Raw genomic sequence first — 144,179 nt, 5'->3', positions numbered from 1 at the left:
ATTCCATCTGGTGGAACAACGCCCTAGGGTGGAGCCTAGGTTGCCCGGAACGTAGAAATGGAAATAACTTTCACACCGGTAGCAATTATTCGTTTTATACGATGGAAAAACAGTTCTATTTATTTTGTATTTTATGCTTCGGGCGTTCACTTCTTAGGCCCTAACTATTCGATGTGGTGGAACAACGGCCTAGGGTGAAGCCTAGCTTGCCCGGAACGTAGAAATGACCATTACTTTCACACTGTTTGCAATTATTCCTTTTATACGATGGAAAAGCTGTTGTATTTATATCGTATTTTATGTTTCTGGCGTTAACATCTTAGGGCGTAACTATTCGGTCTGGTGGAGCAACGCCCTGGAGTGAAACCTAGGTTGCCCGGAACGTAGGATTTGCCATCACTTTCAAACTGGTTGCAATTATTCCTGCTATATGATGGAAACACTGTTGTATTTTTTTTGCATTTTATGGTTCGGGCGTTGACTTCTAAGGCGCTAACTATTCAATCCGTTGGAGCAACGCCCTAGGGTGAGGCCTAGGTTGCTCGGAAAGTAGAAATGTAGAAAGTAGAACCATATGCTTCATACAGGTTGCAATTATTTGTTTCATGCGATGGAAAAACTGTTGTATTTATATTGTATTTTATGCTTCTGGCGTTGACTTCTAAGGCACTAACTATTCGATCTGGTGGAGCAACGCCCTAGAGTGAAGCCTAGGTTGCCCGGAACGTAGAATTGGCCATCACTTTCAAACTGGTTGCAATTATTCCTGTTATATTATGGAAACACTGTTGTATTTTTATTGCATTTTATGCTTCGGGCGTTGACTTCTAAGGCCCTAACTATTCAATCTGTTGGAGCATCGCCCTAGGGTGAAGCCTAGGTTGCTCGGAAGGTAGAAATGACCATAAGTTTCATACTGGTTGCAATTATTCGTTTTATACGATGGAAAAGCTGTTGTATTTATATTGTATTTTATGCTTCTGGCGTTGACTTCTTAGGCCGTATCTATTCGGTCTGGTGGAGCAACGCCCTGGAGTGAAACCTAGGTTGCCCGGAACGTAGAATTGGCCATCACTTTCAAACTGGTTGCAATTATTCCTGTTATATGATGGAAACACTGTTGTATTTTTTTTGCATTTTATGGTTCGGGCGTTGACTTCTAAGGCCCTAACTATTCCATCCGTTGGAGCAACGCCCTAGGGTGAAGCCTAGGTAGCTCGGAAAGTAGAAACGACCATATGCTTCATACTGGTTGCAATTATTTGTTTCATACGATGGAAAAACTGTTGTATTTATATTGTATTTTATGCTTCTGGCGTTGACTTCTAAGGCACTAACTATTCGATCTGGTGGAGCAACGCCCTAGGGTGAAGCCTAGGTTGCCCAGAACGTAGAATTTGCCATCACTTTCAAACTGGTCGAAATTATTCGTGTTATATGATGGAAGCACTGTTGTATTTTTTGTGGATTTTATGGTTCGGGCGTAGACTTCTAAGGCCCTAACTATTCAATCTGTTGGAGCAACGCCCTAGGGTGAAGTCTAGGTTGCTCGGAAAGTAGAAATGACCATAAGTTTCATACTGGTTGCAATTACTTGTTTCATACGATGGAAAAACTGTTGTATTTGTATTGTATTTTATGCTTCTGGCGATGACTTCTAAGGCACTAACTATTCGATCTGGTGGAGCAACGCCCTAGAGTGAAGCCTAGGTTGCCTGGAACGTAGAAATGACCATAAGTTTCATACTGGTTGCAATTATTCGTTTTATACGATGGAAGAACTGTTGTATTTTTTTTGCATTTTATGGTTCGGGCGTAGACTTCTAAGGCCCTAGCTATTCAATCTGTTGGACCAACGCCCTAGGGTGAAGCCTAGGTTGCTCGGAATGTTGAAATGACCATAAGTTTCATACTGGTTGCAATTATTCGTTTTATACGATGGAAAAGCTGCTGTATTTATATTGTATTTTATGCTTCTGGCGTTGACTTCTAAGGCACTAACTATTCGATCTGGTGGAGCAACGCCCTAGAGTGAAACCTAGGTTGCCCGGAACGTAGAATTGGCCATCACTTTCAAACTGGTTGCAATTATTCCTGTTATATTATGGAATCACTGTTGTATTTTTATTGCATTTTATGCTTCGGGCGTTGACTTCTAAGGCCCTAACTATTCAATCTGTTGGAGCATCGCCCTAGGGTGAAGCCTAGGTTGCTCGGAAGGAAGAAATGACCATAAGTTTCATACTGGTTGCAATTATTCGTTTTATACGATGGAAAAGCTGTTGTATTTATATTGTATTTTATGCTTCTGGCGTTGCCTTCTTAGGCCGTAACTATTCGGTCTGGTGGAGCAACGCCCTGGAGTGAAACCTAGGTTGCCCGGAACGTAGAATTGGCCATCACTTTCAAACTGGTCGAAATTATTCGTGTTATATGATGGAAACACTGTTGTATTTTTTGTGCATTTTATGGTTCGGGCGTAGACTTCTAAGGCCCTAACTATTCAATCTGTTGGAGCAACGCCCTAGGGTGAAGTCTAGGTTGCTCGGAAACTAGAAATGACCATAAGTTTCATACTGGTTGCAATTATTTGTTTCATACGATGGAAAAACTGTTGTATTTATATTGTATTTTATGCTTCTGGCGATGACTTCTAAGGCACTAACTATTCGATCTGGTGGAGCAACGCCCTAGAGTGAAGCCTAGGTTGCCCGGAACGTAGAATTGGCCATCACTTTCAAACTGGTCGCAACTATTCCTGTTATATGATGGAAACACTGTCGTATTTTTTTTGCATTTTATGGTTCGGGCGTAGACTTCTAAGGCCCTAGCTATTCAATCTGTTGGACCAACGCCGTAGGGTGAAGCCTAGGTTGCTCGGAATGTTGAAATGACCATAAGTTTCATACTGGTTGCAATTATTCGTTTTATACAATGGAAAAGCTGTTGTATTTATATTGTATTTTATGCTTCTGGCGTTGACTTCTAAGGCACTAACTATTCGATCTGGTGGAGCAACGCCCTAGAGTGAAGCCTAGGTTGCCCGGAACGTAGAATTGGCCATCACTTTCAAACTGGTTGCAATTATTCCTGTTATATTATGGAAACACTGTTGTATTTTTATTGCATTTTATGCTTCGGGCGTTGACTTCTAAGGCCCTAACTATTCAATCTGTTGGAGCAACGCCCTAGGGTGAAGCCTAGGTTGCTCGGAAGGTAGAAATGACCATAAGTTTCATACTGGTTGCAATTATTCGTTTTATACGATGGAAAAGCTGTTGTATTTATATCGTATTTTATGCTTCTGGCGTTTACTTCTAAGGACCTAACTATTCGATCTGGTGGAGCAACGCCCTAGAGTGAAGCCTAGGTTGCTCGGAATATGGAAATGACCATAACTTTCACACTGGTTGCAATTATTCGTTTTATACGATGGAAAAGCTGTTGTATTTATATCGTATTTTATGCTTCTGGCGTTGACTTCTTAGGCCGTAACCATTCCGTTTGGTGGAGCAACGCCCTGGTGTGAAACCTAGGTTGCCCGGAACGTAGAATTGGCCATCACTTTCAAACTGATTGCAATTATTCCTGTTATATGATGGAAACACTGTTGTATTTTTCTTGCATTTTATGGTTCGGGCGTTTGACTTCTAAGGCCCTAACTATTCAATCTGTTGGAGCAACGCCCTAGGGTCAAGCCAAGGTTGCTCGGAGAGTAGAAATGACCATAAGTTTCATACTGGTTGCAATTATTCGTTTTATACGATGGAAAAGCTGTTGTATTTATATCGTGTTTTATGCTTCTGGCGTTGACTTCTTAGGCCGTAGCTATTCGGTCTGGTGGAGCAGCGCCCTGGAGTGAAACCTAGGTTGCCCGGAACGTAGAATTGGCCATCACTTTCAAACTGGTTGCAATTATTCCTGATATATGATGGAAACACAGTTGTATTTTTTTTGCATTTTATGGTTCGGGCGTTGACTTCTAAGGCCCTAACTATTCAATCTGTTGGAGCAAGGCCCTAGGGTGAAGCCTAGGTTGCTCGGAAAGTAGAAATGACCATAAGTTTCATACTGGTTGCAATTATTCGTTTTAGACGATGGAAAAACTGTTGTATTTATATTGTGTTTTATGCTTCTGGCGTTGACTTCTGAGGCACTAACAACTCGATCTGGTGGAGCAACGCCCTACAGTGAAGCCTAGGTTGCCCGGAAGGTAGTATTGGCCATCACTTTCAAACTGGTTGCAATTATTCGTTTTGTACGATGGAAAAACTGTTGTATTTATATTGTATTTTATGCTTCTGGCGTTGACTTCTAAGGCACTAACTATTTGATCTGGTGGAGCAACGCCCTAGAGTGAAGCCTAGGTGGCCCGGAACGTAGAAATGACCATTACTTTCACACTGTTTGCAATTATTCCTTTTATACGATGGAAAAGCTGTTGTATTTATATCGTATTTTATGCTTCTGGCGTTTACTTCTAAGGACCTAACTATTCGATCTGGTGGAGCAACGCCCTAGAGTGAATCCTAGGTTGCTCGTTATGTAGAAATGACCATAACTTTCACACTGGTTGCAATTATTCGTTTTATACGATGAAAACGCTGTTGTATTTATATCGTATTATATGCTTCAGGCGTTTACTTCTAAGGACCTAACTATTCGATCTGGTGGAGCAACGCCCTAGAGTGAATCCTAGGTTGCTCGGAATGTAGAAAGGACCATAACTTTCACACTGGTTGCAATTATTCGTTTTATACGATGGAAACGCTGTTGTATTTATATCGTATTTTATGCTTCTGGCGTTTACTTCTAAGGACCTAACTATTCGATCTGGTGGAGCAACGCCCTAGAGTAAATCCTAGGTTGCTCGGAATGTAGAAATGACCATAACTTTCACACTGGTTGCAATTATTCGTTTTATACGATGGAAACGCTGTTGTATTTATATTGTACTTTAAGCCTCTGGCGTTGACTTCTAAGGCCGTAGCTATAAGGTGTGGTGGTGCAACGCCCTAGAGTGACGCCTAGGGTGCTCGGAACGTAGAAACATCCATTACTTTCACACTGGTTGCAATTATTCGTTTTATGCGATGGAAAAGCTGTTGTACTTATATTGTATTTTATGCTTCTGGCGTTGACTTCTAAGGCACTAACTATTCGATCTGGTGGAGCAACGCCCTAGAGTGAAGGCTAGGTTGCCCGGAACGTAGAATTGGCCATCACTTTCAAACTGGTTGCAATTATTCCTGTTATATGATGGAAACACTGTTGCATTTTTTTTGCATTTTATGGTTCGGGCGTTGTCTTCTAAGGCCCTAACTCCTCAATCTGTTGGAGCAGCGCCCTAGGGTGAAGCCTAGGTTGCTCGGAAAGTAGAAATGACCATAAGTTTCATACTGGTTGCAATTATTCGTTTTATACGATGGAAGAACTGTTGCATTTATATTGTATTTTATGCTTCTGGCGTAGACTTCTAAGGCCCTAGCTGTTCGCTCTAGCGGAGCAACGCAGTAGAGTGAAGTCTAGGTTGCCCGGAACGTAGAATTGGCCATCACTTTCAAACTGGTTGCAATTATTCCTGTTATATGATGGAAACACTGTTGTATTTTTTCTGCATTTTATGGTTCGGGCGCTGACTTCAAAGGCCCTAATTATTCAATCTGTTGGAGCAACGCCCTAGGGTGAACCCTACGTTGCTCGGAAAGTAGAATGTCCATAAGCTTCATACTGGTTGCAATTATTCGTTTTATACGATGGAAAAACTGTTATATTTATATTGTATTTTATGCTTCTGGCGTTGACTTCTAAGGCACTAACTATTCGATCTGGTGGAGCAACGCAACAGAGTGAAGCCTAGCTTGCCCGGAACGTAGAATTGGCCATCACTTTCAAACTGGTTGCAATTATTCCTGTTATATGATGGAAACACTGTTGTATTTTTTTTGCATTTTATGGTTCGGGCGTTGACTTCTAAGGCCCTAACTCCTCAATCTGTTGGAGCAGCGCCCTAGGGTGAAGCCTAGGTTGCTCGGAAAGTAGAAATGACCATAAGTTTCATACTGGTTGCAATTATTCGTTTTATACGATGGAAAAACTGTTGCATTTATATTGTATTTTATGCTTCTGGCGTTGACTTCTAAGGCCCTAGCTGTTCGCTCTAGCGGAGCAACGCAGTAGAGTGAAGTCTAGGTTGCCCAGAACGTAGAATTGGCCATCACTTTCAAACTGGTTGCAATTATTCCTGTTATATGATGGAAACACAGTTGCATTTTTATTGCATTTTATGCTTCGGGCGTTGACATCTAAGGCCCTAACTCCTCAATCTGTTGGAGCAACGCCCTAGTGTGAAGCCTAGGTTGCTCGGAAAGTAAAAATGACCATAAGTTTCATACTGGTTGCAATTATGCGTTTTATATGATGGAAAAACTGTTGTATTTATATTGTATTTTATGCTTCTGGCGTTTACTTCTAAGGACCTAACTATTCGATCTGGTGGAGCAACGCCCTAGAGTGAATCCTAGGTTGCTCGGTATGTAGAAATGACCATAACTTTCACACTGGTTGCAATTATTCGTTTTATACGATGAAAACGCTGTTGTATTTATATCGTATTTTATGCTTCTGGCGTTTACTTCTAAGGACCTAACTATGCGATCTGGTGGAGCAACGCCCTAGAGTGAATCCTAGGTTGCTCGGAATTTAGAAATGACCATAACTTTCGCACTAGTTGCAATTATTCGTTTTATACGATGGAAACGCTGTTGTATTTATATCGTATTTTATGCTTCTGGCGTTTACTTCTAAGGACCTAACTATTCGATCTGGTGGAGCAACGCCCTAGAGTGAATCCTAGGTTGCCCGGAACGTAGAATTGGCCATCACTTTGAAATTTGTTGCAATTATTCCTGTTATATGATGGAAACACTGTTGTATTTTCTTTGCATTCTATGGTTCGGGCGTTGACTTCTAAGGCCCTAACTATTCAATCCGTCGGAGCAACGCCCTAGGCTGAAGGCTAGGTTGCTCGGAAAGTAGAAATGACCATAAGTTTCATACAGGTTGCAATTATTTGTTTCATACGATGGAAAAACTGTTGTATTTATATTGTATTTTATGCTTCTGGCGTTGACTTCTAAGGCACTAACTATTCGATCTGGTGGAGCAACGCCCTAGAGTGAGGCCTAGGTTGCCCGGAACGTAGAATTGGCCATCACTTTCAAACTGGTCGCAATTATTCCTGTTATATGATGGAAACACTGTTGTATTTTTTTTTCATTTAATGGTTCGGGCGTAGACTTTTAAGGCCCTAACTATTCAGTCTGTTGGAGCAACGCCCTAGCGTGAATCCTAGGTTGCTCGGAAAGTAGAAAAGACCATAAGTTTCATACTGGTTGCAATTATTCGTTTTATACGATGGAAAAGCTGTTGTATTTATATTGTACTTTATGCTTCTGGCGTTGACTGCTAAGGCACTAACTATTCGATCTGGTGGAGCAACGCCCTTGAGTGAAGTCTAGGTTGACCGGAACGTAAAATTGGCCATCACTTTCAAACTGGTTGCAATTATTTCTGTTATATTATTGAAACACTGTTGTATTTTTATTGCATTTTATGCTTCGGGCGTTGACTTCTAAGGCCCTAACTATTCAATCTGTTGGAGCACCGCCCTAGGGTGAAGCCTAGGTTGCTCGGAAAGTAGAAATGACCATTACTTTCACACTGGTTGCAATTATTCGTTTTATACGATGGAAACGCTGTTGCAATTATATTGTATTTTATGCCTCTGGCGTTGACTTCTAAGGCACTATCTATTCGATCTGATGGAGCAACGCCCTAGAGAGAAGCCTAGGTTGCCCGGAACGTAGAGTTGGCCATCACTTTCAAACTGGTTGCAATTATTCCTGTTAGATGATGGAAACACTGTTGTATTTTTTTTGCATTTTATGGTTCGGGCGTTCACTTCTAAGGTCCTAACTATTCAATGTGTTGGAGCAACGCCCTAGGGTGAAGCCTAGCTTGCTCGGAAAGTAGAAATGACCATACGTTTCATACTGGTTGCAATTATTCGTTTTATACGATGGAAACACTGTTGTATTTTTATTGCATTTTATGCTTCGGGCGTTGACTTCTAAGGTCCTAACTATTCAATGTGTTGGAGCAACGCCCTAGGGTGAAGCCTAGCTTGCTCGGAAAGTAGAAATGACCATAAGCTTCATACTGGTTGCAATTATTCGTTTTATACGATGGAAACACTGTTGTATTTTGATTGCATTTTATGCTTCGGGCGTTGACTACTAAGGCCCTAACTATTCAATCTGTTGGAGCAACGCCCTACGGTGAAGCCTAGGTTGCTCGGAAAGTAGAAATGACCATAAGTTTCATACTGGTTGCAATTATTCGTTTTATACGATGGAAAAACTGTTGTATTTATATTGTATTTTATGCTTCTGGCGTTGACTTCTAAGGCACTAGCTATTCGATCTGGTGGAGCAACGCCCAAGAGTGAAGCCTAGGTTGCCCGGAAAGGAGAAATGACCATCACTTTCAAACTGGTTGCAATTAACCCTGTTATACGATGGAGAAACTGTTGTATTTTTATTGCATTTTATGCTTCTGGCGTTTACTTCTAAGGACCTAACTAATCGATCTGGTGGAGCAACGCCCTAGAGTGAATCCTAGGTTGCTCGGAATGTAGAAATGACCATAACTTTCACACTGGTTGCTATTATTCCTGTTATATGATGGAAACACTGTTGTATTTTTTTTTCATTTAATGGTTCGGGCGTAGACTTTTAAGGCCCTAACTATTCAGTCTGTTGGAGCAACGCCCTAGCGTGAAGCCTAGGTTGCTCGGAAAGTAGAAATGACCATTACTTTCACACTGGTTGCAATTATTCGTTTTATACGATGGGAAAGCTGTTGTATTGATATCGAATATTATGCTTCTGGCGTTGACTTCTTAGGCCGTAACTATTCGGTCTGGCGGAGCAACGCCCTGGAGTGAAACCTAGGTTGCCCTGAACGTAGAATTGGCCATCACTTTCAAAGTGGTTGCAATTATTCCTGTTATATGATGGAAACACTGTTGTATTTTTTTTGCAATTTATGGTTCGTGCGTTGACTTCTAAGGCCCTAACTATTCAATCCGTTGGAGCAACGCCCTAGGGTGAAGCCGAGGTTGCTCGGAAAGTAGAAATGACCATATGCTTCATACTGGTTGCAATTATTTGTTTCATACGATGGAAAAACTGTTGTATTTATATTGTATTTTATGCTTCAGGCGTTGACTTCTAAGGCGCTAACTATTCGATCTGGTGGAGCAACGCCCTAGAGTGAAGCCTAGGTTGCCCGGAACGTAGAATTGGCCATCACTTTCAAACTGGTCCAAATTATTCCTGTTATATGATGGAAACACTGTTGTATTTTTTTTGCATTTTATGGTTCGGGCGTAGACTTCTAAGGCCCTAACTATTCAATCTGTTGGAGCAACGCCCTAGGGTGAGGCCTAGGTTGCTCGGAAAGTAGAAATGACCATAAGTTTCACACTGGTTGCAATTATTCGCTTTATACGATGGAAACGCTGTTGTATTTATATTGTATTTTATGCCTCTGGCGTTGACTTCTAAGGCACTATCTATTCGATCTGGTGGAGCAACGCCCTAGAGAGAAGCCTAGGTTGCCCGGAACGTAGAATTGGCCATCACTTTCAAACTGGTTGCAATTATTCCTGTTATATGATGGAAACACTGTTGTATTTTTTTTCCATTTTATGGTTCGGGCGTTCACTTCTAAGGTCCTAACTATTCAATGTGTTGGACAAACGCCTTAGGGTGAAGCCTAGGTTGCTCGGAAAGTAGAAATGACCATAAGTTTCATACTGGTTGCAATTATTCGTTTTACACGATGGAAAAGCTGTTGTATTTATATCGTGTTTTATGCTTCTGGCGTTGACTTCTTAGGCCGTAGCTATTCGGTCTGGTGGAGCAACGCCCTGGATTGAAACCTAGGTTGCCCGGAACGTAGAATTGGCCATCACTGTCAAACTGGTTGCAATTATTCCTGATATATGATGGAAACACTGTTGTATTTTTTTTGCATTTTATGGTTCGGGCGTTGACTTCTAAGGCCCTAACTATTCAATCTGTTGGAGCAAGGCCCTAGGGTTAAGCCTAGGTTGCTCGGAAAGTAGAAATGACCATAAGTTTCATACTGGTTGCAATTATTCGTTTTATACGATGGAAAAACTGTTGTATTTATGTTGTATTTTATGCTTCTAGCGTTGACTTCTAAGGCACTATCTATTCGATCTGGTGGAGCAACGCCCTAGAGAGAAGCCTAGGTTGCCCGGAACGTAGAATTGGCCATCACCTTCAAACTGGTTGCAATTATTCCTGTTATATGAGGGAAACACTGTTGTATTTTTTTTGCATTTTATGGTTCGGGCGTTGACTTCTAAGGCCCTAACTATTCAATCCGTTGGAGCAACGCCCTAGGGTGAAGCCGAGGTTGCTCGCAAAGTAGAAATGACCATAAGTTTCATACTGGTTGCAATTATTTGTTTCATACGATGGAAAAACTGTTGTATTTATATTGTATTTTATGCTTCTGGCGTTGACTTCTAAGGCGCTAACTATTCGATCTGGTGGAGCAACGCCCTAGAGTGAAGCCTAGGTTGCCCGGAACGTAGAATTGGCCATCACTTTCAAACTGGTCGCAATTATTCCTGTTATATGATTGAAACACTGTTGTATTTTTTTTGCATTTTATGGTTCGGGCGTTGACTTCTAAGGCCCTAACTATTCAATCCGTTGGAGCAACGCCCTAGGGTGAAGCCTGGGTTGCTCGGAAAGTAGAAATGACCATAAGATTCATACTGGTTGCAATTATTCGTTTTATACGATGGAAAAACTGTTGTATTTATATTGTATTTTATGCTTCTGGCGTTGACTTCTAAGGCCCTAGCTATTCGATCTGGTGGAGCAACGCCCTAGAGTGACGCCTAGGGTGCTCGGAACGTAGAAATGACCATTACTTTCACACTGGTTGCTATTATTTGTTTTATACGATGGAAACGCTATTGTATTTATATTGTGCTTTATGCCTCTGACGTTGACTTCTAAGGCCGTAGCTATTAGATGTGGTGGAGCAACGCCCTAGAGTGATGCCTAGGGTGCTCGGAACGTAGAAATGACCATTACTTTCACACTGGTTGCAATTATTCGTTTTATACGATGGAAAAGCTGTTGTATTTATATCGTATTTTATGCTTCTGGCGTTGACTTCTTAGGCCGTAACTATTCGGTCTGGTGGAGCAACGCCCTGGAGTGAAACCTAGGCTGCCCGGAACGTAGAATTGGCCATCACTTTCAAACTGGTCGAAATTATTCCTGTTATATGATGGAAACACTGTTTAATTTTTTTTGCATTTTATGGTTGGGGCGTAGACTTCTAAGGCCCTAACTATTCAGTCTGTTGGAGCGACGCCATAGGATGAAGCCTAGGTTGCTCGGAAAGTAGAAATGACCATAAGTTTCATACTGGTTGCAATTATACGTTTTATACGATGGAAAAGCTGTTGTATTTATATCGTATTTTATGCTTCTGGCGTAGAATTCTTAGGCCGTAACTATTCCGTCTGGTGTAGCAACGCCCTGGTGTTAAACCTAGGTTGCCCGGAACGTAGAATTGGCCATCACTTTCAAACTGGTTGCAATTATTCCTGATATATGATGGAAAAACTGTTGTATTTATATCGTATTTTATGCTTCTGGCGTTTACTTCTAAGGACCTAACTATTCGATCTGGTGGAGCAACACCCTAGAGTGAATCCTAGGTTGCTCGGAATGTAGAAATGACCATAACTTTCACACTGGTTGCAATTATTCGTTTTATACGATGGAAACGCTGTTCTATTTATATCGTATTTTATGCTTCTGGCGTTTACTTCTAAGGACCTAACTATTCGATCTGGTGGAGCAACGCCCTAGAGTGAATCCTAGGTTGCTCGGAATGTAGAAATGACAATAACTTTCACACTGGTTGCAATTATTCGTTTTATACGATGGAAACGCTGTTGTATTTATATCGTATTTTATGCTTCTGGCGTTTACTTCTAAGGACCTAACTATTCGATCTGGTGGAGCAACGCCCTAGAGTGAATCCTAGGTTGCTCGGAATGTAGAAATGACCATAACTTTCACACTGGTTGCAATTATTCGTTTTATACGATGGAAACGCTGTTGTATTTATATTGTACTTTAAGCCTCTGGCGTTGACTTCTAAGGCCGTAGCTATTAGATGTGGTGGTGCAACGCCCTAGAGTGACGCCTAGGGTGCTCGGAACGTAGAAATGACCATTACTTTCACACTGGTTGCAATTATTCGTTTTATGCGATGGAAAAGCTGTTGTATTTATATCGTATTTTATGCTTCTGGCCTTGACTTCTTAGGCCGTAACTATTCGGTCTGGTGGAGCAGCGCCCTGGAGTGAAACCTAGGTTGCCCGGAACGTAGAATTGGCCATCACTTTCAAACTGGTTGCAATTATTCCTGTTATATGATGGAAACACTGTTGTATTTTTTTTGCATTTTATGGTTCGGGCGCTGACTTCTAAGGCACTAACTATTCGATCTGGTGGAGCAACGCAACAGAGTGAAGCCTAGGTTGCCCGGAACGTAGAATTGGCCATCACTTTCAAACTGGTTGCAATTATTCGTTTTATACGATGGAAGAACTGTTGTATTTTAGTTGCATTTTATGCTTCGGGCGTTGACTTGTAAGGCCCTGACTATTCAATCTGTTGGAGCAACGCCCTAGGGTGAAGCCTAGCTTGCTCGGAAAGTAGAAATGACCATAAGTTTCATACTGGTTGCTATTATTCGTTTTATACGATGGAAAAGCTGTTGTATTTATATCGTATTTTATGCTTCTGGCGTTGACTTCTAAGGCACTAACTATTCGATCTGGTGGAGCAACGCCCTAGAGTGAAGCCTAGGTTGCCCGGAACGTAGAATTGGCCATCACTTTCAATCTGGTTGCAATTATTCCTGTTATATGATTGAAACACTGTTGTATTTTTTTTGCATTTTATGGTTCGCGCGTTGACTTCTAAGGCCCTGACTGTTCAATCTGTTGGAGCAACGCCCTAGGGTGAAGCCTAGCTTGCTCGGAAAGTAGAAATGACCATAAGTTTCATACTGGTTGCTATTATTCGTTTTATGCGATAGAAAGACTGTTGTATTAATATTGCATTTTATGCTTCTGGCTTCGACTTCTAAGGTCCTAGCTATTCGATCTGGTGGAGCAACGCCCTAGGGTGAAGCCTAGGTTGCCCGGAAAGTAGAAATGACGTTTACTTTCACACTGGTTGCTTTTATTCGTTCTATACGATGGAAAAACTGTTATATTTATATTGTATCTTATGCTTCTGGCGTTGACTTCTTAGGCCCTAACTTCTCGATCTGGAGGAGCAACGCCCTAGAGTGAAGCCTAGGTTGCCCGGAACGTAGAAATGAACATAACATTCACTGGTAGCAATTAATCGTTTTTTACAATGGAAAAACTGTTCCATTTATTTTGTATTTTATGCTTCGGGCGTTGACTTCTATGGCCCTACCTATTCGATCTGGTGGAGCAACACCATACAGTCAAGCCTAGGTTGCCCGGAACGTAGAAATGACCAGTACTTTCACACTGTTTGCAGTTATTCCTGTTGTATGATGGAAAAACTGTTGCACCTTTATTGTATTTTATGCTTCTGGCGTTGACTTCTAAGGCCCTAACTATTCGATCTGGTGGAGCAACGCGCTAGAGTGAAGCCTAGGTTGCCCGGGAAATAGAAATGACCAGTACTTTCACACTGTTTGCAGTTACTCCTGTTGTATGATGGAAAAACTGTTGCATCTTTATTGTATTTTATGCTTCTGGCGTTGACTTCTAAGGCCCTAACTATTCGATCTGGTGGAGCAACGCGCTAGAGTGAAGCCTAGGTTGCCCGGGAAATAGAAATGACCAGTACTTTCACACTGTTTGCAGTTATTCCTGTTGTATGATGGAAAAACTGTTGCATCTTTATTGTATTTTATGCTTCTGGCGTTGACTTCTAAGGCCCTAACTATTCGATCTGGTGGAGCAACGCCCTAGAGTGAAGCCTAGGTTGCTCGGAACGTAGAAACGACCATTATTTTCACAATGCCTGCAATTTTTCGTTTTCTACGATGGAAAAGCTGTTGTATTTGTATCGTATTTTATGCTTCTGGCGTTGACTTCTTAGGCCCTAACTATTCCATCTGGTGGAACAACGCCCTAGGGTGAAGCCTAGGTTGCCGGCACGTAGAAATGACCAGTACTTTCACACTGTTTGCAGTTACTCCTGTTGTACGATGGAAAAACTGTTGTATTTATATCGTATTTTATGCTTCTGGCGTTGACTTCTAAGGCACTAACTATTCGACCTGGTGGAGCAACGCCCTAGAGTGAAGTCTAGGTTGCCCGGAACGTAGAATTGGCCATCACTTTCAAACTGGTCCAAATTATTCCTGTTATATGATGGAAACACTGTTGTATTTTTTTTGCATTTTATGGTTCGGGCGTAGACTTCTAAGGCCCTAACTATTCAATCTGTTGGAGCAACGCCCTAGGGTGAGGCCTAGGTTGCTCGGAAAGTAGAAATGACCATAAGTTTCATACTGGTTGCAATTATTCGTTTTATACGATGGAAAACTGTTGTATTTATATTGTATTTTATGCTTCTGGCGTTGACTTCTAAGGCACTAACTATTCGATCTAGTGGAGCGACGCCCTAGAGTGAAGCGTAGGTTGCCCGGAACGTAGAATTGGCCATCACTTTCAAACTGGTCGCAATTATTCCTTTTATATGATTGAAACACTGTTGTATTTTTTTTGCATTTTATGGTTCGCGCGTTGACTTCTAAGGCCCTGACTATTCAATCTGTTGGAGCAACGCCCTAGGGTGAAGCCTAGCTTGATCGGAAAGTAGAAATGACCATAAGTTTCATACTGGTTGCTATTATTCGTTTTATGCGATAGAAAGACTGTTGTATTAATATTGCATTTTATGCTTCTGGCTTCGACTTCTAAGGTCCTAGCTATTCGATCTGGTGGAGCAACGCCCTAGGGTGAAGCCTAGGTTGCCCGGGAAATAGAAATGACCAGTACTTTCACACTGTTTGCAGTTATTCCTGTTGTATGATGGAAAAACTGTTGCATCTTTATTGTATTTTATGCTTCTGGCGTTTAATTCTAAGTCCCTAGCTATTCGATCTGGTGGAGCAACACCCTACAGTGAAGCCTAGGTTGCCCGGAACGTATATATGACCATAACCTACACACAGGTTGCAATTATTCGTTTTATACGATGGAAAGACTGTTCGACTTATTTTGTAGTTTATGTTTCTGGTGCTGACTTCTACAGCCATAACTCTTCGATCTGGCTTAGCAACGGCCTGGAGTGAAGCCTAGGTTGCCCGAAGCGTAGGACATACCTTTACCTTCACACTGGTTGCAATTATTCCTGTTATACGATGGAAAAACTGTTGTATTTATATCGTATTTTATGCTTCAAGCGTAGACTTCTGAGGTCCTAGCTACTCGAGCTGGTGGAGCAACGCCCTAGAGTGAAACCTAGGTTGCCCGGAACGTAGAAATAACCATTACTTTCACACTGGTTGCAATTATTCCTGTTATACAATGGAAAAACTGTTGTATTTTTATTGTATTTTGTGCTTCTGGCGTTTAATTCTAAGTCCCTAGCTATTCGATATGGTGGAGCAATGCCCTAGAGTGAAGCCTAGGTTGCCCGGATAGTAGAAATGACCATAACTTTCACACTGGTTGCTATTATTCGTTTTATACGATGGAAATTATTTTATATTTATATTGTATTTTATGCTTCTGGCGTTGACTTCTAAGGCCGTAGCTATTAGCTGTGGTGGAGCAACGCTCTAGAGTGACGCCCAGGTTGTCGGAACTTAGAAATGACCATTACATTCACAATGTTTGCAATTATTCATTTTATACGCTGGAAAAACTGTTGTACTTATATTGTATTTTATTCTTCTAGCGTTGAATTCTATGTCCCTAGCTATTCGATCTAGTGGAGCAACGCCCTCGAGTGAAGCCTAGGTTGCCCGGAACATAGAAATGCCCATTACTTTCACACTGGATGCAATTATTAGTTTTATACGATGGAAAAACTGTTCTATTTATTTTGTATTTTATGCTTCGGGCGTTGACTTCTAAGGCCCTAGCTATGCGATCTGGTGGAGCAACGCACTAGAGTGAAACCCTGGTTGCCCGGAACGTAGAAATTACCATAACTTTCACACTGGTAGCAATTATTCGTTTTATACGATGGAACAACTGTTCTATTTATTTTGTATTTTATGCTTCGGGCGAGGACTTCTATGGCCCTAACTATTCGATCTGGTGGAGCAACGCCCTAGAGTGAAGCCTATGTTGCCGGGAACGTAGAAATGACCAGAACTTTCACACTGGTTGCTATTATTCGTTTTATACGATGGAAAAACTGTTATATTTATATTGTATTCTATGCTTCTGGCGTTGACTTCTTAGGCCCTAACTTTTCGATCTGGTGGAACAACGCCCTAGAGTCAAGTCTAGGATACCCGAAACGTCGAAATGATCGTTACTTTCGCACTGGTTGCAATTAGTCATGCTATACGATGGAAAAACTGTTATATAAATATTGTATTTTATGCTTCTGGCGTTGACTTCTTAGGCCCCAACCTTTCGATCTAGTGGAGCAACACCCTACAGTCAAGCCTAGGTTGCCCGGAACGTAGAAATGGCCATAACATTCACACCGCTTGCAATTATTCGTTTTATACGATGGAAAAACTGTTGTATTTATATTGTATTTTATGCCTCTGGCGTTGACTTCTAAGGCCCTAACAATTCGATCTGGTGGTGCAGAGCCCTAGAGTGAGGCCTGGGTTGCCCGGAACGTAGAAATGACCATAACTTTCACACTGGTTGCTATTATTCGTTTTATACAATGGAAAAACTGTTCTATTTATTTTGTATTTTATGCTTCGGGCGTTGACTTCTAAGGCCTTGACTATTCGATCTGGTTTAGCAACACCCTAGGGTGAAGCCTAGGTTGCCCGGAACTTAGAAATGACCAGAACTTTCACACTGGTAGCAGTTATTCGTTTTATACGATGGAAAAACTGTTATACTTATATTGTATTTTATGCTTCTGGCGTTGACATCTTAGGCCCTAACCATTCGATCTGGTGGAACAACGCCCTAGAGTGAAGCCTAGGTTGCCCGGAACGTAGGACATACCATTACCTTCACACTGGTTGCAATTATACGTTTTATACGATGGAAAGACTGTTGCATTTATTTTGTAGTTTATGCTTCGGGCGTTGACTTCTAAGGCCCTAACTGATTGATCTGGAGGAGCAACGCCCTAGAGTGAAGCCTAGATTGCCCGGAACGTTGAAATGACAATAACTTTCACACTGGTTGCAATTATTCATTTTATACAATGGAAAAACTGTTATATTTATATTGTATTTTATACTTATGGCGTTGAATTCTAAGTCCCTAACTATTCGATCTGGTGGAGCAACGCCCTAGAGTGAAGCCTAGGTTTCCCGGTACGTAGAAATGACCATCACTTTCATACTGTTTGCAATTATTCGTTTTATATGATGGAAAGACTGTTGTATTTATATTGTATTTTATGCTTCTGGCGTTCACTTCTTAGGCCCTAACTATTCGATCTGGTGGAACAACGCCCTAGGGTGAAGCCTAGGTTGCCCGGAACGTAGAAATGACCATAACTTTTCCACTGCTAGCATTTATTCGTTTTATACAATGGAAAAACTGTTCTATTTATTTTGCATTTTATGCTTTGGGCGTTGACTTCTAAGGCCCTAACTGATTGATCTGGAGGAGCAACGCCCTAGAGTGAAGCCTAGATTGCCCGGAACGTTGAAATGACCATAACTTTCACACTTGTTGCTAATATTCGTTTTATACGATGGAAAAACTGTTATATTTATATTGTATTTTATGCTTCTGGCGTTGACTTCTAAGGCCCTAACTATTCGATCAGGTGGAGCAACGCCCTAGAGTGAAACCTACGTTGCTCGAAATGTAGAAATGACCATAACTTTCACACTGGTTGCAATTATTCATTTTATACGATGGAAAAACTGTTGTACTTATAATGTATTTTATACTTATGGCGTTGAATTCTAAGTCCCTAGCTATTCGATATGGTGGAGCAACGCCCTAGAGTGAAACCTAGGTTTCCCGGAACGTAGAAATGACCAGTACTTTCATACTGTCTGCAGTTATTCCTGTTATACGATGGAAAAACTTTTGCATCTCTATTGTATTTTATGCTTCTGGCGTTGACTTCTAAGGCCCTAGCTATTCGATTTGGTGGAGCAACGCCCTAGAGTGGGGCCTAGGTTGCCCGGTACGTAGAAATGTCCATTACTTTCACACTGTTTGCAAATATACATTATATACGATGGAAAATCTGTTGTATTTATGTTGCATTTTATGCTTCTGGCGTTGACTTCTTAGGCTCTAAGTATTTGATCTGGTGGCGCAACGCCCTAAACTGAAGTCTAGGTTGCCCGGAACGTAGAAGTGACCAGAACTTTCACACTGGTTGCTATTATTCGTTTTATACGATGGAAAAACTGTTGTATTTTTATTGTATTTTATGCTTCTGGCGTTGAATTCTAAGTCCATAGCTATTCGATCTGGTGGGACAACGCCCTAGAGTGAAGCCTAGGTTGCCCGGATCGTAGAAATGACCATTACTTTCACACTGTTTGCAATTATTCATTTTATACGATGGAAAAGCTGTTGTATTTATATTGTATTTTATTCTTCTGGAGTTGAACTCCAAGTCCCTAGCTATTCGATATGGTGGAGCAACGCCCTAGAGTGAAACCTAGGTTGCCCGGAACGTAGAAATTACCATAACTTTCACACTGGTAGCAATTATACGTTCTATACGATGGAACAACTGTTCTATTTATATTGTATTTTATGCCTCTGGCGTTGACTTCTAAGGCCGTAGCTATTAGATGTGGTGGAGTAACGCCCTAGAGTGACGCCTAGGTTGCCTGGAACGTAGAAATGACCATTACTTTCACAATGTTTCCAATTATTCATTTTATACGCTGGAAAAGCTGTTGTACTTATATTGTATTTTATTCTTCTGGCGTTGAATTCTATGTCCCTAGCTATTCGATCTAGTGGAGCAAAGCCCTCGAGTGAAGCCTAGGTTGCCCGGAACGTAGAAATGATCATCACTTTCACATTGTTTGCAATTATTCCTGTTATACGATGGAAAAACTCTTGTATATTTATTGTATTTTATGCTGCGGGCGTTGACTTCTATGGCCCTACCTATTCGATCTGTTGGAGCAACACCCTACAGTTAAGCCTAGGTTCCCCGGAACGTAGAAATAAACATAACTTTCACACTGGCAGCAATTATGCGTTTTATTCAGTGGAAAAACTGTTCTATTTATGTTGAATTAATGCTTCGGCCATTGACTTCTAAGGCCCTAACTATTAGATCTGGTGGAGCAACGCCGTAGAGTGAAGCCTAGGTTGCCCGGAACGTTGAAATGACCATAACTTTCACACTGGCAGCAATTATTCGTTTTATACGATGGAAAAACTGTTATATTTATATTGTATTTTATGCTTCTGGCGTTGACATCTAGGCCCTAACTATTCGATCTGGTGGAGCAACGCCCTAGAGTGAAGCCTAGGTTGCCCGGAACGTAGAAATGACCATCACTTTCAAACTGGTTTCAATTAATCCTTTTATACGATGGAAAAACTGTTTTAGTTTTATTGCATTTTATGCTTTCGGCGTTGACTTCTAAGGCCCTAACTATTCAATCTGTTGGAGCAACGCCCTAGGGTCAACCCTAGGTTGCCCGCAAAGTAGAAATGACGTTAACTTTCATACTGGTTGCAATTATTCGTTTTATACGATGGAAAAACTGTTGTATTTTTATTGCATTTTATGCTTCGGGCATTGACTTCTAAGGCTCTAGCTACTCAATCTGTTGGAGCAACGCCCTATGGTGTAGCCTAGGATGCCCGTAAAGTAGAAATGACCAGAACTTTCACACTGGTTGCTATTATTCGTTTTATACGATGGAAAAACTGTTATATTTATATTGTATTCTATGCTTATGGCGTTGACTTCTTAGGCCCTAACTTTTCGATCTGGTGGAACAACGCCCTAGAGTTAAGTCTAGGATGCCCGAAACGTCGAAATGATCGTTACTTTCGCACTGGTTGCAATTAGTCATGCTATACGATGGAAAAACTGTTATATAAATATTGTATTTTATGCTTCTGGCGTAGACTTCTTAGGCCCTAACTTTTCGATCTGGTGGAACAACGCCCTAGAGTGAAGCCTAGGTTGCCCGGAACGTAGAAATGACCATCACTTTCACACTGGTAGCAATTATTCGTTTTATACAATGGAAAAACTGTTCTATTTATTTTGTATTTTATGCTTCGGGCGTTGACTTCTAAGGCCCTAACTATTCGATCTGTTGGAGCAACGCCCTAGAGTGAAGCCTAGATTGCCCGGAACGTAGGACATACCATTACCTTCACACTGGTTGCAATTATACGTTTTATACGATGGAAAGACTGTTGCATTTATTTTGTAGTTTATGCATCGGGCGTTGACTTCTAAGGCCCTAACTCTTCGATCTGGTGGAGCAACGCCTGAGAGTTAAGTCTAGGATGCCCGAAACGTCGAAATGATCTTTACTTTCGCACTGGTTGTAATTAGTCATGCTATACGATGGAAAAGCTGTTTCATTTTAATTGTATTTTCTGCTACTGGCTTTGACTTCTAAGGTCGTAGCTATTCGATCTGGTGGAGCAACGCCCTAGAGTGAAGCCTAGATTGCCCGGAACGTATAACTGACCATAACATTCACACTGGTTGCAATTATTCCTGTTATACGGTGGAAAAACTGTTGTATTTTTATTGTATTTTATGCTTCTGGCGATGACTTCTAATGCCGTAGCTATTATCTGTGGTGGAGCAACGCCCTACAGTGACGCCTAGGTTGCCCGGAACGTAGAAATGACCATCACTTTCAAACTGGTTTCAATTAATCCTTTTATACGATGGAAAAACTGTTTTAGTTTTATTGCATTTTAAGCTTTCGGCGTTGACTTCTAAGGCCCTAACTATTCGATCTGGCGGTGCAACGCCCTAGAGTGAAGACAAGGTTGCCCGTAACGTAGAAATGACCATAACATTCACACCGGTTGCAATTATTCGTTTTATACGATGGAAAAGCTGTTGTATTTATATTGCATTTTATGCTTCTGGCGTTGACTTCTTAGGCCCTCACTATTCGATCTGGTGGAGCAACGCCCTAGAGTGAAACCTAGGTTGCCCGGAACGTTGAAATGACCATAACTTTCATACTGGTTGCAATTATTCGTTTTATACGATCGAAAAACTGTTATATTTATATTGTATTTTATGCTTCTGGCGTTGACTTCTTAGGCCCTACCTATTCGATCTGGTGGAACGATGCCCTAGAGTGAAGCCTAGGTTGCACGGAACGTAGAAATGACCATTACTTTCACACTGTTTGCAATTATTCATTTTATACATTGGAAAAGCTGTTTTATTTATATTGTATTTTATGCTTCTGGCGTTGACTTCTAAGGCCGTAGCTATTAGCTTTGGTGGAGCAACGCCCTACAGTGAAGCCTAGGTTGCCCGGAACGTAGAAATGACCATTAATTTCACAATGTTTGCAATTATTCATTTTATACAATGGAAAAACTGTTGTACTTATATTGTATTTTATTCTTCTGGCGTTGAATTCCAAGTCCCTAGCTATTCGATCTGGTGGAGCAACGCCCTAGAGTGAAACCTAGGTTGCCGGGAACGTAGAAATGACCAGAACTTTCACACTGGTTGCTATTATTCGTTTTATACGATGGAAAAACTGTTGTATTTATATTGTATTTTATGCTTCTGGCGCTGACTTCTAGGGCACTAACTATTCGATCTGGTGGAGCAGCGCCCTAGGGTGAAGCCTAGTTTGCCCGGAACGTAGAAATGACCATTACATTTCCACTGGTTTCAATTATACGTTTTATACGATGGAAAAACTGTTGCACTTTTATTGTATTTTATGCCTCTGGCGTTGACTTCTAAGGCCCTAACAATTCGATCTGGTGGAGCAACGCCCTAGAGTGATGTCCAGGTTGCCCGGCACGTGGAAATGACCATAACTTTCACACTGGTAGCAATTATTCGTTTTATACAATGGAAAAACTGTTCTATTTATTTTGTATTTTTTGCATCGGGCGTTGACTTCTAAGGCCCTAACTATTCGATCTGGTGGAGCAACGCCGTAGAGTGAAGCCTAGGTTGCCCGGAACGTAGAAATGACAAGAACTTTCACACTGGTTGCTATTATTCGTTTTATACGATGGAAAAACTGTTATATTTATTTTGCATTTTATGCTTCTGGCGTTGAGTTCTTAGGCCCTAACTCCTCGATCTGGTGGAGCAACGCCCTAGAGTGAAGCCTAGGTTGCGCGGAACGTAGAAATGAACATAACATCCACACTGGTATCAATTATTCGTTTTTTACAATGGAAAAACTGTTCTATTTATTTTGTATTTTATGCTTCGGGCGTTGACTTCTATGGCCCTACCTATTCGATCTGGTGGAGCAACACCATACAGTCAAGCCTAGGTTGCCCGGAACGTAGAAATGAAAATAACATTCACACCGGTTGCAATTATTCATGCTATACGATGGAAAAACTGTTGTATTTTTATTGCATTTTATGCTTCGGGCGTTGACTTCTAAAGCCCTAACTATTCAACCTGTTGGTCCAACGCCCTAGCGTGAAGCCTATGTTGCCCGGAAAGTAGAAATGACCATAACTTTCCTACTGGTCGCAATTATTCGTTTTATAGGATGGAAAAACTGTTGTATTTATATTGTATTTTATGCTTCAGGCGTTAACTTCTTAGGCCCTAACTATTCGATCTGGTGGAACAACGCCCTAGGGTGAAGCCTAGGTTGCCGGAACGTAGAAATGACCATAACTTTCACACTGGTAGCAATTATTCGTTATATACCATGGAAAAACTGTTCTATTTATTTTGTATTTTATGCTTCGAGCGTTGACTTCTAAGGCAGTAGCTATTCGATGTGTTGGAGCAACGCCCTAGAGTGACGGCCAGGTTGCCTGGAACGTAGAAATGACCATTACTTTCACAATGTTTGCAATTATTCATTTTATACGATGTAAAAGCTGTTGTATTTATATTGTATTTTATGCTTCTGGGGTTGACTTCTAAGGCCGTAGCTATTAGCTGTGGTGGAGGAACGCCCTACAGTCACGCCTAGGTTGCCCGGAACGTAGAAATGACCATTAATTTCAAAATGTTTGCAATTATTCATTTTATGCAATGGAAAAACTGTTGTACTTATATTTTATTTTATTCCTCTGGCGGAGAATTCCAAGTCCCTAGCTATTCGATCTGGTCGAGCAACCGCCTTAGAGTGAAACCTAGGTTGCCCAGAACGTAGAAATGACCATCACTTTCACACTGGTGGCAATTATTCCTGCTATACTGTGGAAAAACTCTTGTATATTTATTGTATTTTATGCTTCGGGCGTTGACTTCTATGGCCCTACCTATACGACTTGGTGGAGCAACACCCTAGGGTGAAGCCAAGCTCGCTCGGAACGTAGGACATACCATTACCTTCACACTGGTTGCAATTATTCCTGTTATACGATGGAAAAACTGTTGCATATTTATTGTATTTTATGCTTCTTGCGTTGACTTCTAAGGCCCTATCTATTCCATCTGGTGGAGCAACGCCCCAGAGTGAAGCCTAGGTTGCCCGGAACGTAGAAATGACCATAACTTTCACACTGGTTGCAATTATTCGTTTTATACGATGGAAAAATTGTTATATTTATATTGTATTTTATGCTTCTGGCGTTGATTTCTTAGGCCCTAACTATTCGATCTGGTGGAACAACGCCCTAGAGTGAAGCCTAGGTTGCCCGGAACGTAGAATTGACCATAACTTTCACACTGGTTGCTATTATTCGTTCTATACGATGGAAAAACTGTTATATTTATATTGTATCTTATGCTTCTGGCGTTGACTTCTTAGGCCCTAACAATTCGATCTGGTGGAACAACGACCTAGGGTGAGGCCTAGGTAGCCCGGAACGTAGAAATGACCATCACTTCCATACTGGTAGCAATTAATCCTTTTATACGATGGAAAAGCTGTTGTATTTTTATTGCATTTTATGCTTCCGGCGTTGACTTCCAAGACCCTAACTATTCAATCTGTTGGAGCAACGCCTTAGGGCCAAGCCTAGGTTGCCCGGAAAGTAGAAATGACGTTAACTTTCATAGTGGTTGCAATTATTCGTTTTATACGATGGAAAAACAGTTGTATTTATATTGTATTTTATGCTTCTGGCGTTCACTTCTTAGGCCGTGACTATTCGATCTGGTGGAACAACGCCCTATGGTGAAGCCTAGGTTGACCGGAATGTAGAAATGACCATAACTTTCACACCGGTAGCAATTATTCGTTTTACACGATGGAAAAACTGTTCCATTTATTTTGTATCTTATGCTTCTGGCGTTGACTTCTAAGGCACTAACTATTCGATCTGGTGGAGCAACGCCCTAGAGTGAAGCCTAAGTTGCCCCGAACGTAGAAATTACCATCACTTTCAAACTGGTTGCAAATATTCCTGTTATATGATGGAAAAACTGTTGTATTTTTATTGCATTTTATGCTTCGGGCAATGACTTCTAAGGCCCTAACTACTCAATCTGTAGGTGCAACGCCCTAGGGTGTAGCCTAGGTTGCCCGTAAAGTAGAAATGACCATAGCTTTCATACTGGTTGCAATTATTCGTTTTATATGATGGAAAAACTGTTCTATTTATATTGTATTTTATAGTTCTGGCGGTCAGTTCTTAGGCCCTAACTATTCGATCTGGTGGCACAACGCCCTGTGGTGAAGCCTAGGTTGCCCGGAACGTAGAAATGACCATAACTTCCACACTGGTTGCTATTATTCGTTTTATACGATGGAAAAACTGTTGTATTTATATTGTATTTTATGCTTCTGGCGTTGACTTCTAAGGCACAAACTATTCCATCTGGTGGAGCAATGCCCTAGAGTGAAGCCTAGGTTGCCCGGAACGTAGAAAAGACCATCACTTTCAAACTGGTTGCAATTATTCCTGTTATATGATGGAAAAACTGTTGTATTTTGATTGCATTTTATGCTTCGGGCATTGACTTCTTAGGTCCTAACAATTCAATCTGTTGGAGCATCGCGCTGGGGTGAAGCCTAGGCTGCGCGAAAAGTAGAAATGACAATAACTTTCACACTGGTTTCAATTATTCGCTTTATACGATGGAAAAGCTGTTGCATCTTTATTGTATTTTATGATTCTGTCGTTGACGTCTAAGGCCGTAGCTAGTAGATGTGGTGGAGCAACGCACTAGAGTGACGCCTAGGTTGCCCGGAACGTGAAATGACCATTACTTTCGCAATGTTTGCAACTATACATTTTATACGATGGAAAAACTGTTGTACTTATATTGTATTTTATGCTTCTGACGTTGACTTCTAAGGCCCTAACTATTCGATCTTGTGGAGCAACGCCCTAGAGTGAAGCCTAGGTTGCCCGGAAGGTAGAAATGACCATAACTTTCACACTGGTTGCAATTATTCCTGTTATACGATGGAAAAGCTCTTGTATATTTAACGTATTTTATGCTTCGGGCGTTGACTTCTAAGGCAGTAGCTATTCGATGTGGTGGAGCAACGCCCTAGAGTGACGCCTAGGTTGCCTGGAACGTAGAAATGACCATTACTTTCACAATGTTTGCAATTATTCATTTTATACGATGTAAAAGCTGTTGTATTTATATTGTATTTTATGCTTCTGGGGTTGACTTCTAAGGCCGTAGCTATTAGCTGTGGTCGAGCAACGCCCTACAGTCACGCCTAGGTTGCCCGGAACGTAGAAATGACCATTAATTTCAAAATGTTTGCAATTATTCATTTTATGCAATGGAAAAACTGTTGTACTTATATTTTATTTTATTCTTCTGGCGGAGAATTCCAAGTCCCTTGCTATTCGATCTGGTGGAGCAACCGCCCTAGAGTGAAACCTAGGTTGCCCAGAACGTAGAAATGACCATCACTTTCACATTGGTGGCAATTATTCCTGTTATACGGTGGAAAAACTCTTGTATATTTATTGTATTTTATGCTTCGGGCGTTGACTTCTATGGCCCTACCTATACGATTTGGTGGAGCAACACCCTACAGTGAAGCCTAGGTTGTCAGGAACGTAGAAATGACCATAACTTTCATACCGGTTGCAATTATTCGTTTTATATGATGGAAAAACTGTTGTATTTATATTGTATTTTATGCTTCGGGCGTTGACTTCTAAGGCCCTAACTATTCGATCTGGTTTAGCATCACCCTAGGGTGAAGCCAAGCTTGCTCGGAACGTAGGACATACCATTACCTTCACACTGGTTGCAATTATTCCTGTTATACGATGGAAAAACTGTTGCATATTTATTGTATTTTATGCTTCTGGCGTTGACTTCTAAGGCCCTATCTATTCGATCTGGTGGAGCAACGCCCCAGAGTGAAGCCTAGGTTGCCCGGAACGTAGAAATGACCATAACTTTCACACTGGTTGCAATTATTCGTTTTATACGACGTAAAAGCTGAGGTATTTATATCTTATTTTATGTTTCTGGCGTTGACTTCTTAGGCCCTAACTATTCGTTCTGGTGGAGCAACGCCCTATAGTGAAACCTAGTTTGCCCGGAACGTAGAACTGACCATTACTTTCACACTGGTTGCAATTATTCCTGTTATACGATGGAAAAACTGCTGCATCTTTATTGTATTTTGTGCTTCTGGCGTTGACTTCTAACTCCCTAGCTATTCGATCTGGTGGAGCAACGCACTAGAGTGAAGCATAGGTTGCTCGGAATGTAGAAATATCCATAACTTTCACACTGGTTGCAATTATTCGTTTTATACGATGGAAAAGCTGTTGTATTTTTATTGCATTTTATGCTTCGGGCGTTGACTTCTAAGGCCCTAACTATTCAACCTGTTGGCCCAACGCCCTAGCGTGAAGCCTAGCTTGCCCGGAAAGTAGAAATGACCATAACTTTCGTACTGGTCGCAATTATTCGTTTTATAGGATGGAAAAACTGATGTATTTATACTGTATTTTATGCTTCTGGCGTTAACTTGTTAGGCCCTAATTATTCGATCTGGTGGGCCAACGCCCTAGCGTGAAGCCTAGGTTGCCCGGAGAGTAAAAATGACCATAACTTTCGTACTGGTCGCAATTATTCGTTTTATAGGATGGAAAAACTGTTGTATTTATATTGTATTTTATGCTTCTGGCGTTAACTTCTTAGGCCCTAACTATTGGATCTGGTGGAACAACGCCCTAGGGTGAAGCCTAGGTTGCCGGAACGTAGAAACGACCATAACTTTCACACTGGTAGCAATTATTCGTTATATACAATGGAAAAACTGTTCTATTTATTTTGTATTTTATGCTTCGGGCGTTGACTTCTAAGGCCCTGACTATTCGATCTGGTGGAGCAACGCCCTAGAGTGAAGCCTAGGTTGCCCGGAACGTAGAAATGACCAGAACTTTCACACTGCTTTCTATTATTCGTTCGATACGATGGAAAAACTGTTGTATTTATATTGTGTTTTATGCTTCTGGCGTTGACTTCTAAGGCACTAACTATTCGATTTGGCGGTGCAACGCCCTGGAGTGAAGCCTAGGTTGTCCGGAACGTAGAAATGACCATCACTTTCACACTGGTTGCAATTATTCCTGTTATACGATGGAAAAGCTCTTGTATATTTAATGTATTCTATGCTCCGGCGCTGACTTCTAAGGCCGTAGCTATTCGATGTGGTGGAGCAACGCCCTAGAGTGACGCCTAGGTTGCCTGGAACGTAGAAAGGACCATTACTTTCACAATGATTCCAATTATTCATTTTATACGATGGAAAAACTGTTGTACTTATATTGTATTTTATTCTTATTGTGTTGAATTCTAATACCCTAGCTATGCGATCTGGTGGAGCAACGCCCTAGAGTGAAACCTAGGTTGCCCGGAACGTAGAAATTACCATAACTTCGACACTGATAGCAATTATTCGTTTTATACGATGGAACAACTGTTCTATTTATTTTGTATTTTATGCTTCGGGCGTTGACTTCTAAGGCCCTGACTATTCGATCTGGTGGAGCAACGCCCTAGAGTGAAGCCTAGGTTGCCCGGAACGTAGAAATGATCAGAACTTTCACACTGATTGCTATTATTCGTTTTATACGATGGAAAAACTGTTATATTTATATTGTATTTTATGCTTCTGGCGTTGATTTCTTAGGCCCTATCTTTTCGATCTGGTGGAACAACGCCCTAGAGTGAAGTCTAGGTTGCCCGGAAGGTAGAAATGACCATAACTTTCACACTGGTTGCAATTATTCCTGTTATACGATGGAAAAGCTCTTGTATATTTAACGTATTTTATGCTTCGGGCGTTGACTTCTAAGGCAGTAGCTATTCGATGTGGTGAAGCAACGCCCTAGAGTGACGCCTAGGTTGCCTGGAACGTAGAAATGACCATTACTTTCACAATGTTTGCAATTATTCATTTTATACGATGTAAAAGCTGTTGTATTTATATTGTATTTTATGCTTCTGGGGTTGACTTCTAAGGCCGTAGCTATTAGCTGTGGTCGAGCAACGCCCTACAGTCACGCCTAGGTTGCCCGGAACGTAGAAATGACCATTAATTTCAAAATGTTTGCAATTATTCATTTTATGCAATGGAAATACTGTTGTTCTTATATTTTATTTTATTCTTCTGGCGGAGAATTCCAAGTCCCTAGCTATTCGATCTGGTGGAGCAACCGCCCTAGAGTGATACCTAGGTTGCCCAGAACGTAGAAATGACCATCACTTTCACATTGGTGGCAATTATTCCTTTTATACGGTGGAAAAACTCTTGTATATTTATTGTATTTTATGCTTCGGGCGTTGACTTCTATGGCCCTACCTATACGATTTGGTGGAGCAACACCCTACAGTGAAGCCTAGGTTGTCAGGAACGTAGAAATGACCATAACTTTCATACCGGTTGCAATTATTCGTTTTATATGATGGAAAAACTGTTGTATTTATATTGTATTTTATGCTTCGGGCGTTGACTTCTAAGGCCCTAACTATTCGATCTGGTTTAGCAACACCCTAGGGTGAAGCCAAGCTTGCTCGGAACGTAGGACATACCATTACCTTCACACTGGTTGCAATTATTCCTGTTATACGATGGAAAAACTGTTGCATATTTATTGTATTTTATGCTTCTGGCGTTGACTTCTAAGGCCCTATCTATTCGATCTGGTGGAGCAACGCCCCAGAGTGATGCCTAGGTTGCCCGGAACGTAGAAATGACCATAACTTTCACACTGGTTGCAATTATTCGTTTTATACGACGGAAAAGCTGAGGTATTTATATCTTATTTTATGTTTCTGGCGTTGACTTCTTAGGCCCTAACTATTCGATCTGGTGGAGCAACGCCCTATAGTGAAACCTAGTTTGCCCGGAACGTAGAACTGACCATTACTTTCACACTGGTTGCAATTATTCCTGTTATACGATGGAAAAACTGCTGCATCTTTATTGTATTTTATGCTTCTGGCGTTGACTTCTAACTCCCTAACTATTCGATCTGGTGGAGCAACGCACTAGAGTGAAGCCTAGGTTGCTCGGAATGTAGAAATATCCATAACTTTCACACTGGTTGCAATTATTCGTTTTATACGATGGAAAAGCTGTTGTATTTTTATTGCATTTTATGCTTCGGGCGTTGACTTCTAAGGCCCTAACTATTCAACCTGTTGGCCCAACGCCCTAGCGTGAAGCCTAGCTTGCCCGGAAAGTAGAAATGACCATAACTTTCGTACTGGTCGCAATTATTCGTTTTATAGGATGGAAAAACTGTTGTATTTTTATTGTATTTTATGCTTCTGGCGTTAACTTGTTAGGCCCTAATTATTCGATATGGTGGAACAAAGTCCTAGAGTGAAGCCTAGGTTGCCCGGAACGTAGAAATGACCATAACTTTCACACTGGTTGCTATTATTCGTTCCATACGATGGAAAAACTGTTGTATTTATATTGTGTTTTATGCTTCTGGGGTTGACTTCTAAGGCACTAGCTATTCGATTTGGCGGTGCAACGCCCTAGAGTGAAGCCTAGGTTGTCCGGAACGTAGAAATGACCATCACTTTCACACTGGTTGCAATTATTCCTGTTATACGCTGGAGAAGCTCTTGTATATTTAATGTTTCTATGCTCCGGCGCTGACTTCTAAGGCCATAGCTATTCGATGTGGTGGAGCAACGCTCTAGAGTGACGCCTAGGTTGCCTGGAACGTAGAAAGGACCATTAGTTTCACAATGTTTCCAATTATTCATTTTATACGATGGAAAAACTGTTGTACTTATATTGTATTTTATTCTTATTGAGTTGAATTCTAATACCCTAGCTATGCGATCTGGTGGAGCAGCGCCCTAGAGTGAAACCTAGGTTGCCCGGAACGTAGAAATTACCATAACTTCGACACTGATAGCAATTATTCGTTTTATACGATGGAACAGCTGTTCTATTTATTTTGTATTTTATGCTTCGGGCGTTGACTTCTAAGGCCCTGACTCTTCGGTCTGGTGGAACAACGCCCTGGGGTGAAGCCTAGGTTGCCGGTAACGGAGAAATGACCATAACTTTCACACTGGTTGCTATTATTCGTTTTATAAGATGGAAAAACTGTTGCATTTATATTGTATATTATGCATCTGGCGTTGACTTCTAAGGGACTAACTATTCGATCTGGTGGAGCAACGCCCTAGAGTGAAGCCTAGGTTGCCCGGAACGTAGAAAGGACCATCGCTTTCAAACTGGTTGCAACTATTCCTGTTATATGATGGATAACTGTTGTATTTTTATTGCATTTTATGCTTCGGGCACTGACTTCTAATGTCCTAACTATTCAATCTGTTGGAGCAACGCCCTAGGGTGAAGCCTAGGTTGCGCGGGAAGTAGAAATGACAATAACTTTCACACTGGTTGCAATTATTCGTTTTATACGATGGAAAAACTGTTGTATTTATGTTGTTTTTTATGCTTCTGGCGTTGACTTCTAAGGCACTAACTATTCGGTCTGGTGGAGCAACGCCCTTGGGTGAAGCCTAGGTTGTCCGGAACGTAGAAATGACCATCACTTTCAAACTGGTTGCAATTAAATCCTTTTATACGATGAAAAAACTGTTGTATTTTTATTGCATTTTATGCCTCCGGCGTTGACTTCTAAGGCCCTAACTATTCAATCTGTTGGAGCAACGCCCTAGGGTGAAGCCCAGGTTGTCCGCAACGTAGAAATGGAAATAATCTTCACACCGGTAGCAATTATTCGTTTTATACGATAGAAAAACAGTTCTATTTATTTTGTATTTTATGCTTCGGCCGTTGACTTCTAAGGCCCTAACTATTCAATCTGTTGGATCAACGCCCTAGAGTGAAGCCAAGGTTGCTCGGAATGTAGAAATGACCATAACATTCACACTGGTTGAAATTATTCGTTTTATACGATGGAAAAGCTGTTGTATTTATATTGTATATTATGCTGCTGTCGTTCACTTCTTAGGCCCTAACTATTCGATCTGGTGGAACAACGCCCTGGGGTGAAGCCTAGGTTGCCGGGAACGTAGAAATGACCATAACTTTCACACTGGTCGCTATTATTCCTTTTATGCGATGGAAAAACTGTTGTATTTATATTGTATTTTATGCTTCGGGCGTTGACTTCTAAGGCCCTAACTATTCAATCTGTTGGAGCAACGCCCTAGGGTGAAGCCTACGTTGCCCGGGAAGTAGAAATGTCCATAACTTTCACACTGGTTGCTATTATTCGTTTTATACGATGGAAAAACTGTTCTATTTATTTTGTATTTTATGCTTCGGGCGTAGACTTCTAAGGCCCTAACTATTCAATCGGTTGCAGCAACTCCCTAGGGTGGATCCTAGGTTGCCCGGATAGTAGAAATGACCATAACTTTCATACTGGTTGCAATTATTCGTTTTATACGATGGAAAAACTGTTGTATTGATATTGTATTTTATGCTCCTGGCGTTGACTTCTAAGGCACTAACTATTCGATCTGGTGGAGCAACGCCCTAGAGTGAAGCCGAGGTTTGCGCGGAACGTAGAGATGACCATCACTTTCAAACTGGTTGCAATTATTCCGGTTATATGATGGAAAGGCTGTTGTATTTTTATTGCATTTTATGGATCGGGCATTGACTTCTAAGGCCCTAACTATTCAATCTGTTGGAGCAACGCCCTAGGGTGTAGCCTAGGTTGCCCGGAAAGTAGAAATGACCACAACTTTCATACTGGTTGCAATTACTCGTTTTATATGATGGAAAAACTGTTGCATTTATATTGTATTTTATGCTTCTGGCGTTCACTTCTTAGGCCCTAAATATTCGATCTGGTGGAACTACGCCCTAGGGTGAAGCCTAGGTTTCCCGGAACGTAGAAATGACCATAACTTTTACACTGGTAGCAATTATTCGTTTTATACAATGGAAAAACTGTTCTATTTATTTTGTATTTTATGCTTCGGGCGTTGACTTCTAAGGTCCTACCTATTCGATCTGGTGGGGCAACGTCCAAGAGTGAAGCCTATGTTGACCGGAACGTAGAAATGACCATTACTTTCACACTGTTTGCTATTATTCCTTTTATACGATGGAAAAGGTGTTGTATTTATATTGTATTTTATGCTTCTGGCGTTGACTTCTAAGGCCGTAGCTATTAGATGTGGTGGAGTAACGCCCTAGAGTGTCACCTAGGTAGCCAGGAACGTAGAAATGTCCATTACTTTCACAATGTTTCCAATTATTCATTTTATACGATGGAAAAACTGTTGTACTTATATCGTATTTTATTCTTATGGCGTTGAATTCTAAGTCCCTAGCTATGCGATTTGGTGGAGCAACGCCCTAGAGTGAAACCTTGGTTGCCCGGAACGTAGAAATTACCATAACTTTCACACTGATAGCAATTATTCGTTTTATACGATGGAACATCTGTTCCATTTATTTTGTATTTCATGCTTCAGGCGTTGACTTCTAAGGCCCTAACTATTCAATCTGTTGGAGCAACGCCCTAGCGTGAAGCCTACGTTGCCCGGAAAGTAGAAATGACGTTAACTTTCATACTGGTTGCAATTATTCGTTTTAAACGATGGAAAAACTGTTGTATTTATATTGTTTTTTATGCTTCTGGCGTTGACTTCTAAGGCACTAACTCTTCGATCTGGTGGAGCAACGCCCTAGAGTGAAGCCGAGGTTGCCCGGAACATAGAAATGACAATCACTTTCAAACTGGTTGCAATTATTCCGGTTGTATGATGGAAAAACTGTTGTATTTTTATTGCATTTTATGCTTCGGGCATTGACTTCTAAGGCCCTAACTATTCAATCTGTTGGAGCAACGCCCTAGGGAGTAGCCTAGGTTGCCCGGAAAGTAGGAATGACCACAACTTTCATACTGGTTGCAATTACTCGTTTTATATGATGGAAAAACTGTTGTATTTATATTGTATTTTATGCTTCTGGCGTTCACTTCTTAGGCCCTAACTATTCGATCTGGTGGAACAACGCCCTAGGGTGAAGCCTAGGTTGCCCGGAACGTAGAAATGACCATAACTTTCACACTGGTAGCAATTATTCGTTTTATACGATGGAAAAACTGTTCTATTTATTTTGTATTTTATGCTTCTGGCGCTGACTTCTAGGGCACTAACTATTCAATCGGTTGCAGCAACGCCCTAGGGTGGATCCTAGGTTGCCCGGAACGTAGAAATGACCATAACTTTCATACTGGTTGCAATTATTCGTTTTATACGATGGAAAAACTGTTGTATTGATATTGTATTTTATGCTTCTGGATTTGACTTCTAAGGCACTAACTATTCGATCTGGTGGAGCAACGCCCTAGAGTGAAGCCGATGTTGCCCAGAACGTAGAAATGACCATCACTTTCAAACTGGTTGCAATTATTCCGGTTATATGATGGAAAGACTGTTGTATTTTTATTGCATTTTATGCTTCGGGCATTGACTTCAAAGGCCCTAACTATTCAATCTGTTGGAGCAACGCCCTAGGGTGTAGCCTAGGTTGCCGGAAAGTAGAAATGAACACAACTTTCATACTGGTTGCAATTACTCGTTTTATATGATGGAAAAACTGTTGGATTTATATTGTATTTTATGCTTCTGGCGTTCACTTCTTATGCCCTAACTATTCCATCTGGTGGAACAACTCCCTAGGGTGAAGCCTAGGTTGCCCGGAACGTAGAAATGACCATAACTTTTACACTGGTAGCAATTATTCGTTTTATACAATGGAAAAACTGTTCTATTTATTTTGTATTTTATGCTTCGGCCGTTGACTTCTAAGGCCCTAACTATTCAATCTGTTGGATCAACGCCCTAGAGTGAAGCCAAGGTTGCTCGGAATGTAGAAATGACCATAACATTCACACTGGTTGAAATTATTCGTTTTATACGATGGAAAAGCTGTTGTATTTATATTGTATATTATGCTGCTGTCGTTCACTTCTTAGGCCCTAACTATTCGATCTGGTGGAACAACGCCCTGGGGTGAAGCCTAGGTTGCCGGGAACGTAGAAATGACCATAACTTTCACACTGGTCGCTATTATTCGTTTTATGCGATGGAAAAACTGTTGTATTTATATTGTATTTTATGCTTCGGGCGTTGACTTCTAAGGCCCTAACTATTCAATCTGTTGGAGCAACGCCCTAGGGTGAAGCCTACGTTGCCCGGGAAGTAGAAATGTCCATAACTTTCACACTGGTTGCTATTATTCGTTTTATACGATGGAAAAACTGTTCTATTTATTTTGTATTTTATGCTTCGGGCGTAGACTTCTAAGGCCCTAACTATTCAATCGGTTGCAGCAACTCCCTAGGGTGGATCCTAGGTTGCCCGGATAGTAGAAATGACCATAACTTTCATACTGGTTGCAATTATTCGTTTTATACGATGGAAAAACTGTTGTATTGATATTGTATTTTATGCTTCTGGCGTTGACTTCCAAGGCACGAACTATTCGATCTGGTGGAGCAACGCCCTAGAGTGAAGCCGAGGTTTGCGCGGAACGTAGACATGACCATCACTTTCAAACTGGTTGCAATTATTCCGGTTATATGATGGAAAGGCTGTTGTATTTTTATTGCATTTTATGGATCGGGCATTGACTTCTAAGGCCCTAACTATTCAATCTGTTGGAGCAACGCCCTAGGGTGTAGCCTAGGTTGCCCGGAAAGTAGTAATGACCACAACTTTCATACTGGTTGCAATTACTCGTTTTATATGATGGAAAAACTGTTGCATTTATATTGTATTTTATGCTTCTGGCGTTCACTTCTTAGGCCCTAAATATTCGATCTGGTGGAACTACGCCCTAGGGTGAAGCCTAGGTTTCCCGGAACGTAGAAATGACCATAACTTTTACACTGGTAGCAATTATTCGTTTTATACAATGGAAAAACTGTTCTATTTATTTTGTATTTTATGCTTCGGGCGTTGACTTCTAAGGTCCTACCTATTCGATCTGGTGGGGCAACGTCCAAGAGTGAAGCCTATGTTGACCGGAACGTAGAAATGACCATTACTTTCACACTGTTTGCTATTATTCATTTTATACGATGGAAAAGGTGTTGTATTTATATTGTATTTTATGCTTCTGGCGTTGACTTCTAAGGCCGTAGCTATTAGATGTGGTGGAGTAACGCCCTAGAGTGTCACCTAGGTAGCCAGGAACGTAGAAATGTCCATTACTTTCACAATGTTTCCAATTATTCATTTTATACGATGGAAAAACTGTTGTACTTATATCGTATTTTATTCTTATGGCGTTGAATTCTAAGTCCCTAGCTATGCGATTTGGTGGAGCAACGCCCTAGAGTGAAACCTTGGTTGCCCGGAACGTAGAAATTACCATAACTTTCACACTGATAGCAATTATTCGTTTTATACGATGGAACATCTGTTCCATTTATTTTGTATTTCATGCTTCAGGCGTTGACTTCTAAGGCCCTAACTATTCAATCTGTTGGAGCAACGCCCTAGCGTGAAGCCTACGTTGCCCGGAAAGTAGAAATGACGTTAACTTTCATACTGGTTGCAATTATTCGTTTTAAACGATGGAAAAACTGTTGTATTTATATTGTTTTTTATGCTTCTGGCGTTGACTTCTAAGGCACTAACTCTTCGATCTGGTGGAGCAACGCCCTAGAGTGAAGCCGAGGTGGCCCGGAACATAGAAATGACAATCACTTTCAAACTGGTTGCAATTATTCCGGTTGTATGATGGAAAAACTGTTGTATTTTTATTGCATTTTAAGCTTCGGGCATTGACTTCTAAGGCCCTAACTATTCAATCTGTTGGAGCAACGCCCTAGGGAGTAGCCTAGGTTGCCCGGAAAGTAGGAATGACCACAACTTTCATACTGGTTGCAATTACTCGTTTTATATGATGGAAAAACTGTTGTATTTATATTGTATTTTATGCTTCTGGCGTTCACTTCTTAGGCCCTAACTATTCGATCTGGTGGAACAACGCCCTAGGGTGAAGCCTAGGTTGCCCGGAACGTAGAAATGACCATAACTTTCACACTGGTAGCAATTATTCGTTTTATACGATGGAAAAACTGTTCTATTTATTTTGTATTTTATGCTTCTGGCGCTGACTTCTAGGGCACTAACTATTCAATCGGTTGCAGCAACGCCCTAGGGTGAAGCCAAGGTTGCTCGGAATGTAGAAATGACCATAACATTCACACTGGTTGAAATTATTCGTTTTATACGATGGAAAAGCTGTTGTATTTATATTGTATATTATGCTGCTGTCGTTCACTTCTTAGGCCCTAACTATTCGATCTGGTGGAACAACGCCCTGGGGTGAAGCCTAGGTTGCCGGGAACGTAGAAATGACCATAACTTTCACACTGGTCGCTATTATTCGTTTTATGCGATGGAAAAACTGTTGTATTTATATTGTATTTTATGCTTCGGGCGTTGACTTCTAAGGCCCTAACTATTCAATCTGTTGGAGCAACGCCCTAGGGTGAAGCCTACGTTGCCCGGGAAGTAGAAATGTCCATAACTTTCACACTGGTTGCTATTATTCGTTTTATACGATGGAAAAACTGTTCTATTTATTTTGTATTTTATGCTTCGGGCGTAGACTTCTAAGGCCCTAACTATTCAATCGGTTGCAGCAACTCCCTAGGGTGGATCCTAGGTTGCCCGGATAGTAGAAATGACCATAACTTTCATACTGGTTGCAATTATTCGTTTTATACGATGGAAAAACTGTTGTATTGATATTGTATTTTATGCTTCTGGCGTTGACTTCCAAGGCACTAACTATTCGATCTGGTGGAGCAACGCCCTAGAGTGAAGCCGAGGTTTGCGCGGAACGTAGAGATGACCATCACTTTCAAACTGGTTGCAATTATTCGGGTTATATGATGGAAAGGCTGTTGTATTTTTATTGCATTTTATGGATCGGGCATTGACTTCTAAGGCCCTAACTATTCAATCTGTTGGAGCAACGCCCTAGGGTGTAGCCTAGGTTGCCCGGAAAGTAGTAATGACCACAACTTTCATACTGGTTGCAATTACTCGTTTTATATGATGGAAAAACTGTTGCATTTATATTGTATTTTATGCTTCTGGCGTTCACTTCTTAGGCCCTAAATATTCGATCTGGTGGAACTACGCCCTAGGGTGAAGCCTAGGTTTCCCGGAACGTAGAAATGACCATAACTTTTACACTGGTAGCAATTATTCGTTTTATACAATTGAAAAACTGTTCTATTTATTTTGTATTTTATGCTTCGGGCGTTGACTTCTAAGGTCCTACCTATTCGATCTGGTGGGGCAACGTCCAAGAGTGAAGCCTATGTTGACCGGAACGTAGAAATGACCATTACTTTCACACTGTTTGCTATTATTCATTTTATACGATGGAAAAGGTGTTGTATTTATATTGTATTTTATGCTTCTGGCGTTGACTTCTAAGGCCGTAGCTATTAGATGTGGTGGAGTAACGCCCTAGAGTGTCACCTAGGTAGCCAGGAACGTAGAAATGTCCATTACTTTCACAATGTTTCCAATTATTCATTTTATACGATGGAAAAACTGTTGTACTTATATCGTATTTTATTCTTATGGCGTTGAATTCTAAGTCCCTAGCTATGCGATTTGGTGGAGCAACGCCCTAGAGTGAAACCTTGGTTGCCCGGAACGTAGAAATTACCATAACTTTCACACTGATAGCAATTATTCGTTTTATACGATGGAACATCTGTTCCATTTATTTTGTATTTCATGCTTCAGGCGTTGACTTCTAAGGCCCTAACTATTCAATCTGTTGGAGCAACGCCCTAGCGTGAAGCCTACGTTGCCCGGAAAGTAGAAATGACGTTAACTTTCATACTGGTTGCAATTATTCGTTTTAAACGATGGAAAAACTGTTGTATTTATATTGTTTTTTATGCTTCTGGCGTTGACTTCTAAGGCACTAACTCTTCGATCTGGTGGAGCAACGCCCTAGAGTGAAGCCGAGGTGGCCCGGAACATAGAAATGACAATCACTTTCAAACTGGTTGCAATTATTCCGGTTGTATGATGGAAAAACTGTTGTATTTTTATTGCATTTTATGCTTCGGGCATTGACTTCTAAGGCCCTAACTATTCAATCTGTTGGAGCAACGCCCTAGGGAGTAGCCTAGGTTGCCCGGAAAGTAGGAATGACCACAACTTTCATACTGGTTGCAATTACTCGTTTTATATGATGGAAAAACTGTTGTATTTATATTGTATTTTATGCTTCTGGCGTTCACTTCTTAGGCCCTAACTATTCGATCTGGTGGAACAACGCCCTAGGGTGAAGCCTAGGTTGCCCGGAACGTAGAAATGACCATAACTTTCACACTGGTAGCAATTATTCGTTTTATACGATGGAAAAACTGTTCTATTTATTTTGTATTTTATGCTTCTGGCGCTGACTTCTAGGGCACTAACTATTCAATCGGTTGCAGCAACGCCCTAGGGTGAAGCCAAGGTTGCTCGGAATGTAGAAATGACCATAACATTCACACTGGTTGAAATTATTCGTTTTATACGATGGAAAAGCTGTTGTATTTATATTGTATATTATGCTGCTGTCGTTCACTTCTTAGGCCCTAACTATTCGATCTGGTGGAACAACGCCCTGGGGTGAAGCCTAGGTTGCCGGGAACGTAGAAATGACCATAACTTTCACACTGGTCGCTATTATTCGTTTTATGCGATGGAAAAACTGTTGTATTTATATTGTATTTTATGCTTCGGGCGTTGACTTCTAAGGCCCTAACTATTCAATCTGTTGGAGCAACGCCCTAGGGTGAAGCCTACGTTGCCCGGGAAGTAGAAATGTCCATAACTTTCACACTGGTTGCTATTATTCGTTTTATACGATGGAAAAACTGTTCTATTTATTTTGTATTTTATGCTTCGGGCGTAGACTTCTAAGGCCCTAACTATTCAATCGGTTGCAGCAACTCCCTAGGGTGGATCCTAGGTTGCCCGGATAGTAGAAATGACCATAACTTTCATACTGGTTGCAATTATTCGTTTTATACGATGGAAAAACTGTTGTATTGATATTGTATTTTATGCTTCTGGCGTTGACTTCCAAGGCACTAACTATTCGATCTGGTGGAGCAACGCCCTAGAGTGAAGCCGAGGTTTGCGCGGAACGTAGAGATGACCATCACTTTCAAACTGGTTGCAATTATTCCGGTTATATGATGGAAAGGCTGTTGTATTTTTATTGCATTTTATGGATCGGGCATTGACTTCTAAGGCCCTAACTATTCAATCTGTTGGAGCAACGCCCTAGGGTGTAGCCTAGGTTGCCCGGAAAGTAGTAATGACCACAACTTTCATACTGGTTGCAATTACTCGTTTTATATGATGGAAAAACTGTTGCATTTATATTGTATTTTATGCTTCTGGCGTTCACTTCTTAGGCCCTAAATATTCGATCTGGTGGAACTACGCCCTAGGGTGAAGCCTAGGTTTCCCGGAACGTAGAAATGACCATAACTTTTACACTGGTAGCAATTATTCGTTTTATACAATGGAAAAACTGTTCTATTTATTTTGTATTTTATGCTTCGGGCGTTGACTTCTAAGGTCCTACCTATTCGATCTGGTGGGGCAACGTCCAAGAGTGAAGCCTATGTTGACCGGAACGTAGAAATGACCATTACTTTCACACTGTTTGCTATTATTCATTTTATACGATGGAAAAGGTGTTGTATTTATATTGTACTTTATGCTTCTGGCGTTGACTTCTAAGGCCGTAGCTATTAGATGTGGTGGAGTAACGCCCTAGAGTGTCACCTAGGTAGCCAGGAACGTAGAAATGTCCATTACTTTCACAATGTTTCCAATTATTCATTTTATACGATGGAAAAACTGTTGTACTTATATCGTATTTTATTCTTATGGCGTTGAATTCTAAGTCCCTAGCTATGCGATTTGGTGGAGCAACGCCCTAGAGTGAAACCTTGGTTGCCCGGAACGTAGAAATTACCATAACTTTCACACTGATAGCAATTATTCGTTTTATACGATGGAACATCTGTTCCATTTATTTTGTATTTCATGCTTCAGGCGTTGACTTCTAAGGCCCTAACTATTCAATCTGTTGGAGCAACGCCCTAGCGTGAAGCCTACGTTGCCCGGAAAGTAGAAATGACGTTAACTTTCATACTGGTTGCAATTATTCGTTTTAAACGATGGAAAAACTGTTGTATTTATATTGTTTTTTATGCTTCTGGCGTTGACTTCTAAGGCACTAACTCTTCGATCTGGTGGAGCAACGCCCTAGAGTGAAGCCGAGGTGGCCCGGAACATAGAAATGACAATCACTTTCAAACTGGTTGCAATTATTCCGGTTGTATGATGGAAAAACTGTTGTATTTTTATTGCATTTTATGCTTCGGGCATTGACTTCTAAGGCCCTAACTATTCAATCTGTTGGAGCAACGCCCTAGGGAGTAGCCTAGGTTGCCCGGAAAGTAGGAATGACCACAACTTTCATACTGGTTGCAATTACTCGTTTTATATGATGGAAAAACTGTTGTATTTATATTGTATTTTATGCTTCTGGCGTTCACTTCTTAGGCCCTAACTATTCGATCTGGTGGAACAACGCCCTAGGGTGAAGCCTAGGTTGCCCGGAACGTAGAAATGACCATAACTTTCACACTGGTAGCAATTATTCGTTTTATACGATGGAAAAACTGTTCTATTTATTTTGTATTTTATGCTTCTGGCGCTGACTTCTAGGGCACTAACTATTCAATCGGTTGCAGCAACGCCCTAGGGTGGATCCTAGGTTGCCCGGAACGTAGAAATGACCATAACTTTCATACTGGTTGCAATTATTCGTTTTATACGATGGAAAAACTGTTGTATTGATATTGTATTTTATGCTTCTGGATTTGACTTCTAAGGCACTAACTATTCGATCTGGTGGAGCAACGCCCTAGAGTGAAGCCGATGTTGCCCAGAACGTAGAAATGACCATCACTTTCAAACTGGTTGCAATTATTCCGGTTATATGATGGAAAGACTGTTGTATTTTTATTGCATTTTATGCTTCGGGCATTGACTTCTAAGGCCCTAACTATTCAATCTGTTGGAGCAACGCCCTAGGGTGTAGCCTAGGTTGCCGGAAAGTAGAAATGAACACAACTTTCATACTGGTTGCAATTACTCGTTTTATATGATGGAAAAACTGTTGGATTTATATTGTATTTTATGCTTCTGGCGTTCACTTCTTATGCCCTAACTATTCCATCTGGTGGAACAACTCCCTAGGGTGAAGCCTAGGTTGCCCGGAACGTAGAAATGACCATAACTTTTACACTGGTAGCAATTATTCGTTTTATACAATGGAAAAACTGTTCTATTTATTTTGTATTTTATGCTTCGGGCGTTGACTTCTAAGCCCCTAACTGTTGGATCTGGTGGAGCAACGCCCTAGAGTGAAGCCTAGGTTGCTCGGAATGTAGAAATGACCATAACATTCACACTGGTTGAAATTATTCGTTTTATACGATGGAAAAGCTGTTGTATTTATATTGTATATTATGCTGCTGTCGTTCACTTCTTAGGCCCTAACTATTCGATCTGGTGGAACAACGCCCTGGGGTGAAGCCTAGGTTGCCGGGAACGTAGAAATGACCATAACTTTCACACTGGTCGCTATTATTCGTTTTATGCGATGGAAAAACTGTTGTATTTATATTGTATTTTATGCTTCGGGCGTTGACTTCTAAGGCCCTAACTATTCAATCTGTTGGAGCAACGCCCTAGGGTGAAGCCTACGTTGCCCGGGAAGTAGAAATGTCCATAACTTTCACACTGGTTGCTATTATTCGTTTTATACGATGGAAAAACTGTTCTATTTATTTTGTATTTTATGCTTCGGGCGTAGACTTCTAAGGCCCTAACTATTCAATCGGTTGCAGCAACTCCCTAGGGTGGATCCTAGGTTGCCCGGATAGTAGAAATGACCATAACTTTCATACTGGTTGCAATTATTCGTTTTATACGATGGAAAAACTGTTGTATTGATATTGTATTTTATGCTTCTGGCGTTGACTTCCAAGGCACTAACTATTCGATCTGGTGGAGCAACGCCCTAGAGTGAAGCCGAGGTTTGCGCGGAACGTAGACATGACCATCACTTTCAAACTGGTTGCAATTATTCCGGTTATATGATGGAAAGGCTGTTGTATTTTTATTGCATTTTATGGATCGGGCATTGACTTCTAAGGCCCTAACTATTCAATCTGTTGGAGCAACGCCCTAGGGTGTAGCCTAGGTTGCCCGGAAAGTAGTAATGACCACAACTTTCATACTGGTTGCAATTACTCGTTTTATATGATGGAAAAACTGTTGCATTTATATTGTATTTTATGCTTCTGGCGTTCACTTCTTAGGCCCTAAATATTCGATCTGGTGGAACTACGCCCTAGGGTGAAGCCTAGGTTTCCCGGAACGTAGAAATGACCATAACTTTTACACTGGTAGCAATTATTCGTTTTATACAATGGAAAAACTGTTCTATTTATTTTGTATTTTATGCTTCGGGCGTTGACTTCTAAGGTCCTACCTATTCGATCTGGTGGGGCAACGTCCAAGAGTGAAGCCTATGTTGACCGGAACGTAGAAATGACCATTACTTTCACACTGTTTGCTATTATTCATTTTATACGATGGAAAAGGTGTTGTATTTATATTGTATTTTATGCTTCTGGCGTTGACTTCTAAGGCCGTAGCTATTAGATGTGGTGGAGTAACGCCCTAGAGTGTCACCTAGGTAGCCAGGAACGTAGAAATGTCCATTACTTTCACAATGTTTCCAATTATTCATTTTATACGATGGAAAAACTGTTGTACTTATATCGTATTTTATTCTTATGGCGTTGAATTCTAAGTCCCTAGCTATGCGATTTGGTGGAGCAACGCCCTAGAGTGAAACCTTGGTTGCCCGGAACGTAGAAATTACCATAACTTTCACACTGATAGCAATTATTCGTTTTATACGATGGAACATCTGTTCCATTTATTTTGTATTTCATGCTTCAGGCGTTGACTTCTAAGGCCCTAACTATTCAATCTGTTGGAGCAACGCCCTAGCGTGAAGCCTACGTTGCCCGGAAAGTAGAAATGACGTTAACTTTCATACTGGTTGCAATTATTCGTTTTAAACGATGGAAAAACTGTTGTATTTATATTGTTTTTTATGCTTCTGGCGTTGACTTCTAAGGCACTAACTCTTCGATCTGGTGGAGCAACGCCCTAGAGTGAAGCCGAGGTGGCCCGGAACATAGAAATGACAATCACTTTCAAACTGGTTGCAATTATTCCGGTTGTATGATGGAAAAACTGTTGTATTTTTATTGCATTTTAAGCTTCGGGCATTGACTTCTAAGGCCCTAACTATTCAATCTGTTGGAGCAACGCCCTAGGGAGTAGCCTAGGTTGCCCGGAAAGTAGGAATGACCACAACTTTCATACTGGTTGCAATTACTCGTTTTATATGATGGAAAAACTGTTGTATTTATATTGTATTTTATGCTTCTGGCGTTCACTTCTTAGGCCCTAACTATTCGATCTGGTGGAACAACGCCCTAGGGTGAAGCCTAGGTTGCCCGGAACGTAGAAATGACCATAACTTTCACACTGGTAGCAATTATTCGTTTTATACGATGGAAAAACTGTTCTATTTATTTTGTATTTTATGCTTCTGGCGCTGACTTCTAGGGCACTAACTATTCAATCGGTTGCAGCAACGCCCTAGGGTGAAGCCAAGGTTGCTCGGAATGTAGAAATGACCATAACATTCACACTGGTTGAAATTATTCGTTTTATACGATGGAAAAGCTGTTGTATTTATATTGTATATTATGCTGCTGTCGTTCACTTCTTAGGCCCTAACTATTCGATCTGGTGGAACAACGCCCTGGGGTGAAGCCTAGGTTGCCGGGAACGTAGAAATGACCATAACTTTCACACTGGTCGCTATTATTCGTTTTATGCGATGGAAAAACTGTTGTATTTATATTGTATTTTATGCTTCGGGCGTTGACTTCTAAGGCCCTAACTATTCAATCTGTTGGAGCAACGCCCTAGGGTGAAGCCTACGTTGCCCGGGAAGTAGAAATGTCCATAACTTTCACACTGGTTGCTATTATTCGTTTTATACGATGGAAAAACTGTTCTATTTATTTTGTATTTTATGCTTCGGGCGTAGACTTCTAAGGCCCTAACTATTCAATCGGTTGCAGCAACTCCCTAGGGTGGATCCTAGGTTGCCCGGATAGTAGAAATGACCATAACTTTCATACTGGTTGCAATTATTCGTTTTATACGATGGAAAAACTGTTGTATTGATATTGTATTTTATGCTTCTGGCGTTGACTTCCAAGGCACTAACTATTCGATCTGGTGGAGCAACGCCCTAGAGTGAAGCCGAGGTTTGCGCGGAACGTAGAGATGACCATCACTTTCAAACTGGTTGCAATTATTCCGGTTATATGATGGAAAGGCTGTTGTATTTTTATTGCATTTTATGGATCGGGCATTGACTTCTAAGGCCCTAACTATTCAATCTGTTGGAGCAACGCCCTAGGGTGTAGCCTAGGTTGCCCGGAAAGTAGTAATGACCACAACTTTCATACTGGTTGCAATTACTCGTTTTATATGATGGAAAAACTGTTGCATTTATATTGTATTTTATGCTTCTGGCGTTCACTTCTTAGGCCCTAAATATTCGATCTGGTGGAACTACGCCCTAGGGTGAAGCCTAGGTTTCCCGGAACGTAGAAATGACCATAACTTTTACACTGGTAGCAATTATTCGTTTTATACAATGGAAAAACTGTTCTATTTATTTTGTATTTTATGCTTCGGGCGTTGACTTCTAAGGTCCTACCTATTCGATCTGGTGGGGCAACGTCCAAGAGTGAAGCCTATGTTGACCGGAACGTAGAAATGACCATTACTTTCACACTGTTTGCTATTATTCATTTTATACGATGGAAAAGGTGTTGTATTTATATTGTATTTTATGCTTCTGGCGTTGACTTCTAAGGCCGTAGCTATTAGATGTGGTGGAGTAACGCCCTAGAGTGTCACCTAGGTAGCCAGGAACGTAGAAATGTCCATTACTTTCACAATGTTTCCAATTATTCATTTTATACGATGGAAAAACTGTTGTACTTATATCGTATTTTATTCTTATGGCGTTGAATTCTAAGTCCCTAGCTATGCGATTTGGTGGAGCAACGCCCTAGAGTGAAACCTTGGTTGCCCGGAACGTAGAAATTACCATAACTTTCACACTGATAGCAATTATTCGTTTTATACGATGGAACATCTGTTCCATTTATTTTGTATTTCATGCTTCAGGCGTTGACTTCTAAGGCCCTAACTATTCAATCTGTTGGAGCAACGCCCTAGCGTGAAGCCTACGTTGCCCGGAAAGTAGAAATGACGTTAACTTTCATACTGGTTGCAATTATTCGTTTTAAACGATGGAAAAACTGTTGTATTTATATTGTTTTTTATGCTTCTGGCGTTGACTTCTAAGGCACTAACTCTTCGATCTGGTGGAGCAACGCCCTAGAGTGAAGCCGAGGTGGCCCGGAACATAGAAATGACAATCACTTTCAAACTGGTTGCAATTATTCCGGTTGTATGATGGAAAAACTGTTGTATTTTTATTGCATTTTATGCTTCGGGCATTGACTTCTAAGGCCCTAACTATTCAATCTGTTGGAGCAACGCCCTAGGGAGTAGCCTAGGTTGCCCGGAAAGTAGGAATGACCACAACTTTCATACTGGTTGCAATTACTCGTTTTATATGATGGAAAAACTGTTGTATTTATATTGTATTTTATGCTTCTGGCGTTCACTTCTTAGGCCCTAACTATTCGATCTGGTGGAACAACGCCCTAGGGTGAAGCCTAGGTTGCCCGGAACGTAGAAATGACCATAACTTTCACACTGGTAGCAATTATTCGTTTTATACGATGGAAAAACTGTTCTATTTATTTTGTATTTTATGCTTCTGGCGCTGACTTCTAGGGCACTAACTATTCAATCGGTTGCAGCAACGCCCTAGGGTGAAGCCAAGGTTGCTCGGAATGTAGAAATGACCATAACATTCACACTGGTTGAAATTATTCGTTTTATACGATGGAAAAGCTGTTGTATTTATATTGTATATTATGCTGCTGTCGTTCACTTCTTAGGCCCTAACTATTCGATCTGGTGGAACAACGCCCTGGGGTGAAGCCTAGGTTGCCGGGAACGTAGAAATGACCATAACTTTCACACTGGTCGCTATTATTCGTTTTATGCGATGGAAAAACTGTTGTATTTATATTGTATTTTATGCTTCGGGCGTTGACTTCTAAGGCCCTAACTATTCAATCTGTTGGAGCAACGCCCTAGGGTGAAGCCTACGTTGCCCGGGAAGTAGAAATGTCCATAACTTTCACACTGGTTGCTATTATTCGTTTTATACGATGGAAAAACTGTTCTATTTATTTTGTATTTTATGCTTCGGGCGTAGACTTCTAAGGCCCTAACTATTCAATCGGTTGCAGCAACTCCCTAGGGTGCATCCTAGGTTGCCCGGATAGTAGAAATGACCATAACTTTCATACTGGTTGCAATTATTCGTTTTATACGATGGAAAAACTGTTGTATTGATATTGTATTTTATGCTTCTGGCGTTGACTTCCAAGGCACTAACTATTCGATCTGGTGGAGCAACGCGCTAGAGTGAAGCCGAGGTTTGCGCGGAACGTAGAGATGACCATCACTTTCAAACTGGTTGCAATTATTCCGGTTATATGATGGAAAGGCTGTTGTATTTTTATTGCATTTTATGGATCGGGCATTGACTTCTAAGGCCCTAACTATTCAATCTGTTGGAGCAACGCCCTAGGGTGTAGCCTAGGTTGCCCGGAAAGTAGTAATGACCACAACTTTCATACTGGTTGCAATTACTCGTTTTATATGATGGAAAAACTGTTGCATTTATATTGTATTTTATGCTTCTGGCGTTCACTTCTTAGGCCCTAAATATTCGATCTGGTGGAACTACGCCCTAGGGTGAAGCCTAGGTTTCCCGGAACGTAGAAATGACCATAACTTTTACACTGGTAGCAATTATTCGTTTTATACAATGGAAAAACTGTTCTATTTATTTTGTATTTTATGCTTCGGGCGTTGACTTCTAAGGTCCTACCTATTCGATCTGGTGGGGCAACGTCCAAGAGTGAAGCCTATGTTGACCGGAACGTAGAAATGACCATTACTTTCACACTGTTTGCTATTATTCATTTTATACGATGGAAAAGGTGTTGTATTTATATTGTATTTTATGCTTCTGGCGTTGACTTCTAAGGCCGTAGCTATTAGATGTGGTGGAGTAACGCCCTAGAGTGTCACCTAGGTAGCCAGGAACGTAGAAATGTCCATTACTTTCACAATGTTTCCAATTATTCATTTTATACGATGGAAAAACTGTTGTACTTATATCGTATTTTATTCTTATGGCGTTGAATTCTAAGTCCCTAGCTATGCGATTTGGTGGAGCAACGCCCTAGAGTGAAACCTTGGTTGCCCGGAACGTAGAAATTACCATAACTTTCACACTGATAGCAATTATTCGTTTTATACGATGGAACATCTGTTCCATTTATTTTGTATTTCATGCTTCAGGCGTTGACTTCTAAGGCCCTAACTATTCAATCTGTTGGAGCAACGCCCTAGCGTGAAGCCTACGTTGCCCGGAAAGTAGAAATGACGTTAACTTTCATACTGGTTGCAATTATTCGTTTTAAACGATGGAACAACTGTTGTATTTATATTGTTTTTTATGCTTCTGGCGTTGACTTCTAAGGCACTAACTCTTCGATCTGGTGGAGCAACGCCCTAGAGTGAAGCCGAGGTGGCCCGGAACATAGAAATGACAATCACTTTCAAACTGGTTGCAATTATTCCGGTTGTATGATGGAAAAACTGTTGTATTTTTATTGCATTTTATGCTTCGGGCATTGACTTCTAAGGCCCTAACTATTCAATCTGTTGGAGCAACGCCCTAGGGAGTAGCCTAGGTTGCCCGGAAAGTAGGAATGACCACAACTTTCATACTGGTTGCAATTACTCGTTTTATATGATGGAAAAACTGTTGTATTTATATTGTATTTTATGCTTCTGGCGTTCACTTCTTAGGCCCTAACTATTCGATCTGGTGGAACAACGCCCTAGGGTGAAGCCTAGGTTGCCCGGAACGTAGAAATGACCATAACTTTCACACTGGTAGCAATTATTCGTTTTATACGATGGAAAAACTGTTCTATTTATTTTGTATTTTATGCTTCTGGCGCTGACTTCTAGGGCACTAACTATTCAATCGGTTGCAGCAACGCCCTAGGGTGGATCCTAGGTTGCCCGGAACGTAGAAATGACCATAACTTTCATACTGGTTGCAATTATTCGTTTTATACGATGGAAAAACTGTTGTATTGATATTGTATTTTATGCTTCTGGATTTGACTTCTAAGGCACTAACTATTCGATCTGGTGGAGCAACGCCCTAGAGTGAAGCCGATGTTGCCCAGAACGTAGAAATGACCATCACTTTCAAACTGGTTGCAATTATTCCGGTTATATGATGGAAAGACTGTTGTATTTTTATTGCATTTTATGCTTCGGGCATTGACTTCTAAGGCCCTAACTATTCAATCTGTTGGAGCAACGCCCTAGGGTGTAGCCTAGGTTGCCGGAAAGTAGAAATGAACACAACTTTCATACTGGTTGCAATTACTCGTTTTATATGATGGAAAAACTGTTGGATTTATATTGTATTTTATGCTTCTGGCGTTCACTTCTTATGCCCTAACTATTCCATCTGGTGGAACAACTCCCTAGGGTGAAGCCTAGGTTGCCCGGAACGTAGAAATGACCATAACTTTTACACTGGTAGCAATTATTCGTTTTATACAATGGAAAAACTGTTCTATTTATTTTGTATTTTATGCTTCGGGCGTTGACTTCTAAGCCCCTAACTGTTGGATCTGGTGGAGCAACGCCCTAGAGTGAAGCCTAGGTTGCCCGGAACGTAGAAATGACCATAACTTTCACACTGATTGCTATTATTCGTTCTATACGATGGAAAAACTGTTTTATTTATATTGTATCTTATGCTTGTGGCGTTGACTTCTTAGGCCCTAACAATTCGATCCGGTGGAACAACGCCCTAGAGTGAAGCCTAGGTTGCCTGGAACGTACAAATGACCATCACTTTCCCACGGGTTGCAATTGTTCCTGTTATAGGATGGAAAGACTGTTGTATTTTTATTGTATTTTAAGCTTCGGGCGTTGACTTCTAAGGCCCTAACTATTCGATCTGGTGGAGCAACGCCCTAGAGTGAAGCCTAGGTTGCCCGGAACGTAGAAATGACCAGAACTTTCACACTGGTTGCTATTATTCGTTTTATACGATGGAAATACTGTTATATTTATATTGTAATTTATGCTTCTGGCGTTGACTTCTTAGGCCCTAACTTTTCGATCTGGTGGAACAACACCCTAGAGTGAAGCCTAGGTTGCCCGGGACGTAGAAATGACCATCACTTTCACACTGGTTGCAATTATTCCTGTTATACGATGGAAAAGATCTTGTATATTTAATGTATTTTATGCTTCGGGCGTTGACTTCTATGGCCCTACCTATTCGATCTGGTGGAGCAACGCCCTACAGTCAAGCCTAATTTGCCCTGCACGTAGAAATGAACATAACTTTCACACTGGTACCAATTATTCGTTTTATACAATGGAAAAACTGTTCTATTTATTTTGTATTTTATGCTTCTGGCGTTGACTTCCATGGCCCGACCTATTCGATCTGGTGGAGCAACACCCTACAGTCAAGCCTAGGTTGCCCGGAACGTAGAAATTACCATAACTTTCACACTGGTAGGAATTATTCGTTTTATACGATGGAACAACTGTTTTATTTATTTTGTATTTCATGCTTCGGGCGTTGACTTCTAAGGCCCTAACTATTCAATCTGTTGGAACAACGCCCTAGGGTGAAGCCTAGGTTGCCCGGGAAGTAGAAATGTCCATAACTTTCACACTGGTTGCTATTATTCGTTTTATACGATGGAAAAGCTGTTATATTTATATTGTATATTATGCTGCTGTCGTTCACTTCTTAGGCCCTAACTATTCGATCTGGTGGAACAACGCCCTGGGGTGAAGCCTAGGTTGCCGGGAACGTAGAAATGACCATAACTTTCACACTGGTCGCTATTATTCGTTTTATGCGATGGAAAAACTGTTGTATTTATATTGTATTTTATGCTTCGGGCGTTGACTTCTAAGGCCCTAACTATTCAATCTGTTGGAGCAACGCCCTAGGGTGAAGCCTACGTTGCCCGGGAAGTAGAAATGTCCATAACTTTCACACTGGTTGCTATTATTCGTTTTATACGATGGAAAAACTGTTCTATTTATTTTGTATTTTATGCTTCGGGCGTAGACTTCTAAGGCCCTAACTATTCAATCGGTTGCAGCAACTCCCTAGGGTGGATCCTAGGTTGCCCGGATAGTAGAAATGACCATAACTTTCATACTGGTTGCAATTATTCGTTTTATACGATGGAAAAACTGTTGTATTGATATTGTATTTTATGCTTCTGGCGTTGACTTCTAAGGCACTAACTATTCGATCTGGTGGAGCAACGCCCTAGAGTGAAGCCGAGGTTTGCGCGGAACGTAGAGATGACCATCACTTTCAAACTGGTTGCAATTATTCCGGTTATATGATGGAAAGGCTGTTGTATTTTTATTGCATTTTATGGATCGGGCATTGACTTCTAAGGCCCTAACTATTCAATCTGTTGGAGCAACGCCCTAGGGTGTAGCCTAGGTTGCCCGGAAAGTAGAAATGACCACAACTTTCATACTGGTTGCAATTACTCGTTTTATATGATGGAAAAACTGTTGCATTTATATTGTATTTTATGCTTCTGGCGTTCACTTCTTAGGCCCTAAATATTCGATCTGGTGGAACTACGACCTAGGGTGAAGCCTAGGTTTCCCGGAACGTAGAAATGACCATAACTTTTACACTGGTAGCAATTATTCGTTTTATACAATGGAAAAACTGTTCTATTTATTTTGTATTTTATGCTTCGGGCGTTGACTTCTAAGGTCCTACCTATTCGATCTGGTGGGGCAACGTCCAAGAGTGAAGCCTATGTTGACCGGAACGTAGAAATGACCATTACTTTCACACTGTTTGCTATTATTCATTTTATACGATGGAAAAGGTGTTGTATTTATATTGTATTTTATGCTTCTGGCGTTGACTTCTAAGGCCGTAGCTATTAGATGTGGTGGAGTAACGCCCTAGAGTGTCACCTAGGTAGCCAGGAACGTAGAAATGTCCATTACTTTCACAATGTTTCCAATTATTCATTTTATACGATGGAAAAACTGTTGTACTTATATCGTATTTTATTCTTATGGCGTTGAATTCTAAGTCCCTAGCTATGCGATTTGGTGGAGCAACGCCCTAGAGTGAAACCTTGGTTGCCCGGAACGTAGAAATTACAATAACTTTCACACTGATAGCAATTATTCGTTTTATACGATGGAACATCTGTTCCATTTATTTTGTATTTCATGCTTCAGGCGTTGACTTCTAAGGCCCTAACTATTCAATCTGTTGGAGCAACGCCCTAGCGTGAAGCCTACGTTGCCCGGAAAGTAGAAATGACGTTAACTTTCATACTGGTTGCAATTATTCGTTTTAAACGATGGAAAAACTGTTGTATTTATATTGTTTTTTATGCTTCTGGCGTTGACTTCTAAGGCACTAACTCTTCGATCTGGTGGAGCAACGCCCTAGAGTGAAGCCGAGGTTGCCCGGAACATAGAAATGACAATCACTTTCAAACTGGTTGCAATTATTCCGGTTGTATGATGGAAAAACTGTTGTATTTTTATTGCATTTTATGCTTCGGGCATTGACTTCTAAGGCCCTAACTATTCAATCTGTTGGAGCAACGCCCTAGGGAGTAGCCTAGGTTGCCCGGAAAGTAGGAATGACCACAACTTTCATACTGGTTGCAATTACTCGTTTTATATGATGGAAAAACTGTTGTATTTATATTGTATTTTATGCTTCTGGCGTTCACTTCTTAGGCCCTAACTATTCGATCTGGTGGAACAACGCCCTAGGGTGAAGCCTAGGTTGCCCGGAACGTAGAAATGACCATAACTTTCACACTGGTAGCAATTATTCGTTTTATACGATGGAAAAACTGTTCTATTTATTTTGTATTTTATGCTTCTGGCGCTGACTTCTAGGGCACTAACTATTCAATCGGTTGCAGCAACGCCCTAGGGTGGATCCTAGGTTGCCCGGAACGTAGAAATGACCATAACTTTCATACTGGTTGCAATTATTCGTTTTATACGATGGAAAAACTGTTGTATTGATATTGTATTTTATGCTTCTGGATTTGACTTCTAAGGCACTAACTATTCGATCTGGTGGAGCAACGCCCTAGAGTGAAGCCGATGTTGCCCAGAACGTAGAAATGACCATCACTTTCAAACTGGTTGCAATTATTCCGGTTATATGATGGAAAGACTGTTGTATTTTTATTGCATTTTATGCTTCGGGCATTGACTTCTAAGGCCCTAACTATTCAATCTGTTGGAGCAACGCCCTAGGGTGTAGCCTAGGTTGCCGGAAAGTAGAAATGAACACAACTTTCATACTGGTTGCAATTACTCGTTTTATATGATGGAAAAACTGTTGGATTTATATTGTATTTTATGCTTCTGGCGTTCACTTCTTATGCCCTAACTATTCCATCTGGTGGAACAACTCCCTAGGGTGAAGCCTAGGTTTCCCGGAACGTAGAAATGACCATAACTTTTACACTGGTAGCAATTATTCGTTTTATACAATGGAAAAACTGTTCTATTTATTTTGTATTTTATGCTTCGGCCGTTGACTTCTAAGGCCCTAACTATTCAATCTGTTGGATCAACGCCCTAGAGTGAAGCCAAGGTTGCTCGGAATGTAGAAATGACCATAACATTCACACTGGTTGAAATTATTCGTTTTATACGATGGAAAAGCTGTTGTATTTATATTGTATATTATGCTGCTGTCGTTCACTTCTTAGGCCCTAACTATTCGATCTGGTGGAACAACGCCCTGGGGTGAAGCCTAGGTTGCCGGGAACGTAGAAATGACCATAACTTTCACACTGGTCGCTATTATTCGTTTTATGCGATGGTAAAACTGTTGTATTTATATTGTATTTTATGCTTCGGGCGTTGACTTCTAAGGCCCTAACTATTCAATCTGTTGGAGCAACGCCCTAGGGTGAAGCCTACGTTGCCCGGGAAGTAGAAATGTCCATAACTTTCACACTGGTTGCTATTATTCGTTTTATACGATGGAAAAACTGTTCTATTTATTTTGTATTTTATGCTTCGGGCGTAGACTTCTAAGGCCCTAACTATTCAATCGGTTGCAGCAACTCCCTAGGGTGGATCCTAGGTTGCCCGGATAGTAGAAATGACCATAACTTTCATACTGGTTGCAATTATTCGTTTTATACGATGGAAAAACTGTTGTATTGATATTGTATTTTATGCTTCTGGCGTTGACTTCCAAGGCACTAACTATTCGATCTGGTGGAGCAACGCCCTAGAGTGAAGCCGAGGTTTGCGCGGAACGTAGAGATGACCATCACTTTCAAACTGGTTGCAATTATTCCGGTTATATGATGGAAAGGCTGTTGTATTTTTATTGCATTTTATGGATCGGGCATTGACTTCTAAGGCCCTAACTATTCAATCTGTTGGAGCAACGCCCTAGGGTGTAGCCTAGGTTGCCCGGAAAGTAGAAATGACCACAACTTTCATACTGGTTGCAATTACTCGTTTTATATGATGGAAAAACTGTTGCATTTATATTGTATTTTATGCTTCTGGCGTTCACTTCTTAGGCCCTAAATATTCGATCTGGTGGAACTACGCCCTAGGGTGAAGCCTAGGTTTCCCGGAACGTAGAAATGACCATAACTTTTACACTGGTAGCAATTATTCGTTTTATACAATGGAAAAACTGTTCTATTTATTTTGTATTTTATGCTTCGGGCGTTGACTTCTAAGGTCCTACCTATTCGATCTGGTGGGGCAACGTCCAAGAGTGAAGCCTATGTTGACCGGAACGTAGAAATGACCATTACTTTCACACTGTTTGCTATTATTCATTTTATACGATGGAAAAGGTGTTGTATTTATATTGTATTTTATGCTTCTGGCGTTGACTTCTAAGGCCGTAGCTATTAGATGTGGTGGAGTAACGCCCTAGAGTGTCACCTAGGTAGCCAGGAACGTAGAAATGTCCATTACTTTCACAATGTTTCCAATTATTCATTTTATACGATGGAAAAACTGTTGTACTTATATCGTATTTTATACTTATGGCGTTGAATTCTAAGTCCCTAGCTATGCGATTTGTTGGAGCAACGCCCTAGAGTGAAACCTTGGTTGCCCGGAACGTAGAAATTACCATAACTTTCACACTGATAGCAATTATTCGTTTTATACGATGGAACATCTGTTCCATTTATTTTGTATTTCATGCTTCAGGCGTTGACTTCTAAGGCCCTAACTATTCAATCTGTTGGAGCAACGCCCTAGCGTGAAGCCTACGTTGCCCGGAAAGTAGAAATGACGTTAACTTTCATACTGGTTGCAATTATTCGTTTTAAACGATGGAAAAACTGTTGTATTTATATTGTTTTTTATGCTTCTGGCGTTGACTTCTAAGGCACTAACTCTTCGATCTGGTGGAGCAACGCCCTAGAGTGAAGCCGAGGTGGCCCGGAACATAGAAATGACAATCACTTTCAAACTGGTTGCAATTATTCCGGTTGTATGATGGAAAAACTGTTGTATTTTTATTGCATTTTATGCTTCGGGCATTGACTTCTAAGGCCCTAACTATTCAATCTGTTGGAGCAACGCCCTAGGGAGTAGCCTAGGTTGCCCGGAAAGTAGGAATGACCACAACTTTCATACTGGTTGCAATTACTCGTTTTATATGATGGAAAAACTGTTGTATTTATATTGTATTTTATGCTTCTGGCGTTCACTTCTTAGGCCCTAACTATTCGATCTGGTGGAACAACGCCCTAGGGTGAAGCCTAGGTTGCCCGGAACGTAGAAATGACCATAACTTTTACACTGGTAGCAATTATTCGTTTTATACAATGGAAAAACTGTTCTATTTATTTTGTATTTTATGCTTCGGGCGTTGACTTCTAAGCCCCTAACTGTTGGATCTGGTGGAGCAACGCCCTAGAGTGAAGCCTAGGTTGCCCGGAACGTAGAAATGACCATAACTTTCACACTGATTGCTATTATTCGTTCTATACGATGGAAAAACTGTTTTATTTATATTGTATCTTATGCTTGTGGCGTTGACTTCTTAGGCCCTAACAATTCGATCCGGTGGAACAACGCCCTAGAGTGAAGCCTAGGTTGCCTGGAACGTACAAATGACCATCACTTTCCCACGGGTTGCAATTGTTCCTGTTATAGGATGGAAAGACTGTTGTATTTTTATTGTATTTTAAGCTTCGGGCGTTGACTTCTAAGGCCCTAACTATTCGATCTGGTGGAGCAACGCCCTAGAGTGAAGCCTAGGTTGCCCGGAACGTAGAAATGACCAGAACTTTCACACTGGTTGCTATTATTCGTTTTATACGATGGAAATACTGTTATATTTATATTGTAATTTATGCTTCTGGCGTTGACTTCTTAGGCCCTAACTTTTCGATCTGGTGGAACAACACCCTAGAGTGAAGCCTAGGTTGCCCGGGACGTAGAAATGACCATCACTTTCACACTGGTTGCAATTATTCCTGTTATACGATGGAAAAGATCTTGTATATTTAATGTATTTTATGCTTCGGGCGTTGACTTCTATGGCCCTACCTATTCGATCTGGTGGAGCAACGCCCTACAGTCAAGCCTAATTTGCCCTGCACGTAGAAATGAACATAACTTTCACACTGGTACCAATTATTCGTTTTATACAATGGAAAAACTGTTCTATTTATTTTGTATTTTATGCTTCTGGCGTTGACTTCCATGGCCCGACCTATTCGATCTGGTGGAGGAACACCCTACAGTCAAGCCTAGGTTGCCCGGAACGTAGAAATTACCATAACTTTCACACTGGTAGGAATTATTCGTTTTATACGATGGAACAACTGTTTTATTTATTTTGTATTTCATGCTTCGGGCGTTGACTTCTAAGGCCCTAACTATTCAATCTGTTGGAACAACGCCCTAGGGTGAAGCCTAGGTTGCCCGGGAAGTAGAAATGTCCATAACTTTCACACTGGTTGCTATTATTCGTTTTATACGATGGAAAAACTGTTATATTTATATTGTATTTTATGCTTCGGGCGTTGACTTCTAAGGCCCTAACTATTCATTCTGTTGGAGCAACGCCCTAGGGTGAAGCCTAGGTTGCCCGGGAAGTAGAAATGTCCATAACTTTCACACTGGTTGCTATTATTCGTTTTATACGATGGAAAAACTGTTCTATTTATTTTGTATTTTATGCTTCGGGCGTAGACTTCTAAGGCCCTAACTATTCAATCGGTTGCAGCAACGCCCTAGGGTGGATCCTAGGTTGCCCGGATAGTAGAAATGACCATAACTTTCATACTGGTTGCAATTATTCGTTTTATACGATGGAAAAACTGTTGTATTGATATTGTATTTTATGCTTCTGGCGTTGACTTCTTAGGCCCTAACAATTCGATCTGGTGGAGCAACGCCCTAGAGTGATGCCTAGGTTGCCCGGAAAGAAGAAATGACGTTAACCTTCATACTGGTTGCAATTATTCGTTTTATACGATGGAAAAACTGTTGTATTTATATTGAATTTTATGCTTCTGGCGTTGACTTCTAATGCCCTACCTATTCAATTTGTTGGAGCAACGCCCTAGGGCGTAGCCTAGGTTGCCCGGAAAGTAGAGATGAACACAACTTTCATACTGGTTGCAATCACTCGTTTTATATGATGGAAAAACTGTTGTATTTATATTGTATTTTATGCTTCTGGCGTTCACTTCTTAGGCCCTAACTATTCGATCTGGTGGAACAACGCCCGAGGGTGAAGCCTAGGTTGCCCGGTAAGTAGAAATGACCATAACTTTCATACGAGTTGCAATTATTCGTTTTATATCATGGAAAAACTGTTGTATACATATTGTATTTTATGCTGCTGGCGTTCACTTCTTAGGCCCTAACTATTCGATATGGTGGAATAACGCCCTGTGGTGATGCCTAGGTTACCCGGAACGTAGAAATGACCAGAACTTTCACACTATTTGCAGTTACTCCTGTTATACGATGGAAAAACTGTTGCATCTTTATTGAATTTTATGCTTCTGGCGTTGACTTCTAAGGCCCTATCTATTCTATCTGGTGGATCAACGCCCTAGAGTGAAGCCTAGGTTGCTCGGAATGTAAAAATGACCATAACATCCACACTGGTTGCTATTATTCGTTCTATACGATGGAAAAACTGTTGTGTTTATTTTGTATTTTATGCTTCGGGCGTTGACTTCTTAGGCCCTAACTGTTTGATCTGGTGGAGCAACGCCCTAGAGTGAAGCCTAGGTTGCCCGGAACGTAGAAGTGACCATAACATTCACACTGGTTGCTATTATTCGTTCTATACGATGGAAAAACTGTTATATTTATATTGTACCTTATGCTTCTGGCGTTGACTTCTTAGGCCCTAACAATTCGATCTGGTGGAACAACGCCCTGGGGTGAAGCCTAGGTTGCCGGAACGTAGAAATGACCATAACTTTCACACTGGTTGCTATTATTCGTTTTATACGATGGAGAAACTGTTGTGTTTATTTTGTATTTTATGCTTCTGGCCCTGACTTCTAAGGCCCTACCTGTTCGATCTAGTGGTGCAACGCCCTAGAGTGAAGCCTAGGTTGCCCGGAAAGGAGAAATGACCATCACGTTCAAACTGGTTGCAATTAATCCTTCTATACGATGGAAAAGCTGTTGTATTTATATCGTATTTTATGCTTCTGGCGTTTACTTCTAAGACCTATCTATTCGATCTGGTGGAGCAACGCCCTAGAGTGAAGCCTAGGATGCTCGGAATGTGGAAATGACCATAACTTTCACACTGGTTGCAATTATTCGTTTTATACGATGGAAACGCTGTTGTATTTATATTGTATTTTATGCCTCTGGCGTTGACTTCTAAGGCACTATCTATTCGATCTGGTGGAGCAACGCCCTAGAGAGAAGCCTAGCTTGCTCGGAAAGTAGAAATGACCATAAGTTTCATACTGGTTGCAATTATTCGTTTTATACGATGGAAAAGCTGTTGTATTTATATCGTATTTTATGCTTCTGGCGTTGACTTCTAAGGCACTAACTATTCGATCTGGTGGAGCAACGCCCTAGAGCGAAGCCTAGGTTGCCCGGAACGTAGAATTGGCCATCAATTTCAAACTGGATGCAATTATACCTGTTATATGATGGAAACACTGCTGTATTTTTTTTGCATTTTATGGTTCGGGCGTTGACTTCTAAGGCCCTATCTATTCAATCCGTTGGAGCAACGCCCTAGGGTGAAGCCTTGGTTTCCCGGAACGTAGAAATGACCATGACTTTCATACTGGTTGCAATTATTCGTTTTATACGATGGAAAAACTGTTGTATTTATATTGTATTTTATGCTTCTGATGTTGACTTCTAAGGCTCGAACTATTCGAACTGGTGGAGCAACGCCCTAGAGTGAAACCTAGGTTGCCCGGAACGTAGAAATGACCATAACTTTCACACTGGTTGCAATTATTCGTTTTATACGATGGAAAAACTGTTGTATTTATATTGTATCTCATGCTACTGGCGTTGACTTCTTAGGGCCTAACAATTCGATCTGGTGGAACAACGCCCTAGTGTGAAGCCTAGGTTGCCTGGAACGTACAAATGACCATCACTTTCACAAGCGTTGCAATTATTCCTGTTATAGGATGGAAAGACTGTTGTATTTTTATTGTATTTTATGCTCAGGCGTTGACATCTGAGGCCGCAGCTATTCGATGTGGTGGAAGAACGCCATAGAGTGAAGCCTAGGTTGCCCGGAACGTAGAAATGACCATAACTTTCATACTGGTTGCAATTTTTCGTTTTATGTGTTGGAAGAATTGTTGTATTTATATTGTATTTTATGCTGCTGACGTTCACTTCTTAGGCCCTAACTATTCGATCTGGTGGAACAACGCTCTGGGGTGATGCCTAGGTTGCCCGAACGTAGAAATGACCATAACTTTCACACTGGTTGCTGTTATTCGTTTTATACGATGGAAAAACTGTTCTATTTATATTGCATTTTATGCTGCTGGCGTTGACTTTTAATGCACTAGCTATTTGATCTGGCGGAGCAACGCCCTAGAGTGAAACCGAGGTTTCCCGGAACGTGGAAATGACCATCACTTTCAAACTGGTTCCAATTATTCCTGTTATGTGATGGAAAAACTGTTGTATTTTTATTGCATTTTATGCTTCGGGCATTGACTTCTAAGGCCCTAACTATTCAATCTGTTGGAGCAACGCCCTAGGGTGTAGCCTAGGTTGCCCGGTAAGTAGAAATGACCATAACTTTCATACGAGTTGCAATTATTCGTTTTATATCATGGAAAAACTGTTGTATACATATTGTATTTTATGCTGCTGGCGTTCACCTCTTAGGCCCTAACTATTCGATATGGTGGAATAACGCCCTGTGGTGATGCCTAGGTTACCCGGAACGTAGAAATGACCAGTACTTTCACACTATTTGCAGTTACTCCTGTTATACGATGGAAAAACTGTTGCATCTTTATTGAATTTTATGCTTCTGGCGTTGACTTCTAAGGCCCTATCTATTCTATCTGGTGGATCAACGCCCTAGAGTGAAGCCTAGGTTGCTCGGAATGTAAAAATGACCATAACATCCACACTGGTTGCTATTATTCGTTCTATACGATGGAAAAACTGTTGTGTTTATTTTGTATTTTATGCTTCGGGCGTTGACTTCTTAGGCCCTAACTGTTTGAACTGGTGGAGCAACGCCCTAGAGTGAAGCCTAGGTTGCCCGGAACGTAGAAGTGACCATAACATTCACACTGGTTGCTATTATTCGTTCTATGCGATGGAAAAACTGTTATATTTATATTGTACCTTATGCTTCTGGCGTTGACTTCTTAGGCCCTAACAATTCGATCTGGTGGAACAACGCCCTGGGGTGAAGCCTAGGTTGCCGGAACGTAGAAATGACCATAACTTTCACACTGGTTGCTATTATTCGTTTTATACGATGGAGAAACTGTTGTGTTTATTTTGTATTTTATGCTTCTGGCCTTGACTTCTAAGGCCCTAGCTGTTCGATCTAGTGGTGCAACGCCCTAGAGTGAAGCCTAGGTTGCCCGGAAAGGAGAAATGACCATCACGTTCAAACTGGTTGCAATTAATCCTTCTATACGATGGAAAAGCTGTTGTATTTATATCGTATTTTATGCTTCTGGCGTTTACTTCTAAGACCTATCTATTCGATCTGGTGGAGCAACGCCCTAGAGTGAAGCCTAGGATGCTCGGAATGTGGAAATGACCATAACTTTCACACTGGTTGCAATTATTCGTTTTATACGATGGAAACGCTGTTGTATTTATATTGTATTTTATGCCTCTGGCGTTGACTTCTAAGGCACTATCTATTCGATCTGGTGGAGCAACGCCCTAGAGAGAAGCCTAGCTTGCTCGGAAAGTAGAAATGACCATAAGTTTCATACTGGTTGCAATTATTCGTTTTATACGATGGAAAAGCTGTTGTATTTATATCGTATTTTATGCTTCTGGCGTTGACTTCTAAGGCACTAACTATTCGATCTGGTGGAGCACCGCCCTAGAGCGAAGCCTAGGTTGCCCGGAACGTAGAATTGGCCATCAATTTCAAACTGGTTGCAATTATACCTGTTATATGATGGAAACACAGCTGTATTTTTTTTGCATTTTATGGTTCGGGCGTTGACTTCTAAGGCCCTATCTATTCAATCCGTTGGAGCAACGCCCTAGGGTGAAGCCTTGGTTTCCCGGAACGTAGAAATGACCATGACTTTCATACTGGTTGCAATTATTCGTTTTATACGATGGAAAAACTGTTGTATTTATATTGTATTTTATGCTTCTGATGTTGACTTCTAAGGCTCGAACTATTCGAACTGGTGGAGCAACGCCCTAGAGTGAAACCTAGGTTGCCCGGAACGTAGAAATGACCATAACTTTCACACTGGTTGCAATTATTCGTTTTATACGATGGAAAAACTGTTGTATTTATATTGTATCTTATGCTACTGGCGTTGACTTCTTAGGGCCTAACAATTCGATCTGGTGGAACAACGCCCTAGTGTGAAGCCTAGGTTGCCTGGAACGTACAAATGACCATCACTTTCACAAGGGTTGCAATTATTCCTGTTATAGGATGGAAAGACTGTTGTATTTTTATTGTATTTTATGCTTCAGGCGTTGACATCTGAGGCCGCAGCTATTCGATGTGGTGGAAGAACGCCATAGAGTGAAGCCTAGGTTGCCCGGAACGTAGAAATGACCATAACTTTCATGCTGGTTGCAATTTTTCGTTTTATGTGTTGGAAGAATTGTTGTATTTATATTGTATTTTATGCTGCTGACGTTCACTTCTTAGGCCCTAACTATTCGATCTGGTGGAACAACGCTCTGGGGTGATGCCTAGGTTGCCCGAACGTAGAAATGACCATAACTTTCACACTGGTTGCTGTTATTCGTTTCATACGATGGAAAAACTGTTCTATTTATATTGTATTTTATGCTGCTGGCGTTGACTTTTAATGCACTAGCTATTTGATCTGGCGGAGCAACGCCCTAGAGTGAAGCCGAGGTTTCCCGGAACGTGGGAATGACCATCACTTTCAAACTGGTTCCAATTATTCCTGTTATATGATGGAAACACTGTTGTATTTTTTTTGCATTTTATGGTTCGGGCGTTGACTTCTAAGGCCCTAACTATTCAATGCGTTGGAGCAACGCCCTAGGGTGAAGCCTAGGTTGCTCGGAAAGTAGAAATGACCATAAGTTTCATACTGGTTGCAATTATTTGTTTCATACGATGGAAAAGCTGTTGTATTTATATTGTATTTTATGTTTCTGGCGTTGAGTTCTAAGGCACTAACTATTCGATCTGGTGGAGCAACGCCCTAGAGTGAAGCCTAGGTTGCCCGGAACGTAGAATTGGCCATCACTTTCAAACTGGTTGCAATTATTCCTGTTATATGATGGAAACACTGTTGTATTTATTTTGCATTTTATGGTTCGGGCGCTGACTTCTAAGGCCCTAACTATTCAATCTGTTGGAGCATCGCCCTAGGGTGAAGCCTAGCTTGCTCGGAAAGTAGAAATGACCATTAGTTTCATACTGGTTGAAATTATTCGTTTTATACGATGGAAAAACTGATGTATTTATATTGTATTTTATGCTTCTGGCGTTGACTTCTAAGGCACTAACTATTCGATCTGGTGGAGCAACGCCCTAGAGTGAAGCCTAGGTTGCCCAGAACGTAGAATTGGCCATCGCTTTCAAACTGGTTGCAATTATTCCTGTTATATGATGGAAGCATTGTTGTATTTTTTTTTGGATTTTATGGTTCGGGCGTTGACTTCTAAGGTCCTAACTACTCAATCTGTTGGTGCAACGCCCTAGGGTGAAGCCTAGGTTGCTCGGAAGGTAGAAATGCCCATAAGTTTCATACTGGTTGCAATTATTCGTTTTATACGATGGAAAAACTGTTGTAATTATATTGTATTTTATGCTTCTGGCGTTGACTTCTAAGGCACTATCTATTCGATCTGGTGGAGCAACGCCCTAGAGCGAAGCCTAGGTTGCCCGGAACGTAGAATTGGCCATCACTTTCAAACTGGTCGCAATTATTCCTGTTATATGATGGAAACACTGTTGTATTTTTTTTGCATTTTATGGTTCGGGCGTTGATTTCTAAGGTCCTAACTATTCAATCTGTTGGAGCAACGCCCTAGGGTGAAGCCTAGGTTGCTCGGAAAGTAGAAATGACCATTAGTTTCATACTGGTTGAAATTATTCGTTTTATACGATGGAAAAACTGATGTATTTATGTTGTATTTTATGCTTCTGGCGTTGACTTCTAAGGCAGTAACTATTCGATCTGGTGGAGCAACGCCCTAGAGTGAAGCCTAGGTTGCCCAGAACGTAAAATTGGCCATTGCTTTCAAACTGGTTGCAATTATTCCTGTTATATGATGGATAGACTGTTGTATTTTTATTGCATTTTATGCTACGGCCGTTGACTTCTAAGGCCCTAACTGTTCAATCTGTTGGACCAACGCCCTAGGGTGAAGCCTAGCTTGCTCGGAAAGTAGAAATGACCATAAGTTTCATACTGGTTGCAATTATTCGTTTTATACGATGGAAAAGCTGTTGTATTTATATCGTATTTTATGCTTCTGGCGTTGACTTCTTAGGCCGTAGCTATTCGGCCTGGTGGAGCAACGCCCTGGAGTGAAACCTAGGTTGCCCGGAACGTAGAGTTGGCCATCACTTTCAAACTGGTTGCAATTAATCCTGATATATGATGGAAACACTGTTGTATTTTCTTTGAATTTTATGGTTCGACCGTTGACTTCTAAGGCCCTAACTATTCAATCTGTTGGAGCAACGCCCTAGGGTAAAGCCTAGGTTGCTCGGAAAGTAGAAATGACCATAAGTTTCATACTGGTTGCAATTATTCGTTTTATACGATGGAAAAACTGTTGTATTTATATCGTATTTTATGCTTCTGGCGTTGACTTCTAAGGCACTAAAAATTCAATCTGTTGGAGCAACGCCCTAGGGTGAAGCCTAGGTTGCTCGGAAAGTAGAAATGTCCATAAGTTTCATACTGGTTGCAATTATTCGTTTTATACGATGGAAAAACTGTTGTATTTATATTGTATTTTATGCTTCTGGCGTTGACTTCTAAGGCCCTAGCTGTTCGATCAAGTGGAGCAGCGACCTAGAGTGAAGCCGAGGTTGCCCGGAAAGGAGAAATGACCATCACCTGCAAACTGGTTGCAATTGATCCTTTTATACGATGGAAAAGCTGTTGTATTTATATCGTATTTTATGCTTCTGGTGTTTACTTCTAAGGACCTAACTATTCGATCTGGTGGAGCAACGCCCTAGAGTGAAGCCTAGGTTGCTCGGAATGTAGAAATGACCATAACTTTCACGTTGCTTGCAATTATTCGTTTTAAACGATGGAAACGCTGTCGTATTTATATTGTATTTTATGCCTCTGGCGTTGACTTCTAAGGCCGTAGCTATTAGATGTGGTGGAGCAACGCCCTAGAGTGACGCCTACGTTGCCCGGAAGGTAGAATTGGCCATCACTTTCAAACTGGTTGCAATTATTCGTTTTATACGATGGAAAAACTGTTGTATTTATATTGTATTTTATGCTTCTGACGTTGACTTCTACGGCACTAACTATTCAATCTGGTGGAGCGACGCCCTAGAGTGAAGCCTAGGTTGCCTGGAACGTAGAATTGGCCGTCACTTTCAAACTGGTTGCAATTATTCCTGTTATATGATGTAAACACTGTGGTATTTTTTTTGCATTTTATGGTTCGGGCGTTGACTTCTAAGGCCCTAACTATTCAATCTGTTGGAGCAACGCCCTAGGGTGAAGCCTAGGTTGCTCGGAAAGTAGAAATGACCATAAGTTTCATACTGGTTGCAATTATTCGTTTTATACGAAGGAAAAGCTGTTGTATTTATATCGTATTTTATGCTTCTGGCGTTGACTTCTTAGGCCGTAACTATTCGGTCTGGGGGAGCAACGCCATGGAGTGAAACCTAGGTTGCCCGGGACGTAGAATTGGCCATCACTTTCAAACTGGTTGCAATTATTCCTGATATATGATGGAAACACTGTTGTATTTTCTTTGCATTTTATGTTTCGGGCGTTGACTTCTAAGGCCCTAACTATTCAATCTGTTGGAGCAACGCCCTAGGGTAAAGCCTAGGTTGCTCGGAAAGTAGAAATGACCATAAGTTTCATACTGGTTGCAATTATTCGTTTTATACGATGGAAAAACTGTTGTATTTATATCGTATTTTATGCTTCTGGCGTTGACTTCTAAGGCACTAAAAATTCAATCTGTTGGAGCAACGCCCTAGGGTGAAGCCTAGGTTGCTCGGAAAGTAGAAATGTCCATAAGTTTCATACTGGTTGCAATTATTCGTTTTATACGATGGAAAAACTGTTGTATTTATATTGTATTTTATGCTTCTGGCGTTGACTTCTAAGGCCCTAGCTGTTCGATCAAGTGGAGCAGCGACCTAGAGTGAAGTCGAGGTTGCCCGGAAAGGAGAAATGACCATCACCTTCAAACTGGTTGCAATTGATCCTTTTATACGATGGAAAAGCTGTTGTATTTATATCGTATTTTATGCTTCTGGTGTTTACTTCTAAGGACCTAACCATTCGATCTGGTGGAGCAACGCCCTAGAGTGAAGCCTAGGTTGCTCGGAATGTAGAAATGACCATAACTTTCACGTTGCTTGCAATTATTCGTTTTAAACGATGGAAACGCTGTCGTATTTATATTGTATTTTATGCCTCTGGCGTTGACTTCTAAGGCCGTAGCTATTAGATGTGGTGGAGCAACGCCCTAGAGTGACGCCTACGTTGCCCGGAAGGTAGAATTGGCCATCACTTTCAAACTGGTTGCAATTATTCGTTTTATACGATGGAAAAACTGTTGTATTTATATTGTATTTTATGCTTCTGACGTTGACTTCTACGGCACTAACTATTCAATCTGGTGGAGCGACGCCCTAGAGTGAAGCCTAGGTTGCCTGGAACGTAGAATTGGCCATCACTTTCAAACTGGTTGCAATTATTCCTGTTATATGATGTAAACACTGTGGTATTTTTTTTGCATTTTATGGTTCGGGCGTTGACTTCTAAGGCCCTAACTATTCAATCTGTTGGAGCAACGCCCTAGAGTGAAGCCTACGTTGCCCGGAAGGTAGAATTGGCCATCACTTTCAAACTGGTTCCAATTATTCGTTTTATACGATGGAAAAACTGTTGTATTTATATTGTATTTTATGCTTCTGACGTTGACTTCTACGGCACTAACTATTCAATCTGGTGGAGCGACGCCCTAGAGTGAAGCCTAGGTTGCCTGGAACGTAGAATTGGCCATCACTTTCAAACTGGTTGCAATTATTCCTGTTATATGATGTAAACACTGTGGTATTTTTTTTGCATTTTATGGTTCGGGCGTTGACTTCTAAGGCCCTAACTATTCAATCTGGTGGAGCAACGCCCTAGGGTGAAGCCTAGGTTGCCCGGATAGTAGAAATGACCATAACTTTCATAGTGGTTGCAATTATTCGCTTTATACGATGGAAAAACTGTTGTATTTATATTGTATTTTATGCTTCTGGCGTTGACTTCTGAGGCCCTAACTATTCGATCTGTTGGACCAACGCCCTAGAGTGAAGCCTTGGTTTCCCGGAACGTAGAAATGACCATGACTTTCATACTGGTTGCAATTATTCGTTTTATACGATGGAAAAACTGTTGTATTTATATTGTATTTTATGCTTCTGATGTTGACTTCTAAGGCTCGAACTATTCGAACTGGTGGAGCAACGCCCTAGAGTGAAACCTAGGTTGCCCGGAACGTAGAAATGACCATAACTTTCACACTGGTTGCAATTATTCGTTTTATACGATGGAAAAACTGTTGTATTTATATTGTATTTTATGCTTCTGGCGTTCACTTCTTAGGCCCTAACAATTCGATCGGGTGGAACAACGCCCTAGGGTGAAGCCTGGGTTGCCCGGAAAGCAGAAATGACCATAACTTTCAAACTGGTTGCAATTATTCCTGTTATACGATGGAAAAACTGTTGTATTTATATTGTATTTTATGCTTCTGGCGTTGACTTCTGAGGCCCTAACTATTCATTCTGTTGGAGCAACGCCCTAGGGTGAATCCTAGGTTGCCCCGTAAGTAGAAATGACCATAACTTTCATACTGGTGGCAATTATCCGTTTTATACGATGGAAAAACTGTTCTATTTATATTGTATTTTATGCTTCTGGCGTTCACTTCTTAGACCTTAACTAGTCGATCTGGTGGAACAACGCACTAGGGTGAAGCCTAGGTTGCCCGGAACGTAGAAAAGACCATAACTTTCACACTGGTAGAAATTATTCGATTTATACAATGGAAAAACTGTTCTATTTATTTTGTGTTTTATGCTCCGCGCGTTGATTTCTAAGGCCCTAACTATTCGATCTGGTGGAGCATCGCCCTAGGGTGAAGCCTAGGTTGCCCGGAAAGTAGAAATGTCCATAGCTTTCATACTGGTTGCAATTATTCGTTTTATACGATGGAAAAACTGTTGTATTTATACTGTATTTTATGCTTCTGACGTTGACTTCTAACGCACTAACTTTTCGATCTGGTGGAGCAACGCCCTAGAGTGAAACCTAGGTTGCCCGGGACGTAGAAATGACCATTACTTTCACACTCTTTGCAATTATTCATTTAATACGATGGAAAAGCTGTTGCATTTATATTGTATTTTATACTTCTGGCGTTGACTTCTTAGGCCCTAACTATTCGATCTGGTGGAGCAACGCCTTAGAGTGACGCCTAGGTTGCCCGGAACGTAGAAATGACCATATCTTTCACACTGGTGGCTATTATTCGTCTTATTCGATGGAAAAACTGTTATATTTACAAGTACCCTATGCTTCTGGCGTTGACTTCTAAGGCCCTAACTATTCCATCCGGTGGAGCAACGCCCTAGGGTGAAGCCTAGGTTGCCCGGATAGTAGAAATGACCACAACGTTCATAGTGGTTGCAATTATTCGCTTTATACGATGGAAAAGCTGTTGTATTTATATTGTATTTTATGCATCTGGCGTTGAGTTCTGAGGCCCTAACTATTCGATCTGTTGGAGCAACGCCCTAGAGTGAAGCCTTGGTTTCCCGGAACGTAGAAATGACCATGACTTTCATACTGGTTGCAATTATTCGTTTTATACGATGGAAAAACTGTTGTATTTATATTGTATTTTATGCTTCTGTCGTTGACTTCTAAGGCTCGAACCATTCGATCTGGTGGAGCAACGCCCTGGAGTGAAACCTAGGTTGCCCGGAACGTAGAATTGGCCACCACTTTCAAACTGGTTGCAATTAATCCTGATATATGATGGAAACACTGTTGTATTTTTTTTGCATTTTATGATTCGGGCGTTGACTTCTAAGGCCCTAACTATTCAATCCGTTGGAGCAACGCCCTAGGGTGAAGCCTAGGTTGCTCGGAAAGTAGAAATGACCATAAGTTTCATACTGGTTGCAATTATTTGTTTCATACGATGGAAAAGCTGTTGTATTTATATTGTATTTTATGCTTCTGGCGTTGAGTTCTATGGCACTAACTATTCGATCTGGTGGAGCAACGCCCTAGAGTGAAGCCTAGGTTGCCCGGAACGTAGAATTAGCCATCACTTTCAAACTGGTTGCAATTATTCCTGTTATATGATGGAAACACTGTTGTATTTTTTTTGCATTTTATGGTTCGGGCGCTGACTTCTAAGGCCCTAACTATTCAATCTGTTGGAGCATCGCCCTAGGGTGAAGCCTAGCTTGCTCGGAAAGTAGAAATGACCATAAGTTTCATACTGGTTGAAATTATTCGTTTTATACGATGGAAAAGCTGTTGTATTTATATCGTATTTTATGCTTCTGGCGTTGACTTCTAAGGCACTAACTATTCGATCTGGTGGAGCAACGCCCTAGAGCGAAGCCTAGGTTGCCCGGAACGTAGAATTGGCCATCAATTTCAAACTGGTTGCAATTATACCTGTTATATGATGGAAACACTGCTGTATTTTTTTTGCATTTTATGGTTCGGGCGTTGACTTCTAAGGCCCTATCTATTCAATCCGTTGGAGCAACGCCCTAGGGTGAAGCCTAGGTTGCTCGGAAAGTAGAAATGACCATAAGTTTCATACTGGTTGCAATTATTCGTTTTATACGATGGAAAATCTGTTGTATTTATATCGTATTTTATGCTTCTGGCGTTGACTTCTTAGGCCGTAGCTATTCGGTCTGGTGGAGCAACGCCCTGGAGTGAAACCTAGGTTGCCCGGAACGTATAATTGGCCATCACTTTCAAACTGGTTGCAATTATTCCTGATATATGATGGAAACGCTGTTGTATTTTCTTTGCATTTTAAGGTTCGAGCGTTGACTTCTAAGGCCCTAACTATTCAATGTGTTGGAGCAACGCCCTAGGGTGAAGCCTAGGTTGCTCGGAAAGTAGAAATGACCATAAGTTTCATACTGGTTGCAATTATTCGTTTTACACGATGGAAAAACTGTTGTATTTATATCGTATTTTATGCTTCTGGCGTTGACCTCTATGGCACTATCTATTCGATCTGGTGGAGTAACGCCCTAGAGCGAAGTCTAGGTTGCCCGGAACGTAGAATTGGCCATCACTTTCAAACTGGTTGCAATTATTCCTGTTATATGATGGAAACACTGTTGTATTTTTTTTGCATTTTATGGTTCGGGCGCTGACTTCTAAGGCCCTAACTATTCAATCTGTTGGAGCATCGCCCTAGGGTGAAGCCTAGCTTGCTCGGAAAGTAGAAATGACCATAAGTTTCATACTGGTTGCAATTATTCGTTTTATACGATGGAAAAGCTGTTGTATTTATATCGTATTTTATGCTTCTGGCGTTGACATCTAAGGCACTAACTATTCGATCTGGTGGAGCAACGCCCTAGAGCGAAGCCTAGGTTGCCCGGAACGTAGAATTGGCCATCACTTTCAAACTGGTTGCAATTATTCCTGTTATATGATGGAAACACTGTTGTATTTTTTTTTGGATTTTATGGTTCGGGCGTTGGCTTCTAAGGTCCTAACTACTCAATCTGTTGGAGCAACGCCCTAGGGTGAAGCCTAGGTTGCTCGGAAAGTAGAAATGTCCATAAGTTTCATACTGGTTGCAATTATTCGTTTTATACGATGGAAAAACTGTTGTATTTATATGGTATTTTATGCTTCTGGCGTTGACTTCTAAGGCACTAACTATTCGATCTGGTGGAGCAACGCCCTAGAGTGAAGCCTACGTTGCCCGGAAGGTACAAGTGGCCATCACTTTCAAACTGGTTGCAATTATTCGTTTTATACGATGGAAAAACTGTTGTATTTATATTGTATTTTATGCTTCTGACGTTGACTTCTACGGCACTAACTATTCAATCTGGTGGAGCGACGCCCTAGAGTGATGCCTAGGTTGCCCGGAACGTAGGATTGGCCATCACTTTCAAACTGGTTGCAATTATTACTGTTATATGATGGATACACTGTTGTATTGTTATTGCATTTTATGCTTCGGGCGTTGACTTCTAAGGCCCTAACTATTCAATCTGTTGGACCAACGCCCTAGGGTGAAGCCTAGCTTGCTCGGGAAGTAGAAATGACCATATGTTTCATACTGGTTGCAATTATTCGTTTTATACGTTGGAAAAGCTGTTGTATTTATATTGTATTTTATGCTTCTGGCGTTGACTTCTAAGGGACTAACTATTCAATCTGTTGGAGCAACGCCCTAGGGTGAAGCCTAGGTTGCTCGGAAAGTAGAAATGACCATAAGTTTCATACTGGTTGCAATTATTCGTTTTATACGATGGAAAAACTGTTGTATTTATATCGTATTTTATGCTTCTGGCGTTGACTTCTAAGCCACTAAAAATTCAATCTGTTGGAGCAACGCCCTAGGGTGAAGCCTAGGTTGCTCGGAAAGTAGAAATGTCCATAAGTTTCATACTGGTTGCAATTATTCGTTTTATACGATGGAAAAACTGTTGTATTTATATTGTATTTTATGCTTCTGGCGTTGACTTCTAAGGCCCTAGCTGTTCGATCAAGTGGAGCAGCGACCTAGAGTGAAGTCGAGGTTGCCCGGAAAGGAGAAATGACCATCACCTTCAAACTGGTTGCAATTGATCCTTTTATACGATGGAAAAGCTGTTGTATTTATATCGTATTTTATGCTTCTGGTGTTTACTTCTAAGGACCTAACTATTCGATCTGGTGGAGCAACGCCCTAGAGTGAAGCCTAGGTTGCTCGGAATGTAGAAATGACCATAACTTTCACGTTGCTTGCAATTATTCGTTTTAAACGATGGAAACGCTGTCGTATTTATATTGTATTTTATGCTTCTGACGTTGACTTCTACGGCACTAACTATTCAATCTGGTGGAGCGACGCCCTAGAGTGAAGCCTAGGTTGCCTGGAACGTAGAATTGGCCATCACTTTCAAACTGGTTGCAATTATTCCTGTTATATGATGTAAACACTGTGGTATTTTTTTTGCATTTTATGGTTCGGGCGTTGACTTCTATGGCCCTAACTATTCAATCTGTTGGAGCAACGCCCTAGAGTGAAGCCTACGTTGCCCGGAAGGTAGAATTGGCCATCACTTTCAAACTGGTTGCAATTATTCGTTTTATACGATGGAAAAACTGTTGTATTTATATTGTATTTTATGCTTCTGACGTTGACTTCTACGGCACTAACTATTCAATCTGGTGGAGCGACGCCCTAGAGTGAAGCCTAGGTTGCCTGGAACGTAGAATTGGCCATCACTTTCAAACTGGTTGCAATTATTCCTGTTATATGATGTAAACACTGTGGTATTTTTTTTGCATTTTATGGTTCGGGCGTTGACTTCTAAGGCCCTAACTATTCAATCTGGTGGAGCAACGCCCTAGGGTGAAGCCTAGGTTGCCCGGATAGTAGAAATGACCATAACTTTCATAGTGGTTGCAATTATTCGCTTTATACGATGGAAAAACTGTTGTATTTATATTGTATTTTATGCTTCTGATGTTGACTTCTAAGGCTCGAACTATTCGAACTGGTGGAGCAACGCCCTAGAGTGAAACCTAGGTTGCCCGGAACGTAGAAATGACCATAACTTTCACACTGGTTGCAATTATTCGTTTTATACGATGGAAAAACTGTTGTATTTATATTGTATTTTATGCTTCTGGCGTTCACTTCTTAGGCCCTAACAATTCGATCGGGTGGAACAACGCCCTAGGGTGAAGCCTGGGTTGCCCGGAAAGCAGAAATGACCATAACTTTCAAACTGGTTGCAATTATTCCTGTTATACGATGGAAAAACTGTTGTATTTATATTGTATTTTATGCTTCTGGCGTTGACTTCTGAGGCCCTAACTATTCATTCTGTTGGAGCAACGCCCTAGGGTGAATCCTAGGTTGCCCCGTAAGTAGAAATGACCATAACTTTCATACTGGTGGCAATTATCCGTTTTATACGATGGAAAAACTGTTGTATTTATATTGTATTTTATGCTTCTGGCGTTCACTTCTTAGACCTTAACTAGTCGATCTGGTGGAACAACGCACTAGGGTGAAGCCTAGGTTGCCCGGAACGTAGAAAAGACCATAACTTTCACACTGGTAGAAATTATTCGATTTATACAATGGAAAAACTGTTCTATTTATTTTGTGTTTTATGCTCCGCGCGTTGATTTCTAAGGCCCTAACTATTCGATCTGGTGGAGCATCGCCCTAGGGTGAAGCCTAGGTTGCCCGGAAAGTAGAAATGTCCATAGCTTTCATACTGGTTGCAATTATTCGTTTTATACGATGGAAAAACTGTTGTATTTATACTGTATTTTATGCTTCTGACGTTGACTTCTAACGCACTAACTTTTCGATCTGGTGGAGCAACGCCCTAGAGTGAAACCTAGGTTGCCCGGGACGTAGAAATGACCATTACTTTCACACTCTTTGCAATTATTCATTTAATACGATGGAAAAGCTGTTGCATTTATATTGTATTTTATACTTCTGGCGTTGACTTCTTAGGCCCTAACTATTCGATCTGGTGGAGCAACGCCTTAGAGTGACGCCTAGGTTGCCCGGAACGTAGAAATGACCATATCTTTCACACTGGTGGCTATTATTCGTCTTATTCGATGGAAAAACTGTTATATTTACAAGTACCCTATGCTTCTGGCGTTGACTTCTAAGGCCCTAACTATTCCATCTGGTGGAGCAACGCCCTAGGGTGAAGCCTAGGTTGCCCGGATAGTAGAAATGACCACAACGTTCATAGTGGTTGCAATTATTCGCTTTATACGATGGAAAAGCTGTTGTATTTATATTGTATTTTATGCTTCTGGCGTTGAGTTCTGAGGCCCTAACTATTCGATCTGTTGGAGCAACGCCCTAGAGTGAAGCCTTGGTTTCCCGGAACGTAGAAATGACCATGACTTTCATACTGGTTGCAATTATTCGTTTTATACGATGGAAAAACTGTTGTATTTATATTGTATTTTATGCTTCTGTCGTTGACTTCTAAGGCTCGAACCATTCGATCTGGTGGAGCAACGCCCTGGAGTGAAACCTAGGTTGCCCGGAACGTAGAATTGGCCACCACTTTCAAACTGGTTGCAATTAATCCTGATATATGATGGAAACACTGTTGTATTTTTTTTGCATTTTATGATTCGGGCGTTGACTTCTAAGGCCCTAACTATTCAATCCGTTGGAGCAACGCCCTAGGGTGAAGCCTAGGTTGCTCGGAAAGTAGAAATGACCATAAGTTTCATACTGGTTGCAATTATTTGTTTCATACGATGGAAAAGCTGTTGTATTTATATTGTATTTTATGCTTCTGGCGTTGAGTTCTAAGGCACTAACTATTCGATCTGGTGGAGCAACGCCCTAGAGTGAAGCCTAGGTTGCCCGGAACGTAGAATTAGCCATCACTTTCAAACTGGTTGCAATTATTCCTGTTATATGATGGAAACACTGTTGTATTTTTTTTGCATTTTATGGTTCGGGCGCTGACTTCTAAGGCCCTAACTATTCAATCTGTTGGAGCATCGCCCTAGGGTGAATCCTAGCTTGCTCGGAAAGTAGAAATGACCATAAGTTTCATACTGGTTGAAATTATTCGTTTTATACGATGGAAAAGCTGTTGTATTTATATCGTATTTTATGCTTCTGGCGTTGACTTCTAAGGCACTAACTATTCGATCTGGTGGAGCAACGCCCTAGAGCGAAGCCTAGGTTGCCCGGAACGTAGAATTGGCCATCAATTTCAAACTGGTTGCAATTATACCTGTTATATGATGGAAACACTGCTGTATTTTTTTTGCATTTTATGGTTCGGGCGTTGACTTCTAAGGCCCTATCTATTCAATCCGTTGGAGCAACGCCCTAGGGTGAAGCCTAGGTTGCTCGGAAAGTAGAAATGACCATAAGTTTCATACTGGTTGCAATTATTCGTTTTATACGATGGAAAATCTGTTGTATTTATATCGTATTTTATGCTTCTGGCGTTGACTTCTTAGGCCGTAGCTATTCGGTCTGGTGGAGCAACGCCCTGGAGTGAAACCTAGGTTGCCCGGAACGTATAATTGGCCATCACTTTCAAACTGGTTGCAATTATTCCTGATATATGATGGAAACGCTGTTGTATTTTCTTTGCATTTTATGGTTCGAGCGTTGACTTCTAAGGCCCTAACTATTCAATGTGTTGGAGCAACGCCCTAGGGTGAAGCCTAGGTTGCTCGGAAAGTAGAAATGACCATAAGTTTCATACTGGTTGCAATTATTCGTTTTACACGATGGAAAAACTGTTGTATTTATATCGTATTTTATGCTTCTGGCGTTGACCTCTATGGCACTATCTATTCGATCTGGTGGAGTAACGCCCTAGAGCGAAGTCTAGGTTGCCCGGAACGTAGAATTGGCCATCACTTTCAAACTGGTTGCAATTATTCCTGTTATATGATGGAAACACTGTTGTATTTTTTTTGCATTTTATGGTTCGGGCGCTGACTTCTAAGGCCCTAACTATTCAATCTGTTGGAGCATCGCCCTAGGGTGAAGCCTAGCTTGCTCGGAAAGTAGAAATGACCATAAGTTTCATACTGGTTGCAATTATTCGTTTTATACGATGGAAAAGCTGTTGTATTTATATCGTATTTTATGCTTCTGGCGTTGACATCTAAGGCACTAACTATTCGATCTGGTTGAGCAACGCCCTAGAGCGAAGCCTAGGTTGCCCGGAACGTAGAATTGGCCATCACTTTCAAACTGGTTGCAATTATTCCTGTTATATGATGGAAACACTGTTGTATTTTTTTTTGGATTTTATGGTTCGGGCGTTGGCTTCTAAGGTCCTAACTACTCAATCTGTTGGAGCAACGCCCTAGGGTGAAGCCTAGGTTGCTCGGAAAGTAGAAATGTCCATAAGTTTCATACTGGTTGCAATTATTCGTTTTATACGATGGAAAAACTGTTGTATTTATATGGTATTTTATGCTTCTGGCGTTGACTTCTAAGGCACTAACTATTCGATCTGGTGGAGCAACGCCCTAGAGTGAAGCCTACGTTGCCCGGAAGGTACAAGTGGCCATCACTTTCAAACTGGTTGCAATTATTCGTTTTATACGATGGAAAAACTGTTGTATTTATATTGTATTTTATGCTTCTGACGTTGACTTCTACGGCACTAACTATTCAATCTGGTGGAGCGACGCCCTAGAGTGATGCCTAGGTTGCCCGGAACGTAGGATTGGCCATCACTTTCAAACTGGTTGCAATTATTACTGTTATATGATGGATACACTGTTGTATTGTTATTGCATTTTATGCTTCGGGCGTTGACTTCTAAGGCCCTAACTATTCAATCTGTTGGACCAACGCCCTAGGGTGAAGCCTAGCTTGCTCGGGAAGTAGAAATGACCATATGTTTCATACTGGTTGCAATTATTCGTTTTATACGTTGGAAAAGCTGTTGTATTTATATTGTATTTTATGCTTCTGGCGTTGACTTCTAAGGGACTAACTATTCAATCTGTTGGAGCAACGCCCTAGGGTGAAGCCTAGGTTGCTCGGAAAGTAGAAATGACCATAAGTTTCATACTGGTTGCAATTATTCGTTTTATACGATGGAAAGACTGTTGTATTTATATTGTATTTTATGCTTCCGGCGTTGACTTCTAAGGCCCTAGCTGTTCGATCTAGTGGAGCAACGCCCTAGAGTGAGGCCTATGTTGCCCGGAACGTAGAAATGACCATCACTTTCAAACTGGTTGCAATTATCCCTGTTATATGATGGAAAAACTGTTGTATTTTTTTTGCATTTTATGGTTCGAGCGTTGACTTCTAAGGCCCTAACTATTCAATGTGTTGGAGCAACGCCCTAGGGTGAAGCCTAGGTTGCTCGGAAAGTAGAAATGACCATAAGTTTCATACTGGTTGCAATTATTCGTTTTACACGATGGAAAAACTGTTGTATTTATATCGTATTTTATGCTTCTGGCGTTGACCTCTATGGCACTATCTATTCGATCTGGTGGAGTAACGCCCTAGAGCGAAGTCTAGGTTGCCCGGAACGTAGAATTGGCCATCACTTTCAAACTGGTTGCAATTATTCCTGTTATATGATGGAAACACTGTTGTATTTTTTTTGCATTTTATGGTTCGGGCGCTGACTTCTAAGGCCCTAACTATTCAATCTGTTGGAGCATCGCCCTAGGGTGAAGCCTAGCTTGCTCGGAAAGTAGAAATGACCATAAGTTTCATACTGGTTGCAATTATTCGTTTTATACGATGGAAAAGCTGTTGTATTTATATCGTATTTTATGCTTCTGGCGTTGACATCTAAGGCACTAACTATTCGATCTGGTGGAGCAACGCCCTAGAGCGAAGCCTAGGTTGCCCGGAACGTAGAATTGGCCATCACTTTCAAACTGGTTGCAATTATTCCTGTTATATGATGGAAACACTGTTGTATTTTTTTTTGGATTTTATGGTTCGGGCGTTGGCTTCTAAGGTCCTAACTACTCAATCTGTTGGAGCAACGCCCTAGGGTGAAGCCTAGGTTGCTCGGAAAGTAGAAATGTCCATAAGTTTCATACTGGTTGCAATTATTCGTTTTATACGATGGAAAAACTGTTGTATTTATATGGTATTTTATGCTTCTGGCGTTGACTTCTAAGGCACTAACTATTCGATCTGGTGGAGCAACGCCCTAGAGTGAAGCCTACGTTGCCCGGAAGGTACAAGTGGCCATCACTTTCAAACTGGTTGCAATTATTCGTTTTATACGATGGAAAAACTGTTGTATTTATATTGTATTTTATGCTTCTGACGTTGACTTCTACGGCACTAACTATTCAATCTGGTGGAGCGACGCCCTAGAGTGATGCCTAGGTTGCCCGGAACGTAGGATTGGCCATCACTTTCAAACTGGTTGCAATTATTACTGTTATATGATGGATACACTGTTGTATTGTTATTGCATTTTATGCTTCGGGCGTTGACTTCTAAGGCCCTAACTATTCAATCTGTTGGACCAACGCCCTAGGGTGAAGCCTAGCTTGCTCGGGAAGTAGAAATGACCATATGTTTCATACTGGTTGCAATTATTCGTTTTATACGTTGGAAAAGCTGTTGTATTTATATTGTATTTTATGCTTCTGGCGTTGACTTCTAAGGGACTAACTATTCAATCTGTTGGAGCAACGCCCTAGGGTGAAGCCTAGGTTGCTCGGAAAGTAGAAATGACCATAAGTTTCATACTGGTTGCAATTATTCGTTTTATACGATGGAAAGACTGTTGTATTTATATTGTATTTTATGCTTCCGGCGTTGACTTCTAAGGCCCTAGCTGTTCGATCTAGTGGAGCAACGCCCTAGAGTGAGGCCTATGTTGCCCGGAACGTAGAAATGACCATCACTTTCAAACTGGTTGCAATTATCCCTGTTATATGATGGAAAAACTGTTGTATTTTTTTTGCATTTTATGGTTCGGGCGTTGACTTCTAAGGCCCTAACTATTCAATCTGTTGGAGCAACGCCCTAGGGTGAAGCCTAGGTTGCTCGGAAAGTAGAAATGACCATTAGTTTCATACTGGTTGCAATTATTCGTTTTATACGATGGAAAAACTGTTGTATTTATATTGTATTTTATGCTTCTGGCGTTGACTTCTAAGGCACTAACTATTCGATCTGGTGGAGCGACGCAACAGAGTGATGCCTAGGCTGCCCGGAACGGCCATCAATTTCAAACTGGTTGCAATTATACCTGTTATATGATGGAAACACTGCTGTATTTTTTTTGCATTTTATGGTTCGGGCGTTGACTTCTAAGGCCCTAACTATTCAATCCGTTGGAGCAACGCCCTAGTGTGAAGCCTAGGTTGCTCGGAAAGTAGAAATGACCATAAGTTTCATACTGGTTGCAATTATTCGTTTTATACGATGGAAAAACTGTTGTATTTATATTGTATTTTATACATCTGGCGTTGACTTCTAAGGTACTAACTATTCGATCTAGTGGAGCAACGCCCTAGAGTGAAGGCTATGTTGCCCGGAACGTAGAAATGACCATCACTTTCAAACTGGTTGCAATTATTCCTGTTATATGATGGAAAAACTGTTGTATTTTTATTGCATTTTATGCTTCGGGCATTGACTTCTAAGGCCCTAACTATTCAATCTGTTGGAGCAACGCCCTAGGGTGAAGCCTAGGTTGCCCGGAAAGTAGAAATGACCATAGCTTTCATACTGGTTGCAATTATTCGTTTTATATGATGGAAAAACTGTTGTATTTATATTGTATTTTATGCTTCTGGCGTTCCCTTCATAGGCCCTAACTATTCGATCTGGTGGAACAACGGCCTAGGGTGAAGCCTATGTTGCCCGGCACGTAGAAATGACCATCACTTTCAAACTGGTTGCAATTATCCCTGTTATATGATGGAAAAACTGTTGTATTTTTTTTGCATTTTATGGTTCGGGCGTTGACTTCTAAGGCCCTAACTATTCAATCTGTTGCAGCAGCGCCCTAGGGTGAAGCCTAGGTTGCTCGGAAAGTAGAAATGTCCATAAGTTTCATACTGGTTGCAATTATTCGTTTTATACGATGGAAAAACTGTTGTATTTATATCGTATTTTATACATCTGGCGTTGACTTCTAAGGAACTAACTATTCGATCTAGTGGAGCAACGCCCTAGAGTGAAGCCTATGTTGCCCGGAACGTAGAAATGACCATAACTTTCAAACTGGTTGCAATTATTCCTGTTATATGATGGAAAAACTGTTGTATTTTTATTGCATTTTATGCTTCGGGCATTGACTTCTAAGGCCCTAACTATTCAATCAGTTGGAGCAACGCCCTAGGGTGAAGCCTAGGTTGCCCGGAAAGTAGAAATGGCCATAGCTTTCATACTGGTTGCAATTAGTCGTTTTATACGATGGAAAAGCTGTTGTATTTATATTGTATTTTATGCTTCTGGCGTTGACTTCTAAGGCACTAACTATTCGATGTGATGGAGCAACGCAATATAGTGAAGCCTAGGTTGCCCGGAACGTAGAATTGGCCATCACTTTCAAACTGGTTGCAATTATTCGTTTAATACGATGGAAAAACTGTTCTATTTATTTTGTATTTTATGCTTCGGGCGTTGACTTCTAAGGCCCTAACTGTTCGATATGGCAGAGCAACGCCCTAGAGTGAAGCCTAGGTTGCCCGGTACGTAGAAATGACCATAAGTTTCATACTGGTTGCAATTATTCGTTCTATACGATGTAAAAACTGTTGTATTTATATTGTATTTTATGCTTCTGGCGTTCACTTCTAAGGCCCTAAATATTCAATCTGTTGGAGCAACGCCCTAGGGTGAAGCCTAGGTTTCCCGGAACGTAGAAATGACCATAACTTTCACACTGGTTGCAATTATTCGTTTTATACGATGGAAAATCGGTTGTATTTATATCGTATTTTATGTTTCGGTCGTTGACTTCTAAGGCCCTAACTATTCGATCTGGTGGAGCAACGCCCTAGAGTGAAGCCTAGGTTGCCCGGTACGTAGAAATGACCATCACTATCAAACTGGTTGCAAGTATTTGTTTTATACGATGGAAAAGCTGTTGTAATTATATCGAATTTTATGCCTCTGGCGTTGACTTCTTAGGCCCTAACTATTCCATCTGGTGGAACAACGACCTAGGGTGAAGCCTAGGTTGCCCGGATAGTAGAAATGACCATAACTTTCAAACTGGTTGCAATTATTCGTTTTATACGATGGAAAAACTGTTGTATTTATATTGTATTTTATGCTTCTGACGTTGACTTCTACGGCACTAACTATTCAATCTGGTGGAGCGACGCCCTAGAGTGAAGCCTAGGTTGCCTGGAACGTAGAATTGGCCATCACTTTCAAACTGGTTTCAATTATTCCTGTTATATGATGTAAACACTGTGGTGTTTTTTTTGCATTTTATGGTTCGGGCGTTGACTTCTAAGGCCCTAACTATTCAATCTGTTGGAGCAACGCCCTAGGGTGAAGCCTAGGTTGCACGGAAAGTAGAAATGACCATAAGTTTCATACTGGTTGCAATTATTCGTTTTATACGAAGGAAAAGCTGTTGTATTTATATCGTATTTTATGCTTCTGGCGTTGACTTCTTAGGCCGTAACTATTCGGTCTGGGGGAGCAACGCCATGGAGTGAAACCTAGGTTGCCCGGGACGTAGAATTGGCCATCACTTTCAAACTGGTTGCAATTATTCCTGATATATGATGGAAACACTGTTGTATTTTCTTTGCATTTTATGGTTCGGGCGTTGACTTCTAAGGCCCTAACTATTCAATCTGTTGGAGCAACGCCCTAGGGTGAAGCCTAGGTTGCTCGGAAAGTAGAAATGACCATAAGTTTCATACTGGTTGCAATTATTCGTTTTATACAATGGAAAATCTGTTGTATTTATATCGTATTTTATGCTTCTGGCGTTGACTTCTAAGGCACTATCTATTCGATCTGGTGTAGCAACGCCCTAGAGCGAAGATTAGGTAGCCCGGAACGTAGAATTGGCCATCACTTTCAAACTGGTTGCAATTATTCCTGTTATATGATCGAAACACTGTTGTATTTTTTTTGCATTTTATGGTTCGGGCGTTGACTTCTAAGGTCCTAACTATTCAATCTGTTGGAGCAACGCCCTAGGGTGAAGCCTAGCTTGCTCGGAAAGTAGAAATGACCATAAGTTTCATACTGGTTGCAATTATTCGTTTCATACGATGGAATAACTTTTGTATTTATATTGTATTTTATGCTCCTGGCGTTGACTTCTAAGGCACTATCTATTCGATCTGGTGGAGCAACGCCCTAGAGTGAAGACTAGGTTGCCCGGAACGTAGAATTGGCCATCACTTTCAAACTGGTTGCAATTATTACTGTTATATGATCGAAACACTGTTGTATTTTTTTTGCATTTTATGGTTCGGGCGTTGACTTCTAAGGTCCTAACTATTCAATCTGTTGGAGCAACGCCCTAGGGTGAAGCCTAGCTTGCTCGGAAAGTAGAAATGACCATAAGTTTCATACTGGTTGCAATTATTCGTTTCATACGATGGAAAAACTTTTGTATTTATATTGTATTTTATGCTCCTGGCGTTGACTTCTAAGGCACTATCTATTCGATCTGGTGGAGCAACGCCCTAGAGTGAAGACTAGGTTGCCCGGAACGTAGAATTGGCAATCACTTTCAAACTGGTTGCAATTATTACTGTTATATGATGGATACACTGTTGTATTGTTATTGCATTTTATGCTTCGGGCGTGACTTCTAAGGCCCTAACTATTCAATCTGTTGGACCGACGCCCAAGGGTGAAGCCTAGCTTGCTCGGGAAGTAGAAATGACCATATGTTTCATACTGGTTGCAATTATTCGTTTTATGCGTTGGAAAAGTTGTTGTATTTATATTGTATTTTATGCTTCTGGCGTTGACTTCTAAGGCACTAACTATTCAATCTGTTGGAGCAACGCCCTAGGGTGAAGCCTAGGTTGCTCGGAAAGTAGAAATGACCATAAGTTTCATACTGGTTGCAATTATTCGTTTTATACGATGGAAAGACTGTTGTATTTATATTGTATTTTATGCTTCCGGCGTTGACTTCTAAGGCCCTAGCTGTTCGATCTAGTGGAGCAACGCCCTAGAGTGAAGCCGAGGTTGCCCGGAAAGGAGAAATGACCATCACCTTCAAACTGGTTGCAATTGATCCTTTTATACGATGGAAAAGCTGTTGTATTTATATCGTATTTTATGCTTCTGGTGTTTACTTCTAAGGACCTAACTATTCGATCTAGTGGAGCAACGTCCTAGAGTGAAGCCTATGTTGCCCGGAACGTAGAAATGACCATCACTTTCAAACTGGTTGCAATTATCCCTGTTATATGATGGAAAAACTGTTGTATTTTTTTTGCATTTTATGGTTCGGGCGTTGACTTCTAAGGCCCTAACTATTCAATCTGTTGGAGCAACGCCCTAGGGTGAAGCCTAGGTTGCTCGGAAAGTAGAAATGACCATTAGTTTCATACTGGTTGCAATTATTCGTTTTATACGATGGAAAAACTGTTGTATTTATATTGTATTTTATGCTTCTGGCGTTGACTTCTAAGGCACTAACTATTCGATCTGGTGGAGCGACGCAACAGAGTGATGCCTAGGCTGCCCGGAACGGCCATCAATTTCAAACTGGTTGCAATTATACCTGTTATATGATGGAAACACTGCTGTATTTTTTTTGCATTTTATGGCTCGGGCGTTGACTTCTAAGGCCCTAACTATTCAATCCGTTGGAGCAACGCCCTAGTGTGAAGCCTAGGTTGCTCGGAAAGTAGAAATGACCATAAGTTTCATACTGGTTGCAATTATTCGTTTTATACGATGGAAAAACTGTTGTATTTATATTGTATTTTATACATCTGGCGTTGACTTCTAAGGTACTAACTATTCGATCTAGTGGAGCAACGCCCTAGAGTGAAGGCTATGTTGCCCGGAACGTAGAAATGACCATCACTTTCAAACTGGTTGCAATTATTCCTGTTATATGATGGAAAAACTGTTGTATTTTTATTGCATTTTATGCTTCGGGCATTGACTTCTAAGGCCCTAACTATTCAATCTGTTGGAGCAACGCCCCAGGGTGAAGCCTAGGTTGCCCGGAAAGTAGAAATGACCATAGCTTTCATACTGGTTGCAATTATTCGTTTTATATGATGGAAAAACTGTTGTATTTATATTGTATTTTATGCTTCTGGCGTTCCCTTCATGGGCCCTAACTATTCGATCTGGTGAAACAACGGCCTAGGGTGAAGCCTATGTTGCCCGGCACGTAGAAATGACCATCACTTTCAAACTGGATGCAATTATCCCTGTTATATGATGGAAAAACTGTTGTATTTTTTTTGCATTTTATGGTTCGGGCGTTGACTTCTAAGGCCCTAACTATTCAATCTGTTGCAGCAGCGCCCTAGGGTAAAGCCTAGGTTGCTCGGAAAGTAGAAATGTCCATCAGTTTCATACTGGTTGCAATTATTCGTTTTATACGATGGAAAAACTGTTGTATTTATATTGTATTTTATACATCTGGCGTTGACTTCTAAGGAACTAACTATTCGATCTAGTGGAGCAACGCCCTAGAGTGAAGCCTATGTTGCCCGGAACGTAGAAATGACCATAACTTTCAAACTGGTTGCAATTATTCCTGTTATATGATGGAAAAACTGTTGTATTTTTATTGCATTTGATGCTTCGGGCATTGACTTCTAAGGCCCTAACTATTCAATCAGTTGGAGCAACGCCCTAGGGTGAAGCCTAGGTTGCCCGGAAAGTAGAAATGGCCATAGCTTTCATACTGGTTGCAATTAGTCGTTTTATACGATGGAAAAGCTGTTGTATTTATATTGTATTTTATGCTTCTGGCGTTGACTTCTAAGGCACTAACTATTCGATGTGGTGGAGCAACGCAATATAGTGAAGCCTTTTTGCCCGGAACGTAGAATTGGCCATCATTTTCAAACTGGATGCAATTATCCCTGTTATATGATGGAAAAACTGTTGTATTTTTTTTGCATTTTATGGTTCGGGCGTTGACTTCTAAGGCCCTAACTATTCAATCTGTTGCAGCAGCGCCCTAGGGTGAAGCCTAGGTTGCTCGGAAAGTAGAAATGTCCATAAGTTTCATACTGGTTGCAATTATTCGTTTTATACGATGGAAAAACTGTTGTATTTATATTGTATTTTATACATCTGGCGTTGACTTCTAAGGAACTAAATATTCAATCTGTTGGAGCAACGCCCTAGGGTGAAGCCTAGGTTTCCCGGAACGTAGAAATGACCATAACTTTCACACTGGTTGCAATTATTCGTTTTATACGATGGAAAATCGGTTGTATTTATATCGTATTTTATGTTTCGGTCGTTGACTTCTAAGGCCCTAACTATTCGATCTGGTGGAGCAACGCCCTAGAGTGAAGCCTAGGTTGCCCGGTACGTAGAAATGACCATCACTATCAAACTGGTTGCAAGTATTTGTTTTATACGATGGAAAAGCTGTTGTATTTATATCGAATTTTATGCCTCTGGCGTTGACTTCTTAGGCCCTAACTATTCCATCTGGTGGAACAACGACCTAGGGTGAAGCCTAGGTTGCCCGGAAAGTAGAAATGACCATAACTTTCACACTGGTAGCAATTATTCGTTTTATACGGTGGAAAAACTGTTCTATTTATTTTGTATTTTATGCTTCGGGCGTTGACTTCTAAGGCCCTAACAATTCGATCTGGTGGAGTAACGCCATAGAGTGATGCCTAGGTTGCTCGGAACGTAGAAATGACCATCCATTTCACACTGGTTGCAATTACTCCTGTTATACGATGGAAAAACTGTGTATCTTTATTGTATTTTATGCTTCGTGCTTTGACTTCTAATGCCCTAACTATTCGATCTGGAGGAACAACGACCTAGATTGAAGCCGAGGCTGCGAGGAACGTAGAAGCGACTATCACATTCACACTGGTTGCAATTATTCAAGTTATACGATGGCAAAACTGTTGTATCTTTATTGTATTTTATGCTTCGTGCGTTGACTTCAAAGGCCCTAACTATTCGATCTGGAGGAGCAAAGCCCTAGAGTTGAGCCTAGCTTGCACGGAAGGTAGAAGTGACCATTACCTTGAACCTGCTTGGAACTATTCCTGTTATACGATGAAAAACTGTTGTATTTTTATTGTATTGTATGCTTCAGGCGTTGACTTCTAAGTCCCTAGGTATTCGATCTGGTGGAGCAACGCCCTAGAGTGAAGCCTCGGTTGCCCGGAACGTAGAAATGACCATTACCTTCACACTGGTTGCAATTATTCCTGTTATACGATGGACAAACTGTTGTATTTATATTGTATTTTATGCTTCTTGCGTTGACTTCCAAGGCCCTAACAATTCGATCTGGTGGAGCAACGCCATAGTGTGATGCCTAGGTTGCTCGGAACGTAGAAATGACCATCCATTTCAAACTGGTTGCAATTACTCCTGTTAGACGATGGAAAAACTGTGTATCTTTATTGTATTTTATGCTTGGAGCTTTGACTTCTAAGGCCGTAACTATTCGATCTGTTGCAGCAACGCACTAGAGTGACGCCTAGGTTGCCCGGAACGTAGAAGTGGCCATAACTTTCACACTGGTTGCAATTATTCGTTCCATACGATGGAAAAACTGTTGTATTTATATTGTATTTTATGCTTCTGGCGTTCACTTCTAAGGCCCTAAATATTCAATCTGTTGGAGCAACGCCCTAGGGTGAAGCCTAGGTTTCCCGGAACGTAGAAATGACCATAACTTTCACACTGGTTGCAATTATTCGTTTTATACGATGGAAAATCGGTTGTATTTATATCGTATTTTATGTTTCGGTCGTTGACTTCTAAGGCCCTAACTATTCGATCTGGTGGAGCAACGCCCTAGAGTGAAGCCTAGGTTGCCCGGTACGTAGAAATGACCATCACTATCAAACTGGTTGCAAGTATTTGTTTTATACGATGGAAAAGCTGTTGTAATTATATCGAATTTTATGCCTCTGGCGTTGACTTCTTAGGCCCTAACTATTCCATCTGGTGGAACAACGACCTAGGGCGAAGCCTAGGTTGCCCGGATAGTAGAAATGACCATAACTTTCAAACTGGTTGCAATTATTCGTTTTATACGATGGAAAAACTGTTGTATTTATATTGTATTTTATGCTTCTGACGTTGACTTCCACGGCACTAACTATTCAATCTGGTGGAGCGACGCCCTAGAGTGAAGCCTAGGTTGCCTGGAACGTAGAATTGGCCATCACTTTCAAACTGGTTTCAATTATTCCTGTTATATGATGTAAACACTGTGGTATTTTTTTTGCATTTTATGGTTCGGGCGTTGACTTCTAAGGCCCTAACTATTCAATCTGTTGGAGCAACGCCCTAGGGTGAAGCCTAGGTTGCACGGAAAGTAGAAATGACCATAAGTTTCATACTGGTTGCAATTATTCGTTTTATACGAAGGAAAAGCTGTTGTATTTATATCGTATTTTATGCTTCTGGCGTTGACTTCTTAGGCCGTAACTATTCGGTCTGGGGGAGCAACGCCATGGAGTGAAACCTAGGTTGCCCGGGACGTAGAATTGGCCATCACTTTCAAACTGGTTGCAATTATTCCTGATATATGATGGAAACACTGTTGTATTTTCTTTGCATTTTATGGTTCGGGCGTTGACTTCTAAGGCCCTAACTATTCAATCTGTTGGAGCAACGCCCTACGGTGAAGCCTAGGTTGCTCGGAAAGTAGAAATGACCATAAGTTTCATACTGGTTGCAATTATTCGTTTTATACAATGGAAAATCTGTTGTATTTATATCGTATTTTATGCTTCTGGCGTTGACTTCTAAGGCACTATCTATTCGATCTGGTGTAGCAACGCCCTAGAGCGAAGATTAGGTAGCCCGGAACGTAGAATTGGCCATCACTTTCAAACTGGTTGCAATTATTACTGTTATATGATGGATACACTGTTGTATTGTTATTGCATTTTATGCTTCGGGCGTGACTTCTAAGGCCCTAACTATTCAATCTGTTGGACCGACGCCCAAGGGTGAAGCCTAGCTTGCTCGGGAAGTAGAAATGACCATATGTTTCATACTGGTTGCAATTATTCGTTTTATGCGTTGGAAAAGTTGTTGTATTTATATTGTATTTTATGCTTCTGGCGTTGACTTCTAAGGCACTAACTATTCAATCTGTTGGAGCAACGCCCTAGGGTGAAGCCTAGGTTGCTCGGAAAGTAGAAATGACCATAAGTTTCATACTGGTTGCAATTATTCGTTTTATACGATGGAAAGACTGTTGTATTTATATCGTATTTTATGCTTCCGGCGTTGACTTCTAAGGCCCTAGCTGTTCGATCTAGTGGAGCAACGCCCTAGAGTGAAGCCGAGGTTGCCCGGAAAGGAGAAATGACCATCACCTTCAAACTGGTTGCAATTGATCCTTTTATACGATGGAAAAGCTGTTGTATTTATATCGTATTTTATGCTTCTGGTGTTTACTTCTAAGGACCTAACTATTCGATCTAGTGGAGCAACGTCCTAGAGTGAAGCCTATGTTGCCCGGAACGTAGAAATGACCATCACTTTCAAACTGGTTGCAATTATCCCTGTTATATGATGGAAAAACTGTTGTATTTTTTTTGCATTTTATGGTTCGGGCGTTGACTTCTAAGGCCCTAACTATTCAATCTGTTGGAGCAACGCCCTAGGGTGAAGCCTAGGTTGCTCGGAAAGTAGAAATGACCATTAGTTTCATACTGGTTGCAATTATTCGTTTTATACGATGGAAAAACTGTTGTATTTATATTGTATTTTATGCTTCTGGCGTTGACTTCTAAGGCACTAACTATTCGATCTGGTGGAGCGACGCAACAGAGTGATGCCTAGGCTGCCCGGAACGGCCATCAATTTCAAACTGGTTGCAATTATACCTGTTATATGATGGAAACACTGCTGTATTTTTTTTGCATTTTATGGTTCGGGCGTTGACTTCTAAGGCCCTAACTATTCAATCCGTTAGAGCAACGCCCTAGTGTGAAGCCTAGGTTGCTCGGAAAGTAGAAATGACCATAAGTTTCATACTGGTTGCAATTATTCGTTTTATACGATGGAAAAACTGTTGTATTTATATTGTATTTTAAACATCTGGCGTTGACTTCTAAGGTACTAACTATTCGATCTAGTGGAGCAACGCCCTAGAGTGAAGGCTATGTTGCCCGGAACGTAGAAATGACCATCACTTTCAAACTGGTTCCAATTATTCCTGTTATATGATGGAAAAACTGTTGTATTTTTATTGCATTTTATGCTTCGGGCATTGACTTCTAAGGCCCTAACTATTCAATCTGTTGGAGCAACGCCCTAGGGTGAAGCCTAGGTTGCCCGGAAAGTAGAAATGACCATAGCTTTCATACTGGTTGCAATTATTCGTTTTATATGATGGAAAAACTGTTGTATTTATATTGTATTTTATGCTTCTGGCGTTCCCTTCATGGGCCCTAACTATTCGATCTGGTGAAACAACGGCCTAGGGTGAAGCCTATGTTGCCCGGCACGTAGAAATGACCATCACTTTCAAACTGGATGCAATTATCCCTGTTATATGATGGAAAAACTGTTGTATTTTTTTTGCATTTTATGGTTCGGGCGTTGACTTCTAAGGCCCTAACTATTCAATCTGTTGCAGCAGCGCCCTAGGGTGAAGCCTAGGTTGCTCGGAAAGTAGAAATGTCCATAAGTTTCATACTGGTTGCAATTATTCGTTTTATACGATGGAAAAACTGTTGTATTTATATTGTATTTTATACATCTGGCGTTGACTTCTAAGGAACTAACTATTCGATCTAGTGGAGCAACGCCCTAGAGTGAAGCCTATGTTGCCCGGAACGTAGAAATGACCATAACTTTCAAACTGGTTGCAATTATTCCTGTTATATGATGGAAAAACTGTTGTATTTTTATTGCATTTGATGCTTCGGGCATTGACTTCTAAGGCCCTAACTATTCAATCAGTTGGAGCAACGCCCTAGGGTGAAGCCTAGGTTGCCCGGAAAGTAGAAATGGCCATAGCTTTCATACTGGTTGCAATTAGTCGTTTTATACGATGGAAAAGCTGTTGTATTTATATTGTATTTTATGCTTCTGGCGTTGACTTCTAAGGCACTAACTATTCGATGTGGTGGAGCAACGCAATATAGTGAAGCCTTTTTGCCCGGAACGTAGAATTGGCCATCACTTTCAAACTGGATGCAATTATCCCTGTTATATGATGGAAAAACTGTTGTATTTTTTTTGCATTTTATGGTTCGGGCGTTGACTTCTAAGGCCCTAACTATTCAATCTGTTGCAGCAGCGCCCTAGGGTGAAGCCTAGGTTGCTCGGAAAGTAGAAATGTCCATAAGTTTCATACTGGTTGCAATTATTCGTTTTATACGATGGAAAAACTGTTGTATTTATATTGTATTTTATACATCTGGCGTTGACTTCTAAGGAACTAAATATTCAATCTGTTGGAGCAACGCCCTAGGGTGAAGCCTAGGTTTCCCGGAACGTAGAAATGACCATAACTTTCACACTGGTTGCAATTATTCGTTTTATACGATGGAAAATCGGTTGTATTTATATCGTATTTTATGTTTCGGTCGTTGACTTCTAAGGCCCTAACTATTCGATCTGGTGGAGCAACGCCCTAGAGTGAAGCCTAGGTTGCCCGGTACGTAGAAATGACCATCACTATCAAACTGGTTGCAAGTATTTGTTTTATACGATGGAAAAGCTGTTGTATTTATATCGAATTTTATGCCTCTGGCGTTGACTTCTTAGGCCCTAACTATTCCATCTGGTGGAACAACGACCTAGGGTGAAGCCTAGGTTGCCCGGAAAGTAGAAATGACCATAACTTTCACACTGGTAGCAATTATTCGTTTTATACGGTGGAAAAACTGTTCTATTTATTTTGTATTTTATGCTTCGGGCGTTGACTTCTAAGGCCCTAACAATTCGATCTGGTGGAGCAACGCCATAGAGTGATGCCTAGGTTGCTCGGAACGTAGAAATGACCATCCATTTCACACTGGTTGCAATTACTCCTGTTATACGATGGAAAAACTGTGTATCTTTATTGTATTTTATGCTTCGTGCTTTGACTTCTAATGCCCTAACTATTCGATCTGGAGGAACAACGACCTAGATTGAAGCCGAGGCTGCGAGGAACGTAGAAGCGACTATCACATTCACACTGGTTGCAATTATTCAAGTTATACGATGGCAAAACTGTTGTATCTTTATTGTATTTTATGCTTCGTGCGTTGACTTCAAAGGCCCTAACTATTCGATCTGGAGGAGCAAAGCCCTAGAGTTGAGCCTAGCTTGCACGGAAGGTAGAAGTGACCATTACCTTGAACCTGCTTGGAACTATTCCTGTTATACGATGAAAAACTGTTGTATTTTTATTGTATTTTATGCTTCGGGCGTTGACTTCTAAGGCCCTAACAGTTCGATCTGTTGGAGTAACGCACTAGAGTGAAGCCTAGGTTGCCCGGATCGTTGAAATGGCCATTGCTTTCACACAGGATGCAATTATTCGTTCTATACGATGGAAAAACTGTTGTATTTAAATTGTATTTTTTGCTTCTGGCGTTGGCTTCTAAGGCCGTAGCTATTCGATGTGGTGGAGCAACGCCCTATGGTGAAGCCTAGGTTGCCCGGAACGTAGAAATGACCACAACTTTCACAATGGTTGCAATTATTCGTTTTATACGGTGTAAAAACAGTTGTATTTGTATTGAATTTTATACTTCTGGCGTTGACTTCTAAGACCCTAAAATTCGATCTGGTGGAACAACGCCATAGGGTGAAGCCTAGGTTGCTCGGAACGTAGAAATGACCATCCCTTTCACACTGGTTGGAATTATTCAAGTTATACGATGGGAAAGCTGTTGTATCTTTATTGTATTTTATGCTTCGTGCGTTGACTTCTAAGGCCCTAACTATTCGATCTGGAGGAGCAACGCCCTAGAGTTGAGCCTAGGTTGCACGGAAGGTAGAAGTGACCATTAGTTTCACGCTGCTTGGAATTATTCCCGTTATACGATGAAAAACTGTTTTATTTTTATTTTATTGTATGCTTCTGGCGTTGACTTCTAAGTCCCTAGGTATTCGATCTGGTGGAGCAACGCCCTAGAGTGAAGCCTAGGTTGCCCGGAACGTAGAAATGACTCTTGCCTTCACACTGGTTGCAATTATTCCTGCTATACGATGGACAAACTGTTGTATTTATATTGTATTTTATGCTTCTTGCGTTGACTTCTAAGGCCCTAACTATTCAATCTGTTGGAGCAACGCCCTAGGGTGAAGCCTAGGTTGCTCGGAAAGTAGAAATGACCATAAGTTTCATACTGGTTGCAATTATTCGTTTTATACAATGGAAAATCTGTTGTATTTATATCGTATTTTATGCTTCTGGCGTTGACTTCTAAGGCACTATCTATTCGATCTGGTGTAGCAACGCCCTAGAGCGAAGATTAGGTAGCCCGGAACGTAGAATTGGCCATCACTTTCAAACTGGTTGCAATTATTCCTGTTATATGATCGAAACACTGTTGTATTTTTTTTGCATTTTATGGTTCGGGCGTTGACTTCTAAGGTCCTAACTATTCAATCTGCTGGAGCAACGCCCTAGGGTGATGCCTAGCTTGCTCGGAAAGTAGAAATGACCATAAGTTTCATACTGGTTGCAATTATTCGTTTCATACGATGGAAAAACTTTTGTATTTATATTGTATTTTATGCTCCTGGCGTTGACTTCTAAGGCACTAACTATTCGATCTGGTGGAGCAACGCCCTAGAGTGAAGACTAGGTTGCCCGGAACGTAGAATTGGCCATCACTTTCAAACTGGTTGCAATTATTACTGTTATATGATGGATACACTGTTGTATTGTTATTGCATTTTATGCTTCGGGCGTTGACTTCTAAGGCCCTAACTATTCAATCTGTTGTACCAACGCCCTAGGGTGAAGCCTAGCTTGCTTGGGAAGTAGAAATGACCATATGTTTCATACTGGTTGCAATTATTCGTTTTATACGTTGGAAAAGCTGTTGTATTTATATTGTATTTTATGCTTCTGGCGTTAACTTCTTAGGTCGTAGCTATTCGATGTAGTGGAGCAACGCCCTACAGTGAAGCCCAGGTTGACAGGAACGTAGAAATGACCATTACCTTTACACTGGTTGCAATTACTCGTGTTATACGGTGGAAAAACTGTTGTATTTTTATTGTTTTTTATGCTTCTGGCGTCGACTTCTAAGTCCCTAGCTATTCGAACTGGGTGAACAACGCCCTAGAGCGAAGCCTAGGCTGCCCGGAACGTAGAAATGACAACTACTTTCACACTGGTTGCAATTAACCGTTCTACACGATGAAAAAACTGTTGTATTTATTTTGTATATTATGCTTCTGACGTTGACTTGTAAGGCCCTAAGTCTTTGATCTGGTGGAGCAATGCGTCAGAGTTAAGTCTAGCATGCCCGAAACGTCGAAATGACCATCACTTTCACACTGGTTGCAATTATTCGTTTTATACGATGGAAAAACTGTTGAATTTATTTTGTATTTTATGATTCTGACGTTAACTTCATATGCCCTAACTATTCGATATGGTGGAGCCACGTCCCAGGGTGAAGCCTAGGTGGCCCGGAACGTAGAAATGACCATAACTTTCACACTGGCTGCAATTGTTCGTTTTATGCGATGGAAAGACTGTTCTATTTATTTTGTATTTTATGCTTCGGGCGTTGTCTTCTAAGGCCCAAACTCTTCGATCTGGTGGAGCAACGCCCTAGAGTGAAGCCTAGGTTGACCGGAGCGTAGAAATGACCATTACATTCACACTGATTGCAATTATTCATTTTATACGATGGAAATGCTGTTGTATTTATATTGTATTTTATGCTTCTGGTGTTGACTTCTAAGGTCGTAGCTATTCGATCTGGTGGACCAACGCCCTAGAGTGAAGCCTAAGTTGCCCGGAACGTAGAAATGTCCATTACCTTCAAACTGGTTGCAATTATTCGTGTTATACGATGGAAAAACTGTTGTATCTTTATTGTATTTTATGCTTCGGGCGTGGACTTCTAAGGCCCTATCTATTCGATCTGGTGGAGCAATGCCTCAGAGTTAAGTCTAGGATGCCCAAACGTAGAAATGGCCATTACGTTCACACTGGTTGCAATTATTCGTTTTATACGATGGAAAAACTGTTGTATTTTTATTGTATTTTATGCTTCCGGCGTTGACTTCATAGGGCCCAAATATTCGATCTGGTGGAGCAACGCCCAAGAGTGAAGGCTAGGTTTCCCGGAACGTAGAAATGACCTGTACTTTCACACTGGTTGCAATTATCCGTCCTATACGATGGAAAAGCTGTTGTAATTATATCGTATTTTGTGCTTCTGGCGTTGACTCCTTGGGCCTTAGCTACGCGATCTGGTGGAGCAACGCCTTAGCGTCAAGCCTAGGTTGCCCGGAACGTAGAAATGACTATCACTTTCACACTGGTTGCAGTTATTCATTCTATACGATGGAAAAACTTTTGTATTATATTGTATTTTATTCTTCTGGCGTTGACTTCTAATGCCCTAGCTATTCGATCTGGTGGAGCAGCGCCCTAGGGTGAAGCCTATGTTGCCCGGAACGTAGAAATGACCGTCACTTTCACACTGGTTGCAATTTTTCCTGCTATACTATCGAAAAACTTTGTACCTTTATTATATTTCATGCATCGGGCGTTGACTTCTAAGGCTCTAACTATTGGACCTGGTGGAGCAACGCCCTAGCGTGAAGCCTAGGTTGCCCGGAACGTAGAAGTGACCACCACTTTCACACTGCTTGCAAATATTCGCTTTATACGATGGTAGAACTGTTGTATTTATTTTGTATTTGATGCTTCTGGCGTTGGCTTCTTAGGACCTAAGTATTCGATCTGGTGGAGCAATGCCTCAGAGATAAGTCTGCGATGCCCAAAACGTCGAAATTATCATTACTTTCACACTGGTTGCAATTATTCGTTTTATAGGATGGAAAAACTGTTGTATTTATTTTGAATATGGGGCTTCTGCCATTGACTCCTTAGGCCCTAACTATTGGATCTGGTGTACTAACGCCGTAGAGTGAAGCGTAGGTTGCCCGGAAGATGGAAATGGCTCTCACTTTCACACTGGTTGCTATTACTCCTGTTATACGATGGAAAAACTGTTGTACCTTTATTGTATTTTATGATTCGGGCGTTGAGTTCTAAGGCGCTAACTATTCGATCTGGTGGAGCAGCGCCATATCGTCAAGCCTAGGCTGCCCGGAACGTAGAAATGACTATCACTTTCACACTGGTTGCAGTTATTCATTTTATACGATGGAAAAACTGTTGTATTTATATTGTATTCTATTCTTCTGGCGTTGACTTCTAAGGCCCTAGCTATTCGATCTGGTGGAGCAACGCCCTGGAGTTAAGACTAGGTTGCACGGAACTTAGAAGTGACCATCACTTTCACACTGGATGCAATTATTGCTGATATAGGGTGGAAAAAATATAGTATTTTTATTGTATTTTATGCTTCCGGCGTTGACTTCTAAGGCCCTAACTATTCAGTCTGTTGGAGCAACGCCCTAGCGTGAAGCCTAGGTTGCTCGGAAAGTAGAAAAGACCATAAGTTTCATACTGGTTGCAATTATTCGTTTTATACGATGGAAAAGCTGTTGTATTTATATTGTACTTTATGCTTCTGGCGTTGACTTCTAAGGCCCTAGCTATTCGATCTGGTGGAGCAACGCCCTAGAGTGACGCCTAGGGTGCTCGGAACGTAGAAATGACCATTACTTTCACACTGGTTGCAATTATTCGTTTTATACGATGGTAAAGCTGTTGTATTTATATCGCATTTTATGCTTCTGGCGTTTACTTCTAAGGACTTAAGTATTCGATCTGGTGGAGCAACGCCCTAGAGTGAATCCTAGGTTGCTCGGAATGTAGAAATGACCACAACTTTCACACTGGTTGCAATTATTCGTTTTATACGATGGAAACGCTGTTGTATTTATATCGTATTTTATGCTTCTGGCGTTTACCTCTAAGGACCTAACTATTCGATCTGGTGGAGCAACGCCCTAGAGTGAATCCTAGGTTGCTCGGAATGTAGAAATGACCATAACATTCACACTGGTTGCAATTATTCGTTTTACACGATGGAAACGCTGTTGTATTTATATTGTACTTTATGCCTCTGACGTTGACTTCTAAGGCCGTAGCTATTAGATGTGGTGGAGCAACGCCCTAGAGTGATGCCTAGGGTGCTCGGAACGTAGAAATGACCATTACTTTCACACTGGTTGCAATTATTCGTTTTATACGATGGAAAAGCTGTTGTATTTATATCGTATTTTATGCTTCTGGCGTTGACTTCTTAGGCCGTAACTATTCGGTCTGGTGGAGCAACGCCCTGGAGTGAAACCTAGGTTGCCCGGAACGTAGAAATGACCATCCGTTTCACACTGGTTGCAATTACTCCTGTTGTACGATGGAAAAACTGTTGTATCTTTATTGTATTTTATGCTTCGGGCGTTGACTTCTAAGGCCCTAACAATTCGATCTGTTGGAGCAACGCACTAGAGTGAAGCCTAGGTTGCCCGGATCGTTGAAATGGCCATTGCTTTCACACAGGATGCAATTATTCGTTCTATACGATGGAAAAACTGTTGTATTTAAATTGTATTTTTTGCTTCTGGCGTTGGCTTCTAAGGCCGTAGCTATTCGATGTGGTGGAGCAACGCCCTATGGTGAAGCCTAGGTTGCCCGGAACGTAGAAATGACCACAACTTTCACAATGGTTGCAATTATTCGTTTTATACGGTGTAAAAACAGTTGTATTTGTTTTGAATTTTATACTTCTGGCGTTGACTTCTAAGACCCTAAAATTCGATCTGGTGGAACAACGCCATAGGGTGAAGCCTAGGTTGCTCGGAACGTAGAAATGACCATCCCTTTCACACTGGTTGGAATTATTCAAGTTATACGATGGGAAAACTGTTGTATCTTTATTGTATTTTATGCTTCGTGCGTTGACTTCTAAGGCCCTAACTATTCGATCTGGAGGAGCAACGCCCTAGAGTTGAGCCTAGGTTGCACGGAAGGTAGAAGTGACCATTAGTTTCACGCTGCTTGGAATTATTCCCGTTATACGATGAAAAACTGTTTTATTTTTATTTTATTGTATGCTTCTGGCGTTGACTTCTAAGTCCCTAGGTATTCGATCTGGTGGAGCAACGCCCTAGAGTGAAGCCTAGGTTGCCCGGAACGTAGAAATGACTCTTGCCTTCACACTGGTTGCAATTATTCCTGCTATACGATGGACAAACTGTTGTATTTATATTGTATTTTATGCTTCTTGCGTTGACTTCTAAGGCCCTAACTATTCAATCTGTTGGAGCAACGCCCTAGGGTGAAGCCTAGGTTGCTCGGAAAGTAGAAATGACCATAAGTTTCATACTGGTTGCAATTATTCGTTTTATACAATGGAAAATCTGTTGTATTTATATCGTATTTTATGCTTCTGGCGTTGACTTCTAAGGCACTATCTATTCGATCTGGTGTAGCAACGCCCTAGAGCGAAGATTAGGTAGCCCGGAACGTAGAATTGGCCATCACTTTCAAACTGGTTGCAATTATTCCTGTTATATGATCGAAACACTGTTGTATTTTTTTTGCATTTTATGGTTCGGGCGTTGACTTCTAAGGTCCTAACTATTCAATCTGTTGGAGCAACGCCCTAGGGTGATGCCTAGCTTGCTCGGAAAGTAGAAATGACCATAAGTTTCATACTGGTTGCAATTATTCGTTTCATACGATGGAAAAACTTTTGTATTTATATTGTATTTTATGCTCCTGGCGTTGACTTCTAAGGCACTAACTATTCGATCTGGTGGAGCAACGCCCTAGAGTGAAGACTAGGTTGCCCGGAACGTAGAATTGGCCATCACTTTCAAACTGGTTGCAATTATTACTGTTATATGATAGATACACTGTTGTATTGTTATTGCATTTTATGCTTCGGGCGTTGACTTCTAAGGCCCTAACTATTCAATCTGTTGGACCAACGTCCTAGGGTGAAGCCTAGCTTGCTCGGGAAGTAGAAATGACCATATGTTTCATACTGGTTGCAATTATTCGTTTTATACGTTGGAAAAGCTGTTGTATTTATATTGTATTTTATGCTTCTGGCGTTGACTTCTAAGGCACTAACTATTCAATCTGTTGGAGCAACGCCCTAGGGTGAAGCCTAGGTTGCTCGGAAAGTAGAAATGACCATAAGTTTCATACTGGTTGCAATTATTCGTTTTATACGATGGAAAGACTGTTGTATTTATATTGTATTTTATGCTTCCGGCGTTGACTTCTAAGGCCCTAGCTGTTCGATCTAGTGGAGCAACGCCCTAGAGTGAAGCCGAGGTTGCCCGGAAAGGAGAAATGACCATCACCTTCAAACTGGTTGCAATTGATCCTTTTATACGATGGAAAAGCTGTTGTATTTATATCGTATTTTATGCTTCTGGTGTTTACTTCTAAGGACCTAACTATTCGATCTAGTGGAGCAACGTCCTAGAGTGAAGCCTATGTTGCCCGGAACGTAGAAATGACCATCACTTTCAAACTGGTTGCAATTATCCCTGTTATATGATGGAAAAACTGTTGTATTTTTTTTGCATTTTATGGTTCGGGCGTTGACTTCTAAGGCCCTAACTATTCAATCTGTTGGAGCAACGCCCTAGGGTGAAGCCTAGGTTGCTCGGAAAGTAGAAATGACCATTAGTTTCATACTGGTTGCAATTAGTCGTTTTATACGATGGAAAAACTGTTGTATGTATATTGTATTTTATGCTTCTGGCGTTGACTTCTAAGGCACTAACTATTCGATCTGGTGGAGCGACGCAACAGAGTGATGCCTAGGCTGCCCGGAACGGCCATCAATTTCAAACTGGTTGCAATTATACCTGTTATATGATGGAAACACTGCTGTATTTTTTTTGCATTTTATGGTTCGGGCGTTGACTTCTAAGGCCCTAACTATTCAATCCGTTGGAGCAACGCCCTAGTGTGAAGCCTAGGTTGCTCGGAAAGTAGAAATGACCATAACTTTCACACTGGTTGGTATTATTCGTTTTATACGATGGAAAAACTGTTCTATTTATTTTGTATTTTATGCTTCGGGCGTTGACTTCTAAGGCCATAACTATTCGATCTGGTAGAGCAACACCCTAGAGTGACGCCTAGGTTGCCCGGAGCGTAGAAATGATCATTACCTTCACAATGTTTGCAATTATTCCTGTCATACGATGGAATGACTGTTGTATTTTTATTGTATTTTATGCTTCTGGCGCTGACTTCTAAGGCCCTAACAATTCGATCTGATGGAACAACGCCATAGAGTGAAGCCTAGGTTGCTCGGAACGTATAAATGACCATCCCTTTCACACTGGTTGCAATTTCTCCTGTTATACGATGGAAAAACTGTTGTATCTTTATTGTATTTTATGCTTCGGGCGTTGACTTCTAAGGCCCTAACTCTTCGATCTGGTGGAGCAACGCCCTAGAGTGAAGCCTAGGTTGACCGGAGCGTAGAAATGACCATTACATTCACACTGATTGAAATTATACATTTTATACGATGGAAAAGCTGTTGTATTTATATTGTATTTTATGCTTCTGGCGTTGACTTCTAAGGTCGTAGCTATTCGATCTGGTGGACCAACGCCCTAGAGTGAAGCCTAAGTTGCACAAAACGTAGAAATGGCCCTAACTTTCACTCTGGTTGAAATAATTCGTTTTATACAATGGAAAAACTGTTGCATTTTTATTGTATTTTATGTTTCTGGCGTTGACTTCTTAGGCCCTAACTATTCGATCTGGTGGAGCAACGCCCTAGAGTGAAGCCTAGGTTGCCCGGTACGTAGAAGTGACCATTACTTTCACACTGACTGCAATTATTCATTTTATACGATGGAAAAGCTGTGGTACTTATATTGTATTTTATGCTTCTGGCGTTAACTTCTAAGGTCGTAGCTATTCGATGTAGTGGAGCAACGCCCTACAGTGAAGCCCAGGTTGACAGGAACGTAGAAATGACCATTACCTTTACACTGGTTGCAATTACTCGTGTTATACGGTGGAAAAACTGTTGTATTTTTATTGTTTTTTATGCTTCTGGCGTTGACTTCTAAGTCCCTAGCTATTCGAACTGGGTGAACAACGCCCTAGAGCGAAGCCTAGGCTGCCCGGAACGTAGAAATGACAACTACTTTCACACTGGTTGCAATTAACCGTTCTACACGATGAAAAAACTGTTGTATTTATTTTGTATATTATGCTTCTGACGTTGACTTGTAAGGCCCTAAGTCTTTGATCTGGTGGAGCAATGCGTCAGAGTTAAGTCTAGCATGCCCGAAACGTCGAAATGACCATCACTTTCACACTGGTTGCAATTATTCGTTTTATACGATGGAAAAACTGTTGAATTTATTTTGTATTTTATGATTCTGACGTTAACTTCATATGCCCTAACTATTCGATATGGTGGAGCCACGTCCCAGGGTGAAGCCTAGGTGGCCCGGAACGTAGAAATGACCATAACTTTCACACTGGCTGCAATTGTTCGTTTTATGCGATGGAAAGACTGTTCTATTTATTTTGTATTTTATGCTTCGGGCGTTGTCTTCTAAGGCCCAAACTCTTCGATCTGGTGGAGCAACGCCCTAGAGTGAAGCCTAGGTTGACCGGAGCGTAGAAATGACCATTACATTCACACTGATTGCAATTATTCATTTTATACGATGGAAATGCTGTTGTATTTATATTGTATTTTATGCTTCTGGTGTTGACTTCTAAGGTCGTAGCTATTCGATCTGGTGGACCAACGCCCTAGAGTGAAGCCTAAGTTGCCCGGAACGTAGAAATGTCCATTACCTTCAAACTGGTTGCAATTATTCGTGTTATACGATGGAAAAACTGTTGTATCTTTATTGTATTTTATGCTTCGGGCGTGGACTTCTAAGGCCCTATCTATTCGATCTGGTGGAGCAATGCCTCAGAGTTAAGTCTAGGATGCCCAAACGTAGAAATGGCCATTACGTTCACACTGGTTGCAATTATTCGTTTTATACGATGGAAAAACTGTTGTATTTTTATTGTATTTTATGCTTCCGGCGTTGACTTCATAGGGCCCAAATATTCGATCTGGTGGAGCAACGCCCAAGAGTGAAGGCTAGGTTTCCCGGAACGTAGAAATGACCTGTACTTTCACACTGGTTGCAATTATCCGTCCTATACGATGGAAAAGCTGTTGTAATTATATCGTATTTTGTGCTTCTGGCGTTGACTCCTTGGGCCTTAGCTACGCGATCTGGTGGAGCAACGCCTTAGCGTCAAGCCTAGGTTGCCCGGAACGTAGAAATGACTATCACTTTCACACTGGTTGCAGTTATTCATTCTATACGATGGAAAAACTCTTGTATTATATTGTATTTTATTCTTCTGGCGTTGACTTCTAATGCCCTAGCTATTCGATCTGGTGGAGCAGCGCCCTAGGGTGAAGCCTATGTTGCCCGGAACGTAGAAATGACCGTCACTTTCACACTGGTTGCAATTTTTCCTGCTATACTATCGAAAAACTTTGTATCTTTATTATATTTCATGCATCGGGCGTTGACTTCTAAGGCTCTAACTATTGGACCTGGTGGAGCAACGCCCTAGCGTGAAGCCTAGGTTGCCCGGAACGTAGAAGTGACCACCACTTTCACACTGCTTGCAAATATTCGCTTTATACGATGGTAGAACTGTTGTATTTATTTTGTATTTGATGCTTCTGGCGTTGGCTTCTTAGGACCTAAGTATTCGATCTGGTGGAGCAATGCCTCAGAGATAAGTCTGCGATGCCCGAAACGTCGAAATTATCATTACTTTCACACTGGTTGCAATTATTCGTTTTATAGGATGGAAAAACTGTTGTATTTATTTTGAATATGGGGCTTCTGCCATTGACTCCTTAGGCCCTAACTATTGGATCTGGTGTACTAACGCCGTAGAGTGAAGCGTAGGTTGCCCGGAAGATGGAAATGGCTCTCACTTTCACACTGGTTGCTATTACTCCTGGTATACGATCGAAAAACTGTTGTACCTTTATTGTATTTTATGATTCGGGCGTTGAGTTCTAAGGCGCTAACTATTCGATCTGGTGGAGCAGCGCCATATCGTCAAGCCTAGGCTGCCCGGAACGTAGAAATGACTATCACTTTCACACTGGTTGCAGTTATTCATTTTATACGATGGAAAAACTGTTGTATTTATATTGTATTCTATTCTTCTGGCGTTGACTTCTAAGGCCGTAGCTATTCGATGTGGTGGAGCAACGCCCTATGGTGAAGCCTAGGTTGCCCGGAACGTAGAAATGTCCACAACTTTCACAATGGTTGCAATTATTCGTTTTATACGGTGTAAAAACAGTTGTATTTGTTTTGAATTTTATACTTCTGGCGTTGACTTCTAAGACCCTAAAATTCGATCTGGTGGAACAACGCCATAGGGTGAAGCCTAGGTTGCTCGGAACGTAGAAATGACCATCCCTTTCACACTGGTTGGAATTATTCAAGTTATACGATGGGAAAACTGTTGTATCTTTATTGTATTTTATGCTTCGTGCGTTGACTTCTAAGGCCCTAACTATTCGATCTGGAGGAGCAACGCCCTAGAGTTGAGCCTAGGTTGCACGGAAGGTAGAAGTGACCATTAGTTTCACGCTGCTTGGAATTATTCCCGTTATACGATGAAAAACTGTTTTATTTTTATTTTATTGTATGCTTCTGGCGTTGACTTCTAAGTCCCTAGGTATTCGATCTGGTGGAGCAACGCCCTAGAGTGAAGCCTAGGTTGCCCGGAACGTAGAAATGACTCTTGCCTTCACACTGGTTGCAATTATTCCTGCTATACGATGGACAAACTGTTGTATTTATATTGTATTTTATGCTTCTTGCGTTGACTTCTAAGGCCCTAACTATTCAATCTGTTGGAGCAACGCCCTAGGGTGAAGCCTAGGTTGCTCGGAAAGTAGAAATGACCATAAGTTTCATACTGGTTGCAATTATTCGTTTTATACAATGGAAAATCTGTTGTATTTATATCGTATTTTATGCTTCTGGCGTTGACTTCTAAGGCACTATCTATTCGATCTGGTGTAGCAACGCCCTAGAGCGAAGATTAGGTAGCCCGGAACGTAGAATTGGCCATCACTTTCAAACTGGTTGCAATTATTCCTGTTATATGATCGAAACACTGTTGTATTTTTTTTGCATTTTATGGTTCGGGCGTTGACTTCTAAGGTCCTAACTATTCAATCTGTTGGAGCAACGCCCTAGGGTGATGCCTAGCTTGCTCGGAAAGTAGAAATGACCATAAGTTTCATACTGGTTGCAATTATTCGTTTCATACGATGGAAAAACTTTTGTATTTATATTGTATTTTATGCTCCTGGCGTTGACTTCTAAGGCACTAACTATTCGATCTGGTGGAGCAACGCCCTAGAGTGAAGACTAGGTTGCCCGGAACGTAGAATTGGCCATCACTTTCAAACTGGTTGCAATTATTACTGTTATATGATGGATACACTGTTGTATTGTTATTGCATTTTATGCTTCGGGCGTTGACTTCTAAGGCCCTAACTATTCAATCTGTTGGACCAACGCCCTAGGGTGAAGCCTAGCTTGCTCGGGAAGTAGAAATGACCATATGTTTCATACTGGTTGCAATTATTCGTTTTATACGTTGGAAAAGCTGTTGTATTTATATTGTATTTTATGCTTCTGGCTTTGACTTCTAAGGCACTAACTATTCAATCTGTTGGAGCAACGCCCTAGGGTGAAGCCTAGGTTGCTCGGAAAGTAGAAATGACCATAAGTTTCATACTGGTTGCAATTATTCGTTTTATACGATGGAAAGACTGTTGTATTTATATTGTATTTTATGCTTCCGGCGTTGACTTCTAAGGCCCTAGCTGTTCGATCTAGTGGAGCAACGCCCTAGAGTGAAGCCGAGGTTGCCCGGAAAGGAGAAATGACCATCACCTTCAAACTGGTTGCAATTGATCCTTTTATACGATGGAAAAGCTGTTGTATTTATATCGTATTTTATGCTTCTGGTGTTTACTTCTAAGGACCTAACTATTCGATCTAGTGGAGCAACGTCCTAGAGTGAAGCCTATGTTGCCCGGAACGTAGAAATGACCATCACTTTCAAACTGGTTGCAATTATCCCTGTTATATGATGGAAAAACTGTTGTATTTTTTTTGCATTTTATGGTTCGGGCGTTGACTTCTAAGGCCCTAACTATTCAATCTGTTGGAGCAACGCCCTAGGGTGAAGCCTAGCTTGCTCGGAAAGTAGAAATGACCATAAGTTTCATACTGGTTGCAATTATTCGTTTTATACGATGGAAAAGCTGTTGTATTTATATCGTATTTTATGCTTCTGGCGTTGACTTCTTAGGCCGTAACTATTCGGTCTGGTGGAGCAACGCCCTAGGGTGAGGCCTAGGCTGCCCGGAACGTAGAATTGGCCATCACTTTCAAACTGGTCGAAATTATTCCTGTTATATGATGGAAACACTGTTTAATTTTTTTTGCATTTTATGCTTCTGGCGCTGACTTCTAAGGTCCTAACTATTCGATCAGGTGGAGGAACGCCCTAGAGTGAAGCCTAGGTTGCCCGGAACGTAGAATTGGCCATCACTTTCAATCTGGTTGCAATTATTCCTGTTATATGATGGAAGCACTGTTGTATTTCTATTGCATTTTATGCTTCGGGCGTTGACTTCTAAGGCCCTAACTATTCAATCTGTTGGAACAGCGCCCTAGGGTGAAGCCTAGGTTGCCCGGAACGTAGAAATGACCATAACCTTCACACCGGTAGCAATTATTCGTTTTATGCGATAGAAAGACTGTTGTATTAATATTGCATTTTATGCTTCTGGCTTCGACTTCTAAGGCCCTAGCTATTCGATCTGGTGGAGCAACGCCCTAGGGTGAAGCCTAGGTTGCCCGGAAAGTAGAAATGACGTTAACTTTCACACTGGTTGCTATTATTCGTTCTATACGATGGAAAAACTGTTATATTTATATTGTATCTTATGCTTCTGGCGTTGACTTCTAAGGCCCTAACTATTCGATCTGGTGGAGCAACGCGCTAGAGTGAAGCCTAGGTTGCCCGGGAAATAGAAATGACCAGTACTTTCTCACTGTTTGCAGTTATTCCTGTTGTATGACGGAAAAACTGTTGCATCTTTATTGTATTTTATGCTTCTGGCGTTGACTTCTAAGGCCCTAACTATTCGATCTGGTGGAGCAACGCCCTAGAGTGAAGCCTAGGTTGCTCGGAACGTAGAAACGACCATTATTTTCACAATACCTGCAATTTTTCGTTTTCTACGATGGAAAAGCTGTTGTATTTGTATCGTATTTTATGCTTCTGGCGTTGACTTATTAGGCCCTAACTATTCCATCTGGTGGAACAACGCCCTAGGGTGAAGCCTAGGTTGCCGGCACGTAGAAATGACCAGTACTTTCACACTGTTTGCAGTTACTCCTGTTGTACGATGGAAAAACTGTTGTATTTATATTGTATTTTATGCTTCTGGCGTTGACTTCTAAGGCACTAACTATTCGTTCTGGTGGAGCGACGCCCTAGAGTGATGCGTAGGTTGCCCGGAACGTAGAATTGGCCATCACTTTCAAACTGGTCGCAATTATTCCTGTTATATGATTGAAACACTGTTGTATTTTTTTTGCATTTTATGGTTCGGGCGTAGACTTCTAAGGCCATAACTATTCAATCTGTCGGAGCAACGCTTAGCGTGAAGCCTAGGTTGCTCGGAAAGTAGAAATGACCATAAGTTTCATACTGGTTGCAATTATTCGTTTTATACGATGGAAAAACTGTTGTATTTATATTGTATTTTATGTTTCTGGCGTTGATTTCTAAGGCCCTAGCTGTTCGATCTAGTGGAGCAACGCCCTAGAGTGAAGCCTAGGTTGCCCGGAAAGGAGAAATGACCATCACGTTCAAACTGGTTGCTATTAATCCTTTTATACGATGGAAAAGCTGTTGTATTTATGATCGTATTTTATGCTTCTGGCGTTTGCTTCTAAGGACCTAACTATTCGGTCTTTTGGAGCAACGCCCTAGAGTGAAGCCTAGGATGCTCGGAATGTGGAAATGACCATAACCTTCACACTGGTTGCAATTATTCGTTTTATACGATGGAAACGCTGTTGTATTTATATTGTATTTTATGCCTCTGGCGTTGACTTCTAAGGCACTATCTATTCGATCTGGTGGAGCAACGCCCTAGAGAGAAGCCTAGGTTGCCCGGAACGTAGAATTGGCCATCACTTTCAAACTGGTTGCAATTATTCCTGTTATATGATGGAAACACTGTTGTATTTTTCTTCCATTTTATGGTTCGGGCGTTCACTTCTAAGGTCCTAACTATTCAATGTGTTGGCGCAACGCCCTAGGGTGAAGCCCAGCTTGCTCGGAAAGTAGAAATGACCATAAGTTTCATAGTGGTTGCAATTATTCGTTTTGTACGATGGAAAGACTGTTGTATTTTTATTGCATTTTATGCTTCGGGCGTTGTCTTCTAAGGCCCTAACAATTCAATCTGTTGGACAAACGCCTTAGGGTGAAGCCTAGGTTGCTCGGAAAGTAGAAATGACCATAAGTTTCATACTGGTTGCAATTATTCGTTTTACACGATGGAAAAGCTGTTGTATTTATATCGTGTTTTATGCTTCTGGCGTTGACTTCTTAGGCCGTAGCTATTCGGTATGATGGAGCAACGCCCTGGATTGAAACCTAGGTTGCCCGGAACGTAGAATTGGCCATCGCTTTCAAACTGGTTGCAATTATTCCTGATATATGATGGAAACACTGTTGTATTTTTTTTGCATTTTATGGTTGGGGCGTTGACTTCTAAGGCCCTAACTATTCAATCTGTTGGAGCAAGGCCCTAGGGTCAAGCCTAGGTTGCTCGGAAAGTAGAAATGACCATAAGTTTCATACTGGTTGCAATTATTCGTTTTATACGATGGAAAAACTGTTGTATTTATGTTGTATTTTATGCTTCTAGCGTTGACTTCTAAGGCACTATCTATTCGATCTGGTGGAGCAACGCCCTAGAGAGAAGCCTAGGTTGCCCGGAACGTAGAATTGGCCATCACTTTCAAACTGGTTGCAATTATTCCTGTTATATGAGGGAAACACTGTTGTATTTTTTTTGCATTTTATGGTTCGGGCGTTGACTTCTAAGGCCCTAACTATTCAATCCGTTGGAGCAACGCCCTAGGGTGAAGCCTAGGTTGCTCGCAAAGTAGAAATGACCATAAGTTTCATACTGGTTGCAATTATTTGTTTCATACGATGGAAAAACTATGGTATTTATATTGTATTTTATGCTTCTGGCGTTGACTTCAAAGGCGCTAACTATTCGATCTGGTGGAGCAACGCCCTAGAGTGAAGCCTAGGTTGCCCGGAACGTAGAATTGGCCATCACTTTCAAACTGGTCGCAATTATTCCTGTTATATGATTGAAACACTGTTGTATTTTTTTTGCATTTTATGGTTCGGGCGTTGACTTCTAAGGCCCTAACTATTCAATCCGTTGGAGCAACGCCCTAGGGTGAAGCCTAGGTTGCTCGGAAAGTATAAATGACCATAAGATTCATACTGGTTGCAATTATTCGTTTTATACGATGGAAAAACTGTTGTATTTATATCGTATTTTATGCTTCTGGCGTTTACTTCTAAGGATCTAACCATTCGATCTGGTGGAGCAACGCCCTAGAGTGAATCCTAGGTTGCTCGGAATGTAGAAGTGACCATAACTTTCACACTGGTTGTAATTATTCGTTTTATACGATGGAAACGCTGTTGTATTTATATTGTACTTTAAGCCTCTGGCGTTGACTTCTAAGGCCCTAACTATTCAATCTGTTGGAGCAACGCCCTAGGGTGAAGCCTAGGTTGCTCGGAAAGTAGAAATGACTATCAGTTTCATACAGGTTGCAATTATACATTTTATACGATGGAAAAACTGTTGTATTTATAGTGTATTTTATGCTTCTGGCGTTGACTTCTAAGGCCCTAACTATTCGATCTGGTGGAGCAACGCCCTAGAGTGAATCCTAGGTTGCTCAGAATGTAGAAATGACCATAACTTTCACACTGGTTGCAATTATTCGTTTTATACGATGGAAAAGCTGTTGTATTTATATCGTATTTTATGCTTCTGGCGTTGACTTCTTAGGCCGTAACTATTCGGTCTGGTGGAGCAACGCCCTGGAGTGAAACCTAGGTTGCCCGGAACGTAGAATTGGCCATCACTTTCAAACTGGTTGCAATTATTCCTGTTATATGATGGAAACACTGTTGTATTTTTATTGCAATTTATGCTTCGGGCGTTGACTTCTAAGGCCCTAACTATTCAATCTGTTGGAGCAACGCCCTAGGGTGAAGCCTAGCTTGCTCGGAAAGTAGAAATGACCATAAGTTTCATACTGGTTGCAATTATTCGTTTTATACGATGGAAAAGCTGTTGTATTTATATCGTATTTTATGCTTCTGGCGTTGACTTCTTAGGCCCTAACTATTCAACCGGTTGCAGCAACGCCCTAGGGTGGATCCTAGGTTGCCCGGATAGTAGAAATGACCATAACTTTCATACTGGTTGCAATTATTCGTTTTATACGATGGAAAAACTGTTGTATTGATATTGTATTTTATGCTTCTGGCCGTTGACTTCTAAGGCACTAACTATTCGATCTGGTGGAGCAACGCCCTAGAGTGAAGCCGAGGTTTGCGCGGAACGTAGAAATGACCATCACTTTCAAACTGGTTGCAATTATTCCGGTTGTATGATGGAAAAACTGTTGTATTTTTATTGCATTTTATGCTTCGGGCATTGACTTGTAAGGCCCTAACTATTCAATCTGTTGGAGCAACGCCCTAGGGAGTAGCCTAGGTTGCCCGGAAAGTAGGAATGACCACAACTTTCATACTGGTTGCAATTACTCGTTTTATATGATGGAAAAACTGTTGTATTTATATTGTATTTTATGCTTCTGGCGTTCACTTCTTAGGCCCTAACTATTCGATCTGGTGGAACAACGCCCTAGGGTGAAGCCTAGGTTGCCCGGAACGTAGAAATGACCATAACTTTCACACTGGTAGCAATTATTCGTTTTATACGATGGAAAACCTGTTCTATTTATTTTGTATTTTATGCTTCTGGCGCTGACTTCTAGGGCACTAGCTATTCAATCTGTTGGAGCAACGCCCTAGGGTGAAGCCTAGGTTGCCCGGGAAGTAGAAATGTCCATAACTTTCACACTGGTTGCTATTATTCGTTTTATACGATGGAAAAACTGTTATATTTATATTGTATTTTATGCTTCGGGCGTTGACTTCTAAGGCCCTAACTATTCAATCTGTTGGAGCAACGCCTTAGGGTGAAGCCTAGGTTGCCCGGGAAGTAGAAATGTCCATAACTTTCACACTGGTTGCTATTATTCGTTTTATACGATGGAAAAACTGTTCTATTTATTTTGTATTTTATGCTTCGGGCGTAGACTTCTAAGGCCCTAACTATTCAACCGGTTGCAGCAACGCCCTAGGGTGGATCCTAGGTTGCCCGGATAGTAGAAATGACCATAACTTTCATACTGGTTGCAATTATTCGTTTTATACGATGGAAAAACTGTTGTATTGATATTGTATTTTATGCTTCTGGCCGTTGACTTCTAAGGCACTAACTATTCGATCTGGTGGAGCAACGCCCTAGAGTGAAGCCGAGGTTTGCGCGGAACGTAGAAATGACCATCACTTTCAAACTGGTTGCAATTATTCCGGTTGTATGATGGAAAAACTCTTGTATTTTTATTGCATTTTATGCTTCGGGCATTGACTTGTAAGGCCCTAACTATTCAATCTGTTGTAGCAACGCCCTAGGGAGTAGCCTAGGTTGCCCGGAAAGTAGGAATGACCACAACTTTCATACTGGTTGCAATTACTCGTTTTATATGATGGAAAAACTGTTGTATTTATATTGTATTTTATGCTTCTGGCGTTCACTTCTTAGGCCCTAACTATTCGATCTGGTGGAACAACGCCCTAGGGTGAAGCCTAGGTTGCCCGGAACGTAGAAATGACCATAACTTTCACACTGGTAGCAATTATTCGTTTTATACGATGGAAAACCTGTTCTATTTATTTTGTATTTTATGCTTCTGGCGCTGACTTCTAGGGCACTAGCTATTCAATCTGTTGGAGCAACGCCCTAGGGTGAAGCCTAGGTTTCCCGGGAAGTAGAAATGTCCATAACTTTCACACTGGTTGCTATTATTCGTTTTATACGATGGAAAAACTGTTCTATTTATTTTGTATTTTATGCTTCGCGCGTTGACTTCTAAGGTCCTACCTATTCGATCTGGTGGGGCAACGTCCAAGAGTGAAGCCTATGTTGACCGGAACGTAGAAATGACCATTACTTTCACACTGTTTGCTATTATTCATTTTATACGATGGAAAAGGTGTTGTATTTATATTGTATTTTATGCTTCTGGCGTTGACTTCTAAGGCCGTAGCTATTAGATGTGGTGGAGTAACGCCCTAGAGTGTCACCTAGGTAGCCCGGAACGTAGAAATGTTCATTACTTTCACAATGTTTCCAATTATTCATTTTATACGATGGAAAAACTGTTGTACTTATATTGTATTTTATTCTTATGGCGTTGAATTCTAAGTCCCTAGCTATGCGATTTGGTGGAGTAACGCCCTAGAGTGAAACCTTGGTTGCCCGGAACGTAGAAATTACCATAACTTTCACACTGATAGCAATCATTCGTTTTATACGATGGAACAACTGTTCCATTTATTTTGTATTTCATGCTTCGGGCGTTGACTTCTAAGGCCCTAACTATTCAATCTGTTGGAGCAACGCCCTAGGGTGAAGCCTAGGTTGCCCGGAAAGTAGAAATGACCATAACCTTCATACTGGTTGCAATTATTCGTTTTATTCGATGGAAAACCTGTTGTATTTATATTGTATTTTATGCTTCTGTCGCTAACTTCTAGGGCACTAACTATTCGATCTGGTGGAGCAACACCGTACAGTCAAGCCTAGGTTGCCCGGAACGTAGAAATGAACATAACATTCACACTGGTAGCAATTATTCATTTTATACGATGGAAAAACTGTTGTACTTATATTGTATTTTATTCTTATGGCGTTGAATTCTAAGTCCCTAGCTATGCGATCTGGTGGAGCAACGCCATAGAGTGAAACCTAGGTTGCCCGGAACGTAGAAATTACCATAACTTTCACACTGACAGCAATTATTCATTTTATACGATGGAAAAGCTGTTGTATTTATATTGTATTTTATGCTTCTGGCGTTGACTTCTAAGGCCGTAGCTATTAGCTGTGGTGGAGCAACGCCCTGCAGTGTTGCCTAGGTTGCCCGGAACGTAGAAATGACCATTAATTTCACAATGTTTGCAATTATTCATTTTATACAATGACAAAACTGTTGTACTTGTATTGTATTTTATTCTTATGGCGTTGAATTCTAGGTCCCTAGCTATGCGATCTGGTGGAGCAACGCCATAGAGTGAAACCTGTGTAGCCCGGAACGTAGAAATGACCATTACTTTCACACTGTTTGCTATTATTCATTTTATACGATGGAAAAGGTGTTGTATTTATATTGTATTTTATGCTTCTGGCGTTGACTTCTAAGGCCGTAGCTATTAGATGTGGTGGAGTAACGCCCTAGAGTGTCACCTAGGTAGCCCGGAACGTAGAAATGTCCATTACTTTCACAATGTTTCCAATTATTCATTTTATACGATGGAAAAACTGTTGTACTTATATTGTATTTTATTCTTATGGCGTTGAATTCTAAGTCCCTAGCTATGCGATTTGGTGGAGCAACGCCCTAGAGTGAAACCTTGGTTGCCCGGAACGTAGAAATTACCATAACATTCACACTGATAGCAATTATTCGTTTTATACGATGGAACAACTGTTCCATTTATTTTGTATTTCATGCTTCGGGCGTGGACTTCTAAGGCCCTAACTATTCAATCTGTTGGAGCAACGCCCTAGGGTGAAGCCTACGTTGCCCGGAAAGTAGAAATGACGTTAACTTTCATACTGGTTGCAATTATTCGTTTTATACGATGGAAAAACTGTTGTATTTATATTGTTTTTTATGCTTCTGGCGTTGACTTCTAAGGCACTAACTCTTCGATCTGGTGGAGCAACGCCCTAGAGTGAAGCCGAGGTTGCCCGGAACATAGAAATGACAATCACTTTCAAACTGGTTGCAATTATTCCGGTTGTATGATGGAAAAACTGTTGTATTTTTATTGCATTTTATGCTTCGGTCATTGACTTCTAAGGCCCTAACTATTCAATCTGTTGGAGCAACGCCCTAGGGAGTAGCCTAGGTTTCCCGGAAAGTAGGAATGACCACAACTTTCATACTGGTTGCAATTACGCGTTTTATATGATGGAAAAACTGTTGGATTTATATTGTATTTTATGCTTCTGGCGTTCACTTCTTATGCCCTAACTATTCGATCTGGTGGAACAACTCCCTAGGGTGAAGCCTAGGTTGCCCGGAACGTAGAAATGACCATAACTTTCACACTGATTGCTATTAATCGTTCTATACGATGGAAAAACTGTTTTATTTATATTGTATCTTATGCTTGTGGCGTTGTCTTCTTAGGCCCTAACAATTCGATCTGGTGGAACAACGCCCTAGAGTGAAGCCTAGGTTGCCTGGAACGTACAAATGACCATCACTTTCACACGGGTTGCAATTGTTCCTGTTATAGGATGGAAAGACTGTTGTATTTTTATTGTATTTTAAGCTTCGGGCGTTGACTTCTAAGGCCCTAACTATTCGATCTGGTGGAGCAACGCCCTAGAGTGAAACCTAGGTTGCCCGGAACGTACAAATGACCATCACTTTCACACGGGTTGCAATTGTTCCTGTTATAGGATGGAAAGACTGTTGTATTTTTATTGTATTTTATGCTTCGGGCGTTGACTTCTAAGGCCCTAACTATTCGATCTGGTGGAGCAACGCCCTAGAGTGAAGCCTAGGTTGCCCGGAACGTAGAAATGACCAGAACTTTCACACTGGTTGCTATTATTCGTTTTATACGATGGAAATACTGTTATATTTATATTGTATTTTATGCTTCTGGCGTTGACTTCTTAGGCCCTAACTTTTCGATCTGGTGGAACAACACCCTAGAGAGAAGCCTAGGTTGCCCGGGACGTAGAAATGACCATCACTTTCACACTGGTTGCAATTATTCCTGTTATACGATGGAAAAGCTCTTGTATACTTAATGTATTTTATGCTTCGGGCGTTGACTTCTATAGCCCTACCTATTCGATCTGGTGGAGCAACGCCCTACAGTCAAGCCTAATTTGCCCTGCACGTAGAAATGAACATAACTTTCACACTGGTACCAATTATTCGTTTTATACAATGGAAAAACTGGTCTATTTATTTTGTATTTTATGCTTCTGGCGTTGACTTCTATGGCCCAACCTATTCGATCTGGTGGAGCAACACCCTACAGTCAAGCCTAGGTTGCCCGGAACGTAGAAATTACCATAACTTTCACACTGGTAGGTATTATTCGTTTTATACGATGGAACAACTGTTCTATTTATTTTGTATTTCCTGCTTCGGGCGTTGACTTCTAAGGCCCTAACTATTCAATCTGTTGGAACAACGCCCTAGGGTGAAGCCTAGGTTGCCCGGGAAGTAGAAATGTCCATAACTTTCACACTGGTTGCTATTATTCGTTTTATACGATGGAAAAACTGTTATATTTATATTGTATTTTATGCTTCGGGCGTTGACTTCTAAGGCCCTAACTATTCAATCTGTTGGAGCAACGCCCTAGGGTGAAGCCTAGGTTGCCCGGGAAGTAGAAATGTCCATAACTTTCACACTGGTTGCTATTACTCGTTTTATATGATGGAAAAACTGTTGCATTTATATTGTATTTTATGCTTCTGGCGTTCACTTCTTAGGCCCTAACTATTCGATCTGGTGGAACTACGCTCTAGGGTGAAGCCTAGGTTTCCCGGAACGTAGAAATGACCATAACTTTTACACTGGTAGCAATTATTCGTTTTATACAATGGAAAAACTGTTCTATTTATTTTGTATTTTATGCTTCGGGCGTTGACTTCTAAGGTCCTACCTATTCGATCTGGTGGGGCAACGTCCAAGAGTGAAGCCTATGTTGACCGGAACGTAGAAATGACCATTACTTTCACACTGTTTGCTATTATTCATTTTATACGATGGAAAAGGTGTTGTATTTATATTGTATTTTATGCTTCTGGCGTTGACTTCTAAGGCCGTAGCTATTAGATGTGGTGGAGTAACGCCCTAGAGTGTCACCTAGGTAGCCCGGAACGTAGAAATGTCCATTACTTTCACAATGTTTCCAATTATTCATTTTATACGATGGAAAAACTGTTGTACTTATATTGTATTTTATTCTTATGGCGTTGAATTCTAAGTCCCTAGCTATGCGATTTGGTGGAACAACGCCCTAGGGTGAAGCCTAGGTTGCCCGGAACGTAGAAATGACCATAACTTTCACACTGGTAGCAATTATTCGTTTTATACGATGGAAAAACTGTTCTATTTATTTTGTATTTTATGCTTCTGGCGCTGACTTCTAGGGCACTAACTATTCAATCGGTTGCAGCAACGCCCTAGGGTGGATCCTAGGTTGCCCGGAACGTAGAAATGACCATAACTTTCATACTGGTTGCAATTATTCGTTTTATACGATGGAAAAACCGTTGTATTGATATTGTATTTTATGCTTCTGGAGTTGACTTCTAAGGCACTAACTATTCGATCTGGTGGAGCAACGCCCTAGAGTGAAGCCGAGGTTGCCCAGAACGTAGAAATGACCATCACTTTCAAACTGGTTGCAATTATTCCGGTTATATGATGGAAAGACTGTTGTATTTTTATTGCATTTTATGCTTCGGGCATTGACTTCTAAGGCCCTAACTATTCAATCAGTTGGAGCAACGCCCTAGGGTGTAGCCTAGGTTGCCGGAAAGTAGAAATGACCACAACTTTCATACTGGTTGCAATTACGCGTTTTATATGATGGAAAAACTGTTGGATTTATATTGTATTTTATGCTTCTGGCGTTCACTTCTTATGCCCTAACTATTCGATCTGGTGGAACAACTCCCTAGGGTGAAGCCTAGGTTGCCCGGAACGTAGAAATGACCATAACTTTTACACTGGTAGCAATTATTCGTTTTATACAATAGAAAAACTGTTCTATTTATTTTGTATTTTATGCTTCGGGCGTTGACTTCTAAGCCCCTAACTGTTGGATCTGGTGGAGCAACGCCCTAGAGTGAAGCCTAGGTTGCCCGGAACGTAGAAATGACCATAACTTTCACACTGGTAGGAATTATTCGTTTTATACGATGGAACAACTGTTCTATTTATTTTGTATTTCATGCTTCGGGCGTTGACTTCTAAGCCCCTAACTGTTGGATCTGGTGGAGCAACGCCCTAGGGTGAAGCCTAGGTTGCCCGGGAAGTAGAAATGTCCATAACTTTCACACTGGTTGCTATTATTCGTTTTATACGATGGAAAAACTGTTATATTTATATTGTATTTTATGCTTCGGGCGTTGACTTCTAAGGCCCTAACTATTCAATCTGTTGGAGCAACGCCCTAGGGTGAAGCCTAGGTTGCCCGGGAAGTAGAAATGTCCATAACTTTCACACTGGTTGCTATTATTCGTTTTATACGATGGAAAAACTGTTCTATTTATTTTGTATTTTATGCTTCGGGCGTAGACTTCTAAGGCCCTAACTATTCAATCGGTTGCAGCAACGCCCTAGGGTGGATCCTAGGTTGCCCGGATAGTAGAAATGACCATAACTTTCATACTGGTTGCAATTATTCGTTTTATACGATGGAAAAACTGTTCTATTTATTTTGTATTTTATGCTTCTGGCGTTGACTTCTAAGGCACTAACTATTCGATCTGGTGGAGCAACGCCCTAGAGTGAAGCCGAGGTTTGCGCGGAACGTAGAAATGACCATCACTTTCAAACTGGTTGCAATTATTCCGGTTATATGATGGAAAGACTGTTGTATTTTTATTGCATTTTATGGTTCGGGCATTGACTTCTAAGGCCCTAACTATTCAATCTGTTGGAGCAACGCCCTAGGGTGTAGCCTAGGTTGCCCGGAAAGTAGAAATGACCACAACTTTCATACTGGTTGCAATTACTCGTTTTATATGATGGAAAAACTGTTGCATTTATATTGTATTTTATGCTTCTGGCGTTCACTTCTTAGGCCCTAACTATTCGATCTGGTGGAACTACGCCCTAGGGTGAAGCCTAGGTTTCCCGGAACGTAGAAATGACCATAACTTTTACACTGGTAGCAATTATTCGTTTTATACGATGGAAAAACTGTTCTATTTATTTTGTATTTTATGCTTCGGGCGTAGACTTCTAAGGCCCTAACTATTCAATCGGTTGCAGCAACGCCCTAGGGTGGATCCTAGGTTGCCCGGATAGTAGAAATGACCATAACTTTCATACTGGTTGCAATTACTCGTTTTATATGATGGAAAAACTGTTGCATTTATATTGTATTTTATGCTTCTGGCGTTCACTTCTTAGGCCCTAACTATTCGACCTGGTGGAACTACGCCCTAGGGTGAAGCCTAGGTTTCCCGGAACGTAGAAATGACCATAACTTTTACACTGGTAGCAATTATTCGTTTTATACAATGGAAAAACTGTTCTATTTATTTTGTATTTTATGCTTCGGGCGTTGACTTCTAAGGTCCTACCTATTCGATCTGGTGGGGCAACGTCCAAGAGTGAAGCCTATGTTGACCGGAACGTAGAAATGACTATTACTTTCACACTGTTTGCTATTATTCATTTTATACGATGGAAAAGGTGTTGTATTTATATTGTATTTTATGCTTCTGGCGTTGACTTCTAAGGCCGTAGCTATTAGATGTGGTGGAGTAACGCCCTAGAGTGTCACCTAGGTAGCCCGGAACGTAGAAATGTCCATTACTTTCACAATGTTTCCAATTATTCATTTTATACGATGGAAAAACTGTTGTACTTATATTGTATTTTATTCTTATGGCGTTGAATTCTAAGTCCCTAGCTATGCGATTTGGTGGAGCAACGCCCTAGAGTGAAACCTTGGTTGCCCGGAACGTAGAAATTACCATAACTTTCACACTGATAGCAATTATTCGTTTTATACGATGGAACAACTGTTCCATTTATTTTGTATTTCATGCTTCGGACGTTGACTTCTAAGGCCCTAACTATTCAATCTGTTGGAGCAACGCCCTAGGGTGAAGCCTAGGTTGCCCGGAAAGTAGAAATGACCATAACCTTCATACTGGTTGCAATTATTCGTTTTATACGATGGAAAACCTGTTGTATTTATATTGTATTTTATGCTTCTGTCGCTAACTTCTAGGGCACTAGCTATTCGATCTGGTGGAGCAACACCGTACAGTCAAGCCTAGGTTGCCCGGAACGTAGAAATGACCAACACTTTCACACTGGTTGCAATTATTCCTGTTATACGATGGAACAACTGTTCTGTTTATTTTGTATTTGATGCTTCGGGCGTTGACTTCTAAGGCCCTAGCTATTCAATCTGTTGGTACAACGCCCTAGGGTGAAGCCTAGGTTGCCCGGAAATTCGAAATGACCATAACCTTCATACTCGTTGCAATTATTCGTTTTATATGATGGAAAAACTGTTGTATTTATATTGTATTTTCTGTTTCTGGCTTCGACTTCTAAGGTCCTAGCTATTCGATCTGGTGGGGCAACGTCCAAGAGTGAAGCCTGTGTTGCCCGGAACGTAGAAATGACCATAACTTTCACACTGCTTGCAATTACTCTTTTTATACAATGGAAAAACTGTTGTATCTATATTGTATTTTATGCTTCTGGCGTTGACTTCTAAGGCCGTAGCTATTCGATGTGGTGGAGCAATGCCCTAGATTGAAGCCTAGGTTCCACGGAAAGTAGAAATGACCATCACTTTCAAACTGGTTGCAATTATTGCTGTTATATGATGGAAAAGCTGTTGTATTTTTATTGCATTTTATGCTTCGGGCATTGACTTATAAGGCCCTAACTATTCAATCTGTTGTAGCCACGCCCTAGGGTGTAGCCTAGGTTGCCCGTAAAGTAGAAGTGACCATAACTTTCCTACTGGTTGCAATTATTCGTTTTATATGATGGAAAAACTGTTGTATTTATATTGTATTTTGTGCTTCTGGCGTTGACTTCTAAGGCACTAACTATTCGATCTGGTGGAGCAACGCCCTAGGGTGAAGCCTAGGTTGCCCGGAACGTAGAAATGACCATAACTTTCACACTGGTCCCAATTATTCGTTTTATACGATGGAAAAGCTGTTGTATTTTGTATCGTATTTTACGATTCGGGCGTTGACTTCTAAGTCCCTAACTATTCGATCTGGTGGAGCAACGCACTAGAGTGAAGCCTAGGTTGCCCGGAACGTAGAAATGACCAGAATTTTCACACTGGTTGCTATTATTCGTTTTATACGATGGAAAAACTGGTATATTTATATTGTATTTTATACTTCTGGCGTTGACTTTGTAGGCCCTAACTTCTCGATCTGGTGGAGCAACACCCTATAGTCAAGCCTAGGTTGCCCAGAACGTAGAAATGAACATAACTATCACACTGGTAGCAATTATTCGATTTATACAATGGAAAAACTGTTCTATTTATTTTGTATTTTATGCTTCGGGCGTTGACTTCTATGGCCCTACCTATTCGATCTGGTGGAGTAACACCCTACAGTCAAGCCTAGGTTGCCCGGAACGTAGAAATGAAAATAACATTCACACCGGTTGCAATTATTCATGCTATACGATGGAAAAACTGTTGCATTTTTATTGTATTTTATGCTTCTAGCGTTGACTTCTAAGGCCGTAGCTATTCGATGTGGAGGAACAACGCCCTAGAGTGAAGCCTAGGTTTTCCGGAACTTAGAAATGACCATTACCTTCACACTGTGTGCTATTATTCATTTTATACGATGGAAGAGGTGTTGCATTTATATTGTATTTTATGCTTCTGGCGTTGACTTCTAAGGCCGTAGCTATTAGATGTGGTGGTGTAACGCCCTAGAGTGACGCCTAGGTTGCCTGGAACGTAGAAATGACCATTACTTTCACAATGTTTCCAACTATTCATTTTATACGATGTAAAAACTGTTGTACTTATATTGTATTTTATTCTTATGGCGTTGAATTCTAAGTCCCTAGCTATGCGATCTGGTAGAGCAACGCCCTAGAGTGAAACCTAGGTAGCCCGGAACGTAGAAATTACTCTATCTTTCACACTGATAGCAATTATTCGTTTTATACGATGGAAAAACTGTTGTATTAATATTGCATTTTATGCTTCTGGCGTTGACTTCTTAGGTCCTAACTACTCAACCTGGTGGAGTATGCCACACAGTTAAGTCTAGGATGCCGAAACGTCGAAATTATCGTTACTTTCGCACTGGTTGCAATTAGTCATGCTATACAATGGAAAAACTATTGTATTTATACTGTATTTTATGCTTCTGGCGTTGACTTCTAAGCCCGTAGCTATTCGATGTGGTGGAGCAACGCCCTAGAGTGATGCCTAGGTTGCCCGGAACGTAGAAATGCCCATTACTTTCACACTGGTTGCAATTATTAGTTTTATACGGTGGAAAAACTGTTCTATTTATTTTGTATTTTATGCTTCGGGCGTTGACTTCTAAGGCCCTACCTATTCGATCTGGTGGAGTAACACCCTACAGTCAAGCCTAGGTTGCCCGGAACGTAGAAATGACCATAACTTTCATACTGGTTGCAATTATTCGTTTTATACGATGGTAAAACTGTAGTATTTATACCGTATTTTATGCTTCTGGCGTTGACTTCTTATGCCGTAACTATTCCATCTGGTGGAGCAACGCCCTGGAGTGAAGCCTAGGTTGCCCGGAACGTAGAAAAGACCATTACTTTCACACTGTTTGCAATTATTCATTTTATACGATGGAAAAGCTGTTGTATTTATATTGTATTTTATGCTTCTGGCCTTGACTTCTAAGGCCGTAGCTATTAGCTGTGGTGGAGCAAAGCCATACAGTGACGCCTAGATTGCCCGGAACGTAGAAATGACCATTAATTTCACAATGTTTGCAATTATTCATTTTATACAATGGAAAAAATGTTGTACTTATATTGTATTTTATTCTTCTGGCGTTGAATTCCAAGTCGCTAGCTATTCGATCTGGTGGAGCAACGCCCTAGATTGAAAAGTAGGTTGCTCGTAATGTAGAAATGACCATAACTTTCACACTGGTCCCAATTATTCGTTTTATACGATGGAAAAGCTGTTGTATTTTGTATCGTATTTTATGCTTCGGGCGCTGACTTCTAAGGCCCTCAATATTCGATCTGGTGAAGCAACGCCCTAGAGTGAAGCCTAGGTTGCCCAGAACGTAGAAATGACCAACACTTTCACACTGGTTGCAATTATGCCTGTTATACGACGGAAAAGCTCTTGTATATTTAGTGTATTTTATGCTTCGGGCGTTGACTTCTATGGCCCTACCTATTCGATCAGGTGGAGCAACACCCTACAGTCAAGCCTAGGTTGCCCAGAACGTAGAAATGAACATAACTTTCACACTGGTAGCAATTATTCGTGTTATACAATGGAAAAACTGTTCTATTTATTTCGTATTTTAATGCTTCGGGCGTTGACTTCTATGGCCCTACCTATTCGATCTGGTGGAGTAACACCCTACAGTCAAGCCTAGCTTGCCCGGAACGTAGAAATGACCATAACTTTCATACTGGCTGCAATTATTCGTTTTATACGTTGGTAAAACTGTAGTATTTATACCGTATTTTATGCTTCTGGCGTTGACTTCTTATGCCGTAACTATTCCATCTGGTGGAACAACGCCCTAGAGAGAAGCCTAGGTTGCCCGGAACGTAGAATTGGCCATCACTTTCAAACTGGTTGCAATTATTCCTGTTATATGACGGAAACACTGTTGTATTTTTTTTGCATTTTATGGTTCGGGCGTTCACTTCTAAGGTCCTAACTATTGAATCTGTTGGAGCAACGCCATAGGGTGAAGACTAGCTTGCTCGGAAAGTAGAAATGACCATAAGTTTCATACTGCTTGCAATTATTCGTTTTATACGATGGAAACACTGTTGTATTTTTATTGCATTTTATGCTTCGGGCGTTGACTTCTAAGGCCCTAACTATTGAATCTGTTGGACAAACGCCTTAGGGTGAAGCCTAGGTTGCTCGGAAAGTAGAAATGACCATAAGTTTCATACTGGTTGCAATTATTCGTTTTATACGATGGAAAAACCGTTGTATTGATATTGTATTTTATGCTTCTGGAGTTGACTTCTAAGGCACTAACTATTCGATCTGGTGGAGCAACGCCCTAGAGAGAAGCCTAGGTTGCCCGGAACGTAGAATTGGCCATCACTTTCAAACTGGTTGCAATTATTCCTGTTATATGACGGAAACACTGTTGTATTTTTTTTGCATTTTATGGTTCGGGCGTTCACTTCTAAGGTCCTAACTATTGAATCTGCTGGAGCAACGCCCTAGCGTGAAGCCTAGCTTGCTCGGAAAGTAGAAATGACCATAACTTTCATACTGGTTAAAATTATTCGTTTTATACGATGGAAACACTGTTGTATTTTTATTGCATTTTATGCTCCGGGCGTTGACTTCTAAGGCCCTAACTATTCAATCTGTTGGAGCAACGCCCTAGGGTGAAGCCTAGGTTGCTCGGAAAGTAGAAATGACCATCAGTTTCATACTGGTTGCAGTTACTCGTTTTATACGATGGAAAAACTGCTGTATTTATATTGTATTTTATGCTTCTGGTGTCGACTTCTAAGGCCCTAGCTATTCGATCTGGTGGAGCAACGCCCTAGAGTGAAGCCTAGGTTGCCCGGAAAGGAGAAATGACCATCACTTTCAAACTGGTAGCAATTAATCCTGTTATACGATGGAAAAACTGTTGTATTTTTATTGCATTTTATGCTTCTGGCGCTCACTTCTTAGGCCCTAACTATTCGATCTGGTGGAACAACGGCCTAGGGTGAAGCCTAGCTTGCCCGGAACATAGAAATGACCATCACTTTCAAACTGGTTGCAATTATTCCTGTTATATGATGGAAACACTGTTTTTTTTTTTTGCATTTTATGGTTCGGGCGTTGACTTCTAAGGCCCTAACTATTCAATCCGTTGGAGCAACGCCCTAGGGTGAAGCCTAGGTTGCTCGGAATGTAGAAATGACCATAAGTTTCATACTGGTTGCAATTATTTGTTTCATACGATGGAAAAGCTGTTGTATTTATGTTGTATTTTATGTTTCTGGCGTTGACTTCTAAGGCACTATCTATTCGATCTGGTGGAGCAACGCCCTAGAGTGAAGCCTAGGTTGCCCAGAACGTAGAATTGGCCATCGCTTTCAAACTGGTTGCAATTATTCCTGTTATATGATGGATAGACAGTTGTATTTTTATTGCATTTTATGCTACGGCCGTTGACTTCTAAGGCCCTAACTGTTCAATCTGTTGGACCAACGCCCTAGGGTGAAGCCTAGGTTGCTCGGAAAGTAGAAATGACCATCAGTTTCATACTGGTTGCAATTATTCGTTTTATACGATGGAAAAACTTTTGTATTTATATTGTATTTTATGCTTCTGGCGTGGACTTCTAAGGCACTAACTATTCGATATGGTGGACCAACGCCCTAGAGTGAAGCCTAGGTTGCCCGGAACGTAGAATTGGCCATCACTTTCAAACTGGTTGCAATTATTCCTGTTATATGATGGATACACTGTTGTACTGTTATTGCATTTTATGCTTCGGGCGTTGACTTCTAAGGCCCTAACTATTCAATCTGTTGGAGCAACGCCCTAGGGTGAAGCCTAGCTTGCTCGGAAAGTAGAAATGACCATAAGTTTCATACTGGTTGCAATTATTCGTTTTATACGATGGAAAAGCTGTTGTATTTATATCGTATTTTATGCTTCTAGCGTTGACTTCTTAGCCCGTAACTATTCGGTCTGGTGGAGCAACGCCCTAGGGTGAAGCCTAGGTTGCTCGGAAAGTAGAAATGACCATAAGTTTCAAACTGGTTGCAATTATTCCTGTCATATGATGGATACACTGTTGTATTGTTATTGCATTTTATGCTTCGGGCGTTGACTTCTAAGGCCCTAACTATTCAATCTGTTGGTCCAACGCCCTAGGGTGAAGCCTAGCTTGCTCGGGAAGTAGAAATGACCATATGTTTCATACTGGTTGCAATTATTCGTTTTTTACGACGGAAAAGCTGTTGTATTTATATCGTATTTTATGCTTCTGGCGTTTACTTCTAAGGACCTAACTATTTGATCTGGTGGAGCAACGCGCTAGAGTGAAGCCTAGGTTGCTCGGAATGTAGAAATGACCATAACTTTCACGTTGCTTGCAATTATTCGTTTTAAACGATGGAAACGCTGTCGTATTTATATTGTATTTTATGCCTCTGGCGTTGACTTCTAAGGCCGTAGCTATTAGATGTGGTGGAGCAACGCCCTAGTGTGACGCCTAGGGTGCTCGGAACGTAGAAATGACCATTACTTTCACACTGGTTGCAATTATTCGTTTTATACTATGGAAAAGCTGTTGTAATTATATCGTTCTTTATGCTTCTGGCGTTGACTTCTTAGGCCGTAACTATTCGGTCTGGTGGAGCAACGCCCTGGAGTGAAACCTAGGTTGCCCGGAACGTAGAATTGGCCATCACTTTCAAACTGGTTGCAATTATTCATGTTATATGATGGAAACACTGTTGTATTTTTTTTGCATTTTATGGTTCGGGCGTTGACTGCTAAGGCCCTAACTATTCAATCTGTTGGAGCAACGCCCTAAGGTGAAGCCTAGGTTGCTCGGAAAGTAGAAATGACCATGACTTTCATACTGGTTGCAATTATTCGTTTTATACGATGGAAAGACTGTTGTATTTATATTGTATTTTATGCTTCTGGCGTTGACTTCTTAGGCCCTACCTATTCGATCTGGTGGAGTAACACCCTACAGTCAAGCCTAGCTTGCCCGGAACGTAGAAATGACCATAACTTTCATACTGGCTGCAATTATTCGTTTTATACGTTGGTAAAACTGTAGTATTTATACCGTATTTTATGCTTCTGGCGTTGACTTCTTATGCCGTAACTATTCCATCTGGTGGAACAACGCCCTAGAGAGAAGCCTAGGTTGCCCGGAACGTAGAATTGGCCATCACTTTCAAACTGGTTGCAATTATTCCTGTTATATGACGGAAACACTGTTGTATTTTTTTTGCATTTTATGGTTCGGGCGTTCACTTCTAAGGTCCTAACTATTGAATCTGTTGGAGCAACGCCATAGGGTGAAGACTAGCTTGCTCGGAAAGTAGAAATGACCATAAGTTTCATACTGCTTGCAATTATTCGTTTTATACGATGGAAACACTGTTGTATTTTTATTGCATTTTATGCTTCGGGCGTTGACTTCTAAGGCCCTAACTATTGAATCTGTTGGACAAACGCCTTAGGGTGAAGCCTAGGTTGCTCGGAAAGTAGAAATGACCATAAGTTTCATACTGGTTGCAATTATTCGTTTTATACGATGGAAAAACCGTTGTATTGATATTGTATTTTATGCTTCTGGAGTTGACTTCTAAGGCACTAACTATTCGATCTGGTGGAGCAACGCCCTAGAGAGAAGCCTAGGTTGCCCGGAACGTAGAATTGGCCATCACTTTCAAACTGGTTGCAATTATTCCTGTTATATGACGGAAACACTGTTGTATTTTTTTTGCATTTTATGGTTCGGGCGTTCACTTCTAAGGTCCTAACTATTGAATCTGCTGGAGCAACGCCCTAGCGTGAAGCCTAGCTTGCTCGGAAAGTAGAAATGACCATAACTTTCATACTGGTTAAAATTATTCGTTTTATACGATGGAAACACTGTTGTATTTTTATTGCATTTTATGCTCCGGGCGTTGACTTCTAAGGCCCTAACTATTCAATCTGTTGGAGCAACGCCCTAGGGTGAAGCCTAGGTTGCTCGGAAAGTAGAAATGACCATCAGTTTCATACTGGTTGCAGTTACTCGTTTTATACGATGGAAAAACTGCTGTATTTATATTGTATTTTATGCTTCTGGTGTCGACTTCTAAGGCCCTAGCTATTCGATCTGGTGGAGCAACGCCCTAGAGTGAAGCCTAGGTTGCCCGGAAAGGAGAAATGACCATCACTTTCAAACTGGTAGCAATTAATCCTGTTATACGATGGAAAAACTGTTGTATTTTTATTGCATTTTATGCTTCTGGCGCTCACTTCTTAGGCCCTAACTATTCGATCTGGTGGAACAACGGCCTAGGGTGAAGCCTAGCTTGCCCGGAACATAGAAATGACCATCACTTTCAAACTGGTTGCAATTATTCCTGTTATATGATGGAAACACTGTTTTTTTTTTTTGCATTTTATGGTTCGGGCGTTGACTTCTAAGGCCCTAACTATTCAATCCGTTGGAGCAACGCCCTAGGGTGAAGCCTAGGTTGCTCGGAATGTAGAAATGACCATAAGTTTCATACTGGTTGCAATTATTTGTTTCATACGATGGAAAAGCTGTTGTATTTATGTTGTATTTTATGTTTCTGGCGTTGACTTCTAAGGCACTATCTATTCGATCTGGTGGAGCAACGCCCTAGAGTGAAGCCTAGGTTGCCCAGAACGTAGAATTGGCCATCGCTTTCAAACTGGTTGCAATTATTCCTGTTATATGATGGATAGACAGTTGTATTTTTATTGCATTTTATGCTACGGCCGTTGACTTCTAAGGCCCTAACTGTTCAATCTGTTGGACCAACGCCCTAGGGTGAAGCCTAGGTTGCTCGGAAAGTAGAAATGACCATCAGTTTCATACTGGTTGCAATTATTCGTTTTATACGATGGAAAAACTTTTGTATTTATATTGTATTTTATGCTTCTGGCGTGGACTTCTAAGGCACTAACTATTCGATATGGTGGACCAACGCCCTAGAGTGAAGCCTAGGTTGCCCGGAACGTAGAATTGGCCATCACTTTCAAACTGGTTGCAATTATTCCTGTTATATGATGGATACACTGTTGTACTGTTATTGCATTTTATGCTTCGGGCGTTGACTTCTAAGGCCCTAACTATTCAATCTGTTGGAGCAACGCCCTAGGGTGAAGCCTAGCTTGCTCGGAAAGTAGAAATGACCATAAGTTTCATACTGGTTGCAATTATTCGTTTTATACGATGGAAAAGCTGTTGTATTTATATCGTATTTTATGCTTCTAGCGTTGACTTCTTAGCCCGTAACTATTCGGTCTGGTGGAGCAACGCCCTAGGGTGAAGCCTAGGTTGCTCGGAAAGTAGAAATGACCATAAGTTTCAAACTGGTTGCAATTATTCCTGTCATATGATGGATACACTGTTGTATTGTTATTGCATTTTATGCTTCGGGCGTTGACTTCTAAGGCCCTAACTATTCAATCTGTTGGTCCAACGCCCTAGGGTGAAGCCTAGCTTGCTCGGGAAGTAGAAATGACCATATGTTTCATACTGGTTGCAATTATTCGTTTTTTACGACGGAAAAGCTGTTGTATTTATATCGTATTTTATGCTTCTGGCGTTTACTTCTAAGGACCTAACTATTTGATCTGGTGGAGCAACGCGCTAGAGTGAAGCCTAGGTTGCTCGGAATGTAGAAATGACCATAACTTTCACGTTGCTTGCAATTATTCGTTTTAAACGATGGAAACGCTGTCGTATTTATATTGTATTTTATGCCTCTGGCGTTGACTTCTAAGGCCGTAGCTATTAGATGTGGTGGAGCAACGCCCTAGTGTGACGCCTAGGGTGCTCGGAACGTAGAAATGACCATTACTTTCACACTGGTTGCAATTATTCGTTTTATACTATGGAAAAGCTGTTGTAATTATATCGTTCTTTATGCTTCTGGCGTTGACTTCTTAGGCCGTAACTATTCGGTCTGGTGGAGCAACGCCCTGGAGTGAAACCTAGGTTGCCCGGAACGTAGAATTGGCCATCACTTTCAAACTGGTTGCAATTATTCATGTTATATGATGGAAACACTGTTGTATTTTTTTTGCATTTTATGGTTCGGGCGTTGACTGCTAAGGCCCTAACTATTCAATCTGTTGGAGCAACGCCCTAAGGTGAAGCCTAGGTTGCTCGGAAAGTAGAAATGACCATGACTTTCATACTGGTTGCAATTATTCGTTTTATACGATGGAAAGACTGTTGTATTTATATTGTATTTTATGCTTCTGATGTTGACTTCTAAGGCTCGAACTATTCGATCTGGTGGAGCAACGCCCTAGAGTGAAACCTAGGTTGCCCGGAACGTAGAAATGACCATAACTTTCACACTGGTTGCAATTATTTGTTTTATACGATGGAAAAACTGTTGTATTTATATCGTATTTTATGCTTCTGGCGTTGACTTCTAAGGCACTAACTATTCGATCTGGTGGAGCAACGCCTTAGAGTGACGCCTAGGTTGCCCGGAACGTAGAAATGACCATATCTTTCACACTGGTGGCTATTATTCGTCTTATTCGATGGAAAAACTGTTATATTTACAAGTACCCTATGCTTCTGGCGTTGACTTCTAAGGCCCTAACTATTCGATCTCGTGGAGCAACGCCCTAGGGTGAAGCCTAGGTTGCCCGGATAGTAGAAATGACCATAACGTTCATAGTGGTTGCAATTATTCGCTTTATACGATGGAAAAACTGTTGTATTTATATTGTATTTTATGCTTCTGGCGTTGAGTTCTGAGGCCCTAACTATTCGATCTGTAGGAGCAACGCTCTAGAGTGAAGCCTTGGTTTCCCGGAACGTAGAAATGACCATGACTTTCATACTGGTTGCAATTATTCGTTTTATACGATGGAAAAACTGTTGTATTTATATTGTATTTTATGCTTCTGTCGTTGACTTCTAAGGCTCCAACCATTCGATCTGGTGGAGCAACGCCCTGGAGTGAAACCTAGGTTGCCCGGAACGTAGAATTGGCCACCACTTTCAAACTGGTTGCAATTAATCCTGATATATGATGGAAACACTGTTGTATTTTTTTTGCATTTTATGGTTCGGGCGTTGACTTCTAAGGCCCTAACTATTCAATCCGTTGGAGCAACGCCCTAGGGTGAAGCCTAGGTTGCTCGGAAAGTAGAAATGACCATAAGTTTCATACTGGTTGCAATTATTTGTTTCATACGATGGAGAAGCTGTTGTATTTATATTGTATTTTATGCTTCTGGCGTTGAGTTCTAAGGCCCTAACTATTCGATCTGGTGGAGCAACGCCCTAGGGTGAAGCCTAGGTTGCCCGGATAGTAGAAATGACCATAACGTTCATAGTGGTTGCAATTATTCGCTTTATACGATGGAAAAACTGTTGTATTTATATTGTATTTTATGCTTCTGGCGTTGAGTTCTGAGGCCCTAACTATTCGATCTGTTGGAGCAACGCCCTAGAGTGAAGCCTTGGTTTCCCGGAACGTAGAAATGACCATGACTTTCATACTGGTTGCAATTATTCGTTTTATACGATGGAAAAACTGTTGTATTTATATTGTATTTTATGCTTCTGTCGTTGACTTCTAAGGCTCGAACCATTCGATCTGGTGGAGCAACGCCCTGGAGTGAAACCTAGGTTTCCCGGAACGTAGAATTGGCCACCACTTTCAAACTGGTTGCAATTAATCCTGATATATGATGGAAACGCTGTTGTATTTTTTTTGCATTTTATGGTTCGGGCGTTGACTTCTAAGGCCCTAACTATTCAATCCGTTGGAGCAACGCCCTAGGGTGAAGCCTAGGTTGCTCGGAAAGTAGAAATGACCATAAGTTTCATACTGGTTGCAATTATTTGTTTCATACGATGGAAAAGCTGTTGTATTTATATTGTATTTTATGCTTCTGGCGTTGAGTTCTAAGGCACTAACTATTCGATCTGGTGGAGCAACGCCCTAGAGTGAAGCCTAGGTTGCCCGGAACGTAGAATTGGCCATCACTTTCAAACTGGTTGCAATTATTCCTGTTATATGATGAAAACACTGTTGTATTTTTTTTGCATTTTATGGTTCGGGCGCTGACTTCTAAGGCCCTAACTATTCAATCTGTTGGAGCATCGCCCTAGGGTGAAGCCTAGGTTGCTCGGAAAGTAGAAATGACCATAAGTTTCATACTGTTTGCAATTATTCGTTTTATACGATGGAAAAGCTGTTGTATTTATATCGTATTTTATGCTTCTGGCGTTGACTTCTAAGGCACTAACTATTCGATCTGGTGGAGCAACGCCCTAGAGCGAAGCCTAGGTTGCCCGGAACGTAGAATTGGCCATCACTTTCAAACTGGTTGCAATTATTCCTGTTATATGATGGAAACATTGTTGTATTTTTTTTTGGATTTTATGGTTCGGGCGTTGACTTCTAAGGTCCTAACTACTCAATCTGTTGGAGCAACGCCCTAGGGTGAAGCCTAGGTTGCTCGGAAAGTAGAAATGTCCATAAGTTTCATACTGGTTGCAATTATTCGTTTTATACGATGGAAAAACTGTTGTAATTATATTGTATTTTATGCTTCTGGCGTTGACTTCTAAGGCACTATCTATTCGATCTGGTGGAGCAACGCCCTAGAGCGAAGCCTAGGCTGCCCGGAACGTAGAATTGGCCATCACTTTCAAACTGGTTGCAATTATTCCTGTTATATGATGGAAACACTGTTGTATTTTTTTTGCATTTTATGGTTCGGGTGTTGATTTCTAAGGTCCTAACTATTCAATCTGTTGGAGCAACGCCCTAGGGTGAAGCCTAGGTTGCTCGGAAAGTGGAAATGACCATTAGTTTCATACTGGTTGAAATTATTCGTTTTATACGATGGAAAAACTGATGTATTTATATTGTATTTTATGCTTCTGGCGTTGACTTCTAAGGCACTAACTATTCGATCTGGTGGAGTAACGCCCTAGAGTGAAGCCTAGGTTGCCCAGAACGTAGAATTGGCCATCGCTTTCAAACTGGTTGCAATTATTCCTGTTATATGATGGATAGACAGTTGTATTTTTATTGCATTTTATGCTACGGCCGTTGACTTCTAAGGCCCTAACTGTTCAATCTGTTGGACCAACGCCCCAGGGTGAAGCCTAGGTTGCTCGGAAAGTAGAAATGACCATAAGTTTCATACTGGTTGCAACTATTCGTTTTATACGATGGAAAAACTGTTGCATTAAATGGTATTTTATGCTTCTGGCGTTGACTTCTACGGCACTAACTATTCAATCTGGTGGAGCGACGCCCTAGAGTGAAGCCTAGCTTGCCCGGAACGTAGGATTGGCCATCACTTTCAAACTGGTTGCAATTATTCCTGTTATATGATGGAAACACTGTTGTATTTTTTTTGCATTTTATGGTTCGGGCGTTGACTTCTAAGGCCCTAACTATTCAATCTGTTGGAGCAACGCCCTATGGTGAAGCCTAGGTTGCTCGGAAAGTAGAAATGACCATAAGTTTCATACTGGTTGCAATTATTCGTTTTATACGATGGAAAAACTGTTGTATTTATATGGTATTTTATGCTTCTGGCGTTGACTTCTAAGGCACTAACTATTCGATCTGGTGGAGCAACGCCCTAGAGTGAAGCATACGTTGCCTGGAAGGTACAAGTGGCCATCACTTTCAAACTGGTTGCAATTATTCGTTTTATACGATGGAAAAACTGTCGTATTTATATTGTATTTTATGCTTCTGACGTTGACTTCTACGGCACTAACTATTCAATCTGGTGGAGCGACGCCCTAGAGTGATGCCTAGGTTGCCCGGAACGTAGGATTGGCCATCACTTTCAAACTGGTTGCTATTATTCCTGTTATATGATGGATACACTGTTGTATTGTTATTGCATTTTATGCTTCGGGCGCTGACTTCCAAGGCCCTAACTATTCAATCTGTTGGAGCATCGCCCTAGGGTGAAGCCTAGCTTGCTCGGGAAGTAGAAATGACCATATGTTTCATACTGGTTGCAATTATTCGTTTTATACGATAGAAAAGCTGTTGTATTTATATCGTATTTTATGCTTCTGGCGTTGACTTCTAAGGCACTAACTATTCGATCTGGTGGAGCAACGCCCTAGAGCGAAGCCTAGGTTGCCCGGAACGTAGAATTGGCCATCAATTTCTAACTGGTTGCAATTATACCTGTTATATGATGGAAACACTGCTGTATTTTTTTTGCATTTTATGGTTCGGGCGTTGACTTCTAAGGCCCTATCTATTCAATCCGTTGGAGCAACGCCCTAGGGTGAAGCCTAGGTTGCTCGGAAAGTAGAAATGACCATAAGTTTCATACTGGTTGCAATTATTCGTTTTATACGATGGAGAAACTGTTGCATTTATATTGTATTTTATGCTTCTGGCGTTGACTTCTAAGGCACTGACTATTCGATCTGGTGGAGCAACGCCCTAGAGCGAAGCCTAGGTTGCCCGGAACGTAGAATTGGCCATCACTTTCAAACTGGTTGCAATTATTCCTGTTATATGATGGAAACATTGTTGTATTTTTTTTTGGATTTTATGGTTCGGGCGTTGACTTCTAAGGTCCTAACTACTCAATCTGTTGGAGCAACGCCCTAGGGTGAAGCCTAGGTTGCTCGGAAAGTAGAAATGTCCATAAGTTTCATATTGGTTGCAATTATTCGTTTTATACGATGGAAAAACTGTTGTAATTATATTGTATTTTATGCTTCTGGCGTTGACTTCTAAGGCACTATCTATTCGATCTGGTGGAGCAACGCCCTAGAGCGAAGCCTAGGCTGCCCGGAACGTAGAATTGGCCATCACTTTCAAACTGGTTGCAATTATTCCTGTTATATGATGGAAACACTGTTGTATTTTTTTTGCATTTTATGGTTCGGGCGTTGATTTCTAAGGTCCTAACTATTCAATCTGTTGGAGCAACGCCCTAGGGTGAAGCCTAGGTTGCTCGGAAAGTAGAAATGACCATTAGTTTCATACTGGTTGAAATTATTCGTTTTATACGATGGAAAAACTGATGTATTTATATTGTATTTTATGCTTCTGGCGTTGACTTCTAAGGCACTAACTATTCGATCTGGTGGAGCAACGCCCTAGAGTGAAGCCTAGGTTGCCCAGAACGTAGAATTGGCCATCGCTTTCAAACTGGTTGCAATTATTCCTGTTATATGATGGATAGACAGTTGTATTTTTATTGCATTTTATGCTACGGCCGTTGACTTCTAAGGCCCTAACTGTTCAATCTGTTGGACCAACGCCCTAGGGTGAAGCCTAGGTTGCTCGGAAAGTAGAAATGACCATCAGTTTCATACTGGTTGCAATTATTCGTTTTATACGATGGAAAAACTTTTGTATTTATATTGTATTTTATGCTTCTGGCGTTGACTTCTAAGGCACTAACTATTCGATATGGTGGAGCAACGCCCTAGAGTGAAGCCTAGGTTGCCCGGAACGTAGAATTGGCCATCACTTTCAAACTGGTTGCAATTATTCCTGTTATATGATGGATACACTGTTGTACTGTTATTGCATTTTATGCTTCGGGCGTTGACTTCTAAGGCCCTAACTATTCAATCTGTTGGAGCAACGCCCTAGGGTGAAGCCTAGCTTGCTCGGAAAGTAGAAATGACCATAAGTTTCATACTGGTTGCAATTATTCGTTTTATACGATGGAAAAGCTGTTGTATTTATATCGTATTTTATGCTTCTAGCGTTGACTTCTTAGGCCGTAACTATTCGGTCTGGTGGAGCAACGCCCTAGGGTGAAGCCTAGGTTGCTCGGAAAGTAGAAATGACCATAAGTTTCAAACTGGTTGCAATTATTCCTGTCATATGATGGATACACTGTTGTATTGTTATTGCATTTTATGCTTCGGGCGTTGACTTCTAAGGCCCTAACTATTCAATCTGTTGGACCAACGCCCTAGGGTGAAGCCTAGCTTGCTCGGGAAGTAGAAATGACCATATGTTTCATACTGGTTGCAATTATTCGTTTTATACGACGGAAAAGCTGTTGTATTTATATCGTATTTTATGCTTCTGGCGTTTACTTCTAAGGACCTAACTATTTGATCTGGTGGAGCAACGCGCTAGAGTAAAGCCTAGGTTGCTCGGAATGTAGAAATGACCATAACTTTCACGTTGCTTGCAATTATTCGTTTTAAACGATGGAAACGCTGTCGTATTTATATTGTATTTTATGCCTCTGGTGTTGACTTCTAAGGCCGTAGCTATTAGATGTGGTGGAGCAACGCCCTAGTGTGACGCCTAGGGTGCTCGGAACGTAGAAATGACCATTACTTTCACACTGGTTGCAATTATTCGTTTTATACTATGGAAAAGCTGTTGTAATTATATCGTTCTTTATGCTTCTGGCGTTGACTTCTTAGGCCGTAACTATTCGGTCTGGTGGAGCAACGCCCTGGAGTGAAACCTAGGTTGCCCGGAACGTAGAATTGGCCATTACTTTCAAACTGGTTGCAATTATTCCAGATATATGATGGAAACAGTGTTGTATTTTTTTTGCATTTTATGGTTCGGGCGTTGACTTCTAAGGCCCTAACTATTCAATCTGTTGGAGCAACGCCCTAGGGTGAAGCCTAGGTTGCTCGGAAAGTAGAAATGACCATAAGTTTCATACTGGTTGCAATTATTCGTTTTATACGATGGAAAAGCTGTTGTATTTATATCGTATTTTATGCTTCTGGCGTTGACTCCTTAGGCCGTAACTATCCGGTCTGGTGGAGCAACGCCCTGCAGTGAAACCTAGGTTGCCCGGAACGTAGAATTGGCCATCACTTTCAAACTGGTTGCAATTATTCCTGTTATACGATGGAAACACTGTTGTATTTTTACTGTATTCTATGCTTCTGGCGTTTAATTCTAAGTCGCTAGCTATTTGATCTGGTGGAGCAACGGCCTAGAGTGATGCCTAGGTTGCCCGGAACGTAGAAATGACAATTACTTTCACACTGTTTGGTATTATTCATTTTGTACGATGGAAAAGCTGTTGCATTTATATTGTATTTTATTCCTCTGGCGTTGACTTCTAAGGCCGTAGCTATTAGATGCGGTGGAGCAACGCCCTAGAGTGACGCCTAGGTTGCCCGCAACGTAGAAATGACCATAACTTTCACACTGGTTGCTATCACTCGTTTTATACGATGGAAAAACTGTTATATTTATATTGTATTTTATGCTTCTGGCGTTGACTTCTTAGGCCCTAACTGTTCGATCTGGTGGAAGAACGCCCTAGAGTGAAGCCTAGGTTATCCGGAACGTAGAAATGACCAGAACATTCACACTGGTTGCAGTTATTCCAGTAAATCAATGGAAAAACTGTTGCATCTTTATTGTATTTTATGCTTCTGGCGTTGACATCTAAGGCCCTAACTATTCGATCTGGTGGAGCAACGCCCTAGGGTGAAGCCTAGGTTGGCCTGAATGTAGAAATGTCCATAACTTTCACACTGTTTGCAATTATTCGTTTTATACGATTGAAAAGCTGTTGTATTTATATTGTATTTTATGCTTCTGGCGTTGACTTCTTAGGCCCTAACTATTCCCTCTGGTGGATCAACACGCTAGAGTGAAACCTACGTTGCCCGGAACGTAGAAATGACCATTCCTTTCACACTGGTTGCAAATATTCCTGTTATACGATGGAAAAGCTGTTGTGTTTATATCCTATTTTACGCTTCTGGCGTTTACTTCTAAGGACCTAACTATTCGATCTGTTGGAGCAACGCCCTAGAGTGAAGCCTAGGTGGCTCGGAATGTAGAAATGACCATAACTTTCACACTGGTTGCAATTATTCGTTTTATACAATGGAAAACCTGCTCGATTTATTTTGTATTTTATGTTTCGGGCGTTGACTTCTAAGGCCCTAACTGTTTGATCTGCTGGACCAACGCCCTAGAATGAAGCCTAGGTTGCCCGGAACGTAGAAATGACCACATCTTTCACACTGTTTGCAATTATTAATTTATTCGATGCCAAAGCTGTTGTATTTATATTGTATTTTGTGCTTCTGGCATTGACTTCTTAGGCCCCAACTATTCGATCTGGAAGAGCAATGCCTCAGAGTTAAGTCTAGGATGCCCGAAACGCCGAAATGATCATTACTTTCACGCTTTTTGCAATTATTCCTGTAATACGATGAAAAGACTGTTGTATTTTTATTGTATCTTATGCTCCTGGCGTTGATTTCTAAGGCCCTAACTATTCGATCTGGTGGAGCAACACCCTGGAGTGAAGCCTAGGTTGCCCGGAACGTGGAAATGACCAGAACTCTCACTCTGGATGCAATTATTCGTTTTATACGATGTAAAAGCTGTTGTATTTATATCGTATTTTATGCTTCTGGCGTTGACTTCTTAGGCCCTAACTATTCGACCTGGTGGTGCAACGCCCTAGAGTGAAACCTAGGTTGCCCGGAACGTAGAAATGACCATTACATTCACACTGGTTGCAATTATTCCTGTTATACGATGGAAACACTGTTGTATTTTTACTGTATTCTATGCTTCTGGCGTTTAATTCTAAGTCGCTAGCTATTTGATCTGGTGGAGCAACGGCCTAGAGTGATGCCTAGGTTGCCCGGAACGTAGAAATGACAATTACTTTCACACTGTTTGGTATTATTCATTTTGCACGATGGAAAAGCTGTTGCATTTATATTGTATTTTATTCCTCTGGCGTTGACTTCTAAGGCCGTAGCTATTAGATGCGGTGGAGCAACGCCCTAGAGTGACGCCTAGGTTGCCCGCAACGTAGAAATGACCATAACTTTCACACTGGTTGCTATCACTCGTTTTATACGATGGAAAAAACTGTTATATTTATATTGTATTTTATGCTACAGGCGTTCAGTTCTTAGGCCCTAACTATTCGATCTGGTTGAACAACGCCCTAGGGTGAAGCCTAGGTTGCCCGGAACGTAGAAATGACCATTGCTTTCACACTGTTTGCAATTATTCCTGTTATACGTTGGAAAAGCTGTTGTATTTATATCGTATTTTATGCTTCTGGCGTTGACTTCTTAGGCCCTAACTATTCCATCTGGTGGAACAACGCCCTAGGGGGAAGCGTAGGTTGCCCGGAACGTAGAAATGACCATAACTTTCACACTGGTTGCTATTATTCGTTTTCTCCGATGGAAAAGCCGTTATATTTATACTGTATTTTATGCTTCTGGCGTTGGCTTCTGAGGCCGTTGCAATTCGATGTGGTGGAAGAACGCCATAGAGTGAAGCCTAGGTAGCGCGGAACGTAGAAATGTCCATATCTTTCACACTGTTTGCAATTATTCATTTTATACGATGGAAAAGCTGTTGTATTTATATTGTATTTTATGCTTCTGGCGTTGACTTCTTAGGCCCTAACTATTCGATCAGGTGGAGCGATGCCTCAGAGTTATGTCTAGGATGCCCGAAACGCCGAAATGATCATTACTTTCACGCTTGTTGCAATTATTCCTGTTATAGGATGGAAAGACTGTTGTATTTTTAGTGTATTTTATACTTCAGGCGTTGACTTCTGAGGCCGTAGCTATTCGATGTGGTGGAAGGACGCCATACAGTGAAGCCTAGGTTGCCCGGAACGTAGAAATGACCATTACTTTCACACTGTTTGCAATTATTTGTTTTATACGATGGAAAAGCTGTTGTATTTATATCGAATTTTATGCCTCTGGCGTTGACTTCTTAGGCCCTTACTATTCCATCTGGTGGAACAACGACCTAGGGTGAAGCCTAGGTTGCCCGGAATGTAGAAATGACCATAACTTTCACACTGGTAGCAATTATTCGTTTTATACGGTGGAAAAACTGTTCTATTTATTTTGTATTTTATGCTTCGGGCGTTGACTTCTAAGGCCCTAACAATTCGATCTGGTGGAGCAACGCCATAGAGTGATGCCTAGGTTGCTCGGAACGTAGAAATGACCATCCATTTCACACTGGTTGCAATTACTCCTGTTATACGATGGAAAAACTGTGTATCTTTATTGTATTTTATGCTTCGTGCTTTGACTTCTAATGCCCTAACTATTCGATCTGGAGGAACAACGACCTAGATTGAAGCCGAGGCTGCGAGGAACGTAGAAGCGACTATCACATTCACACTGGTTGCAATTATTCAAGTTATACGATGGCAAAACTGTTGTATCTTTATTGTATTTTATGCTTCGTGCGTTGACTTCAAAGGCCCTAACTATTCGATCTGCAGTAGCAAAGCCCTAGAGTTGAGCCTAGCTTGCACGGAAGGTAGAAGTGACCATTACCTTCAACCTGCTTGGAACTATTCCCGTTATACGATGAAAAACTGTTGTATTTTTATTGTATTGTATGCTTCAGGCGTTGACTTCTAATTCCCTAGGTATTCGATCTGGTGGAGCAACGCCCTAGAGTGAAGCCTCGGTTGCCCGGAACGTAGAAATGACCATTACCTTCACACTGGTTGCAATTGTTCCTGTTATACGATAGACAAACTGTTGTATTTATATTGTATTTTATGCTTCTTGCGTTGACTTCCAAGGCCCTAACAATTCGATCTGGTGGAGCAACGCCATAGTGTGATGCCTAGGTTGCTCGGAACGTAGAAATGACCATCCATTTCAAACTGGTTGCAATTACTCCTGTTAGACGATGGAAAAACTGTGTATCTTTATCGTATTTTATGCTTCGAGCTTTGACTTCTAAGGCCCTAACTATTCGATCTGTTGGAGCAACGCACTAGAGTGACGCCTAGGATGCCGGGAACGTAGAAGTGGCCATAACTTTCACACTGGTTGCAATTATTCGTTCTATACGATGGAATAACTGTTGTATTTGTTTTGTAGTTTATGCTTCTGTCGTTGACTTCTAAGGCCCTAACAATTCGATCTGGTGGAGCAACGCCATAGAGTGATGCCTAGGTTGCTCGGAACGTAGAAATGACCATCCATTTCACACTGGTTGCAATTACTCCTGTTATACGATGGAAAAACTGTGTATCTTTATTGTATTTTATGCTTCGTGCTTTGACTTCTAATGCCCTAACTATTCGATCTGGAGGAACAACGACCTAGATTGAAGCCGAGGCTGCGAGGAACGTAGAAGCGACTATCACATTCACACTGGTTGCAATTATTCAAGTTATACGATGGCAAAACTGTTGTATCTTTATTGTATTTTATGCTTCGTGCGTTGACTTCAAAGGCCCTAACTATTCGATCTGCAGTAGCAAAGCCCTAGAGTTGAGCCTAGCTTGCACGGAAGGTAGAAGTGACCATTACCTTCAACCTGCTTGGAACTATTCCCGTTATACGATGAAAAACTGTTGTATTTTTATTGTATTGTATGCTTCAGGCGTTGACTTCTAATTCCCTAGGTATTCGATCTGGTGGAGCAACGCCCTAGAGTGAAGCCTCGGTTGCCCGGAACGTAGAAATGACCATTACCTTCACACTGGTTGCAATTATTCCTGTTATACGATAGACAAACTGTTGTATTTATATTGTATTTTATGCTTCTTGCGTTGACTTCCAAGGCCCTAACAATTGGATCTGGTGGAGCAACGCCATAGTGTGATGCCTAGGTTGCTCGGAACGTAGAAATGACCATCCATTTCAAACTGGTTGCAATTACTCCTGTTAGACGATGGAAAAACTGTGTAACTTTATTGTATTTTATGCTTCGAGCTTTGACTTCTAAGGCCCTAACTATTCGATCTGTTGGAGCAACGCACTAGAGTGACGCCTAGGTTGCCCGGAACGTAGAAGTGGCCATAACTTTCACACTGGTTGCAATTATTCGTTCTATACGATGGAATAACTGTTGTATTTGTTTTGTATTTTATATTTCTGGCGTTGACTTCTAAGGCCCTAACAATTCGATCTGATGGAACAACGCCATAGAGTGAAGCCTACGTTGCCCGGAACGTAGAAATGACCATCCCTTTCACACTGGTTGCAATTACTCCTGTTATACGATGGAAAAACTGTTGTATCTTTATTGTATTTTATGCTTCGGGCGTTGACTTCTAAGGCCCTAACAATTCGATCTGTTGGAGCAACGCACTAGAGTGAAGCCTAGGTTGCCCGGATCGTTGAAATGGCCATTGCTTTCACACTGGAGGCACTTATTCGTTCTATACGATGGAAAAACTGTTGTATTTAAATTGTATTTTTTGCTTCTGGCGTTGGCTTCTAAGGCAGTAGCTATTGGATGTGGTGGAGCAACGCCCTATGGTGAAGCCTAGGTTGCCCGGAACGTAGAAATGACCACGACTTTCACAATGGTTGCAATTATTCGTTTTATACGGTGTAAAAACAGTTGTATTTGTTTTGAATTTTATACTTCTGGCGTTGACTTCTAAGACCCTAAAATTCGATCTGGTGGAACAACGCCATAGGGTGAAGCCTAGGTTGCTCGGAACGTAGAAATGACCATCCCTTTCACACTGGTTGGAATTATTCAAGTTATACGATGGGAAAACTGTTGTATCTTTATTGTATTTTATGCTTCGTGCGTTGACTTCTAAGGCTCTAACTATTCGATCTGGAGGAGCAACGCCCTAGAGTTGAGCCTAGGTTGCACGGAAGGTAGAAGTGACCATTACTTTCACGCTGCTTGGAATTATTCCCGTTATACGATGAAAAACTGTTGTATTTATATTGTATTTTATGCTTCTTGCGTTGACTTCTAAGGCCCTAACAATTCGATCTGGTGGAGCAACTCCATAGAGTGATGCCTAGGTTGCTCGGAACGTAGAAATGACCATCCATTTCACACTGGTTGCAATTACTCCTGTTATACGATGGAAAAACTGTGTATCTTTATTGTATTTTATGCTTCGTGCTTTGACTTCTAAGGCCCTAACTATTCGATCTGGTGGAGCATCGCCCTATAGTGAAGCCTAGGTTGCACGGAACGTAGAAATGACCATAACTTTCACACTGGTTGCAATTATTCGTTTTATACGATGGAAAAACTGTTGTATTTTTATTGTATTTTATGTTTCAGGCGTTGACTGCTAAGGCCCTAACTATTCGATATGGTGGAACCACGTCCTAGGGTGAAGCCTAGGTTGCCCGGTACGTAGAAATGACCATAACGTTCATACTGGTTGCAATTATTCGTTTTATACAATGGAAAAACTGTTCTATTTATTTTGTATTTTATGCTACTAGCGTTGACTTCTTAGGCCATAACTATTAGATCTGGTGGAGCAACGCCCTAGAGTGAAGCCTATGTTGGCGGGAACGTAGAAATGACCATTACTTTCACACTGGTTGCAATTATTCCTGTTATACGATGGAAAAACTGTTGTATTTTTATTGTATTTTATGCTTCAGGCGTTGACTGCTAAGGCCCTAACTATTCGATAAGGTGGAACCACGTCCTAGGGTGAAGCCTAGGTTGCCCGGAACGTAGAAGTGACCATAACGTTCATACTGGTTGCAAGTATTCGTTCTATACAATGGAAAAACTGTTGTATTTATATTGTGTTTTATGCTTCTGGCGTTGACTTCTTAGGCCCTATATATTCGATCTGGTGGACCAGCGCCCTAGAGTGAAGCCTAGGTTGCACGGAACGTAGAAATGACTATAACTCTCACACTGGTTGCAATCATTCGTTTCATACGATGGTAAAACTGTTGAATTTATTTTGTATTTTATGCTTCTGGCGTTGACTTATAATGCCCTAAGTATTCGATCTGGTGGTGCAACGCCCTGGAGTGAAGCCTACGTTGCCCGGAACGTAGAAATGACCATTACCTTCACAGTTGATGCAATCATTCGTTCTATACGATGGAAAAACTGTTATATCTTTATTGTATTTTATGTTTCTGGCGTAGACTTCTTAGGCCCTAACTACCCGATCTGGTGGAGCAACGCCCTAGTGTGAAGCCTAGGTGGCCCGGAACGTAGAAATGGCCATAACGTTCATACTGGTTGCAATTATTCGTTTTATACGATGGAAAAGCTGTTGAATTCATTTTGTATTTTATGCTTCTGGCGTTCACTTCTAAGGCCCTAAGAATTCGATCTGGTGCAGCAATGCCTCAGAGTTAAGTCTAGGATGACCGAAACGTCGAAATGATCATTACTTTCACACTGGTTGTTATTATCCGTTTTACACCATGGAAAAACTGTTGTATTTATATTGTGTTTTATGCTTCTGGCGTTGACTTCTTAGGCCCTATATATTCGATCTGGTGGACCAGCGCCCTAGAGTGAAGCCTAGGTTGCACGGAACGTAGAAATGACTATAACTCTCACACTGGTTGCAATCATTCGTTTCATACGATGGTAAAACTGTTGAATTTATTTTGTATTTTATGCTTCTGGCGTTGACTTATAATGCCCTAAGTATTCGATCTGGTGGTGCAACGCCCTGGAGTGAAGCCTAAGTTGCCCGGAACGTAGAAATGACCATTACCTTCACAGTTGATGCAATCATTCGTTCTATACGATGGAAAAACTGTTATATCTTTATTGTATTTTATGTTTCTGGCGTAGACTTCTTAGGCCCTAACTACCCGATCTGGTGGAGCAACGCCCTAGTGTGAAGCCTAGGTGGCCCGGAACGTAGAAATGGCCATAACGTTCATACTGGTTGCAATTATTCGTTTTATACGATGGAAAAGCTGTTGAATTTATTTTGTATTTTATGCTTCTGGCGTTCACTTCTAAGGCCCTAAGAATTCGATCTGGTGCAGCAATGCCTCAGAGTTAAGTCTAGGATGACCGAAACGTCGAAATGATCATTACTTTCACACTGGTTGTTATTATCCGTTTTACACCATGGAAAAACTGTTGTATTTATATTGTGTTTTATGCTTCTGGCGTTGCCTTCTGAGGCCCTAACTATTCGATCTGGCGGAGCAACGCCGTAGAGTGAAGCCTAGGTGGACCAGACCGTAGAAATGACCATAACTTTCACACTGGTTGCTATTATACATTTTATACGATGGAAAATCTGTCGTATTTATATTGTATTGTATGCTTCTAGCGTTGACTTCTTAGGCCCTATCTATTCTTCTGGTGGAGCAACGCCCTAGAGTGAAGCCTGGGCTGCCCGAAACGTAGAAATGACCGTTACTTTTACACTGGTTGCAACTATACATTTTATGCGATGGAAAAGCTGTTGTATTTATATTGCATTTTATGCTTCTGGCGTTGACTTCTAAGGCCGTAGCAATTCGATGTGGTGGAGCAGCGCCCTAGAGCGGTGCCTAGGTTGCCTGTAACGTAGAAATGACCGTACCTTTCACACTGGTGGCCATTATTCCTGTTATACGATGGAAAAACTGTTGTATTTATATTGTATTTTATGCTTCTGGCGCTGACTTATAAGGTCCTAGGTACTCGATCTCGTTGGGCAACGTCCAAGAGTGAAGCGTATGTTGCCCGAAACGTAGAAATGACCATGACTTTCACACTGGTTGCAATTATTCTTTTTGTTCGATGGAAAATCTGTTGTATTTTTATTGTATTTTATGCGTCTGGGGGTGTATTCTAAGGCCGTAACTATTCGGCCTGGTGGTGCAACGCCCTAGTGTGAAGCCTAGCTTTCACGGAACGTGGAGATGCCCATTACTTTCTCACTGGCTTCAATTATTCATGCTATACGATGGAAAAACTGTTTCATTTTTATTGTATTTTGTGCTTCTGGCGTTGACTTCTTAGGCCCTAACTGTTCGATCTGGTGGAGCAACGCTCAAGAGAGGCGCCTAGGTTGCACGGAACGTAGAAGTGGTCATTACTTTCACACTGGTTGCAATTGTTCGTTTTATACGATCGAAAAACTGTTGTATTTATATTGTATTTTATGCGTCTGGCGTTGATTTCTCAGGCCCTAACTATTCGATCTGGTGGAACAACGCCCTAGAGTGAGGCCTAGGTTTCCGGGAACGTAGAAATGACCCTCACTTTCGCACTGGTTGCAATTATCCCTGTTATACAATGGAAAATCTTGTTTATTTATACTGTATTTTATGCTTCACGCGTGGTCTTCTAAGGCTCTAGCTATACGATCTGGTGGAGCAACGCCCTAGAGTGAAGCCTAGGTTGGCCGGAACGTTGAATTGACCATTACTATCACACTGTTTGCAATTATTCATTTTATACGATGGAAAAACTGTTGCATTTATATTGTATTTTATGCATCTGGCATTGACTTCTACGGCTCTAGCTATTCGATCTGGTGGTGCAACGCCCTAGAGTGAGGCCTAGGTTGCTCGGAACGTTGAAATGACCATTAGTTTCGCACTGGTTGCAATTATTCCTGTTATATGACGGAATACAGCCTTAGAAGACAACGACCGAAGCATAAAATACAATATAAATGCAACAGTTTTTCCATTGTACAACAGGAATAATTGCAACCAGTGTGAAAGTAATGGTCATTTCTACGTTCCGGGCAACCTAGGCTTCACTCTAGAGCGTTGCTCCACCACATCGAATAGCCACGGCCTTAGAAGTCAACGCCAGAAGCGTAAAATACAACAAAAATACAACAGTTTTTCCATTATATAAAAGGAATAATTGCAACCAGTGTGAAAGTAATGGTCATTTCCACGTTCTGGGCAACCTAGGCGTCACTCTAGGGAGTTGCTCCACCACATCTAATAGCTACGGCCTTAGATGTCAACGCCAGAATCTTAAAATACAATATAA

The sequence above is a fragment of the Calliopsis andreniformis genome, unplaced genomic scaffold, assembly GCF_051401765.1.
Source record: "Calliopsis andreniformis isolate RMS-2024a unplaced genomic scaffold, iyCalAndr_principal scaffold0018, whole genome shotgun sequence".
Taxonomy (NCBI): domain Eukaryota; kingdom Metazoa; phylum Arthropoda; class Insecta; order Hymenoptera; family Andrenidae; genus Calliopsis; species Calliopsis andreniformis.
Note: the sequence above shows the minus strand (reverse complement) of the source record.